Raw genomic sequence first — 143470 nt, 5'->3', positions numbered from 1 at the left:
TTGACTAGCCCTGCCGAAGCGAAGCTTGGAGCACTTGACTTGAGGCCTTAGTTTCAGGTCTGTTTTCTTTTAAGGTTAGTAAGCTTTTCAAGACAGCGAGGACCTCGCCTGGGCACCCTATTCCCTGCAAGAACACCGAGTACCGGCAGGCTCCACTGGGCTGCTAAGAAACATCCAGGCCCGGAAACCTTTCCCAGTCACTCTGTGTATGCTGAGTGGAGGGCAACACACTGCACTCTTCCTTGGGAGAGCTAGATTTCCTCAGCACTCCAACAGCTCCAGGAAATGTGTTCTCTCACGTCCTACATGGCATGCAAATCTGCCTCATTGCCCTAGGCTGAGCGGCACTGTGAAACCCAAACTGCTTCGCATTCCTCCTACAAAGTCACACCATAAGACCCCATCCTTACAGGAGAAAGTCGGCCTGCGTTCCTGCTGTAACCAAAGCACAGCTCTTCCTCTTACACTGCAGGGTTTTAGAAGAAGCTAAGCCCGATAGCCTACCTAGAGCGCTCCTTGGGGGAGGCGGTTGGCTACACGCAGAACTCCGTGCCAAATAAACTTTATTCAAGGAAGGGACCAGTGTGTAGCTAGAGTGTATATTTCCTTGGTAGGAATCACACGGAGGTAGGCTGCGTGTTCGCTGGAAACGGGGACCTTATGGCACAAGCCTTGCTTTCCCATTTTGAAAGCTCCATTCATGCTGCCCTGAAGCTACCTAAAAAACAGTTTTAGGACGTGCTTTTAGTCACTGTAGGCAGGGCTCTGGGAAGGGAACGAGTGTTCTCTACATCAACAGCGTGCTTTCATAGCCTGGGTGGGAGCTTCTCCTGAGACGCTCTAGAGCTAAAAGGAAACTTGACGTGAGGCCTTTCCTCAAGGAAAAGCCTTGACTAGCCCTGCCGAAGCTAAGCTTGGAGCAGTTGCCTTGAGGCCTTAGTTTCAGGTCTGTTTTCTTTTAAGGTTAGTAAGCTTTCCAAGACAGCGAGGACCTCGCCTGGGCACCCTATTCTCTGCAAGAACACCGAGTACCGGCAGGCTCCACTGGGCTGCTAAGAAACATCCAGGCCCGGAAACCTTTCCCAGTCACTCTGTGTATGCTGAGTGGAGGGCAACACACTGCACTCTTCCTTGGGAGAGCTAGATTTCCTCAGGACTCCAACAGCTCCAGGAAATGTGTTCTCTCACGTCCTACATGGCATGCAAATCTGCCTCATTGCCCTAGGCTGAGCGGCACTGAGAAACCCAAACTGCTTCGCATTCCTCCTACAAAGTCTCACCATAAGACCCCATCCTTACAGGAGAAAGTCGGCCTGCGTTCCTGCTGTAACCAAAGCACAGCTCTTCCTCTTACACTGCAGGGTTTTAGAAGAAGCTAAGCCCCATAGCCTACCTAGAGCGCTCGTTGGGGGAGGCGGTTGGCTACACGCAGAACTCCGTGCCAAATAAACTTTATTCAAGGAAGGGACCAGTGTGTAGCTAGAGTGTATATTTCCTTGGTAGGAATCACACGGAGGTAGGCTGCGTGTTCGCTGGAAACGGGGACCTTATGGCACAAGCCTTGCTTTCCCATTTTGAAAGATCCATTCATGCTGCCCTGAAGCTACCTAAAAAACAGTTTTAGGACGTGCTTTTAGTCACTGTAGGCAGGGCTCTGGGAAGGGAACGAGTGTTCTCTACATCAACAGCGTGCTTTCATAGCCTGGGTGGGAGCTTCTCCTGAGACGCTCTAGAGCTAAAAGGAAACTTGACGTGAGGCCTTTCCTCAAGGAAAAGCCTTGACTAGCCCTGCCGAAGCTAAGCTTGGAGCAGTTGCCTTGAGGCCTTAGTTTCAGGTCTGTTTTCTTTTAAGGTTAGTAAGCTTTCCAAGACAGCGAGGACCTCGCCTGGGCACCCTATTCTCTGCAAGAACACCGAGTACCGGCAGGCTCCACTGGGCTGCTAAGAAACATCCAGGCCCGGAAACCTTTCCCAGTCACTCTGTGTATGCTGAGTGGAGGGCAACACACTGCACTCTTCCTTGGGAGAGCTAGATTTCCTCAGCACTCCAACAGCTCCAGGAAATGTGTTCTCTCACGTCCTACATGGCATGCAAATCTGCCTCATTGCCCTAGGCTGAGCGGCACTGAGAAACCCAAACTGCTTCGCATTCCTCCTACAAAGTCACACCATAAGACCCCATCCTTACAGGAGAAAGTCGGCCTGCGTTCCTGCTGTAACCAAAGCACAGCTCTTCCTCTTACACTGCAGGGTTTTAGAAGAAGCTAAGCCCGATAGCCTACCTAGAGCGCTCCTTGGGGGAGGCGGTTGGCTACACGCAGAACTCCGTGCCAAATAAACTTTATTCAAGGAAGGGACCAGTGTGTAGCTAGAGTGTATATTTCCTTGGTAGGAATCACACGGAGGTAGGCTGCGTGTTCGCTGGAAACGGGGACCTTATGGCACAAGCCTTGCTTTCCCATTTTGAAAGCTCCATTCATGCTGCCCTGAAGCTACCTAAAAAACAGTTTTAGGACGTGCTTTAATCACTGTAGGCGGGGCTCTGGGAAGGGAACGAGTGTTCTCTACATCAACAGCGTGCTTTCATAGCCTGGGTGGGAGCTTCTCCTGAGAAGCTCTAGAGCTAAAAGGAAACTTGACGTGAGGCCTTTCCTCAAGGTAAAGCCTTGACTAGCCCTGCCGAAGCGAAGCTTGGAGCACTTGACTTGAGGCCTTAGTTTCAGGTCTGTTTTCTTTTAAGGTTAGTAAGCTTTTCAAGACAGCGAGGACCTCGCCTGGGCACCCTATTCCCTGCAAGAACACCGAGTACCGGCAGGCTCCACTGGGCTGCTAAGAAACATCCAGGCCCGGAAACCTTTCCCAGTCACTCTGTGTATGCTGAGTGGAGGGCAACACACTGCACTCTTCCTTGGGAGAGCTAGATTTCCTCAGCACTCCAACAGCTCCAGGAAATGTGTTCTCTCACGTCCTACATGGCATGCAAATCTGCCTCATTGCCCTAGGCTGAGCGGCACTGTGAAACCCAAACTGCTTCGCATTCCTCCTACAAAGTCACACCATAAGACCCCATCCTTACAGGAGAAAGTCGGCCTGCGTTCCTGCTGTAACCAAAGCACAGCTCTTCCTCTTACACTGCAGGGTTTTAGAAGAAGCTAAGCCCGATAGCCTACCTAGAGCGCTCCTTGGGGGAGGCGGTTGGCTACACGCAGAACTCCGTGCCAAATAAACTTTATTCAAGGAAGGGACCAGTGTGTAGCTAGAGTGTATATTTCCTTGGTAGGAATCACACGGAGGTAGGCTGCGTGTTCGCTGGAAACGGGGACCTTATGGCACAAGCCTTGCTTTCCCATTTTGAAAGCTCCATTCATGCTGCCCTGAAGCTACCTAAAAAACAGTTTTAGGACGTGCTTTTAGTCACTGTAGGCAGGGCTCTGGGAAGGGAACGAGTGTTCTCTACATCAACAGCGTGCTTTCATAGCCTGGGTGGGAGCTTCTCCTGAGACGCTCTAGAGCTAAAAGGAAACTTGACGTGAGGCCTTTCCTCAAGGAAAAGCCTTGACTAGCCCTGCCGAAGCTAAGCTTGGAGCAGTTGCCTTGAGGCCTTAGTTTCAGGTCTGTTTTCTTTTAAGGTTAGTAAGCTTTCCAAGACAGCGAGGACCTCGCCTGGGCACCCTATTCTCTGCAAGAACACCGAGTACCGGCAGGCTCCACTGGGCTGCTAAGAAACATCCAGGCCCGGAAACCTTTCCCAGTCACTCTGTGTATGCTGAGTGGAGGGCAACACACTGCACTCTTCCTTGGGAGAGCTAGATTTCCTCAGGACTCCAACAGCTCCAGGAAATGTGTTCTCTCACGTCCTACATGGCATGCAAATCTGCCTCATTGCCCTAGGCTGAGCGGCACTGAGAAACCCAAACTGCTTCGCATTCCTCCTACAAAGTCTCACCATAAGACCCCATCCTTACAGGAGAAAGTCGGCCTGCGTTCCTGCTGTAACCAAAGCACAGCTCTTCCTCTTACACTGCAGGGTTTTAGAAGAAGCTAAGCCCCATAGCCTACCTAGAGCGCTCGTTGGGGGAGGCGGTTGGCTACACGCAGAACTCCGTGCCAAATAAACTTTATTCAAGGAAGGGACCAGTGTGTAGCTAGAGTGTATATTTCCTTGGTAGGAATCACACGGAGGTAGGCTGCGTGTTCGCTGGAAACGGGGACCTTATGGCACAAGCCTTGCTTTCCCATTTTGAAAGATCCATTCATGCTGCCCTGAAGCTACCTAAAAAACAGTTTTAGGACGTGCTTTTAGTCACTGTAGGCAGGGCTCTGGGAAGGGAACGAGTGTTCTCTACATCAACAGCGTGCTTTCATAGCCTGGGTGGGAGCTTCTCCTGAGACGCTCTAGAGCTAAAAGGAAACTTGACGTGAGGCCTTTCCTCAAGGTAAAGCCTTGACTAGCCCTGCCGAAGCTAAGCTTGGAGCAGTTGCCTTGAGGCCTTAGTTTCAGGTTTGTTTTCTTTTAAGGTTAGTAAGCTTTTCAAGATAGCTAGGACCTCGCCTGGGCATCCTATTCCCTGCCAGAACACCGAGTACCGGCAGGCTCCACTGGGCTGCTAAGAAACATCCAGGCCCGGAAACCTTTCCCAGTCACTCTGTGTATGCTGAGTGGAGGGCAACACACTGCACTCTTCCTTGGGAGAGCTAGATTTCCTCAGCACTCCAACAGCTCCAGGAAATGTGTTCTCTCACGTCCTACATGGCATGCAAATCTGCCTCATTGCCCTAGGCTGAGCGGCACAGAGAAAACCAAACTGCTTCGCATTCCTCCTACAAAGTCATACCATAAGACCCCATCCTTACAGGAGAAAGTCGGCCTGCGTTCCTGCTGTAACCAAAGCACAGCTCTTCCTCTTACACTGCAGGGTTTTAGAAGAAGCTAAGCCCGATAGCCTACCTAGAGCGCTCCTTGGGGGAGGCGGTTGGCTACACGCAGAACTCCGTGCCAAATAAACTTTATTCAAGGAAGGGACCAGTGTGTAGCTAGAGTGTATATTTCCTTGGTAGGAATCACACGGAGGTAGGCTGCGTGTTCGCTGGAAACGGGGACCTTATGGCACAAGCCTTGCTTTCCCATTTTGAAAGCTCCATTCATGCTGCCCTGAAGCTACCTAAAAAACAGTTTTAGGACGTGCTTTTAGTCACTGTAGGCAGGGCTCTGGGAAGGGAACGAGTGTTCTCTACATCAACAGCGTGCTTTCATAGCCTGGGTGGGAGCTTCTCCTGAGACGCTCTAGAGCTAAAAGGAAACTTGACGTGAGGCCTTTCCTCAAGGAAAAGCCTTGACTAGCCCTGCCGAAGCGAAGCTTGGAGCAGTTGCCTTGAGGCCTTAGTTTCAGGTCTGTTTTCTTTTAAGGTTAGTAAGCTTTCCAAGACAGCGAGGACCTCGCCTGGGCACCCTATTCTCTGCAAGAACACCGAGTACCGGCAGGCTCCACTGGGCTGCTAAGAAACATCCAGGCCCGGAAACCTTTCCCAGTCACTCTGTGTATGCTGAGTGGAGGGCAACACACTGCACTCTTCCTTGGGAGAGCTAGATTTCCTCAGCACTCCAACAGCTCCAGGAAATGTGTTCTCTCACGTCCTACATGGCATGCAAATCTGCCTCATTGCCCTAGGCTGAGCGGCACTGAGAAACCCAAACTGCTTCGCATTCCTCCTACAAAGTCTCACCATAAGACCCCATCCTTACAGGAGAAAGTCGGCCTGCGTTCCTGCTGTAACCAAAGCACAGCTCTTCCTCTTACACTGCAGGGTTTTAGAAGAAGCTAAGCCCGATAGCCTACCTAGAGCGCTCCTTGGGGGAGGCGGTTGGCTACACGCAGAACTCCGTGCCAAATAAACTTTATTCAAGGAAGGGACCAGTGTGTAGCTAGAGTGTATATTTCCTTTTTAGGAATCACACGGAGGTAGGCTGCGTGTTTGCTGGAAACGGGGACCTTATGGCACAAGCCTTGCTTTCCCATTTTGAAAGCTCCATTCATGCTGCCCTGAAGCTACCTAAAAAACAGTTTTAGGACGTGCTTTAATCACTGTAGGCGGGGCTCTGGGAAGGGAACGAGTGTTCTCTACATCAACAGCGTGCTTTCATAGCCTGGGTGGGAGCTTCTCCTGAGACGCTCTAGAGCTAAAAGGAAACTTGACGTGAGGCCTTTCCTCAAGGTAAAGCCTTGACTAGCCCTGCCGAAGCTAAGCTTGGAGCAGTTGCCTTGAGGCCTTAGTTTCAGGTCTGTTTTCTTTTAAGGTTAGTAAGCTTTCCAAGACAGCGAGGACCTCGCCTGGGCACCCCATTCTCTGCAAGAACACCGAGTACCGGCAGGCTCCACTGGGCTGCTAAGAAACATCCAGGCCCGGAAACCTTTCCCAGTCACTCTGTGTATGCTGAGTGGAGGGCAACACACTGCACTCTTCCTTGGGAGAGCTAGATTTCCTCAGCACTCCAACAGCTCCAGGAAATGTGTTCTCTCACGTCCTACATGGCATGCAAATCTGCCTCATTGCCCTAGGCTGAGCGGCACTGAGAAACCCAAACTGCTTCGCATTCCTCCTACAAAGTCACACCATAAGACCCCATCCTTACAGGAGAAAGTCGGCCTGCGTTCCTGCTGTAACCAAAGCACTGCTCTTCCTCTTACACTGCAGGGTTTTAGAAGAAGCTAAGCCCGATAGCCTACCTAGAGCGCTCCTTGGGGGAGGCGGTTGGCTACACGCAGAACTCCGTGCCAAATAAACTTTATTCAAGGAAGGGACCAGTGTGTAGCTAGAGTGTATATTTCCTTGGTAGGAATCACACGGAGGTAGGCTGCGTGTTCGCTGGAAACGGGGACCTTATGGCACAAGCCTTGCTTTCCCATTTTGAAAGCTCCATTCATGCTGCCCTGAAGCTACCTAAAAAACAGTTTTAGGACGTGCTTTAATCACTGTAGGCGGGGCTCTGGGAAGGGAACGAGTGTTCTCTACATCAACAGCGTGCTTTCATAGCCTGGGTGGGAGCTTCTCCTGAGACGCTCTAGAGCTAAAAGGAAACTTGACGTGAGGCCTTTCCTCAAGGTAAAGCCTTGACTAGCCCTGCCGAAGCGAAGCTTGGAGCACTTGACTTGAGGCCTTAGTTTCAGGTCTGTTTTCTTTTAAGGTTAGTAAGCTTTTCAAGACAGCGAGGACCTCGCCTGGGCACCCTATTCCCTGCAAGAACACCGAGTACCGGCAGGCTCCACTGGGCTGCTAAGAAACATCCAGGCCCGGAAAACTTTCCCAGTCACTCTGTGTATGCTGAGTGGAGGGCAACACACTGCACTCTTCCTTGGGAGAGCTAGATTTCCTCAGCACTCCAACAGCTCCAGGAAATGTGTTCTCTCACGTCCTACATGGCATGCAAATCTGCCTCATTGCCCTAGGCTGAGCGGCACTGAGAAACCCAAACTGCTTCGCATTCCTCCTACAAAGTCTCACCATAAGACCCCATCCTTACAGGAGAAAGTCGGCCTGCGTTCCTGCTGTAACCAAAGCACAGCTCTTCCTCTTACACTGCAGGGTTTTAGAAGAAGCTAAGCCCGATAGCCTACCTAGAGCGCTCCTTGGGGGAGGCGGTTGGCTACACGCAGAACTCCGTGCCAAATAAACTTTATTCAAGGAAGGGACCAGTGTGTAGCTAGAGTGTATATTTCCTTGGTAGGAATCACACGGAGGTAGGCTGCGTGTTTGCTGGAAACGGGGACCGTATGGCACAAGCCTTGCTTTCCCATTTTGAAAGCTCCATTCATGCTGCCCTGAAGCTACCTAAAAAACAGTTTTAGGACGTGCTTTAATCACTGTAGGCAGGGCTCTGGGAAGGGAACGAGTGTTCTCTACATCAACAGCGTGCTTTCATAGCCTGGGTGGGAGCTTCTCCTGAGACGCTCTAGAGCTAAAAGGAAACTTGACGTGAGGCCTTTCCTCAAGGAAAAGCCTTGACTAGCCCTGCCGAAGCGAAGCTTGGAGCAGTTGCCTTGAGGCCTTAGTTTCAGGTCTGTTTTCTTTTAAGGTTAGTAAGCTTTCCAAGACAGCGAGGACCTCGCCTGGGCACCCTATTCTCTGCAAGAACACCGAGTACCGGCAGGCTCCACTGGGCTGCTAAGAAACATCCAGGCCCGGAAACCTTTCCCAGTCACTCTGTGTATGCTGAGTGGAGGGCAACACACTGCACTCTTCCTTGGGAGAGCTAGATTTCCTCAGCACTCCAACAGCTCCAGGAAATGTGTTCTCTCACGTCCTACATGGCATGCAAATCTGCCTCATTGCCCTAGGCTGAGCGGCACTGAGAAACCCAAACTGCTTCGCATTCCTCCTACAAAGTCTCACCATAAGACCCCATCCTTACAGGAGAAAGTCGGCCTGCGTTCCTGCTGTAACCAAAGCACAGCTCTTCCTCTTACACTGCAGGGTTTTAGAAGAAGCTAAGCCCGATAGCCTACCTAGAGCGCTCCTTGGGGGAGGCGGTTGGCTACACGCAGAACTCCGTGCCAAATAAACTTTATTCAAGGAAGGGACCAGTGTGTAGCTAGAGTGTATATTTCCTTTTTAGGAATCACACGGAGGTAGGCTGCGTGTTTGCTGGAAACGGGGACCTTATGGCACAAGCCTTGCTTTCCCATTTTGAAAGCTCCATTCATGCTGCCCTGAAGCTACCTAAAAAACAGTTTTAGGACGTGCTTTAATCACTGTAGGCGGGGCTCTGGGAAGGGAACGAGTGTTCTCTACATCAACAGCGTGCTTTCATAGCCTGGGTGGGAGCTTCTCCTGAGACGCTCTAGAGCTAAAAGGAAACTTGACGTGAGGCCTTTCCTCAAGGTAAAGCCTTGACTAGCCCTGCCGAAGCTAAGCTTGGAGCAGTTGCCTTGAGGCCTTAGTTTCAGGTCTGTTTTCTTTTAAGGTTAGTAAGCTTTCCAAGACAGCGAGGACCTCGCCTGGGCACCCCATTCTCTGCAAGAACACCGAGTACCGGCAGGCTCCACTGGGCTGCTAAGAAACATCCAGGCCCGGAAACCTTTCCCAGTCACTCTGTGTATGCTGAGTGGAGGGCAACACACTGCACTCTTCCTTGGGAGAGCTAGATTTCCTCAGCACTCCAACAGCTCCAGGAAATGTGTTCTCTCACGTCCTACATGGCATGCAAATCTGCCTCATTGCCCTAGGCTGAGCGGCACTGAGAAACCCAAACTGCTTCGCATTCCTCCTACAAAGTCACACCATAAGACCCCATCCTTACAGGAGAAAGTCGGCCTGCGTTCCTGCTGTAACCAAAGCACTGCTCTTCCTCTTACACTGCAGGGTTTTAGAAGAAGCTAAGCCCGATAGCCTACCTAGAGCGCTCCTTGGGGGAGGCGGTTGGCTACACGCAGAACTCCGTGCCAAATAAACTTTATTCAAGGAAGGGACCAGTGTGTAGCTAGAGTGTATATTTCCTTGGTAGGAATCACACGGAGGTAGGCTGCGTGTTCGCTGGAAACGGGGACCTTATGGCACAAGCCTTGCTTTCCCATTTTGAAAGCTCCATTCATGCTGCCCTGAAGCTACCTAAAAAACAGTTTTAGGACGTGCTTTAATCACTGTAGGCGGGGCTCTGGGAAGGGAACGAGTGTTCTCTACATCAACAGCGTGCTTTCATAGCCTGGGTGGGAGCTTCTCCTGAGACGCTCTAGAGCTAAAAGGAAACTTGACGTGAGGCCTTTCCTCAAGGTAAAGCCTTGACTAGCCCTGCCGAAGCGAAGCTTGGAGCACTTGACTTGAGGCCTTAGTTTCAGGTCTGTTTTCTTTTAAGGTTAGTAAGCTTTTCAAGACAGCGAGGACCTCGCCTGGGCACCCTATTCCCTGCAAGAACACCGAGTACCGGCAGGCTCCACTGGGCTGCTAAGAAACATCCAGGCCCGGAAACCTTTCCCAGTCACTCTGTGTATGCTGAGTGGAGGGCAACACACTGCACTCTTCCTTGGGAGAGCTAGATTTCCTCAGCACTCCAACAGCTCCAGGAAATGTGTTCTCTCACGTCCTACATGGCATGCAAATCTGCCTCATTGCCCTAGGCTGAGCGGCACTGTGAAACCCAAACTGCTTCGCATTCCTCCTACAAAGTCACACCATAAGACCCCATCCTTACAGGAGAAAGTCGGCCTGCGTTCCTGCTGTAACCAAAGCACAGCTCTTCCTCTTACACTGCAGGGTTTTAGAAGAAGCTAAGCCCGATAGCCTACCTAGAGCGCTCCTTGGGGGAGGCGGTTGGCTACACGCAGAACTCCGTGCCAAATAAACTTTATTCAAGGAAGGGACCAGTGTGTAGCTAGAGTGTATATTTCCTTGGTAGGAATCACACGGAGGTAGGCTGCGTGTTCGCTGGAAACGGGGACCTTATGGCACAAGCCTTGCTTTCCCATTTTGAAAGCTCCATTCATGCTGCCCTGAAGCTACCTAAAAAACAGTTTTAGGACGTGCTTTTAGTCACTGTAGGCAGGGCTCTGGGAAGGGAACGAGTGTTCTCTACATCAACAGCGTGCTTTCATAGCCTGGGTGGGAGCTTCTCCTGAGACGCTCTAGAGCTAAAAGGAAACTTGACGTGAGGCCTTTCCTCAAGGAAAAGCCTTGACTAGCCCTGCCGAAGCTAAGCTTGGAGCAGTTGCCTTGAGGCCTTAGTTTCAGGTCTGTTTTCTTTTAAGGTTAGTAAGCTTTCCAAGACAGCGAGGACCTCGCCTGGGCACCCTATTCTCTGCAAGAACACCGAGTACCGGCAGGCTCCACTGGGCTGCTAAGAAACATCCAGGCCCGGAAACCTTTCCCAGTCACTCTGTGTATGCTGAGTGGAGGGCAACACACTGCACTCTTCCTTGGGAGAGCTAGATTTCCTCAGCACTCCAACAGCTCCAGGAAATGTGTTCTCTCACGTCCTACATGGCATGCAAATCTGCCTCATTGCCCTAGGCTGAGCGGCACTGAGAAACCCAAACTGCTTCGCATTCCTCCTACAAAGTCTCACCATAAGACCCCATCCTTACAGGAGAAAGTCGGCCTGCGTTCCTGCTGTAACCAAAGCACAGCTCTTCCTCTTACACTGCAGGGTTTTAGAAGAAGCTAAGCCCGATAGCCTACCTAGAGCGCTCCTTGGGGGAGGCGGTTGGCTACACGCAGAACTCCGTGCCAAATAAACTTTATTCAAGGAAGGGACCAGTGTGTAGCTAGAGTGTATATTTCCTTGGTAGGAATCACACGGAGGTAGGCTGCGTGTTTGCTGGAAACGGGGACCTTATGGCACAAGCCTTGCTTTCCCATTTTGAAAGCTCCATTCATGCTGCCCTGAAGCTACCTAAAAAACAGTTTTAGGACGTGCTTTAATCACTGTAGGCGGGGCTCTGGGAAGGGAACGAGTGTTCTCTACATCAACAGCGTGCTTTCATAGCCTGGGTGGGAGCTTCTCCTGAGACGCTCTAGAGCTAAAAGGAAACTTGACGTGAGGCCTTTCCTCAAGGTAAAGCCTTGACTAGCCCTGCCGAAGCGAAGCTTGGAGCAGTTGCCTTGAGGCCTTAGTTTCAGGTCTGTTTTCTTTTAAGGTTAGTAAGCTTTCCAAGACAGCGAGGACCTCGCCTGGGCACCCCATTCTCTGCAAGAACACCGAGTACCGGCAGGCTCCACTGGGCTGCTAAGAAACATCCAGGCCCGGAAACCTTTCCCAGTCACTCTGTGTATGCTGAGTGGAGGGCAACACACTGCACTCTTCCTTGGGAGAGCTAGATTTCCTCAGCACTCCAACAGCTCGAGGAAATGTGTTCTCTCACGTCCTACATGCCATGCAAATCTGCCTCATTGCCCTAGGCTGAGCGGCACTGAGAAACCCAAACTGCTTCGCATTCCTCCTACAAAGTCACACCATAAGACCCCATCCTTACAGGAGAAAGTCGGCCTGCGTTCCTGCTGTAACCAAAGCACAGCTCTTCCTCTTACACTGCAGGGTTTTAGAAGAAGCTAAGCCCGATAGCCTACCTAGAGCGCTCCTTGGGGGAGGCGGTTGGCTACACGCAGAACTCCGTGCCAAATAAACTTTATTCAAGGAAGGGACCAGTGTGTAGCTAGAGTGTATATTTCCTTGGTAGGAATCACACGGAGGTAGGCTGCGTGTTCGCTGGAAACGGGGACCTTATGGCACAAGCCTTGCTTTCCCATTTTGAAAGCTCCATTCATGCTGCCCTGAAGCTACCTAAAAAACAGTTTTAGGACGTGCTTTAATCACTGTAGGCGGGGCTCTGGGAAGGGAACGAGTGTTCTCTACATCAACAGCGTGCTTTCATAGCCTGGGTGGGAGCTTCTCCTGAGACGCTCTAGAGCTAAAAGGAAACTTGACGTGAGGCCTTTCCTCAAGGTAAAGCCTTGACTAGCCCTGCCGAAGCGAAGCTTGGAGCACTTGACTTGAGGCCTTAGTTTCAGGTCTGTTTTCTTTTAAGGTTAGTAAGCTTTTCAAGACAGCGAGGACCTCGCCTGGGCACCCTATTCCCTGCAAGAACACCGAGTACCGGCAGGCTCCACTGGGCTGCTAAGAAACATCCAGGCCCGGAAAACTTTCCCAGTCACTCTGTGTATGCTGAGTGGAGGGCAACACACTGCACTCTTCCTTGGGAGAGCTAGATTTCCTCAGCACTCCAACAGCTCCAGGAAATGTGTTCTCTCACGTCCTACATGGCATGCAAATCTGCCTCATTGCCCTAGGCTGAGCGGCACTGAGAAACCCAAACTGCTTCGCATTCCTCCTACAAAGTCTCACCATAAGACCCCATCCTTACAGGAGAAAGTCGGCCTGCGTTCCTGCTGTAACCAAAGCACAGCTCTTCCTCTTACACTGCAGGGTTTTAGAAGAAGCTAAGCCCGATAGCCTACCTAGAGCGCTCCTTGGGGGAGGCGGTTGGCTACACGCAGAACTCCGTGCCAAATAAACTTTATTCAAGGAAGGGACCAGTGTGTAGCTAGAGTGTATATTTCCTTGGTAGGAATCACACGGAGGTAGGCTGCGTGTTTGCTGGAAACGGGGACCGTATGGCACAAGCCTTGCTTTCCCATTTTGAAAGCTCCATTCATGCTGCCCTGAAGCTACCTAAAAAACAGTTTTAGGACGTGCTTTAATCACTGTAGGCAGGGCTCTGGGAAGGGAACGAGTGTTCTCTACATCAACAGCGTGCTTTCATAGCCTGGGTGGGAGCTTCTCCTGAGACGCTCTAGAGCTAAAAGGAAACTTGACGTGAGGCCTTTCCTCAAGGTAAAGCCTTGACTAGCCCTGCCGAAGCGAAGCTTGGAGCAGTTGCCTTGAGGCCTTAGTTTCAGGTTTGTTTTCTTTTAAGGTTAGTAAGCTTTTCAAGATAGCTAGGACCTCGCCTGGGCATCCTATTCCCTGCCAGAACACCGAGTACCGGCAGGCTCCACTGGGCTGCTAAGAAACATCCAGGCCCGGAAACCTTTCCCAGTCACTCTGTGTATGCTGAGTGGAGGGCAACACACTGCACTCTTCCTTGGGAGAGCTAGATTTCCTCAGCACTCCAACAGCTCCAGGAAATGTGTTCTCTCACGTCCTACATGGCATGCAAATCTGCCTCATTGCCCTAGGCTGAGCGGCACAGAGAAAACCAAACTGCTTCGCATTCCTCCTACAAAGTCATACCATAAGACCCCATCCTTACAGGAGAAAGTCGGCCTGCGTTCCTGCTGTAACCAAAGCACAGCTCTTCCTCTTACACTGCAGGGTTTTAGAAGAAGCTAAGCCCGATAGCCTACCTAGAGCGCTCCTTGGGGGAGGCGGTTGGCTACACGCAGAACTCCGTGCCAAATAAACTTTATTCAAGGAAGGGACCAGTGTGTAGCTAGAGTGTATATTTCCTTGGTAGGAATCACACGGAGGTAGGCTGCGTGTTCGCTGGAAACGGGGACCTTATGGCACAAGCCTTGCTTTCCCATTTTGAAAGCTCCATTCATGCTGCCCTGAAGCTACCTAAAAAACAGTTTTAGGACGTGCTTTTAGTCACTGTAGGCAGGGCTCTGGGAAGGGAACGAGTGTTCTCTACATCAACAGCGTGCTTTCATAGCCTGGGTGGGAGCTTCTCCTGAGACGCTCTAGAGCTAAAAGGAAACTTGACGTGAGGCCTTTCCTCAAGGTAAAGCCTTGACTAGCCCTGCCGAAGCGAAGCTTGGAGCAGTTGCCTTGAGGCCTTAGTTTCAGGTCTGTTTTCTTTTAAGGTTAGTAAGCTTTCCAAGACAGCGAGGACCTCGCCTGGGCACCCTATTCTCTGCAAGAACACCGAGTACCGGCAGGCTCCACTGGGCTGCTAAGAAACATCCAGGCCCGGAAACCTTTCCCAGTCACTCTGTGTATGCTGAGTGGAGGGCAACACACTGCACTCTTCCTTGGGAGAGCTAGATTTCCTCAGGACTCCAACAGCTCCAGGAAATGTGTTCTCTCACGTCCTACATGGCATGCAAATCTGCCTCATTGCCCTAGGCTGAGCGGCACTGAGAAACCCAAACTGCTTCGCATTCCTCCTACAAAGTCTCACCATAAGACCCCATCCTTACAGGAGAAAGTCGGCCTGCGTTCCTGCTGTAACCAAAGCACAGCTCTTCCTCTTACACTGCAGGGTTTTAGAAGAAGCTAAGCCCGATAGCCTACCTAGAGCGCTCCTTGGGGGAGGCGGTTGGCTACACGCAGAACTCCGTGCCAAATAAACTTTATTCAAGGAAGGGACCAGTGTGTAGCTAGAGTGTATATTTCCTTGGTAGGAATCACACGGAGGTAGGCTGCGTGTTTGCTGGAAACGGGGACCGTATGGCACAAGCCTTGCTTTCCCATTTTGAAAGCTCCATTCATGCTGCCCTGAAGCTACCTAAAAAACAGTTTTAGGACGTGCTTTAATCACTGTAGGCAGGGCTCTGGGAAGGGAACGAGTGTTCTCTACATCAACAGCGTGCTTTCATAGCCTGGGTGGGAGCTTCTCCTGAGACGCTCTAGAGCTAAAAGGAAACTTGACGTGAGGCCTTTCCTCAAGGAAAAGCCTTGACTAGCCCTGCCGAAGCGAAGCTTGGAGCAGTTGCCTTGAGGCCTTAGTTTCAGGTCTGTTTTCTTTTAAGATTAGTAAGCTTTCCAAGACAGCGAGGACCTCGCCTGGGCACCCTATTCTCTGCAAGAACACCGAGTACCGGCAGGCTCCACTGGGCTGCTAAGAAACATCCAGGCCCGGAAACCTTTCCCAGTCACTCTGTGTATGCTGAGTGGAGGGCAACACACTGCACTCTTCCTTGGGAGAGCTAGATTTCCTCAGCACTCCAACAGCTCCAGGAAATGTGTTCTCTCACGTCCTACATGGCATGCAAATCTGCCTCATTGCCCTAGGCTGAGCGGCACTGAGAAACCCAAACTGCTTCGCATTCCTCCTACAAAGTCTCACCATAAGACCCCATCCTTACAGGAGAAAGTCGGCCTGCGTTCCTGCTGTAACCAAAGCACAGCTCTTCCTCTTACACTGCAGGGTTTTAGAAGAAGCTAAGCCCGATAGCCTACCTAGAGCGCTCCTTGGGGGAGGCGGTTGGCTACACGCAGAACTCCGTGCCAAATAAACTTTATTCAAGGAAGGGACCAGTGTGTAGCTAGAGTGTATATTTCCTTTTTAGGAATCACACGGAGGTAGGCTGCGTGTTTGCTGGAAACGGGGACCTTATGGCACAAGCCTTGCTTTCCCATTTTGAAAGCTCCATTCATGCTGCCCTGAAGCTACCTAAAAAACAGTTTTAGGACGTGCTTTAATCACTGTAGGCGGGGCTCTGGGAAGGGAACGAGTGTTCTCTACATCAACAGCGTGCTTTCATAGCCTGGGTGGGAGCTTCTCCTGAGACGCTCTAGAGCTAAAAGGAAACTTGACGTGAGGCCTTTCCTCAAGGTAAAGCCTTGACTAGCCCTGCCGAAGCTAAGCTTGGAGCAGTTGCCTTGAGGCCTTAGTTTCAGGTCTGTTTTCTTTTAAGGTTAGTAAGCTTTCCAAGACAGCGAGGACCTCGCCTGGGCACCCCATTCTCTGCAAGAACACCGAGTACCGGCAGGCTCCACTGGGCTGCTAAGAAACATCCAGGCCCGGAAACCTTTCCCAGTCACTCTGTGTATGCTGAGTGGAGGGCAACACACTGCACTCTTCCTTGGGAGAGCTAGATTTCCTCAGCACTCCAACAGCTCCAGGAAATGTGTTCTCTCACGTCCTACATGGCATGCAAATCTGCCTCATTGCCCTAGGCTGAGCGGCACTGAGAAACCCAAACTGCTTCGCATTCCTCCTACAAAGTCACACCATAAGACCCCATCCTTACAGGAGAAAGTCGGCCTGCGTTCCTGCTGTAACCAAAGCACTGCTCTTCCTCTTACACTGCAGGGTTTTAGAAGAAGCTAAGCCCGATAGCCTACCTAGAGCGCTCCTTGGGGGAGGCGGTTGGCTACACGCAGAACTCCGTGCCAAATAAACTTTATTCAAGGAAGGGACCAGTGTGTAGCTAGAGTGTATATTTCCTTGGTAGGAATCACACGGAGGTAGGCTGCGTGTTCGCTGGAAACGGGGACCTTATGGCACAAGCCTTGCTTTCCCATTTTGAAAGCTCCATTCATGCTGCCCTGAAGCTACCTAAAAAACAGTTTTAGGACGTGCTTTAATCACTGTAGGCGGGGCTCTGGGAAGGGAACGAGTGTTCTCTACATCAACAGCGTGCTTTCATAGCCTGGGTGGGAGCTTCTCCTGAGACGCTCTAGAGCTAAAAGGAAACTTGACGTGAGGCCTTTCCTCAAGGTAAAGCCTTGACTAGCCCTGCCGAAGCGAAGCTTGGAGCACTTGACTTGAGGCCTTAGTTTCAGGTCTGTTTTCTTTTAAGGTTAGTAAGCTTTTCAAGACAGCGAGGACCTCGCCTGGGCACCCTATTCCCTGCAAGAACACCGAGTACCGGCAGGCTCCACTGGGCTGCTAAGAAACATCCAGGCCCGGAAAACTTTCCCAGTCACTCTGTGTATGCTGAGTGGAGGGCAACACACTGCACTCTTCCTTGGGAGAGCTAGATTTCCTCAGCACTCCAACAGCTCCAGGAAATGTGTTCTCTCACGTCCTACATGGCATGCAAATCTGCCTCATTGCCCTAGGCTGAGCGGCACTGAGAAACCCAAACTGCTTCGCATTCCTCCTACAAAGTCTCACCATAAGACCCCATCCTTACAGGAGAAAGTCGGCCTGCGTTCCTGCTGTAACCAAAGCACAGCTCTTCCTCTTACACTGCAGGGTTTTAGAAGAAGCTAAGCCCGATAGCCTACCTAGAGCGCTCCTTGGGGGAGGCGGTTGGCTACACGCAGAACTCCGTGCCAAATAAACTTTATTCAAGGAAGGGACCAGTGTGTAGCTAGAGTGTATATTTCCTTGGTAGGAATCACACGGAGGTAGGCTGCGTGTTTGCTGGAAACGGGGACCGTATGGCACAAGCCTTGCTTTCCCATTTTGAAAGCTCCATTCATGCTGCCCTGAAGCTACCTAAAAAACAGTTTTAGGATGTGCTTTAATCACTGTAGGCAGGGCTCTGGGAAGGGAACGAGTGTTCTCTACATCAACAGCGTGCTTTCATAGCCTGGGTGGGAGCTTCTCCTGAGACGCTCTAGAGCTAAAAGGAAACTTGACGTGAGGCCTTTCCTCAAGGAAAAGCCTTGACTAGCCCTGCCGAAGCGAAGCTTGGAGCAGTTGCCTTGAGGCCTTAGTTTCAGGTCTGTTTTCTTTTAAGGTTAGTAAGCTTTCCAAGACAGCGAGGACCTCGCCTGGGCACCCTATTCTCTGCAAGAACACCGAGTACCGGCAGGCTCCACTGGGCTGCTAAGAAACATCCAGGCCCGGAAACCTTTCCCAGTCACTCTGTGTATGCTGAGTGGAGGGCAACACACTGCACTCTTCCTTGGGAGAGCTAGATTTCCTCAGCACTCCAACAGCTCCAGGAAATGTGTTCTCTCACGTCCTACATGGCATGCAAATCTGCCTCATTGCCCTAGGCTGAGCGGCACTGAGAAACCCAAACTGCTTCGCATTCCTCCTACAAAGTCTCACCATAAGACCCCATCCTTACAGGAGAAAGTCGGCCTGCGTTCCTGCTGTAACCAAAGCACAGCTCTTCCTCTTACACTGCAGGGTTTTAGAAGAAGCTAAGCCCGATAGCCTACCTAGAGCGCTCCTTGGGGGAGGCGGTTGGCTACACGCAGAACTCCGTGCCAAATAAACTTTATTCAAGGAAGGGACCAGTGTGTAGCTAGAGTGTATATTTCCTTTTTAGGAATCACACGGAGGTAGGCTGCGTGTTTGCTGGAAACGGGGACCTTATGGCACAAGCCTTGCTTTCCCATTTTGAAAGCTCCATTCATGCTGCCCTGAAGCTACCTAAAAAACAGTTTTAGGACGTGCTTTAATCACTGTAGGCGGGGCTCTGGGAAGGGAACGAGTGTTCTCTACATCAACAGCGTGCTTTCATAGCCTGGGTGGGAGCTTCTCCTGAGACGCTCTAGAGCTAAAAGGAAACTTGACGTGAGGCCTTTCCTCAAGGTAAAGCCTTGACTAGCCCTGCCGAAGCTAAGCTTGGAGCAGTTGCCTTGAGGCCTTAGTTTCAGGTCTGTTTTCCTTTAAGGTTAGTAAGCTTTCCAAGACAGCGAGGACCTCGCCTGGGCACCCCATTCTCTGCAAGAACACCGAGTACCGGCAGGCTCCACTGGGCTGCTAAGAAACATCCAGGCCCGGAAACCTTTCCCAGTCACTCTGTGTATGCTGAGTGGAGGGCAACACACTGCACTCTTCCTTGGGAGAGCTAGATTTCCTCAGCACTCCAACAGCTCCAGGAAATGTGTTCTCTCACGTCCTACATGGCATGCAAATCTGCCTCATTGCCCTAGGCTGAGCGGCACTGAGAAACCCAAACTGCTTCGCATTCCTCCTACAAAGTCACACCATAAGACCCCATCCTTACAGGAGAAAGTCGGCCTGCGTTCCTGCTGTAACCAAAGCACTGCTCTTCCTCTTACACTGCAGGGTTTTAGAAGAAGCTAAGCCCGATAGCCTACCTAGAGCGCTCCTTGGGGGAGGCGGTTGGCTACACGCAGAACTCCGTGCCAAATAAACTTTATTCAAGGAAGGGACCAGTGTGTAGCTAGAGTGTATATTTCCTTGGTAGGAATCACACGGAGGTAGGCTGCGTGTTCGCTGGAAACGGGGACCTTATGGCACAAGCCTTGCTTTCCCATTTTGAAAGCTCCATTCATGCTGCCCTGAAGCTACCTAAAAAACAGTTTTAGGACGTGCTTTAATCACTGTAGGCGGGGCTCTGGGAAGGGAACGAGTGTTCTCTACATCAACAGCGTGCTTTCATAGCCTGGGTGGGAGCTTCTCCTGAGACGCTCTAGAGCTAAAAGGAAACTTGACGTGAGGCCTTTCCTCAAGGTAAAGCCTTGACTAGCCCTGCCGAAGCGAAGCTTGGAGCACTTGACTTGAGGCCTTAGTTTCAGGTCTGTTTTCTTTTAAGGTTAGTAAGCTTTTCAAGACAGCGAGGACCTCGCCTGGGCACCCTATTCCCTGCAAGAACACCGAGTACCGGCAGGCTCCACTGGGCTGCTAAGAAACATCCAGGCCCGGAAAACTTTCCCAGTCACTCTGTGTATGCTGAGTGGAGGGCAACACACTGCACTCTTCCTTGGGAGAGCTAGATTTCCTCAGCACTCCAACAGCTCCAGGAAATGTGTTCTCTCACGTCCTACATGGCATGCAAATCTGCCTCATTGCCCTAGGCTGAGCGGCACTGTGAAACCCAAACTGCTTCGCATTCCTCCTACAAAGTCACACCATAAGACCCCATCCTTACAGGAGAAAGTCGGCCTGCGTTCCTGCTGTAACCAAAGCACAGCTCTTCCTCTTACACTGCAGGGTTTTAGAAGAAGCTAAGCCCGATAGCCTACCTAGAGCGCTCCTTGGGGGAGGCGGTTGGCTACACGCAGAACTCCGTGCCAAATAAACTTTATTCAAGGAAGGGACCAGTGTGTAGCTAGAGTGTATATTTCCTTGGTAGGAATCACACGGAGGTAGGCTGCGTGTTCGCTGGAAACGGGGACCTTATGGCACAAGCCTTGCTTTCCCATTTTGAAAGCTCCATTCATGCTGCCCTGAAGCTACCTAAAAAACAGTTTTAGGACGTGCTTTTAGTCACTGTAGGCAGGGCTCTGGGAAGGGAACGAGTGTTCTCTACATCAACAGCGTGCTTTCATAGCCTGGGTGGGAGCTTCTCCTGAGACGCTCTAGAGCTAAAAGGAAACTTGACGTGAGGCCTTTCCTCAAGGAAAAGCCTTGACTAGCCCTGCCGAAGCTAAGCTTGGAGCAGTTGCCTTGAGGCCTTAGTTTCAGGTCTGTTTTCTTTTAAGGTTAGTAAGCTTTCCAAGACAGCGAGGACCTCGCCTGGGCACCCTATTCTCTGCAAGAACACCGAGTACCGGCAGGCTCCACTGGGCTGCTAAGAAACATCCAGGCCCGGAAACCTTTCCCAGTCACTCTGTGTATGCTGAGTGGAGGGCAACACACTGCACTCTTCCTTGGGAGAGCTAGATTTCCTCAGCACTCCAACAGCTCCAGGAAATGTGTTCTCTCACGTCCTACATGGCATGCAAATCTGCCTCATTGCCCTAGGCTGAGCGGCACTGAGAAACCCAAACTGCTTCGCATTCCTCCTACAAAGTCTCACCATAAGACCCCATCCTTACAGGAGAAAGTCGGCCTGCGTTCCTGCTGTAACCAAAGCACAGCTCTTCCTCTTACACTGCAGGGTTTTAGAAGAAGCTAAGCCCGATAGCCTACCTAGAGCGCTCCTTGGGGGAGGCGGTTGGCTACACGCAGAACTCCGTGCCAAATAAACTTTATTCAAGGAAGGGACCAGTGTGTAGCTAGAGTGTATATTTCCTTGGTAGGAATCACACGGAGGTAGGCTGCGTGTTTGCTGGAAACGGGGACCTTATGGCACAAGCCTTGCTTTCCCATTTTGAAAGCTCCATTCATGCTGCCCTGAAGCTACCTAAAAAACAGTTTTAGGACGTGCTTTAATCACTGTAGGCGTGGCTCTGGGAAGGGAACGAGTGTTCTCTACATCAACAGCGTGCTTTCATAGCCTGGGTGGGAGCTTCTCCTGAGACGCTCTAGAGCTAAAAGGAAACTTGACGTGAGGCCTTTCCTCAAGGTAAAGCCTTGACTAGCCCTGCCGAAGCGAAGCTTGGAGCAGTTGCCTTGAGGCCTTAGTTTCAGGTCTGTTTTCTTTTAAGGTTAGTAAGCTTTCCAAGACAGCGAGGACCTCGCCTGGGCACCCCATTCTCTGCAAGAACACCGAGTACCGGCAGGCTCCACTGGGCTGCTAAGAAACATCCAGGCCCGGAAACCTTTCCCAGTCACTCTGTGTATGCTGAGTGGAGGGCAACACACTGCACTCTTCCTTGGGAGAGCTAGATTTCCTCAGCACTCCAACAGCTCGAGGAAATGTGTTCTCTCACGTCCTACATGCCATGCAAATCTGCCTCATTGCCCTAGGCTGAGCGGCACTGAGAAACCCAAACTGCTTCGCATTCCTCCTACAAAGTCACACCATAAGACCCCATCCTTACAGGAGAAAGTCGGCCTGCGTTCCTGCTGTAACCAAAGCACAGCTCTTCCTCTTACACTGCAGGGTTTTAGAAGAAGCTAAGCCCGATAGCCTACCTAGAGCGCTCCTTGGGGGAGGCGGTTGGCTACACGCAGAACTCCGTGCCAAATAAACTTTATTCAAGGAAGGGACCAGTGTGTAGCTAGAGTGTATATTTCCTTGGTAGGAATCACACGGAGGTAGGCTGCGTGTTCGCTGGAAACGGGGACCTTATGGCACAAGCCTTGCTTTCCCATTTTGAAAGCTCCATTCATGCTGCCCTGAAGCTACCTAAAAAACAGTTTTAGGACGTGCTTTAATCACTGTAGGCGGGGCTCTGGGAAGGGAACGAGTGTTCTCTACATCAACAGCGTGCTTTCATAGCCTGGGTGGGAGCTTCTCCTGAGACGCTCTAGAGCTAAAAGGAAACTTGACGTGAGGCCTTTCCTCAAGGTAAAGCCTTGACTAGCCCTGCCGAAGCGAAGCTTGGAGCACTTGACTTGAGGCCTTAGTTTCAGGTCTGTTTTCTTTTAAGGTTAGTAAGCTTTTCAAGACAGCGAGGACCTCGCCTGGGCACCCTATTCCCTGCAAGAACACCGAGTACCGGCAGGCTCCACTGGGCTGCTAAGAAACATCCAGGCCCGGAAAACTTTCCCAGTCACTCTGTGTATGCTGAGTGGAGGGCAACACACTGCACTCTTCCTTGGGAGAGCTAGATTTCCTCAGCACTCCAACAGCTCCAGGAAATGTGTTCTCTCACGTCCTACATGGCATGCAAATCTGCCTCATTGCCCTAGGCTGAGCGGCACTGAGAAACCCAAACTGCTTCGCATTCCTCCTACAAAGTCTCACCATAAGACCCCATCCTTACAGGAGAAAGTCGGCCTGCGTTCCTGCTGTAACCAAAGCACAGCTCTTCCTCTTACACTGCAGGGTTTTAGAAGAAGCTAAGCCCGATAGCCTACCTAGAGCGCTCCTTGGGGGAGGCGGTTGGCTACACGCAGAACTCCGTGCCAAATAAACTTTATTCAAGGAAGGGACCAGTGTGTAGCTAGAGTGTATATTTCCTTGGTAGGAATCACACGGAGGTAGGCTGCGTGTTTGCTGGAAACGGGGACCGTATGGCACAAGCCTTGCTTTCCCATTTTGAAAGCTCCATTCATGCTGCCCTGAAGCTACCTAAAAAACAGTTTTAGGACGTGCTTTAATCACTGTAGGCGGGGCTCTGGGAAGGGAACGAGTGTTCTCTACATCAACAGCGTGCTTTCATAGCCTGGGTGGGAGCTTCTCCTGAGACGCTCTAGAGCTAAAAGGAAACTTGACGTGAGGCCTTTCCTCAAGGTAAAGCCTTGACTAGCCCTGCCGAAGCGAAGCTTGGAGCACTTGACTTGAGGCCTTAGTTTCAGGTCTGTTTTCTTTTAAGGTTAGTAAGCTTTTCAAGACAGCGAGGACCTCGCCTGGGCACCCTATTCCCTGCAAGAACACCGTGTACCGGCAGGCTCCACTGGGCTGCTAAGAAACATCCAGGCCCGGAAAACTTTCCCAGTCACTCTGTGTATGCTGAGTGGAGGGCAACACACTGCACTCTTCCTTGGGAGAGCTAGATTTCCTCAGCACTCCAACAGCTCCAGGAAATGTGTTCTCTCACGTCCTACATGGCATGCAAATCTGCCTCATTGCCCTAGGCTGAGCGGCACTGTGAAACCCAAACTGCTTCGCATTCCTCCTACAAAGTCACACCATAAGACCCCATCCTTACAGGAGAAAGTCGGCCTGCGTTCCTGCTGTAACCAAAGCACAGCTCTTCCTCTTACACTGCAGGGTTTTAGAAGAAGCTAAGCCCGATAGCCTACCTAGAGCGCTCCTTGGGGGAGGCGGTTGGCTACACGCAGAACTCCGTGCCAAATAAACTTTATTCAAGGAAGGGACCAGTGTGTAGCTAGAGTGTATATTTCCTTGGTAGGAATCACACGGAAGTAGGCTGCGTGTTCGCTGGAAACGGGGACCTTATGGCACAAGCCTTGCTTTCCCATTTTGAAAGCTCCATTCATGCTGCCCTGAAGCTACCTAAAAAACAGTTTTAGGACGTGCTTTTAGTCACTGTAGGCAGGGCTCTGGGAAGGGAACGAGTGTTCTCTACATCAACAGCGTGCTTTCATAGCCTGGGTGGGAGCTTCTCCTGAGACGCTCTAGAGCTAAAAGGAAACTTGACGTGAGGCCTTTCCTCAAGGAAAAGCCTTGACTAGCCCTGCCGAAGCTAAGCTTGGAGCAGTTGCCTTGAGGCCTTAGTTTCAGGTCTGTTTTCTTTTAAGGTTAGTAAGCTTTCCAAGACAGCGAGGACCTCGCCTGGGCACCCTATTCTCTGCAAGAACACCGAGTACCGGCAGGCTCCACTGGGCTGCTAAGAAACATCCAGGCCCGGAAACCTTTCCCAGTCACTCTGTGTATGCTGAGTGGAGGGCAACACACTGCACTCTTCCTTGGGAGAGCTAGATTTCCTCAGCACTCCAACAGCTCCAGGAAATGTGTTCTCTCACGTCCTACATGGCATGCAAATCTGCCTCATTGCCCTAGGCTGAGCGGCACTGAGAAACCCAAACTGCTTCGCATTCCTCCTACAAAGTCTCACCATAAGACCCCATCCTTACAGGAGAAAGTCGGCCTGCGTTCCTGCTGTAACCAAAGCACAGCTCTTCCTCTTACACTGCAGGGTTTTAGAAGAAGCTAAGCCCGATAGCCTACCTAGAGCGCTCCTTGGGGGAGGCGGTTGGCTACACGCAGAACTCCGTGCCAAATAAACTTTATTCAAGGAAGGGACCAGTGTGTAGCTAGAGTGTATATTTCCTTGGTAGGAATCACACGGAGGTAGGCTGCGTGTTTGCTGGAAACGGGGACCTTATGGCACAAGCCTTGCTTTCCCATTTTGAAAGCTCCATTCATGCTGCCCTGAAGCTACCTAAAAAACAGTTTTAGGACGTGCTTTAATCACTGTAGGCGGGGCTCTGGGAAGGGAACGAGTGTTCTCTACATCAACAGCGTGCTTTCATAGCCTGGGTGGGAGCTTCTCCTGAGACGCTCTAGAGCTAAAAGGAAACTTGACGTGAGGCCTTTCCTCAAGGTAAAGCCTTGACTAGCCCTGCCGAAGCTAAGCTTGGAGCAGTTGCCTTGAGGCCTTAGTTTCAGGTCTGTTTTCTTTTAAGGTTAGTAAGCTTTCCAAGACAGCGAGGACCTCGCCTGGGCACCCCATTCTCTGCAAGAACACCGAGTACCGGCAGGCTCCACTGGGCTGCTAAGAAACATCCAGGCCCGGAAACCTTTCCCAGTCACTCTGTGTATGCTGAGTGGAGGGCAACACACTGCACTCTTCCTTGGGAGAGCTAGATTTCCTCAGCACTCCAACAGCTCGAGGAAATGTGTTCTCTCACGTCCTACATGCCATGCAAATCTGCCTCATTGCCCTAGGCTGAGCGGCACTGAGAAACCCAAACTGCTTCGCATTCCTCCTACAAAGTCACACCATAAGACCCCATCCTTACAGGAGAAAGTCGGCCTGCGTTCCTGCTGTAACCAAAGCACAGCTCTTCCTCTTACACTGCAGGGTTTTAGAAGAAGCTAAGCCCGATAGCCTACCTAGAGCGCTCCTTGGGGGAGGCGGTTGGCTACACGCAGAACTCCGTGCCAAATAAACTTTATTCAAGGAAGGGACCAGTGTGTAGCTAGAGTGTATATTTCCTTGGTAGGAATCACACGGAGGTAGGCTGCGTGTTCGCTGGAAACGGGGACCTTATGGCACAAGCCTTGCTTTCCCATTTTGAAAGCTCCATTCATGCTGCCCTGAAGCTACCTAAAAAACAGTTTTAGGACGTGCTTTTAGTCACTGTAGGCAGGGCTCTGGGAAGGGAACGAGTGTTCTCTACATCAACAGCGTGCTTTCATAGCCTGGGTGGGAGCTTCTCCTGAGACGCTCTAGAGCTAAAAGGAAACTTGACGTGAGGCCTTTCCTCAAGGTAAAGCCTTGACTAGCCCTGCCGAAGCGAAGCTTGGAGCAGTTGCCTTGAGGCCTTAGTTTCAGGTCTGTTTTCTTTTAAGGTTAGTAAGCTTTCCAAGACAGCGAGGACCTCGCCTGGGCACCCCATTCTCTGCAAGAACACCGAGTACCGGCAGGCTCCACTGGGCTGCTAAGAAACATCCAGGCCCGGAAACCTTTCCCAGTCACTCTGTGTATGCTGAGTGGAGGGCAACACACTGCACTCTTCCTTGGGAGAGCTAGATTTCCTCAGCACTCCAACAGCTCCAGGAAATGTGTTCTCTCACGTCCTACATGGCATGCAAATCTGCCTCATTGCCCTAGGCTGAGCGGCACTGAGAAACCCAAACTGCTTCGCATTCCTCCTACAAAGTCACACCATAAGACCCCATCCTTACAGGAGAAAGTCGGCCTGCGTTCCTGCTGTAACCAAAGCACAGCTCTTCCTCTTACACTGCAGGGTTTTAGAAGAAGCTAAGCCCGATAGCCTACCTAGAGCGCTCCTTGGGGGAGGCGGTTGGCTACACGCAGAACTCCGTGCCAAATAAACTTTATTCAAGGAAGGGACCAGTGTGTAGCTAGAGTGTATATTTCCTTGGTAGGAATCACACGGAGGTAGGCTGCGTGTTCGCTGGAAACGGGGACCTTATGGCACAAGCCTTGCTTTCCCATTTTGAAAGCTCCATTCATGCTGCCCTGAAGCTACCTAAAAAACAGTTTTAGGACGTGCTTTAATCACTGTAGGCAGGGCTCTGGGAAGGGAACTAGTGTTCTCTACATCAACAGCGTGCTTTCATAGCCTGGGTGGGAGCTTCTCCTGAGACGCTCTAGAGCTAAAAGGAAACTTGACGTGAGGCCTTTCCTCAAGGTAAAGCCTTGACTAGCCCTGCCGAAGCGAAGCTTGGAGCAGTTGCCTTGAGGCCTTAGTTTCAGGTCTGTTTTCTTTTAAGGTTAGTAAGCTTTCCAAGACAGCGAGGACCTCGCCTGGGCACCCCATTCTCTGCAAGAACACCGAGTACCGGCAGGCTCCACTGGGCTGCTAAGAAACATCCAGGCCCGGAAACCTTTCCCAGTCACTCTGTGTATGCTGAGTGGAGGGCAACACACTGCACTCTTCCTTGGGAGAGCTAGATTTCCTCAGCACTCCAACAGCTCCAGGAAATGTGTTCTCTCACGTCCTACATGGCATGCAAATCTGCCTCATTGCCCTAGGCTGAGCGGCACTGAGAAACCGAAACTGCTTCGCATTCCTCCTACAAAGTCACACCATAAGACCCCATCCTTACAGGAGAAAGTCGGCCTGCGTTCCTGCTGTAACCAAAGCACAGCTCTTCCTCTTACACTGCAGGGTTTTAGAAGAAGCTAAGCCCGATAGCCTACCTAGAGCGCTCCTTGGGGGAGGCAGTTGGCTACACGCAGAACTCCGTGCCAAATAAACTTTATTCAAGGAAGGGACCAGTGTGTAGCTAGAGTGTATATTTCCTTGGTAGGAATCACACGGAGGTAGGCTGCGTGTTCGCTGGAAACGGGGACCTTATGGCACAAGCCTTGCTTTCCCATTTTGAAAGCTCCATTCATGCTGCCCTGAAGCTACCTAAAAAACAGTTTTAGGACGTGCTTTTAGTCACTGTAGGCAGGGCTCTGGGAAGGGAACGAGTGTTCTCTACATCAACAGCGTGCTTTCATAGCCTGGGTGGGAGCTTCTCCTGAGACGCTCTAGAGCTAAAAGGAAACTTGACGTGAGGCCTTTCCTCAAGGAAAAGCCTTGACTAGCCCTGCCGAAGCTAAGCTTGGAGCAGTTGCCTTGAGGCCTTAGTTTCAGGTCTGTTTTCTTTTAAGGTTAGTAAGCTTTCCAAGACAGCGAGGACCTCGCCTGGGCACCCTATTCTCTGCAAGAACACCGAGTACCGGCAGGCTCCACTGGGCTGCTAAGAAACATCCAGGCCCGGAAACCTTTCCCAGTCACTCTGTGTATGCTGAGTGGAGGGCAACACACTGCACTCTTCCTTGGGAGAGCTAGATTTCCTCAGCACTCCAACAGCTCCAGGAAATGTGTTCTCTCACGTCCTACATGGCATGCAAATCTGCCTCATTGCCCTAGGCTGAGCGGCACTGAGAAACCCAAACTGCTTCGCATTCCTCCTACAAAGTCTCACCATAAGACCCCATCCTTACAGGAGAAAGTCGGCCTGCGTTCCTGCTGTAACCAAAGCACAGCTCTTCCTCTTACACTGCAGGGTTTTAGAAGAAGCTAAGCCCGATAGCCTACCTAGAGCGCTCCTTGGGGGAGGCGGTTGGCTACACGCAGAACTCCGTGCCAAATAAACTTTATTCAAGGAAGGGACCAGTGTGTAGCTAGAGTGTATATTTCCTTGGTAGGAATCACACGGAGGTAGGCTGCGTGTTTGCTGGAAACGGGGACCTTATGGCACAAGCCTTGCTTTCCCATTTTGAAAGCTCCATTCATGCTGCCCTGAAGCTACCTAAAAAACAGTTTTAGGACGTGCTTTTAGTCACTGTAGGCAGGGCTCTGGGAAGGGAACGAGTGTTCTCTACATCAACAGCGTGCTTTCATAGCCTGGGTGGGAGCTTCTCCTGAGACGCTCTAGAGCTAAAAGGAAACTTGACGTGAGGCCTTTCCTCAAGGTAAAGCCTTGACTAGCCCTGCCGAAGCTAAGCTTGGAGCAGTTGCCTTGAGGCCTTAGTTTCAGGTCTGTTTTCTTTTAAGGTTAGTAAGCTTTCCAAGACAGCGAGGACCTCGCCTGGGCACCCTATTCTCTGCAAGAACACCGAGTACCGGCAGGCTCCACTGGGCTGCTAAGAAACATCCAGGCCCGGAAACCTTTCCCAGTCACTCTGTGTATGCTGAGTGGAGGGCAACACACTGCACTCTTCCTTGGGAGAGCTAGATTTCCTCAGCACTCCAACAGCTCCAGGAAATGTGTTCTCTCACGTCCTACATGGCATGGAAATCTGCCTCATTGCCCTAGGCTGAGCGGCACTGAGAAACCCAAACTGCTTCGCATTTCTCCTACAAAGTCAAACCATAAGACACCATCCTTACAGGAGAAAGTCGGCCTGCGTTCCTGCTGTAACCAAAGCACAGCTCTTCCTCTTACACTGCAGGGTTTTAGAAGAAGCTAAGCCCGATAGCCTACCTAGAGCGCTCCTTGGGGGAGGCGGTTGGCTACACGCAGAACTCCGTGCCAAATAAACTTTATTCAAGGAAGGGACCAGTGTGTAGCTAGAGTGTATATTTCCTTGGTAGGAATCACACGGAGGTAGGCTGCGTGTTCGCTGGAAACGGGGACCTTATGGCACAAGCCTTGCTTTCCCATTTTGAAAGATCCATTCATGCTGCCCTGAAGCTACCTAAAAAACAGTTTTAGGACGTGCTTTAATCACTGTAGGCAGGGCTCTGGGAAGGGAACGAGTGTTCTCTACATCAACAGCGTGCTTTCATAGCCTGGGTGGGAGCTTCTCCTGAGACGCTCTAGAGCTAAAAGGAAACTTGACGTGAGGCCTTTCCTCAAGGTAAATCCTTGACTAGCCCTGCCGAAGCGAAGCTTGGAGCAGTTGCCTTGAGGCCTTAGTTTCAGGTCTGTTTTCTTTTAAGGTTAGTAAGCTTTTCAAGACAGCGAGGACCTCGCCTGGGCACCCTATTCCCTGCAAGAACACCGAGTACCGGCAGGCTCCACTGGGCTGCTAAGAAACATCCAGGCCCGGAAACCTTTCCCAGTCACTCTGTGTATGCTGAGTGGAGGGCAACACACTGCACTCTTCCTTGGGAGAGCTAGATTTCCTCAGCACTCCAACAGCTCCAGGAAATGTGTTCTCTCACGTCCTACATGGCATGCAAATCTGCCTCATTGCCCTAGGCTGAGCGGCACTGAGAAACCCAAACTGCTTCGCATTCCTCCTACAAAGTCACACCATAAGACCCCATCCTTACAGGAGAAAGTCGGCCTGCGTTCCTGCTGTAACCAAAGCACAGCTCTTCCTCTTACACTGCAGGGTTTTAGAAGAAGCTAAGCCCGATAGCCTACCTAGAGCGCTCCTTGGGGGAGGCGGTTGGCTACACGCAGAACTCCGTGCCAAATAAACTTTATTCAAGGAAGGGACCAGTGTGTAGCTAGAGTGTATATTTCCTTGGTAGGAATCACACGGAGGTAGGCTGCGTGTTCGCTGGAAACGGGGACCTTATGGCACAAGCCTTGCTTTCCCATTTTGAAAGCTCCATTCATGCTGCCCTGAAGCTACCTAAAAAACAGTTTTAGGACGTGCTTTAATCACTGTAGGCAGGGCTCTGGGAAGGGAACGAGTGTTCTCTACATCAACAGCGTGCTTTCATAGCCTGCGTGGGAGCTTCTCCTGAGATGCTCTAGAGCTAAAAGGAAACTTGACGTGAGGCCTTTCCTCAAGGTAAAGCCTTGACTAGCCCTGCCGAAGCTAAGCTTGGAGCAGTTGCCTTGAGGCCTTAGTTTCAGGTCTGTTTTCTTTTAAGGTTAGTAAGCTTTCCAAGACAGCGAGGACCTCGCCTGGGCACCCTATTCTCTGCAAGAACACCGAGTACCGGCAGGCTCCACTGGGCTGCTAAGAAACATCCAGGCCCGGAAACCTTTCCCAGTCACTCTGTGTATGCTGAGTGGAGGGCAACACACTGCACTCTTCCTTGGGAGAGCTAGATTTCCTCAGCACTCCAACAGCTCCAGGAAATGTGTTCTCTCACGTCCTACATGGCATGCAAATCTGCCTCATTGCCCTAGGCTGAGCGGCACTGAGAAACCCAAACTGCTTCGCATTTCTCCTACAAAGTCAAACCATAAGACACCATCCTTACAGGAGAAAGTCGGCCTGCGTTCCTGCTGTAACCAAAGCACAGCTCTTCCTCTTACACTGCAGGGTTTTAGAAGAAGCTAAGCCCGATAGCCTACCTAGAGCGCTCCTTGGGGGAGGCGGTTGGCTACACGCAGAACTCCGTGCCAAATAAACTTTATTCAAGGAAGGGACCAGTGTGTAGCTAGAGTGTATATTTCCTTGGTAGGAATCACACGGAGGTAGGCTGCGTGTTCGCTGGAAACGGGGACCTTATGGCACAAGCCTTGCTTTCCCATTTTGAAAGATCCATTCATGCTGCCCTGAAGCTACCTAAAAAACAGTTTTAGGACGTGCTTTAATCACTGTAGGCAGGGCTCTGGGAAGGGAACGAGTGTTCTCTACATCAACAGCGTGCTTTCATAGCCTGGGTGGGAGCTTCTCCTGAGACGCTCTAGAGCTAAAAGGAAACTTGACGTGAGGCCTTTCCTCAAGGTAAAGCCTTGACTAGCCCTGCCGAAGCTAAGCTTGGAGCAGTTGCCTTGAGGTCTTAGTTTCAGGTTTGTTTTCTTTTAAGGTTAGTAAGCTTTCCAAGACAGCGAGGACCTCGCGTGCGCACCCTATTCCCTGCAAGAACACCGAGTACCGGCAGGCTCCACTGGGCTGCTAAGAAACATCCAGGCCCGGAAACCTTTCCCAGTCACTCTGTGTATGCTGAGTGGAGGGCAACACACTGCACTCTTCCTTGGGAGAGCTAGATTTCCTCAGCACTCCAACAGCTCCAGGAAATGTGTTCTCTCACGTCCTACATGGCATGCAAATCTGCCTCATTGCCCTAGGCTGAGCGGCACTGAGAAACCCAAACTGCTTCGCATTTCTCCTACAAAGTCACACCATAAGACACCATCCTTACAGGAGAAAGTCGGCCTGCGTTCCTGCTGTAACCAAAGCACAGCTCTTCCTCTTACACTGCAGGGTTTTAGAAGAAGCTAAGCCCGATAGCCTACCTAGAGCGCTCCTTGGGGGAGGCGGTTGGCTACACGCAGAACTCCGTGCCAAATAAACTTTATTCAAGGAAGGGACCAGTGTGTAGCTAGAGTGTATATTTCCTTGGTAGGAATCACACGGAGGTAGGCTGCGTGTTCGCTGGAAAAGGGGACCTTATGGCACAAGCCTTGCTTTCCCATTTTGAAAGCTCCATTCATGCTGCCCTGAAGCTACCTAAAAAACAGTTTTAGGACGTGCTTTAATCACTGTAGGCAGGGCTCTGGGAAGGGAACGAGTGTTCTCTACATCAACAGCGTGCTTTCATAGCCTGGGTGGGAGCTTCTCCTGAGACGCTCTAGAGCTAAAAGGAAACTTGACGTGAGGCCTTTCCTCAAGGTAAAGCCTTGACTAGCCCTGCCGAAGCTAAGCTTGGAGCAGTTGCCTTGAGGCCTTAGTTTCAGGTCTGTTTTCTTTTAAGGTTAGTAAGCTTTCCAAGACAGCGAGGACCTCGCCTGGGCACCCTATTCTCTGCAAGAACACCGAGTACCGGCAGGCTCCACTGGGCTGCTAAGAAACATCCAGGCCCGGAAACCTTTCCCAGTCACTCTGTGTATGCTGAGTGGAGGGCAACACACTGCACTCTTCCTTGGGAGAGCTAGATTTCCTCAGCACTCCAACAGCTCCAGGAAATGTGTTCTCTCACGTCCTACATGGCATGCAAATCTGCCTCATTGCCCTAGGCTGAGCGGCACTGAGAAACCCAAACTGCTTCGCATTTCTCCTACAAAGTCAAACCATAAGACACCATCCTTACAGGAGAAAGTCGGCCTGCGTTCCTGCTGTAACCAAAGCACAGCTCTTCCTCTTACACTGCAGGGTTTTAGAAGAAGCTAAGCCCGATAGCCTACCTAGAGCGCTCCTTGGGGGAGGCGGTTGGCTACACGCAGAACTCCGTGCCAAATAAACTTTATTCAAGGAAGGGACCAGTGTGTAGCTAGAGTGTATATTTCCTTGGTAGGAATCACACGGAGGTAGGCTGCGTGTTCGCTGGAAACGGGGACCTTATGGCACAAGCCTTGCTTTCCCATTTTGAAAGATCCATTCATGCTGCCCTGAAGCTACCTAAAAAACAGTTTTAGGACGTGCTTTAATCACTGTAGGCAGGGCTCTGGGAAGGGAACGAGTGTTCTCTACATCAACAGCGTGCTTTCATAGCCTGGGTGGGAGCTTCTCCTGAGACGCTCTAGAGCTAAAAGGAAACTTGACGTGAGGCCTTTCCTCAAGGTAAAGCCTTGACTAGCCCTGCCGAAGCTAAGCTTGGAGCAGTTGCCTTGAGGTCTTAGTTTCAGGTTTGTTTTCTTTTAAGGTTAGTAAGCTTTCCAAGACAGCGAGGACCTCGCGTGCGCACCCTATTCCCTGCAAGAACACCGAGTACCGGCAGGCTCCACTGGGCTGCTAAGAAACATCCAGGCCCGGAAACCTTTCCCAGTCACTCTGTGTATGCTGAGTGGAGGGCAACACACTGCACTCTTCCTTGGGAGAGCTAGATTTCCTCAGCACTCCAACAGCTCCAGGAAATGTGTTCTCTCACGTCCTACATGGCATGCAAATCTGCCTCATTGCCCTAGGCTGAGCGGCACTGAGAAACCCAAACTGCTTCGCATTTCTCCTACAAAGTCACACCATAAGACACCATCCTTACAGGAGAAAGTCGGCCTGCGTTCCTGCTGTAACCAAAGCACAGCTCTTCCTCTTACACTGCAGGGTTTTAGAAGAAGCTAAGCCCGATAGCCTACCTAGAGCGCTCCTTGGGGGAGGCGGTTGGCTACACGCAGAACTCCGTGCCAAATAAACTTTATTCAAGGAAGGGACCAGTGTGTAGCTAGAGTGTATATTTCCTTGGTAGGAATCACACGGAGGTAGGCTGCGTGTTCGCTGGAAACGGGGACCTTATGGCACAAGCCTTGCTTTCCCATTTTGAAAGCTCCATTCATGCTGCCCTGAAGCTACCTAAAAAACAGTTTTAGGACGTGCTTTTAGTCACTGTAGGCAGGGCTCTGGGAAGGGAACGAGTGTTCTCTACATCAACAGCGTGCTTTCATAGCCTGGGTGGGAGCTTCTCCTGAGACGCTCTAGAGCTAAAAGGAAACTTGACGTGAGGCCTTTCCTCAAGGAAAAGCCTTGACTAGCCCTGCCGAAGCTAAGCTTGGAGCAGTTGCCTTGAGGCCTTAGTTTCAGGTCTGTTTTCTTTTAAGGTTAGTAAGCTTTCCAAGACAGCGAGGACCTCGCCTGGGCACCCTATTCTCTGCAAGAACACCGAGTACCGGCAGGCTCCACTGGGCTGCTAAGAAACATCCAGGCCCGGAAACCTTTCCCAGTCACTCTGTGTATGCTGAGTGGAGGGCAACACACTGCACTCTTCCTTGGGAGAGCTAGATTTCCTCAGCACTCCAACAGCTCCAGGAAATGTGTTCTCTCACGTCCTACATGGCATGCAAATCTGCCTCATTGCCCTAGGCTGAGCGGCACTGAGAAACCCAAACTGCTTCGCATTCCTCCTACAAAGTCTCACCATAAGACCCCATCCTTACAGGAGAAAGTCGGCCTGCGTTCCTGCTGTAACCAAAGCACAGCTCTTCCTCTTACACTGCAGGGTTTTAGAAGAAGCTAAGCCCGATAGCCTACCTAGAGCGCTCCTTGGGGGAGGCGGTTGGCTACACGCAGAACTCCGTGCCAAATAAACTTTATTCAAGGAAGGGACCAGTGTGTAGCTAGAGTGTATATTTCCTTGGTAGGAATCACACGGAGGTAGGCTGCGTGTTTGCTGGAAACGGGGACCTTATGGCACAAGCCTTGCTTTCCCATTTTGAAAGCTCCATTCATGCTGCCCTGAAGCTACCTAAAAAACAGTTTTAGGACGTGCTTTTAGTCACTGTAGGCAGGGCTCTGGGAAGGGAACGAGTGTTCTCTACATCAACAGCGTGCTTTCATAGCCTGGGTGGGAGCTTCTCCTGAGACGCTCTAGAGCTAAAAGGAAACTTGACGTGAGGCCTTTCCTCAAGGTAAAGCCTTGACTAGCCCTGCCGAAGCTAAGCTTGGAGCAGTTGCCTTGAGGCCTTAGTTTCAGGTCTGTTTTCTTTTAAGGTTAGTAAGCTTTCCAAGACAGCGAGGACCTCGCCTGGGCACCCTATTCTCTGCAAGAACACCGAGTACCGGCAGGCTCCACTGGGCTGCTAAGAAACATCCAGGCCCGGAAACCTTTCCCAGTCACTCTGTGTATGCTGAGTGGAGGGCAACACACTGCACTCTTCCTTGGGAGAGCTAGATTTCCTCAGCACTCCAACAGCTCCAGGAAATGTGTTCTCTCACGTCCTACATGGCATGGAAATCTGCCTCATTGCCCTAGGCTGAGCGGCACTGAGAAACCCAAACTGCTTCGCATTTCTCCTACAAAGTCAAACCATAAGACACCATCCTTACAGGAGAAAGTCGGCCTGCGTTCCTGCTGTAACCAAAGCACAGCTCTTCCTCTTACACTGCAGGGTTTTAGAAGAAGCTAAGCCCGATAGCCTACCTAGAGCGCTCCTTGGGGGAGGCGGTTGGCTACACGCAGAACTCCGTGCCAAATAAACTTTATTCAAGGAAGGGACCAGTGTGTAGCTAGAGTGTATATTTCCTTGGTAGGAATCACACGGAGGTAGGCTGCGTGTTCGCTGGAAACGGGGACCTTATGGCACAAGCCTTGCTTTCCCATTTTGAAAGATCCATTCATGCTGCCCTGAAGCTACCTAAAAAACAGTTTTAGGACGTGCTTTAATCACTGTAGGCAGGGCTCTGGGAAGGGAACGAGTGTTCTCTACATCAACAGCGTGCTTTCATAGCCTGGGTGGGAGCTTCTCCTGAGACGCTCTAGAGCTAAAAGGAAACTTGACGTGAGGCCTTTCCTCAAGGTAAATCCTTGACTAGCCCTGCCGAAGCGAAGCTTGGAGCAGTTGCCTTGAGGCCTTAGTTTCAGGTCTGTTTTCTTTTAAGGTTAGTAAGCTTTTCAAGACAGCGAGGACCTCGCCTGGGCACCCTATTCCCTGCAAGAACACCGAGTACCGGCAGGCTCCACTGGGCTGCTAAGAAACATCCAGGCCCGGAAACCTTTCCCAGTCACTCTGTGTATGCTGAGTGGAGGGCAACACACTGCACTCTTCCTTGGGAGAGCTAGATTTCCTCAGCACTCCAACAGCTCCAGGAAATGTGTTCTCTCACGTCCTACATGGCATGCAAATCTGCCTCATTGCCCTAGGCTGAGCGGCACTGAGAAACCCAAACTGCTTCGCATTCCTCCTACAAAGTCACACCATAAGACCCCATCCTTACAGGAGAAAGTCGGCCTGCGTTCCTGCTGTAACCAAAGCACAGCTCTTCCTCTTACACTGCAGGGTTTTAGAAGAAGCTAAGCCCGATAGCCTACCTAGAGCGCTCCTTGGGGGAGGCGGTTGGCTACACGCAGAACTCCGTGCCAAATAAACTTTATTCAAGGAAGGGACCAGTGTGTAGCTAGAGTGTATATTTCCTTGGTAGGAATCACACGGAGGTAGGCTGCGTGTTCGCTGGAAACGGGGACCTTATGGCACAAGCCTTGCTTTCCCATTTTGAAAGCTCCATTCATGCTGCCCTGAAGCTACCTAAAAAACAGTTTTAGGACGTGCTTTAATCACTGTAGGCAGGGCTCTGGGAAGGGAACGAGTGTTCTCTACATCAACAGCGTGCTTTCATAGCCTGCGTGGGAGCTTCTCCTGAGATGCTCTAGAGCTAAAAGGAAACTTGACGTGAGGCCTTTCCTCAAGGTAAAGCCTTGACTAGCCCTGCCGAAGCTAAGCTTGGAGCAGTTGCCTTGAGGCCTTAGTTTCAGGTCTGTTTTCTTTTAAGGTTAGTAAGCTTTCCAAGACAGCGAGGACCTCGCCTGGGCACCCTATTCTCTGCAAGAACACCGAGTACCGGCAGGCTCCACTGGGCTGCTAAGAAACATCCAGGCCCGGAAACCTTTCCCAGTCACTCTGTGTATGCTGAGTGGAGGGCAACACACTGCACTCTTCCTTGGGAGAGCTAGATTTCCTCAGCACTCCAACAGCTCCAGGAAATGTGTTCTCTCACGTCCTACATGGCATGCAAATCTGCCTCATTGCCCTAGGCTGAGCGGCACTGAGAAACCCAAACTGCTTCGCATTTCTCCTACAAAGTCAAACCATAAGACACCATCCTTACAGGAGAAAGTCGGCCTGCGTTCCTGCTGTAACCAAAGCACAGCTCTTCCTCTTACACTGCAGGGTTTTAGAAGAAGCTAAGCCCGATAGCCTACCTAGAGCGCTCCTTGGGGGAGGCGGTTGGCTACACGCAGAACTCCGTGCCAAATAAACTTTATTCAAGGAAGGGACCAGTGTGTAGCTAGAGTGTATATTTCCTTGGTAGGAATCACACGGAGGTAGGCTGCGTGTTCGCTGGAAACGGGGACCTTATGGCACAAGCCTTGCTTTCCCATTTTGAAAGATCCATTCATGCTGCCCTGAAGCTACCTAAAAAACAGTTTTAGGACGTGCTTTAATCACTGTAGGCAGGGCTCTGGGAAGGGAACGAGTGTTCTCTACATCAACAGCGTGCTTTCATAGCCTGGGTGGGAGCTTCTCCTGAGACGCTCTAGAGCTAAAAGGAAACTTGACGTGAGGCCTTTCCTCAAGGTAAAGCCTTGACTAGCCCTGCCGAAGCTAAGCTTGGAGCAGTTGCCTTGAGGTCTTAGTTTCAGGTTTGTTTTCTTTTAAGGTTAGTAAGCTTTCCAAGACAGCGAGGACCTCGCGTGCGCACCCTATTCCCTGCAAGAACACCGAGTACCGGCAGGCTCCACTGGGCTGCTAAGAAACATCCAGGCCCGGAAACCTTTCCCAGTCACTCTGTGTATGCTGAGTGGAGGGCAACACACTGCACTCTTCCTTGGGAGAGCTAGATTTCCTCAGCACTCCAACAGCTCCAGGAAATGTGTTCTCTCACGTCCTACATGGCATGCAAATCTGCCTCATTGCCCTAGGCTGAGCGGCACTGAGAAACCCAAACTGCTTCGCATTTCTCCTACAAAGTCACACCATAAGACACCATCCTTACAGGAGAAAGTCGGCCTGCGTTCCTGCTGTAACCAAAGCACAGCTCTTCCTCTTACACTGCAGGGTTTTAGAAGAAGCTAAGCCCGATAGCCTACCTAGAGCGCTCCTTGGGGGAGGCGGTTGGCTACACGCAGAACTCCGTGCCAAATAAACTTTATTCAAGGAAGGGACCAGTGTGTAGCTAGAGTGTATATTTCCTTGGTAGGAATCACACGGAGGTAGGCTGCGTGTTCGCTGGAAAAGGGGACCTTATGGCACAAGCCTTGCTTTCCCATTTTGAAAGCTCCATTCATGCTGCCCTGAAGCTACCTAAAAAACAGTTTTAGGACGTGCTTTAATCACTGTAGGCAGGGCTCTGGGAAGGGAACGAGTGTTCTCTACATCAACAGCGTGCTTTCATAGCCTGGGTGGGAGCTTCTCCTGAGACGCTCTAGAGCTAAAAGGAAACTTGACGTGAGGCCTTTCCTCAAGGTAAAGCCTTGACTAGCCCTGCCGAAGCTAAGCTTGGAGCAGTTGCCTTGAGGCCTTAGTTTCAGGTCTGTTTTCTTTTAAGGTTAGTAAGCTTTCCAAGACAGCGAGGACCTCGCCTGGGCACCCTATTCTCTGCAAGAACACCGAGTACCGGCAGGCTCCACTGGGCTGCTAAGAAACATCCAGGCCCGGAAACCTTTCCCAGTCACTCTGTGTATGCTGAGTGGAGGGCAACACACTGCACTCTTCCTTGGGAGAGCTAGATTTCCTCAGCACTCCAACAGCTCCAGGAAATGTGTTCTCTCACGTCCTACATGGCATGCAAATCTGCCTCATTGCCCTAGGCTGAGCGGCACTGAGAAACCCAAACTGCTTCGCATTTCTCCTACAAAGTCAAACCATAAGACACCATCCTTACAGGAGAAAGTCGGCCTGCGTTCCTGCTGTAACCAAAGCACAGCTCTTCCTCTTACACTGCAGGGTTTTAGAAGAAGCTAAGCCCGATAGCCTACCTAGAGCGCTCCTTGGGGGAGGCGGTTGGCTACACGCAGAACTCCGTGCCAAATAAACTTTATTCAAGGAAGGGACCAGTGTGTAGCTAGAGTGTATATTTCCTTGGTAGGAATCACACGGAGGTAGGCTGCGTGTTCGCTGGAAACGGGGACCTTATGGCACAAGCCTTGCTTTCCCATTTTGAAAGATCCATTCATGCTGCCCTGAAGCTACCTAAAAAACAGTTTTAGGACGTGCTTTAATCACTGTAGGCAGGGCTCTGGGAAGGGAACGAGTGTTCTCTACATCAACAGCGTGCTTTCATAGCCTGGGTGGGAGCTTCTCCTGAGACGCTCTAGAGCTAAAAGGAAACTTGACGTGAGGCCTTTCCTCAAGGTAAAGCCTTGACTAGCCCTGCCGAAGCTAAGCTTGGAGCAGTTGCCTTGAGGTCTTAGTTTCAGGTTTGTTTTCTTTTAAGGTTAGTAAGCTTTCCAAGACAGCGAGGACCTCGCGTGCGCACCCTATTCCCTGCAAGAACACCGAGTACCGGCAGGCTCCACTGGGCTGCTAAGAAACATCCAGGCCCGGAAACCTTTCCCAGTCACTCTGTGTATGCTGAGTGGAGGGCAACACACTGCACTCTTCCTTGGGAGAGCTAGATTTCCTCAGCACTCCAACAGCTCCAGGAAATGTGTTCTCTCACGTCCTACATGGCATGCAAATCTGCCTCATTGCCCTAGGCTGAGCGGCACTGAGAAACCCAAACTGCTTCGCATTCCTCCTACAAAGTCACACCATAAGACCCCATCCTTACAGGAGAAAGTCGGCCTGCGTTCCTGCTGTAACCAAAGCACAGCTCTTCCTCTTACACTGCAGGGTTTTAGAAGAAGCTAAGCCCGATAGCCTACCTAGAGCGCTCCTTGGGGGAGGCGGTTGGCTACACGCAGAACTCCGTGCCAAATAAACTTTATTCAAGGAAGGGACCAGTGTGTAGCTAGAGTGTATATTTCCTTGGTAGGAATCACACGGAGGTAGGCTGCGTGTTCGCTGGAAACGGGGACCTTATGGCACAAGCCTTGCTTTCCCATTTTGAAAGCTCCATTCATGCTGCCCTGAAGCTACTTAAAAAACAGTTTCAGGACGTGCTTTAATCACTGTAGGCAGGGCTCTGGGAAGGGAACGAGTGTTCTCTACATCAACAGCGTGCTTTCATAGCCTGGGTGGGAGCTTCTCCTGAGACGCTCTAGAGCTAAAAGGAAACTTGACGTGAGGCCTTTCCTCAAGGTAAAGCCTTGACTAGCCCTGCCGAAGCGAAGCTTGGAGCAGTTGCCTTGAGGCCTTAGTTTCAGGTCTGTTTTCTTTTAAGGTTAGTAAGCTTTTCAAGACAGCGAGGACCTCGCCTGGGCACCCTATTCCCTGCAAGAACACCGAGTACCGGCAGGCTCCACTGGGCTGCTAAGAAACATCCAGGCCCGGAAACCTTTCCCAGTCACTCTGTGTATGCTGAGTGGAGGGCAACACACTGCACTCTTCCTTGGGAGAGCTAGATTTCCTCAGCACTCCAAGAGCTCCAGGAAATGTGTTCTCTCACGTCCTACATGGCATGCAAATCTGCCTCATTGCCCTAGGCTGAGCGGCACTGAGAAACCCAAACTGCTTCGCATTCCTCCTACAAAGTCACACCATAAGACCCCATCCTTACAGGAGAAAGTCGGCCTGCGTTCCTGCTGTAACCAAAGCACAGCTCTTCCTCTTACACTGCAGGGTTTTAGAAGAAGCTAAGCCCGATAGCCTACCTAGAGCGCTCCTTGGGGGAGGCGGTTGGCTACACGCAGAACTCCGTGCCAAATAAACTTTATTCAAGGAAGGGACCAGTGTGTAGCTAGAGTGTATATTTCCTTGGTAGGAATCACACGGAGGTAGGCTGCGTGTTCGCTGGAAACGGGGACCTTATGGCACAAGCCTTGCTTTCCCATTTTGAAAGCTCCATTCATGCTGCCCTGAAGCTACCTAAAAAACAGTTTTAGGACGTGCTTTAATCACTGTAGGCAGGGCTCTGGGAAGGGAACGAGTGTTCTCTACATCAACAGCGTGCTTTCATAGCCTGGGTGGGAGCTTCTCCTGAGACGCTCTAGAGCTAAAAGGAAACTTGACGTGAGGCCTTTCCTCAAGGTAAAGCCTTGACTAGCCCTGCCGAAGCTAAGCTTGGAGCAGTTGCCTTGAGGCCTTAGTTTCAGGTCTGTTTTCTTTTAAGGTTAGTAAGCTTTCCAAGACAGCGAGGACCTCGCCTGGGCACCCTATTCTCTGCAAGAACACCGAGTACCGGCAGGCTCCACTGGGCTGCTAAGAAACATCCAGGCCCGGAAACCTTTCCCAGTCACTCTGTGTATGCTGAGTGGAGGGCAACACACTGCACTCTTCCTTGGGAGAGCTAGATTTCCTCAGCACTCCAACAGCTCCAGGAAATGTGTTCTCTCACGTCCTACATGGCATGCAAATCTGCCTCATTGCCCTAGGCTGAGCGGCACTGAGAAACCCAAACTGCTTCGCATTTCTCCTACAAAGTCAAACCATAAGACACCATCCTTACAGGAGAAAGTCGGCCTGCGTTCCTGCTGTAACCAAAGCACAGCTCTTCCTCTTACACTGCAGGGTATTAGAAGAAGCTAAGCCCGATAGCCTACCTAGAGCGCTCCTTGGGGGAGGCGGTTGGCTACACGCAGAACTCCGTGCCAAATAAACTTTATTCAAGGAAGGGACCAGTGTGTAGCTAGAGTGTATATTTCCTTGGTAGGAATCACACGGAGGTAGGCTGCGTGTTCGCTGGAAACGGGGACCTTATGGCACAAGCCTTGCTTTCCCATTTTGAAAGATCCATTCATGCTGCCCTGAAGCTACCTAAAAAACAGTTTTAGGACGTGCTTTAATCACTGTAGGCAGGGCTCTGGGAAGGGAACGAGTGTTGTCTACATCAACAGCGTGCTTTCATAGCCTGGGTGGGAGCTTCTCCTGAGACGCTCTAGAGCTAAAAGGAAACTTGACGTGAGGCCTTTCCTCAAGGTAAAGCCTTGACTAGCCCTGCCGAAGCTAAGCTTGGAGCAGTTGCCTTGAGGTCTTAGTTTCAGGTTTGTTTTCTTTTAAGGTTAGTAAGCTTTCCAAGACAGCGAGGACCTCGCGTGCGCACCCTATTCCCTGCAAGAACACCGAGTACCGGCAGGCTCCACTGGGCTGCTAAGAAACATCCAGGCCCGGAAACCTTTCCCAGTCACTCTGTGTATGCTGAGTGGAGGGCAACACACTGCACTCTTCCTTGTGAGAGCTAGATTTCCTCAGCACTCCAACAGCTCCAGGAAATGTGTTCTCTCACGTCCTACATGGCATGCAAATCTGCCTCATTGCCCTAGGCTGAGCGGCACTGAGAAACCCAAACTGCTTCGCATTCCTCCTACAAAGTCACACCATAAGACCCCATCCTTACAGGAGAAAGTCGGCCTGCGTTCCTGCTGTAACCAAAGCACAGCTCTTCCTCTTACACTGCAGGGTTTTAGAAGAAGCTAAGCCCGATAGCCTACCTAGAGCGCTCCTTGGGGGAGGCGGTTGGCTACACGCAGAACTCCGTGCCAAATAAACTTTATTCAAGGAAGGGACCAGTGTGTAGCTAGAGTGTATATTTCCTTGGTAGGAATCACACGGAGGTAGGCTGCGTGTTCGCTGGAAACGGGGACCTTATGGCACAAGCCTTGCTTTCCCATTTTGAAAGCTCCATTCATGCTGCCCTGAAGCTACTTAAAAAACAGTTTCAGGACGTGCTTTAATCACTGTAGGCAGGGCTCTGGGAAGGGAACGAGTGTTCTCTACATCAACAGCGTGCTTTCATAGCCTGGGTGGGAGCTTCTCCTGAGACGCTCTAGAGCTAAAAGGAAACTTGACGTGAGGCCTTTCCTCAAGGTAAAGCCTTGACTAGCCCTGCCGAAGCGAAGCTTGGAGCAGTTGCCTTGAGGCCTTAGTTTCAGGTCTGTTTTCTTTTAAGGTTAGTAAGCTTTTCAAGACAGCGAGGACCTCGCCTGGGCACCCCATTCTCTGCAAGAACACCGAGTACCGGCAGGCTCCACTGGGCTGCTAAGAAACATCCAGGCCCGGAAACCTTTCCCAGTCACTCTGTGTATGCTGAGTGGAGGGCAACACACTGCACTCTTCCTTGGGAGAGCTAGATTTCCTCAGCACTCCAACAGCTCCAGGAAATGTGTTCTCTCACGTCCTACATGGCATGCAAATCTGCCTCATTGCCCTAGGCTGAGCGGCACTGAGAAACCCAAACTGCTTCGCATTCCTCCTACAAAGTCACACCATAAGACCCCATCCTTACAGGAGAAAGTCGGCCTGCGTTCCTGCTGTAACCAAAGCACAGCTCTTCCTCTTACACTGCAGGGTTTTAGAAGAAGCTAAGCCCGATAGCCTACCTAGAGCGCTCCTTGGGGGAGGCGGTTGGCTACACGCAGAACTCCGTGCCAAATAAACTTTATTCAAGGAAGGGACCAGTGTGTAGCTAGAGTGTATATTTCCTTGGTAGGAATCACACGGAGGTAGGCTGCGTGTTCGCTGGAAACGGGGACCTTATGGCACAAGCCTTGCTTTCCCATTTTGAAAGCTCCATTCATGCTGCCCTGAAGCTACCTAAAAAACAGTTTTAGGACGTGCTTTAATCACTGTAGGCAGGGCTCTGGGAAGGGAACGAGTGTTCTCTACATCAACAGCGTGCTTTCATAGCCTGGGTGGGAGCTTCTCCTGAGACGCTCTAGAGCTAAAAGGAAACTTGACGTGAGGCCTTTCCTCAAGGTAAAGCCTTGACTAGCCCTGCCGAAGCGAAGCTTGGAGCAGTTGCCTTGAGGCCTTAGTTTCAGGTCTGTTTTCTTTTAAGGTTAGTAAGCTTTTCAAGACAGCGAGGACCTCGCCTGGGCACCCTATTCCCTGCAAGAACACCGAGTACCGGCAGGCTCCACTGGGCTGCTAAGAAACATCCAGGCCCGGAAACCTTTCCCAGTCACTCTGTGTATGCTGAGTGGAGGGCAACACACTGCACTCTTCCTTGGGAGAGCTAGATTTCCTCAGCACTCCAACAGCTCCAGGAAATGTGTTCTCTCACGTCCTACATGGCATGCAAATCTGCCTCATTGCCCTAGGCTGAGCGGCACTGAGAAACCCAAACTGCTTCGCATTTCTCCTACAAAGTCAAACCATAAGACACCATCCTTACAGGAGAAAGTCGGCCTGCGTTCCTGCTGTAACCAAAGCACAGCTCTTCCTCTTACACTGCAGGGTATTAGAAGAAGCTAAGCCCGATAGCCTACCTAGAGCGCTCCTTGGGGGAGGCGGTTGGCTACACGCAGAACTCCGTGCCAAATAAACTTTATTCAAGGAAGGGACCAGTGTGTAGCTAGAGTGTATATTTCCTTGGTAGGAATCACACGGAGGTAGGCTGCGTGTTCGCTGGAAACGGGGACCTTATGGCACAAGCCTTGCTTTCCCATTTTGAAAGATCCATTCATGCTGCCCTGAAGCTACCTAAAAAACAGTTTTAGGACGTGCTTTAATCACTGTAGGCAGGGCTCTGGGAAGGGAACGAGTGTTGTCTACATCAACAGCGTGCTTTCATAGCCTGGGTGGGAGCTTCTCCTGAGACGCTCTAGAGCTAAAAGGAAACTTGACGTGAGGCCTTTCCTCAAGGTAAAGCCTTGACTAGCCCTGCCGAAGCTAAGCTTGGAGCAGTTGCCTTGAGGTCTTAGTTTCAGGTTTGTTTTCTTTTAAGGTTAGTAAGCTTTCCAAGACAGCGAGGACCTCGCGTGCGCACCCTATTCCCTGCAAGAACACCGAGTACCGGCAGGCTCCACTGGGCTGCTAAGAAACATCCAGGCCCGGAAACCTTTCCCAGTCACTCTGTGTATGCTGAGTGGAGGGCAACACACTGCACTCTTCCTTGTGAGAGCTAGATTTCCTCAGCACTCCAACAGCTCCAGGAAATGTGTTCTCTCACGTCCTACATGGCATGCAAATCTGCCTCATTGCCCTAGGCTGAGCGGCACTGAGAAACCCAAACTGCTTCGCATTCCTCCTACAAAGTCACACCATAAGACCCCATCCTTACAGGAGAAAGTCGGCCTGCGTTCCTGCTGTAACCAAAGCACAGCTCTTCCTCTTACACTGCAGGGTTTTAGAAGAAGCTAAGCCCGATAGCCTACCTAGAGCGCTCCTTGGGGGAGGCGGTTGGCTACACGCAGAACTCCGTGCCAAATAAACTTTATTCAAGGAAGGGACCAGTGTGTAGCTAGAGTGTATATTTCCTTGGTAGGAATCACACGGAGGTAGGCTGCGTGTTCGCTGGAAACGGGGACCTTATGGCACAAGCCTTGCTTTCCCATTTTGAAAGCTCCATTCATGCTGCCCTGAAGCTACTTAAAAAACAGTTTCAGGACGTGCTTTAATCACTGTAGGCAGGGCTCTGGGAAGGGAACGAGTGTTCTCTACATCAACAGCGTGCTTTCATAGCCTGGGTGGGAGCTTCTCCTGAGACGCTCTAGAGCTAAAAGGAAACTTGACGTGAGGCCTTTCCTCAAGGTAAAGCCTTGACTAGCCCTGCCGAAGCGAAGCTTGGAGCAGTTGCCTTGAGGCCTTAGTTTCAGGTCTGTTTTCTTTTAAGGTTAGTAAGCTTTTCAAGACAGCGAGGACCTCGCCTGGGCACCCTATTCCCTGCAAGAACACCGAGTACCGGCAGGCTCCACTGGGCTGCTAAGAAACATCCAGGCCCGGAAACCTTTCCCAGTCACTCTGTGTATGCTGAGTGGAGGGCAACACACTGCACTCTTCCTTGGGAGAGCTAGATTTCCTCAGCACTCCAACAGCTCCAGGAAATGTGTTCTCTCACGTCCTACATGGCATGCAAATCTGCCTCATTGCCCTAGGCTGAGCGGCACTGAGAAACCCAAACTGCTTCGCATTCCTCCTACAAAGTCACACCATAAGACCCCATCCTTACAGGAGAAAGTCGGCCTGCGTTCCTGCTGTAACCAAAGCACAGCTCTTCCTCTTACACTGCAGGGTTTTAGAAGAAGCTAAGCCCGATAGCCTACCTAGAGCGCTCCTTGGGGGAGGCGGTTGGCTACACGCAGAACTCCGTGCCAAATAAACTTTATTCAAGGAAGGGACCAGTGTGTAGCTAGAGTGTATATTTCCTTGGTAGGAATCACACGGAGGTAGGCTGCGTGTTCGCTGGAAACGGGGACCTTATGGCACAAGCCTTGCTTTCCCATTTTGAAAGCTCCATTCATGCTGCCCTGAAGCTACCTAAAAAACAGTTTTAGGACGTGCTTTAATCACTGTAGGCAGGGCTCTGGGAAGGGAACGAGTGTTCTCTACATCAACAGCGTGCTTTCATAGCCTGGGTGGGAGCTTCTCCTGAGACGCTCTAGAGCTAAAAGGAAACTTGACGTGAGGCCTTTCCTCAAGGTAAAGCCTTGACTAGCCCTGCCGAAGCGAAGCTTGGAGCAGTTGCCTTGAGGCCTTAGTTTCAGGTCTGTTTTCTTTTAAGGTTAGTAAGCTTTTCAAGACAGCGAGGACCTCGCCTGGGCACCCTATTCCCTGCAAGAACACCGAGTACCGGCAGGCTCCACTGGGCTGCTAAGAAACATCCAGGCCCGGAAACCTTTCCCAGTCACTCTGTGTATGCTGAGTGGAGGGCAACACACTGCACTCTTCCTTGGGAGAGCTAGATTTCCTCAGCACTCCAACAGCTCCAGGAAATGTGTTCTCTCACGTCCTACATGGCATGCAAATCTGCCTCATTGCCCTAGGCTGAGCGGCACTGAGAAACCCAAACTGCTTCGCATTCCTCCTACAAAGTCACACCATAAGACCCCATCCTTACAGGAGAAAGTCGGCCTGCGTTCCTGCTGTAACCAAAGCACAGCTCTTCCTCTTACACTGCAGGGTTTTCGAAGAAGCTAAGCCCGATAGCCTACCTAGAGCGCTCCTTGGGGGAGGCGGTTGGCTACACGCAGAACTCCGTGCCAAATAAACTTTATTCAAGGAAGGGACCAGTGTGTAGCTAGAGTGTATATTTCCTTGGTAGGAATCACACGGAGGTAGGCTGCGTGTTCGCTGGAAACGGGGACCTTATGGCACAAGCCTTGCTTTCCCATTTTGAAAGCTCCATTCATGCTGCCCTGAAGCTACCTAAAAAACAGTTTTAGGACGTGCTTTAATCACTGTAGGCAGGGCTCTGGGAAGGGAACGAGTGTTCTCTACATCAACAGCGTGCTTTCATAGCCTGGGTGGGAGCTTCTCCTGAGACGCTCTAGAGCTAAAAGGAAACTTGACGTGAGGCCTTTCCTCAAGGTAAAGCCTTGACTAGCCCTGCCGAAGCTAAGCTTGGAGCAGTTGCCTTGAGGCCTTAGTTTCAGGTCTGTTTTCTTTTAAGGTTAGTAAGCTTTCCAAGACAGCGAGGACCTCGCCTGGGCACCCTATTCTCTGCAAGAACACCGAGTACCGGCAGGCTCCACTGGGCTGCTAAGAAACATCCAGGCCCGGAAACCTTTCCCAGTCACTCTGTGTATGCTGAGTGGAGGGCAACACACTGCACTCTTCCTTGGGAGAGCTAGATTTCCTCAGCACTCCAACAGCTCCAGGAAATGTGTTCTCTCACGTCCTACATGGCATGCAAATCTGCCTCATTGCCCTAGGCTGAGCGGCACTGAGAAACCCAAACTGCTTCGCATTCCTCCTACAAAGTCACACCATAAGACCCCATCCTTACAGGAGAAAGTCGGCCTGCGTTCCTGCTGTAACCAAAGCACAGCTCTTCCTCTTACACTGCAGGGTTTTCGAAGAAGCTAAGCCCGATAGCCTACCTAGAGCGCTCCTTGGGGGAGGCGGTTGGCTACACGCAGAACTCCGTGCCAAATAAACTTTATTCAAGGAAGGGACCAGTGTGTAGCTAGAGTGTATATTTCCTTGGTAGGAATCACACGGAGGTAGGCTGCGTGTTCGCTGGAAACGGGGACCTTATGGCACAAGCCTTGCTTTCCCATTTTGAAAGCTCCATTCATGCTGCCCTGAAGCTACCTAAAAAACAGTTTTAGGACGTGCTTTAATCACTGTAGGCAGGGCTCTGGGAAGGGAACGAGTGTTCTCTACATCAACAGCGTGCTTTCATAGCCTGGGTGGGAGCTTCTCCTGAGACGCTCTAGAGCGAAAAGGAAACTTGACGTGAGGCCTTTCCTCAAGGTAAAGCCTTGACTAGCCCTGCCGAAGCGAAGCTTGGAGCAGTTGCCTTGAGGCCTTAGTTTCAGGTCTGTTTTCTTTTAAGGTTAGTAAGCTTTCCAAGACAGCGAGGACCTCGCCTGGCACCGTATTCTCTGCAAGAACACCGAGTACCGGCAGGCTCCACTGGGCTGCTAAGAAACATCCAGGCCCGTAAACCTTTCCCAGTCACTCTGTGTATGCTGAGTGGAGGGCAACACACTGCACTCTTCCTTGGGAGAGCTAGATTTCCTCAGCACTCCAAGAGCTCCAGGAAATGTGTTCTCTCACGTCCTACATGGCATGCAAATCTGCCTCATTGCCCTAGGCTGAGCGGCACTGAGAAACCCAAACTGCTTCGCATTCCTCCTACAAAGTCACACCATAAGACCCCATCCTTACAGGAGAAAGTCGGCCTGCGTTCCTGCTGTAACCAAAGCACAGCTCTTCCTCTTACACTGGAGGGTTTTAGAAGAAGCTAAGCCCGATAGCCTACCTAGAGCGCTCCTTGGGGGAGGCGGTTGGCTACACGCAGAACTCCGTGCCAAATAAACTTTATTCAAGGAAGGGACCAGTGTGTAGCTAGAGTGTATATTTCCTTGGTAGGAATCACACGGAGGTAGGCTGCGTGTTCGCTGGAAACGGGGACCTTATGGCACAAGCCTTGCTTTCCCATTTTGAAAGTTCCATTCATGCTGCCCTGAAGCTACCTAAAAAACAGTTTCAGGACGTGCTTTAATCACTGTAGGCAGGGCTCTGGGAAGGGAACGAGTGTTCTCTACATCAACAGCGTGCTTTCATAGCCTGGGTGGGAGCTTCTCCTGAGACGCTCTAGAGCGAAAAGGAAACTTGACGTGAGGCCTTTCCTCAAGGTAAAGCCTTGACTAGCCCTGCCGAAGCTAAGCTTGGAGCAGTTGCCTTGAGGCCTTAGTTTCAGGTCTGTTTTCTTTTAAGGTTAGTAAGCTTTCCAAGACAGCGAGGACCTCGCCTGGCACCGTATTCTCTGCAAGAACACCGAGTACCGGCAGGCTCCACTGGGCTGCTAAGAAACATCCAGGCCCGTAAACCTTTCCCAGTCACTCTGTGTATGCTGAGTGGAGGGCAACACACTGCACTCTTCCTTGGGAGAGCTAGATTTCCTCAGCACTCCAAGAGCTCCAGGAAATGTGTTCTCTCAAGTCCTACATGGCATGCAAATCTGCCTCATTGCCCTAGGCTGAGCGGCACTGAGAAACCCAAACTGCTTCGCATTCCTCCTACAAAGTCACACCATAAGACCCCATCCTTACAGGAGAAAGTCGGCCTGCGTTCCTGCTGTAACCAAAGCACAGCTCTTCCTCTTACACTGCAGGGTTTTAGAAGAAGCTAAGCCCGATAGCCTACCTAGAGCGCTCCTTGGGGGAGGCGGTTGGCTACACGCAGAACTCCGTGCCAAATAAACTTTATTCAAGGAAGGGACCAGTGTGTAGCTAGAGTGTATATTTCCTTGGTAGGAATCACACGGAGGTAGGCTGCGTGTTCGCTGGAAACGGGGACCTTATGGCACAAGCCTTGCTTTCCCATTTTGAAAGCTCCATTCATGCTGCCCTGAAGCTACCTAAAAAACAGTTTTAGGACGTGCTTTTAGTCACTGTAGGCAGGGCTCTGGGAAGGGAACGAGTGTTCTCTACATCAACAGCGTGCTTTCATAGCCTGGGTGGGAGCTTCTCCTGAGACGCTCTAGAGCTAAAAGGAAACTTGACGTGAGGCCTTTCCTCAAGGTAAAGCCTTGACTAGCCCTGCCGAAGCTAAGCTTGGAGCACTTGCCTTGAGGCCTTAGTTTCAGGTCTGTTTTCTTTTAAGGTTAGTAAGCTTTCCAAGACAGCGAGGACCTCGCCTGGGCACCCTATTCTCTGCAAGAACACCGAGTACCGGCAGGCTCCACTGGGCTGCTAAGAAACATCCAGGCCCGTAAACCTTTCCCGGTCACTCTGTGTATGCTGAGTGGAGGGCAACACACTGCACTCTTCCTTGGGAGAGCTAGATTTCCTCAGCACTCCAACAGCTCGAGGAAATGTGTTCTCTCACGTCCTACATGGCATGCAAATCTGCCTCATTGCCCTAGGCTGAGCGGCACTGAGAAACCCAAACTGCTTCGCATTCCTCCTACAAAGTCACACCATAAGACCCCATCCTTACAGGAGAAAGTCGGCCTGCGTTCCTGCTGTAACCAAAGCACAGCTCTTCCTCTTACACTGCAGGGTTTTAGAAGAAGCTAAGCCCGATAGCCTACCTAGAGCGCTCCTTGGGGGAGGCGGTTGGCTACACGCAGAACTCCGTGCCAAATAAACTTTATTCAAGGAAGGGACCAGTGTGTAGCTAGAGTGTATATTTCCTTGGTAGGAATCACACGGAGGTAGGCTGCGTGTTCGCTGGAAACGGGGACCTTATGGCACAAGCCTTGCTTTCCCATTTTGAAAGCTCCATTCATGCTGCCCTGAAGCTACTTAAAAAACACTTTCAGGACGTGCTTTAATCACTGTAGGCAGGGCTCTGGGAAGGGAACGAGTGTTCTCTACATCAACAGCGTGCTTTCATAGCCTGGGTGGGAGCTTCTCCTGAGACGCTCTAGAGCTAAAAGGAAACTTGACGTGAGGCCTTTCCTCAAGGTAAAGCCTTGACTAGCCCTGCCGAAGCGAAGCTTGGAGCAGTTGCCTTGAGGCCTTATTTTCAGGTCTGTTTTCTTTTAAGGTTAGTAAGCTTTTCAAGACAGCGAGGACCTCGCCTGGGCACCCTATTCCCTGCAAGAACACCGAGTACCGGCAGGCTCCACTGGGCTGCTAAGAAACATCCAGGCCCGGAAACCTTTCCCAGTCACTCTGTGTATGCTGAGTGGAGGGCAACACACTGCACTCTTCCTTGGGAGAGCTAGATTTCCTCAGCACTCCAACAGCTCCAGGAAATGTGTTCTCTCACGTCCTACATGGCATGCAAATCTGCCTCATTGCCCTAGGCTGAGCGGCACTGAGAAACCCAAACTGCTTCGCATTCCTCCTACAAAGTCACACCATAAGACCCCATCCTTACAGGAGAAAGTCGGCCTGCGTTCCTGCTGTAACCAAAGCACAGCTCTTCCTCTTACACTGCAGGGTTTTAGAAGAAGCTAAGCCCGATAGCCTACCTAGAGCGCTCCTTGGGGGAGGCGGTTGGCTACACGCAGAACTCCGTGCCAAATAAACTTTATTCAAGGAAGGGACCAGTGTGTAGCTAGAGTGTATATTTCCTTGGTAGGAATCACACGGAGGTAGGCTGCGTGTTCGCTGGAAACGGGGACCTTATGGCACAAGCCTTGCTTTCCCATTTTGAAAGCTCCATTCATGCTGCCCTGAAGCTACCTAAAAAACAGTTTTAGGACGTGCTTTTAGTCACTGTAGGCAGGGCTCTGGGAAGGGAACGAGTGTTCTCTACATCAACAGCGTGCTTTCATAGCCTGGGTGGGAGCTTCTCCTGAGACGCTCTAGAGCTAAAAGGAAACTTGACGTGAGGCCTTTCCTCAAGGTAAAGCCTTGACTAGCCCTGCCGAAGCTAAGCTTGGAGCAGTTGCCTTGAGGCCTTAGTTTCAGGTCTGTTTTCTTTTAAGGTTAGTAAGCTTTCCAAGACAGCGAGGACCTCGCCTGGGCACCCTATTCTCTGCAAGAACACCGAGTACCGGCAGGCTCCACTGGGCTGCTAAGAAACATCCAGGCCCGGAAACCTTTCCCAGTCACTCTGTGTATGCTGAGTGGAGGGCAACACACTGCACTCTTCCTTGGGAGAGCTAGATTTCCTCAGGACTCCAACAGCTCCAGGAAATGTGTTCTCTCACGTCCTACATGGCATGCAAATCTGCCTCATTGCCCTAGGCTGAGCGGCACTGAGAAACCCAAACTGCTTCGCATTCCTCCTACAAAGTCTCACCATAAGACCCCATCCTTACAGGAGAAAGTCGGCCTGCGTTCCTGCTGTAACCAAAGCACAGCTCTTCCTCTTACACTGCAGGGTTTTAGAAGAAGCTAAGCCCGATAGCCTACCTAGAGCGCTCCTTGGGGGAGGCGGTTGGCTACACGCAGAACTCCGTGCCAAATAAACTTTATTCAAGGAAGGGACCAGTGTGTAGCTAGAGTGTATATTTCCTTGGTAGGAATCACACGGAGGTAGGCTGCGTGTTCGCTGGAAACGGGGACCTTATGGCACAAGCCTTGCTTTCCCATTTTGAAAGCTCCATTCATGCTGCCCTGAAGCTACTTAAAAAACACTTTCAGGACGTGCTTTAATCACTGTAGGCAGGGCTCTGGGAAGGGAACGAGTGTTCTCTACATCAACAGCGTGCTTTCATAGCCTGGGTGGGAGCTTCTCCTGAGACGCTCTAGAGCTAAAAGGAAACTTGACGTGAGGCCTTTCCTCAAGGTAAAGCCTTGACTAGCCCTGCCGAAGCGAAGCTTGGAGCAGTTGCCTTGAGGCCTTATTTTCAGGTCTGTTTTCTTTTAAGGTTAGTAAGCTTTTCAAGACAGCGAGGACCTCGCCTGGGCACCCTATTCCCTGCAAGAACACCGAGTACCGGCAGGCTCCACTGGGCTGCTAAGAAACATCCAGGCCCGGAAACCTTTCCCAGTCACTCTGTGTATGCTGAGTGGAGGGCAACACACTGCACTCTTCCTTGGGAGAGCTAGATTTCCTCAGCACTCCAACAGCTCCAGGAAATGTGTTCTCTCACGTCCTACATGGCATGCAAATCTGCCTCATTGCCCTAGGCTGAGCGGCACTGAGAAACCCAAACTGCTTCGCATTCCTCCTACAAAGTCACACCATAAGACCCCATCCTTACAGGAGAAAGTCGGCCTGCGTTCCTGCTGTAACCAAAGCACAGCTCTTCCTCTTACACTGCAGGGTTTTAGAAGAAGCTAAGCCCGATAGCCTACCTAGAGCGCTCCTTGGGGGAGGCGGTTGGCTACACGCAGAACTCCGTGCCAAATAAACTTTATTCAAGGAAGGGACCAGTGTGTAGCTAGAGTGTATATTTCCTTGGTAGGAATCACACGGAGGTAGGCTGCGTGTTCGCTGGAAACGGGGACCTTATGGCACAAGCCTTGCTTTCCCATTTTGAAAGCTCCATTCATGCTGCCCTGAAGCTACCTAAAAAACAGTTTTAGGACGTGCTTTAATCACTGTAGGCAGGGCTCTGGGAAGGGAACGAGTGTTCTCTACATCAACAGCGTGCTTTCATAGCCTGGGTGGGAGCTTCTCCTGAGACGCTCTAGAGCTAAAAGGAAACTTGACGTGAGGCCTTTCCTCAAGGTAAAGCCTTGACTAGCCCTGCCGAAGCGAAGCTTGGAGCAGTTGCCTTGAGGCCTTAGTTTCAGGTCTGTTTTCTTTTAAGGTTAGTAAGCTTTTCAAGACAGCGAGGACCTCGCCTGGGCACCCTATTCCCTGCAAGAACACCGAGTACCGGCAGGCTCCACTGGGCTGCTAAGAAACATCCAGGCCCGGAAACCTTTCCCAGTCACTCTGTGTATGCTGAGTGGAGGGCAACACACTGCACTCTTCCTTGGGAGAGCTAGATTTCCTCAGCACTCCAACAGCTCCAGGAAATGTGTTCTCTCACGTCCTACATGGCATGCAAATCTGCCTCATTGCCCTAGGCTGAGCGGCACTGAGAAACCCAAACTGCTTCGCATTCCTCCTACAAAGTCACACCATAAGACCCCATCCTTACAGGAGAAAGTCGGCCTGCGTTCCTGCTGTAACCAAAGCACAGCTCTTCCTCTTACACTGCAGGGTTTTAGAAGAAGCTAAGCCCGATAGCCTACCTAGAGCGCTCTTTGGGGGAGGCGGTTGGCTACACGCAGAACTCCGTGCCAAATAAACTTTATTCAAGGAAGGGACCAGTGTGTAGCTAGAGTGTATATTTCCTTGGTAGGAATCACACGGAGGTAGGCTGCGTGTTCGCTGGAAACGGGGACCTTATGGCACAAGCCTTGCTTTCCCATTTTGAAAGCTCCATTCATGCTGCCCTGAAGCTACCTAAAAAACAGTTTTAGGACGTGCTTTAATCACTGTAGGCAGGGCTCTGGGAAGGGAACGAGTGTTCTCTACATCAACAGCGTGCTTTCATAGCCTGGGTGGGAGCTTCTCCTGAGACGCTCTAGAGCTAAAAGGAAACTTGACGTGAGGCCTTTCCTCAAGGTAAAGCCTTGACTAGCCCTGCCGAAGCTAAGCTTGGAGCAGTTGCCTTGAGGCCTTAGTTTCAGGTCTGTTTTCTTTTAAGGTTAGTAAGCTTTCCAAGACAGCGAGGACCTCGCCTGGCACCCTATTCTCTGCAAGAACACCGAGTACCGGCAGGCTCCACTGGGCTGCTAAGAAACATCCAGGCCCGGAAACCTTACCCAGTCACTCTGTGTATGCTGAGTGGAGGGCAACACACTGCACTCTTCCTTGGGAGAGCTAGATTTCCTCAGCACTCCAAGAGCTCCAGGAAATGTGTTCTCTCACGTCCTACATGGCATGCAAATCTGCCTCATTGCCCTAGGCTGAGCGGCACTGAGAAACCCAAACTGCTTCGCATTCCTCCTACAAAGTCACACCATAAGACCCCATCCTTACAGGAGAAAGTCGGCCTGCGTTCCTGCTGTAACCAAAGCACAGCTCTTCCTCTTACACTGCAGGGTTTTAGAAGAAGCTAAGCCCGATAGCCTACCTAGAGCGCTCCTTGGGGGAGGCGGTAGGCTACACGCAGAACTCCGTGCCAAATAAACTTTATTCAAGGAAGGGACCAGTGTGTAGCTAGAGTGTATATTTCCTTGGTAGGAATCACACGGAGGTAGGCTGCGTGTTCGCTGGAAACGGGGACCTTATGGCACAAGCCTTGCTTTCCCATTTTGAAAGCTCCATTCATGCTGCCCTGAAGCTATTTAAAAAACAGTTTCAGGACGTGCTTTAATCACTGTAGGCAGGGCTCTGGGAAGGGAACGAGTGTTCTCTACATCAACAGCGTGCTTTCATAGCCTGGGTGGGAGCTTCTCCTGAGACGCTCTAGAGCTAAAAGGAAACTTGACGTGAGGCCTTTCCTCAAGGTAAAGCCTTGACTAGCCCTGCCGAAGCGAAGCTTGGAGCAGTTGCCTTGAGGCCTTATTTTCAGGTCTGTTTTCTTTTAAGGTTAGTAAGCTTTTCAAGACAGCGAGGACCTCGCCTGGGCACCCTATTCTCTGCAAGAACACCGAGTACCGGCAGGCTCCACTGGGCTGCTAAGAAACATCCAGGCCCGGAAACTTTTCCCAGTCACTCTGTGTATGCTGAGTGGAGGGCAACACACTGCACTCTTCCTTGGGAGAGCTAGATTTCCTCAGCACTCCAACAGCTCCAGGAAATGTGTTCTCTCACGTCCTACATGGCATGCAAATCTGCCTCATTGCCCTAGGCTGAGCGGCACTGAGAAACCCAAACTGCTTCGCATTCCTCCTACAAAGTCACACCATAAGACCCCATCCTTACAGGAGAAAGTCGGCCTGCGTTCCTGCTGTAACCAAAGCACAGCTCTTCCTCTTACACTGCAGGGTTTTAGAAGAAGCTAAGCCCGATAGCCTACCTAGAGCGCTCCTTGGGGGAGGCGGTTGGCTACACGCAGAACTCCGTGCCAAATAAACTTTATTCAAGGAAGGGACCAGTGTGTAGCTAGAGTGTATATTTCCTTGGTAGGAATCACACGGAGGTAGGCTGCGTGTTCGCTGGAAACGGGGACCTTATGGCACAAGCCTTGCTTTCCCATTTTGAAAGCTCCATTCATGCTGCCCTGAAGCTACCTAAAAAACAGTTTTAGGACGTGCTTTTAGTCACTGTAGGCAGGGCTCTGGGAAGGGAACGAGTGTTCTCTACATCAACAGCGTGCTTTCATAGCCTGGGTGGGAGCTTCTCCTGAGACGCTCTAGAGCTAAAAGGAAACTTGACGTGAGGCCTTTCCTCAAGGTAAAGCCTTGACTAGCCCTGCCGAAGCTAAGCTTAGAGCAGTTGCCTTGAGGCCTTAGTTTCAGGTCTGTTTTCTTTTAAGGTTAGTAAGCTTTCCAAGACAGCGAGGACCTCGCCTGGGCACCCTATTCTCTGCAAGAACACCGAGTACCGGCAGGCTCCACTGGGCTGCTAAGAAACATCCAGGCCCGGAAACCTTTCCCAGTCACTCTGTGTATGCTGAGTGGAGGGCAACACACTGCACTCTTCCTTGGGAGAGCTAGATTTCCTCAGCACTCCAACAGCTCCAGGAAATGTGTTCTCTCACGTCCTACATGGCATGCAAATCTGCCTCATTGCCCTAGGCTGAGCGGCACTGAGAAACCCAAACTGCTTCGCATTCCTCCTACAAAGTCACACCATAAGACCCCATCCTTACAGGAGAAAGTCGGCCTGCGTTCCTGCTGTAACCAAAGCACAGCTCTTCCTCTTACACTGCAGGGTTTTAGAAGAAGCTAAGCCCGATAGCCTACCTAGAGCGCTCCTTGGGGGAGGCGGTTGGCTACACGCAGAACTCCGTGCCAAATAAACTTTATTCAAGGAAGGGACCAGTGTGTAGCTAGAGTGTATATTTCCTTGGTAGGAATCACACGGAGGTAGGCTGCGTGTTCGCTGGAAACGGGGACCTTATGGCACAAGCCTTGCTTTCCCATTTTGAAAGCTCCATTCATGCTGCCCTGAAGCTACTTAAAAAACAGTTTCAGGACGTGCTTTAATCACTGTAGGCAGGGCTCTGGGAAGGGAACCAGTGTTCTCTACATCAACAGCGTGCTTTCATAGCCTGGGTGGGAGCTTCTCCTGAGACGCTCTAGAGCTAAAAGGAAACTTGACGTGAGGCCTTTCCTCAAGGTAAAGCCTTGACTAGCCCTGCCGAAGCGAAACTTGGAGCAGTTGCCTTGAGGCCTTAGTTTCAGGTCTGTTTTCTTTTAAGGTTAGTAAGCTTTTCAAGACAGCGAGGACCTCGCCTGGGCACCCTATTCCCTGCAAGAACACCGAGTACCGGCAGGCTCCACTGGGCTGCTAAGAAACATCCAGGCCCGGAAACCTTTCCCAGTCACTCTGTGTATGCTGAGTGGAGGGCAACACACTGCACTCTTCCTTGGGAGAGCTAGATTTCCTCAGCACTCCAACAGCTCCAGGAAATGTGTTCTCTCACGTCCTACATGGCATGCAAATCTGCCTCATTGCCCTAGGCTGAGCGGCACTGAGAAACCCAAACTGCTTCGCATTCCTCCTACAAAGTCACACCATAAGACCCCATCCTTACAGGAGAAAGTCGGCCTGCGTTCCTGCTGTAACCAAAGCACAGCTCTTCCTCTTACACTGCAGGGTTTTAGAAGAAGCTAAGCCCGATAGCCTACCTAGAGCGCTCCTTGGGGGAGGCGGTTGGCTACACGCAGAACTCCGTGCCAAATAAACTTTATTCAAGGAAGGGACCAGTGTGTAGCTAGAGTGTATATTTCCTTGGTAGGAATCACACGGAGGTAGGCTGCGTGTTCGCTGGAAACGGGGACCTTATGGCACAAGCCTTGCTTTCCCATTTTGAAAGCTCCATTCATGCTGCCCTGAAGCTACCTAAAAAACAGTTTTAGGACGTGCTTTTAGTCACTGTAGGCAGGGCTCTGGGAAGGGAACGAGTGTTCTCTACATCAACAGCGTGCTTTCATAGCCTGGGTGGGAGCTTCTCCTGAGACGCTCTAGAGCTAAAAGGAAACTTGACGTGAGGCCTTTCCTCAAGGTAAAGCCTTGACTAGCCCTGCCGAAGCTAAGCTTGGAGCAGTTGCCTTGAGGCCTTAGTTTCAGGTCTGTTTTCTTTTAAGGTTAGTAAGCTTTCCAAGACAGCGAGGACCTCGCCTGGGCACCCTATTCTCTGCAAGAACACCGAGTACCGGCAGGCTCCACTGGGCTGCTAAGAAACATCCAGGCCCGGAAACCTTTCCCAGTCACTCTGTGTATGCTGAGTGGAGGGCAACACACTGCACTCTTCCTTGGGAGAGCTAGATTTCCTCAGCACTCCAACAGCTCCAGGAAATGTGTTCTCTCACGTCCTACATGGCATGCAAATCTGCCTCATTGCCCTAGGCTGAGCGGCACTGAGAAACCCAAACTGCTTCGCATTCCTCCTACAAAGTCACACCATAAGACCCCATCCTTACAGGAGAAAGTCGGCCTGCGTTCCTGCTGTAACCAAAGCACAGCTCTTCCTCTTACACTGCAGGGTTTTAGAAGAAGCTAAGCCCGATAGCCTACCTAGAGCGCTCCTTGGGGGAGGCGGTTGGCTACACGCAGAACTCCGTGCCAAATAAACTTTATTCAAGGAAGGGACCAGTGTGTAGCTAGAGTGTATATTTCCTTGGTAGGAATCACACGGAGGTAGGCTGCGTGTTCGCTGGAAACGGGGACCTTATGGCACAAGCCTTGCTTTCCCATTTTGAAAGCTCCATTCATGCTGCCCTGAAGCTACCTAAAAAACAGTTTTAGGACGTGCTTTTAGTCACTGTAGGCAGGGCTCTGGGAAGGGAACGAGTGTTCTCTACATCAACAGCGTGCTTTCATAGCCTGGGTGGGAGCTTCTCCTGAGACGCTCTAGAGCTAAAAGGAAACTTGACGTGAGGCCTTTCCTCAAGGTAAAGCCTTGACTAGCCCTGCCGAAGCTAAGCTTGGAGCAGTTGCCTTGAGGCCTTAGTTTCAGGTCTGTTTTCTTTTAAGGTTAGTAAGCTTTCCAAGACAGCGAGGACCTCGCCTGGGCACCCTATTCTCTGCAAGAACACCGAGTACCGGCAGGCTCCACTGGGCTGCTAAGAAACATCCAGGCCCGGAAACCTTTCCCAGTCACTCTGTGTATGCTGAGTGGAGGGCAACACACTGCACTCTTCCTTGGGAGAGCTAGATTTCCTCAGCACTCCAACAGCTCCAGGAAATGTGTTCTCTCACGTCCTACATGGCATGCAAATCTGCCTCATTGCCCTAGGCTGAGCGGCACTGAGAAACCCAAACTGCTTCGCATTCCTCCTACAAAGTCACACCATAAGACCCCATCCTTACAGGAGAAAGTCGGCCTGCGTTCCTGCTGTAACCAAAGCACAGCTCTTCCTCTTACACTGCAGTGTTTTAGAAGAAGCTAAGCCCGATAGCCTACCTAGAGCGCTCCTTGGGGGAGGCGGTTGGCTACACGCAGAACTCCGTGCCAAATAAACTTTATTCAAGGAAGGGACCAGTGTGTAGCTAGAGTGTATATTTCCTTGGTAGGAATCACACGGAGGTAGGCTGCGTGTTCGCTGGAAACGGGGACCTTATGGCACAAGCCTTGCTTTCCCATTTTGAAAGCTCCATTCATGCTGCCCTGAAGCTACTTAAAAAACAGTTTCAGGACGTGCTTTAATCACTGTAGGCAGGGCTCTGGGAAGGGAACGAGTGTTCTCTACATCAACAGCGTGCTTTCATAGCCTGGGTGGGAGCTTCTCCTGAGACGCTCTAGAGCTAAAAGGAAACTTGACGTGAGGCCTTTCCTCAAGGTAAAGCCTTGACTAGCCCTGCCGAAGCGAAGCTTGGAGCAGTTGCCTTGAGGCCTTATTTTCAGGTCTGTTTTCTTTTAAGGTTAGTAAGCTTTTCAAGACAGCGAGGACCTCGCCTGGGCACCCTATTCCCTGCAAGAACACCGAGTACCGGCAGGCTCCACTGGGCTGCTAAGAAACATCCAGGCCCGGAAACCTTTCCCAGTCACTCTGTGTATGCTGAGTGGAGGGCAACACACTGCACTCTTCCTTGGGAGAGCTAGATTTCCTCAGCACTCCAACAGCTCCAGGAAATGTGTTCTCTCACGTCCTACATGGCATGCAAATCTGCCTCATTGCCCTAGGCTGAGCGGCACTGAGAAACCCAAACTGCTTCGCATTCCTCCTACAAAGTCACACCATAAGACCCCATCCTTACAGGAGAAAGTCGGCCTGCGTTCCTGCTGTAACCAAAGCACAGCTCTTCCTCTTACACTGCAGGGTTTTAGAAGAAGCTAAGCCCGATAGCCTACCTAGAGCGCTCCTTGGGGGAGGCGGTTGGCTACACGCAGAACTCCGTGCCAAATAAACTTTATTCAAGGAAGGGACCAGTGTGTAGCTAGAGTGTATATTTCCTTGGTAGGAATCACACGGAGGTAGGCTGCGTGTTCGCTGGAAACGGGGACCTTATGGCACAAGCCTTGCTTTCCCATTTTGAAAGCTCCATTCATGCTGCCCTGAAGCTACCTAAAAAACAGTTTTAGGACGTGCTTTTAGTCACTGTAGGCAGGGCTCTGGGAAGGGAACGAGTGTTCTCTACATCAACAGCGTGCTTTCATAGCCTGGGTGGGAGCTTCTCCTGAGACGCTCTAGAGCTAAAAGGAAACTTGACGTGAGGCCTTTCCTCAAGGTAAAGCCTTGACTAGCCCTGCCGAAGCTAAGCTTGGAGCAGTTGCCTTGAGGCCTTAGTTTCAGGTCTGTTTTCTTTTAAGGTTAGTAAGCTTTCCAAGACAGCGAGGACCTCGCCTGGGCACCCTATTCTCTGCAAGAACACCGAGTACCGGCAGGCTCCACTGGGCTGCTAAGAAACATCCAGGCCCGGAAACCTTTCCCAGTCACTCTGTGTATGCTGAGTGGAGGGCAACACACTGCACTCTTCCTTGGGAGAGCTAGATTTCCTCAGCACTCCAACAGCTCCAGGAAATGTGTTCTCTCACGTCCTACATGGCATGCAAATCTGCCTCATTGCCCTAGGCTGAGCGGCACTGAGAAACCCAAACTGCTTCGCATTCCTCCTACAAAGTCACACCATAAGACCCCATCCTTACAGGAGAAAGTCGGCCTGCGTTCCTGCTGTAACCAAAGCACAGCTCTTCCTCTTACACTGCAGGGTTTTAGAAGAAGCTAAGCCCGATAGCCTACCTAGAGCGCTCCTTGGGGGAGGCGGTTGGCTACACGCAGAACTCCGTGCCAAATAAACTTTATTCAAGGAAGGGACCAGTGTGTAGCTAGAGTGTATATTTCCTTGGTAGGAATCACACGGAGGTAGGCTGCGTGTTCGCTGGAAACGGGGACCTTATGGCACAAGCCTTGCTTTCCCATTTTGAAAGCTCCATTCATGCTGCCCTGAAGCTACCTAAAAAACAGTTTTAGGACGTGCTTTAATCACTGTAGGCAGGGCTCTGGGAAGGGAACGAGTGTTCTCTACATCAACAGCGTGCTTTCATAGCCTGGGTGGGAGCTTCTCCTGAGACGCTCTAGAGCTAAAAGGAAACTTGACGTGAGGCCTTTCCTCAAGGTAAAGCCTTGACTAGCCCTGCCGAAGCGAAGCTTGGAGCAGTTGCCTTGAGGCCTTAGTTTCAGGTCTGTTTTCTTTTAAGGTTAGTAAGCTTTTCAAGACAGCGAGGACCTCGCCTGGGCACCCTATTCCCTGCAAGAACACCGAGTACCGGCAGGCTCCACTGGGCTGCTAAGAAACATCCAGGCCCGGAAACCTTTCCCAGTCACTCTGTGTATGCTGAGTGGAGGGCAACACACTGCACTCTTCCTTGGGAGAGCTAGATTTCCTCAGCACTCCAACAGCTCCAGGAAATGTGTTCTCTCACGTCCTACATGGCATGCAAATCTGCCTCATTGCCCTAGGCTGAGCGGCACTGAGAAACCCAAACTGCTTCGCATTCCTCCTACAAAGTCACACCATAAGACCCCATCCTTACAGGAGAAAGTCGGCCTGCGTTCCTGCTGTAACCAAAGCACAGCTCTTCCTCTTACACTGCAGGGTTTTAGAAGAAGCTAAGCCCGATAGCCTACCTAGAGCGCTCCTTGGGGGAGGCGGTTGGCTACACGCAGAACTCCGTGCCAAATAAACTTTATTCAAGGAAGGGACCAGTGTGTAGCTAGAGTGTATATTTCCTTGGTAGGAATCACACGGAGGTAGGCTGCGTGTTCGCTGGAAACGGGGACCTTATGGCACAAGCCTTGCTTTCCCATTTTGAAAGCTCCATTCATGCTGCCCTGAAGCTACCTAAAAAACAGTTTTAGGACGTGCTTTAATCACTGTAGGCAGGGCTCTGGGAAGGGAACGAGTGTTCTCTACATCAACAGCGTGCTTTCATAGCCTGGGTGGGAGCTTCTCCTGAGACGCTCTAGAGCTAAAAGGAAACTTGACGTGAGGCCTTTCCTCAAGGTAAAGCCTTGACTAGCCCTGCCGAAGCGAAGCTTGGAGCAGTTGCCTTGAGGCCTTAGTTTCAGGTCTGTTTTCTTTTAAGGTTAGTAAGCTTTCCAAGACAGCGAGGACCTCGCCTGGCACCCTATTCTCTGCAAGAACACCGAGTACCGGCAGGCTCCACTGGGCTGCTAAGAAACATCCAGGCCCGGAAACCTTTCCCAGTCACTCTGTGTATGCTGAGTGGAGGGCAACACACTGCACTCTTCCTTGGGAGAGCTAGATTTCCTCAGCACTCCAAGAGCTCCAGGAAATGTGTTCTCTCACGTCCTACATGGCATGCAAATCTGCCTCATTGCCCTAGGCTGAGCGGCACTGAGAAACCCAAACTGCTTCGCATTCCTCCTACAAAGTCACACCATAAGACCCCATCCTTACAGGAGAAAGTCGGCCTGCGTTCCTGCTGTAACCAAAGCACAGCTCTTCCTCTTACACTGCAGGGTTTTAGAAGAAGCTAAGCCCGATAGCCTACCTAGAGCGCTCCTTGGGGGAGGCGGTAGGCTACACGCAGAACTCCGTGCCAAATAAACTTTATTCAAGGAAGGGACCAGTGTGTAGCTAGAGTGTATATTTCCTTGGTAGGAATCACACGGAGGTAGGCTGCGTGTTCGCTGGAAACGGGGACCTTATGGCACAAGCCTTGCTTTCCCATTTTGAAAGCTCCATTCATGCTGCCCTGAAGCTACTTAAAAAACACTTTCAGGACGTGCTTTAATCACTGTAGGCAGGGCTCTGGGAAGGGAACGAGTGTTCTCTACATCAACAGCGTGCTTTCATAGCCTGGGTGGGAGCTTCTCCTGAGACGCTCTAGAGCTAAAAGGAAACTTGACGTGAGGCCTTTCCTCAAGGTAAAGCCTTGACTAGCCCTGCCGAAGCGAAGCTTGGAGCAGTTGCCTTGAGGCCTTATTTTCAGGACTGTTTTCTTTAAGGTTAGTAAGCTTTTCAAGACAGCGAGGACCTCGCCTGGGCACCCTATTCTCTGCAAGAACACCGAGTACCGGCAGGCTCCACTGGGCTGCTAAGAAACATCCAGGCCCGTAAACCTTTCCCGGTCACTCTGTGTATGCTGAGTGGAGGGCAACACACTGCACTCTTCCTTGGGAGAGCTAGATTTCCTCAGCACTCCAACAGCTCGAGGAAATGTGTTCTCTCACGTCCTACATGGCATGCAAATCTGCCTCATTGCCCTAGGCTGAGCGGCACTGAGAAACCCAAACTGCTTCGCATTCCTCCTACAAAGTCACACCATAAGACCCCATCCTTACAGGAGAAAGTCGGCCTGCGTTCCTGCTGTAACCAAAGCACAGCTCTTCCTCTTACACTGCAGGGTTTTAGAAGAAGCTAAGCCCGATAGCCTACCTAGAGCGCTCCTTGGGGGAGGCGGTTGGCTACACGCAGAACTCCGTGCCAAATAAACTTTATTCAAGGAAGGGACCAGTGTGTAGCTAGAGTGTATATTTCCTTGGTAGGAATCACACGGAGGTAGGCTGCGTGTTCGCTGGAAACGGGGACCTTATGGCACAAGCCTTGCTTTCCCATTTTGAAAGCTCCATTCATGCTGCCCTGAAGCTACTTAAAAAACACTTTCAGGACGTGCTTTAATCACTGTAGGCAGGGCTCTGGGAAGGGAACGAGTGTTCTCTACATCAACAGCGTGCTTTCATAGCCTGGGTGGGAGCTTCTCCTGAGACGCTCTAGAGCTAAAAGGAAACTTGACGTGAGGCCTTTCCTCAAGGTAAAGCCTTGACTAGCCCTGCCGAAGCGAAGCTTGGAGCAGTTGCCTTGAGGCCTTATTTTCAGGTCTGTTTTCTTTTAAGGTTAGTAAGCTTTTCAAGACAGCGAGGACCTCGCCTGGGCACCCTATTCCCTGCAAGAACACCGAGTACCGGCAGGCTCCACTGGGCTGCTAAGAAACATCCAGGCCCGGAAACCTTTCCCAGTCACTCTGTGTATGCTGAGTGGAGGGCAACACACTGCACTCTTCCTTGGGAGAGCTAGATTTCCTCAGCACTCCAACAGCTCCAGGAAATGTGTTCTCTCACGTCCTACATGGCATGCAAATCTGCCTCATTGCCCTAGGCTGAGCGGCACTGAGAAACCCAAACTGCTTCGCATTCCTCCTACAAAGTCACACCATAAGACCCCATCCTTACAGGAGAAAGTCGGCCTGCGTTCCTGCTGTAACCAAAGCACAGCTCTTCCTCTTACACTGCAGGGTTTTAGAAGAAGCTAAGCCCGATAGCCTACCTAGAGCGCTCCTTGGGGGAGGCGGTTGGCTACACGCAGAACTCCGTGCCAAATAAACTTTATTCAAGGAAGGGACCAGTGTGTAGCTAGAGTGTATATTTCCTTGGTAGGAATCACACGGAGGTAGGCTGCATGTTCGCTGGAAACGGGGACCTTATGGCACAAGCCTTGCTTTCCCATTTTGAAAGCTCCATTCATGCTGCCCTGAAGCTACCTAAAAAACAGTTTTAGGACGTGCTTTAATCACTGTAGGCAGGGCTCTGGGAAGGGAACGAGTGTTCTCTACATCAACAGCGTGCTTTCATAGCCTGGGTGGGAGCTTCTCCTGAGACGCTCTAGAGCTAAAAGGAAACTTGACGTGAGGCCTTTCCTCAAGGTAAAGCCTTGACTAGCCCTGCCGAAGCGAAGCTTGGAGCAGTTGCCTTGAGGCCTTATTTTCAGGTCTGTTTTCTTTTAAGGTTAGTAAGCTTTTCAAGACAGCGAGGACCTCGCCTGGGCACCCTATTCCCTGCAAGAACACCGAGTACCGGCAGGCTCCACTGGGCTGCTAAGAAACATCCAGGCCCGGAAACCTTTCCCAGTCACTCTGTGTATGCTGAGTGGAGGGCAACACACTGCACTCTTCCTTGGGAGAGCTAGATTTCCTCAGCACTCCAACAGCTCCAGGAAATGTGTTCTCTCACGTCCTACATGGCATGCAAATCTGCCTCATTGCCCTAGGCTGAGCGGCACTGAGAAACCCAAACTGCTTCGCATTCCTCCTACAAAGTCACACCATAAGACCCCATCCTTACAGGAGAAAGTCGGCCTGCGTTCCTGCTGTAACCAAAGCACAGCTCTTCCTCTTACACTGCAGGGTTTTAGAAGAAGCTAAGCCCGATAGCCTACCTAGAGCGCTCCTTGGGGGAGGCGGTTGGCTACACGCAGAACTCCGTGCCAAATAAACTTTATTCAAGGAAGGGACCAGTGTGTAGCTAGAGTGTATATTTCCTTGGTAGGAATCACACGGAGGTAGGCTGCGTGTTCGCTGGAAACGGGGACCTTATGGCACAAGCCTTGCTTTCCCATTTTGAAAGCTCCATTCATGCTGCCCTGAAGCTACCTAAAAAACAGTTTTAGGACGTGCTTTTAGTCACTGTAGGCAGGGCTCTGGGAAGGGAACGAGTGTTCTCTACATCAACAGCGTGCTTTCATAGCCTGGGTGGGAGCTTCTCCTGAGACGCTCTAGAGCTAAAAGGAAACTTGACGTGAGGCCTTTCCTCAAGGTAAAGCCTTGACTAGCCCTGCCGAAGCGAAGCTTGGAGCAGTTGCCTTGAGGCCTTAGTTTCAGGTCTGTTTTCTTTTAAGGTTAGTAAGCTTTCCAAGACAGCGAGGACCTCGCCTGGGCACCCTATTCTCTGCAAGAACACCGAGTACCGGCAGGCTCCACTGGGCTGCTAAGAAACATCCAGGCCCGGAAACCTTTCCCAGTCACTCTGTGTATGCTGAGTGGAGGGCAACACACTGCACTCTTCCTTGGGAGAGCTAGATTTCCTCAGCACTCCAACAGCTCCAGGAAATGTGTTCTCTCACGTCCTACATGGCATGCAAATCTGCCTCATTGCCCTAGGCTGAGCGGCACTGAGAAACCCAAACTGCTTCGCATTCCTCCTACAAAGTCACACCATAAGACCCCATCCTTACAGGAGAAAGTCGGCCTGCGTTCCTGCTGTAACCAAAGCACAGCTCTTCCTCTTACACTGCAGGGTTTTAGAAGAAGCTAAGCCCGATAGCCTACCTAGAGCGCTCCTTGGGGGAGGCGGTTGGCTACACGCAGAACTCCGTGCCAAATAAACTTTATTCAAGGAAGGGACCAGTGTGTAGCTAGAGTGTATATTTCCTTGGTAGGAATCACACGGAGGTAGGCTGCGTGTTCGCTGGAAACGGGGACCTTATGGCACAAGCCTTGCTTTCCCATTTTGAAAGCTCCATTCATGCTGCCCTGAAGCTACCTAAAAAACAGTTTTAGGACGTGCTTTAATCACTGTAGGCAGGGCTCTGGGAAGGGAACGAGTGTTCTCTACATCAACAGCGTGCTTTCATAGCCTGGGTGGGAGCTTCTCCTGAGACGCTCTAGAGCTAAAAGGAAACTTGACGTGAGGCCTTTCCTCAAGGTAAAGCCTTGACTAGCCCTGCCGAAGCGAAGCTTGGAGCAGTTGCCTTGAGGCCTTAGTTTCAGGTCTGTTTTCTTTTAAGGTTAGTAAGCTTTTCAAGACAGCGAGGACCTCGCCTGGGCACCCTATTCCCTGCAAGAACACCGAGTACCGGCAGGCTCCACTGGGCTGCTAAGAAACATCCAGGCCCGGAAACCTTTCCCAGTCACTCTGTGTATGCTGAGTGGAGGGCAACACACTGCACTCTTCCTTGGGAGAGCTAGATTTCCTCAGCACTCCAACAGCTCCAGGAAATGTGTTCTCTCACGTCCTACATGGCATGCAAATCTGCCTCATTGCCCTAGGCTGAGCGGCACTGAGAAACCCAAACTGCTTCGGATTCCTCCTACAAAGTCACACCATAAGACCCCATCCTTACAGGAGAAAGTCGGCCTGCGTTCCTGCTGTAACCAAAGCACAGCTCTTCCTCTTACACTGCAGGGTTTTAGAAGAAGCTAAGCCCGATAGCCTACCTAGAGCGCTCCTTGGGGGAGGCGGTTGGCTACACGCAGAACTCCGTGCCAAATAAACTTTATTCAAGGAAGGGACCAGTGTGTAGCTAGAGTGTATATTTCCTTGGTAGGAATCACACGGAGGTAGGCTGCGTGTTCGCTGGAAACGGGGACCTTATGGCACAAGCCTTGCTTTCCCATTTTGAAAGCTCCATTCATGCTGCCCTGAAGCTACCTAAAAAACAGTTTTAGGACGTGCTTTTAGTCACTGTAGGCAGGGCTCTGGGAAGGGAACGAGTGTTCTCTACATCAACAGCGTGCTTTCATAGCCTGGGTGGGAGCTTCTCCTGAGACGCTCTAGAGCTAAAAGGAAACTTGACGTGAGGCCTTTCCTCAAGGTAAAGCCTTGACTAGCCCTGCCGAAGCTAAGCTTGGAGCAGTTGCCTTGAGGCCTTAGTTTCAGGTCTGTTTTCTTTTAAGGTTAGTAAGCTTTCCAAGACAGCGAGGACCTCGCCTGGGCACCCTATTCTCTGCAAGAACACCGAGTACCGGCAGGCTCCACTGGGCTGCTAAGAAACATCCAGGCCCGGAAACCTTTCCCAGTCACTCTGTGTATGCTGAGTGGAGGGCAACACACTGCACTCTTCCTTGGGAGAGCTAGATTTCCTCAGCACTCCAACAGCTCGAGGAAATGTGTTCTCTCACGTCCTACATGGCATGCAAATCTGCCTCATTGCCCTAGGCTGAGCGGCACTGAGAAACCCAAACTGCTTCGCATTCCTCCTACAAAGTCACACCATAAGACCCCATCCTTACAGGAGAAAGTCGGCCTGCGTTCCTGCTGTAACCAAAGCACAGCTCTTCCTCTTACACTGCAGGGTTTTAGAAGAAGCTAAGCCCGATAGCCTACCTAGAGCGCTCCTTGGGGGAGGCGGTTGGCTACACGCAGAACTCCGTGCCAAATAAACTTTATTCAAGGAAGGGACCAGTGTGTAGCTAGAGTGTATATTTCCTTGGTAGGAATCACACGGAGGTAGGCTGCGTGTTCGCTGGAAACGGGGACCTTATGGCACAAGCCTTGCTTTCCCATTTTGAAAGCTCCATTCATGCTGCCCTGAAGCTACCTAAAAAACAGTTTCAGGACGTGCTTTAATCACTGTAGGCAGGGCTCTGGGAAGGGAACGAGTGTTCTCTACATCAACAGCGTGCTTTCATAGCCTGGGTGGGAGCTTCTCCTGAGACGCTCTAGAGCTAAAAGGAAACTTGACGTGAGGCCTTTCCTCAAGGTAAAGCCTTGACTAGCCCTGCCGAAGCGAAGCTTGGAGCAGTTGCCTTGAGGCCTTAGTTTCAGGTCTGTTTTCTTTTAAGGTTAGTAAGCTTTTCAAGACAGCGAGGACCTCGCCTGGGCACCCTATTCCCTGCAAGAACACCGAGTACCGGCAGGCTCCACTGGGCTGCTAAGAAACATCCAGGCCCGGAAACCTTTCCCAGTCACTCTGTGTATGCTGAGTGGAGGGCAACACACTGCACTCTTCCTTGGGAGAGCTAGATTTCCTCAGCACTCCAACAGCTCCAGGAAATGTGTTCTCTCACGTCCTACATGGCATGCAAATCTGCCTCATTGCCCTAGGCTGAGCGGCACTGAGAAACCCAAACTGCTTCGCATTCCTCCTACAAAGTCACACCATAAGACCCCATCCTTACAGGAGAAAGTCGGCCTGCGTTCCTGCTGTAACCAAAGCACAGCTCTTCCTCTTACACTGCAGGGTTTTAGAAGAAGCTAAGCCCGATAGCCTACCTAGAGCGCTCCTTGGGGGAGGCGGTTGGCTACACGCAGAACTCCGTGCCAAATAAACTTTATTCAAGGAAGGGACCAGTGTGTAGCTAGAGTGTATATTTCCTTGGTAGGAATCACACGGAGGTAGGCTGCGTGTTCGCTGGAAACGGGGACCTTATGGCACAAGCCTTGCTTTCCCATTTTGAAAGCTCCATTCATGCTGCCCTGAAGCTACCTAAAAAACAGTTTTAGGACGTGCTTTAATCACTGTAGGCAGGGCTCTGGGAAGGGAACGAGTGTTCTCTACATCAACAGCGTGCTTTCATAGCCTGGGTGGGAGCTTCTCCTGAGACGCTCTAGAGCTAAAAGGAAACTTGACGTGAGGCCTTTCCTCAAGGTAAAGCCTTGACTAGCCCTGCCGAAGCTAAGCTTGGAGCAGTTGCCTTGAGGCCTTAGTTTCAGGTCTGTTTTCTTTTAAGGTTAGTAAGCTTTCCAAGACAGCGAGGACCTCGCCTGGGCACCCTATTCTCTGCAAGAACACCGAGTACCGGCAGGCTCCACTGGGCTGCTAAGAAACATCCAGGCCCGGAAACCTTTCCCAGTCACTCTGTGTATGCTGAGTGGAGGGCAACACACTGCACTCTTCCTTGGGAGAGCTAGATTTCCTCAGCACTCCAACAGCTCCAGGAAATGTGTTCTCTCACGTCCTACATGGCATGCAAATCTGCCTCATTGCCCTAGGCTGAGCGGCACTGAGAAACCCAAACTGCTTCGCATTCCTCCTACAAAGTCACACCATAAGACCCCATCCTTACAGGAGAAAGTCGGCCTGCGTTCCTGCTGTAACCAAAGCACAGCTCTTCCTCTTACACTGCAGGGTTTTAGAAGAAGCTAAGCCCGATAGCCTACCTAGAGCGCTCCTTGGGGGAGGCGGTTGGCTACACGCAGAACTCCGTGCCAAATAAACTTTATTCAAGGAAGGGACCAGTGTGTAGCTAGAGTGTATATTTCCTTGGTAGGAATCACACGGAGGTAGGCTGCGTGTTCGCTGGAAACGGGGACCTTATGGCACAAGCCTTGCTTTCCCATTTTGAAAGCTCCATTCATGCTGCCCTGAAGCTACCTAAAAAACAGTTTTAGGACGTGCTTTAATCACTGTAGGCAGGGCTCTGGGAAGGGAACGAGTGTTCTCTACATCAACAGCGTGCTTTCATAGCCTGGGTGGGAGCTTCTCCTGAGACGCTCTAGAGCTAAAAGGAAACTTGACGTGAGGCCTTTCCTCAAGGTAAAGCCTTGACTAGCCCTGCCGAAGCGAAGCTTGGAGCAGTTGCCTTGAGGCCTTAGTTTCAGGTCTGTTTTCTTTTAAGGTTAGTAAGCTTTTCAAGACAGCGAGGACCTCGCCTGGGCACCCTATTCCCTGCAAGAACACCGAGTACCGGCAGGCTCCACTGGGCTGCTAAGAAACATCCAGGCGCGGAAACCTTTCCCAGTCACTCTGTGTATGCTGAGTGGAGGGCAACACACTGCACTCTTCCTTGGGAGAGCTAGATTTCCTCAGCACTCCAACAGCTCCAGGAAATGTGTTCTCTCACGTCCTACATGGCATGCAAATCTGCCTCATTGCCCTAGGCTGAGCGGCACTGAGAAACCCAAACTGCTTCGCATTCCTCCTACAAAGTCACACCATAAGACCCCATCCTTACAGGAGAAAGTCGGCCTGCGTTCCTGCTGTAACCAAAGCACAGCTCTTCCTCTTACACTGCAGGGTTTTAGAAGAAGCTAAGCCCGATAGCCTACCTAGAGCGCTCCTTGGGGGAGGCGGTTGGCTACACGCAGAACTCCGTGCCAAATAAACTTTATTCAAGGAAGGGACCAGTGTGTAGCTAGAGTGTATATTTCCTTGGTAGGAATCACACGGAGGTAGGCTGCGTGTTCGCTGGAAACGGGGACCTTATGGCACAAGCCTTGCTTTCCCATTTTGAAAGCTCCATTCATGCTGCCCTGAAGCTACCTAAAAAACAGTTTTAGGACGTGCTTTTAGTCACTGTAGGCAGGGCTCTGGGAAGGGAACGAGTGTTCTCTACATCAACAGCGTGCTTTCATAGCCTGGGTGGGAGCTTCTCCTGAGACGCTCTAGAGCTAAAAGGAAACTTGACGTGAGGCCTTTCCTCAAGGTAAAGCCTTGACTAGCCCTGCCGAAGCTAAGCTTGGAGCAGTTGCCTTGAGGCCTTAGTTTCAGGTCTGTTTTCTTTTAAGGTTAGTAAGCTTTCCAAGACAGCGAGGACCTCGCCTGGGCACCCTATTCTCTGCAAGAACACCGAGTACCGGCAGGCTCCACTGGGCTGCTAAGAAACATCCAGGCCCGGAAACCTTTCCCAGTCACTCTGTGTATGCTGAGTGGAGGGCAACACACTGCACTCTTCCTTGGGAGAGCTAGATTTCCTCAGCACTCCAACAGCTCCAGGAAATGTGTTCTCTCACGTCCTACATGGCATGCAAATCTGCCTCATTGCCCTAGGCTGAGCGGCACTGAGAAACCCAAACTGCTTCGCATTCCTCCTACAAAGTCACACCATAAGACCCCATCCTTACAGGAGAAAGTCGGCCTGCGTTCCTGCTGTAACCAAAGCACAGCTCTTCCTCTTACACTGCAGGGTTTTAGAAGAAGCTAAGCCCGATAGCCTACCTAGAGCGCTCCTTGGGGGAGGCGGTTGGCTACACGCAGAACTCCGTGCCAAATAAACTTTATTCAAGGAAGGGACCAGTGTGTAGCTAGAGTGTATATTTCCTTGGTAGGAATCACATGGAGGTAGGCTGCGTGTTCGCTGGAAACGGGGACCTTATGGCACAAGCCTTGCTTTCCCATTTTGAAAGCTCCATTCATGCTGCCCTGAAGCTACCTAAAAAACAGTTTTAGGACGTGCTTTAATCACTGTAGGCAGGGCTCTGGGAAGGGAACGAGTGTTCTCTACATCAACAGCGTGCTTTCATAGCCTGGGTGGGAGCTTCTCCTGAGACACTCTAGAGCTAAAAGGAAACTTGACGTGAGGCCTTTCCTCAAGGTAAAGCCTTGACTAGCCCTGCCGAAGCGAAGCTTGGAGCAGTTGCCTTGAGGCCTTAGTTTCAGGTCTGTTTTCTTTTAAGGTTAGTAAGCTTTTCAAGACAGCGAGGACCTCGCCTGGGCACCCTATTCCCTGCAAGAACACCGAGTACCGGCAGGCTCCACTGGGCTGCTAAGAAACATCCAGGCCCGGAAACCTTTCCCAGTCACTCTGTGTATGCTGAGTGGAGGGCAACACACTGCACTCTTCCTTGGGAGAGCTAGATTTCCTCAGCACTCCAACAGCTCCAGGAAATGTGTTCTCTCACGTCCTACATGGCATGCAAATCTGCCTCATTGCCCTAGGCTGAGCGGCACTGAGAAACCCAAACTGCTTCGCATTCCTCCTACAAAGTCACACCATAAGACCCCATCCTTACAGGAGAAAGTCGGCCTGCGTTCCTGCTGTAACCAAAGCACAGCTCTTCCTCTTACACTGCAGGGTTTTAGAAGAAGCTAAGCCCGATAGCCTACCTAGAGCGCTCCTTGGGGGAGGCGGTTGGCTACACGCAGAACTCCGTGCCAAATAAACTTTATTCAAGGAAGGGACCAGTGTGTAGCTAGAGTGTATATTTCCTTGGTAGGAATCACACGGAGGTAGGCTGCGTGTTCGCTGGAAACGGGGACCTTATGGCACAAGCCTTGCTTTCCCATTTTGAAAGCTCCATTCATGCTGCCCTGAAGCTACCTAAAAAACAGTTTTAGGACGTGCTTTAATCACTGTAGGCAGGGCTCTGGGAAGGGAACGAGTGTTCTCTACATCAACAGCGTGCTTTCATAGCCTGGGTGGGAGCTTCTCCTGAGACGCTCTAGAGCTAAAAGGAAACTTGACGTGAGGCCTTTCCTCAAGGTAAAGCCTTGACTAGCCCTGCCGAAGCGAAGCTTGGAGCAGTTGCCTTGAGGCCTTAGTTTCAGGTCTGTTTTCTTTTAAGGTTAGTAAGCTTTTCAAGACAGCGAGGACCTCGCCTGGGCACCCTATTCCCTGCAAGAACACCGAGTACCGGCAGGCTCCACTGGGCTGCTAAGAAACATCCAGGCCCGGAAACCTTTCCCAGTCACTCTGTGTATGCTGAGTGGAGGGCAACACACTGCACTCTTCCTTGGGAGAGCTAGATTTCCTCAGCACTCCAACAGCTCCAGGAAATGTGTTCTCTCACGTCCTACATGGCATGCAAATCTGCCTCATTGCCCTAGGCTGAGCGGCACTGAGAAACCCAAACTGCTTCGCATTCCTCCTACAAAGTCACACCATAAGACCCCATCCTTACAGGAGAAAGTCGGCCTGCGTTCCTGCTGTAACCAAAGCACAGCTCTTCCTCTTACACTGCAGGGTTTTAGAAGAAGCTAAGCCCGATAGCCTACCTAGAGCGCTCCTTGGGGGAGGCGGTTGGCTACACGCAGAACTCCGTGCCAAATAAACTTTATTCAAGGAAGGGACCAGTGTGTAGCTAGAGTGTATATTTCCTTGGTAGGAATCACACGGAGGTAGGCTGCGTGTTCGCTGGAAACGGGGACCTTATGGCACAAGACTTGCTTTCCCATTTTGAAAGCTCCATTCATGCTGCCCTGAAGCTACCTAAAAAACAGTTTTAGGACGTGCTTTTAGTCACTGTAGGCAGGGCTCTGGGAAGGGAACGAGTGTTCTCTACATCAACAGCGTGCTTTCATAGCCTGGGTGGGAGCTTCTCCTGAGACGCTCTAGAGCTAAAAGGAAACTTGACGTGAGGCCTTTCCTCAAGGTAAAGCCTTGACTAGCCCTGCCGAAGCTAAGCTTGGAGCAGTTGCCTTGAGGCCTTAGTTTCAGGTCTGTTTTCTTTTAAGGTTAGTAAGCTTTCCAAGACAGCGAGGACCTCGCCTGGGCACCCTATTCTCTGCAAGAACACCGAGTACCGGCAGGCTCCACTGGGCTGCTAAGAAACATCCAGGCCCGGAAACCTTTCCCAGTCACTCTGTGTATGCTGAGTGGAGGGCAACACACTGCACTCTTCCTTGGGAGAGCTAGATTTCCTCAGCACTCCAACAGCTCCAGGAAATGTGTTCTCTCACGTCCTACATGGCATGCAAATCTGCCTCATTGCCCTAGGCTGAGCGGCACTGAGAAACCCAAACTGCTTCGCATTCCTCCTACAAAGTCACACCATAAGACCCCATCCTTACAGGAGAAAGTCGGCCTGCGTTCCTGCTGTAACCAAAGCACAGCTCTTCCTCTTACACTGCAGGGTTTTAGAAGAAGCTAAGCCCGATAGCCTACCTAGAGCGCTCCTTGGGGGAGGCGGTTGGCTACACGCAGAACTCCGTGCCAAATAAACTTTATTCAAGGAAGGGACCAGTGTGTAGCTAGAGTGTATATTTCCTTGGTAGGAATCACATGGAGGTAGGCTGCGTGTTCGCTGGAAACGGGGACCTTATGGCACAAGCCTTGCTTTCCCATTTTGAAAGCTCCATTCATGCTGCCCTGAAGCTACCTAAAAAACAGTTTTAGGACGTGCTTTAATCACTGTAGGCAGGGCTCTGGGAAGGGAACGAGTGTTCTCTACATCAACAGCGTGCTTTCATAGCCTGGGTGGGAGCTTCTCCTGAGACACTCTAGAGCTAAAAGGAAACTTGACGTGAGGCCTTTCCTCAAGGTAAAGCCTTGACTAGCCCTGCCGAAGCGAAGCTTGGAGCAGTTGCCTTGAGGCCTTAGTTTCAGGTCTGTTTTCTTTTAAGGTTAGTAAGCTTTTCAAGACAGCGAGGACCTCGCCTGGGCACCCTATTCCCTGCAAGAACACCGAGTACCGGCAGGCTCCACTGGGCTGCTAAGAAACATCCAGGCCCGGAAACCTTTCCCAGTCACTCTGTGTATGCTGAGTGGAGGGCAACACACTGCACTCTTCCTTGGGAGAGCTAGATTTCCTCAGCACTCCAACAGCTCCAGGAAATGTGTTCTCTCACGTCCTACATGGCATGCAAATCTGCCTCATTGCCCTAGGCTGAGCGGCACTGAGAAACCCAAACTGCTTCGCATTCCTCCTACAAAGTCACACCATAAGACCCCATCCTTACAGGAGAAAGTCGGCCTGCGTTCCTGCTGTAACCAAAGCACAGCTCTTCCTCTTACACTGCAGGGTTTTAGAAGAAGCTAAGCCCGATAGCCTACCTAGAGCGCTCCTTGGGGGAGGCGGTTGGCTACACGCAGAACTCCGTGCCAAATAAACTTTATTCAAGGAAGGGACCAGTGTGTAGCTAGAGTGTATATTTCCTTGGTAGGAATCACACGGAGGTAGGCTGCGTGTTCGCTGGAAACGGGGACCTTATGGCACAAGCCTTGCTTTCCCATTTTGAAAGCTCCATTCATGCTGCCCTGAAGCTACCTAAAAAACAGTTTTAGGACGTGCTTTAATCACTGTAGGCAGGGCTCTGGGAAGGGAACGAGTGTTCTCTACATCAACAGCGTGCTTTCATAGCCTGGGTGGGAGCTTCTCCTGAGACGCTCTAGAGCTAAAAGGAAACTTGACGTGAGGCCTTTCCTCAAGGTAAAGCCTTGACTAGCCCTGCCGAAGCGAAGCTTGGAGCAGTTGCCTTGAGGCCTTAGTTTCAGGTCTGTTTTCTTTTAAGGTTAGTAAGCTTTTCAAGACAGCGAGGACCTCGCCTGGGCACCCTATTCCCTGCAAGAACACCGAGTACCGGCAGGCTCCACTGGGCTGCTAAGAAACATCCAGGCCCGGAAACCTTTCCCAGTCACTCTGTGTATGCTGAGTGGAGGGCAACACACTGCACTCTTCCTTGGGAGAGCTAGATTTCCTCAGCACTCCAACAGCTCCAGGAAATGTGTTCTCTCACGTCCTACATGGCATGCAAATCTGCCTCATTGCCCTAGGCTGAGCGGCACTGAGAAACCCAAACTGCTTCGCATTCCTCCTACAAAGTCACACCATAAGACCCCATCCTTACAGGAGAAAGTCGGCCTGCGTTCCTGCTGTAACCAAAGCACAGCTCTTCCTCTTACACTGCAGGGTTTTAGAAGAAGCTAAGCCCGATAGCCTACCTAGAGCGCTCCTTGGGGGAGGCGGTTGGCTACACGCAGAACTCCGTGCCAAATAAACTTTATTCAAGGAAGGGACCAGTGTGTAGCTAGAGTGTATATTTCCTTGGTAGGAATCACACGGAGGTAGGCTGCGTGTTCGCTGGAAACGGGGACCTTATGGCACAAGCCTTGCTTTCCCATTTTGAAAGCTCCATTCATGCTGCCCTGAAGCTACCTAAAAAACAGTTTTAGGACGTGCTTTTAGTCACTGTAGGCAGGGCTCTGGGAAGGGAACGAGTGTTCTCTACATCAACAGCGTGCTTTCATAGCCTGGGTGGGAGCTTCTCCTGAGACGCTCTAGAGCTAAAAGGAAACTTGACGTGAGGCCTTTCCTCAAGGTAAAGCCTTGACTAGCCCTGCCGAAGCTAAGCTTGGAGCAGTTGCCTTGAGGCCTTAGTTTCAGGTCTGTTTTCTTTTAAGGTTAGTAAGCTTTCCAAGACAGCGAGGACCTCGCCTGGGCACCCTATTCTCTGCAAGAACACCGAGTACCGGCAGGCTCCACTGGGCTGCTAAGAAACATCCAGGCCCGGAAACCTTTCCCAGTCACTCTGTGTATGCTGAGTGGAGGGCAACACACTGCACTCTTCCTTGGGAGAGCTAGATTTCCTCAGCACTCCAACAGCTCCAGGAAATGTGTTCTCTCACGTCCTACATGGCATGCAAATCTGCCTCATTGCCCTAGGCTGAGCGGCACTGAGAAACCCAAACTGCTTCGCATTCCTCCTACAAAGTCACACCATAAGACCCCATCCTTACAGGAGAAAGTCGGCCTGCGTTCCTGCTGTAACCAAAGCACAGCTCTTCCTCTTACACTGCAGGGTTTTAGAAGAAGCTAAGCCCGATAGCCTACCTAGAGCGCTCCTTGGGGGAGGCGGTTGGCTACACGCAGAACTCCGTGCCAAATAAACTTTATTCAAGGAAGGGACCAGTGTGTAGCTAGAGTGTATATTTCCTTGGTAGGAATCACACGGAGGTAGGCTGCGTGTTCGCTGGAAACGGGGACCTTATGGCACAAGCCTTGCTTTCCCATTTTGAAAGCTCCATTCATGCTGCCCTGAAGCTACTTAAAAAACAGTTTCAGGACGTGCTTTAATCACTGTAGGCAGGGCTCTGGGAAGGGAACGAGTGTTCTCTACATCAACAGCGTGCTTTCATAGCCTGGGTGGGAGCTTCTCCTGAGACGCTCTAGAGCTAAAAGGAAACTTGACGTGAGGCCTTTCCTCAAGGTAAAGCCTTGACTAGCCCTGCCGAAGCGAAGCTTGGAGCAGTTGCCTTGAGGCCTTATTTTCAGGTCTGTTTTCTTTTAAGGTTAGTAAGCTTTTCAAGACAGCGAGGACCTCGCCTGGGCACCCTATTCCCTGCAAGAACACCGAGTACCGGCAGGCTCCACTGGGCTGCTAAGAAACATCCAGGCCCGGAAACCTTTCCCAGTCACTCTGTGTATGCTGAGTGGAGGGCAACACACTGCACTCTTCCTTGGGAGAGCTAGATTTCCTCAGCACTCCAACAGCTCCAGGAAATGTGTTCTCTCACGTCCTACATGGCATGCAAATCTGCCTCATTGCCCTAGGCTGAGCGGCACTGAGAAACCCAAACTGCTTCGCATTCCTCCTACAAAGTCACACCATAAGACCCCATCCTTACAGGAGAAAGTCGGCCTGCGTTCCTGCTGTAACCAAAGCACAGCTCTTCCTCTTACACTGCAGGGTTTTAGAAGAAGCTAAGCCCGATAGCCTACCTAGAGCGCTCCTTGGGGGAGGCGGTTGGCTACACGCAGAACTCCGTGCCAAATAAACTTTATTCAAGGAAGGGACCAGTGTGTAGCTAGAGTGTATATTTCCTTGGTAGGAATCACACGGAGGTAGGCTGCGTGTTCGCTGGAAACGGGGACCTTATGGCACAAGCCTTGCTTTCCCATTTTGAAAGCTCCATTCATGCTGCCCTGAAGCTACCTAAAAAACAGTTTTAGGACGTGCTTTTAGTCACTGTAGGCAGGGCTCTGGGAAGGGAACGAGTGTTCTCTACATCAACAGCGTGCTTTCATAGCCTGGGTGGGAGCTTCTCCTGAGACGCTCTAGAGCTAAAAGGAAACTTGACGTGAGGCCTTTCCTCAAGGTAAAGCCTTGACTAGCCCTGCCGAAGCGAAGCTTGGAGCAGTTGCCTTGAGGCCTTAGTTTCAGGTCTGTTTTCTTTTAAGGTTAGTAAGCTTTCCAAGACAGCGAGGACCTCGCCTGGGCACCCTATTCTCTGCAAGAACACCGAGTACCGGCAGGCTCCACTGGGCTGCTAAGAAACATCCAGGCCCGGAAACCTTTCCCAGTCACTCTGTGTATGCTGAGTGGAGGGCAACACACTGCACTCTTCCTTGGGAGAGCTAGATTTCCTCAGCACTCCAACAGCTCCAGGAAATGTGTTCTCTCACGTCCTACATGGCATGCAAATCTGCCTCATTGCCCTAGGCTGAGCGGCACTGAGAAACCCAAACTGCTTCGCATTCCTCCTACAAAGTCACACCATAAGACCCCATCCTTACAGGAGAAAGTCGGCCTGCGTTCCTGCTGTAACCAAAGCACAGCTCTTCCTCTTACACTGCAGGGTTTTAGAAGAAGCTAAGCCCGATAGCCTACCTAGAGCGCTCCTTGGGGGAGGCGGTTGGCTACACGCAGAACTCCGTGCCAAATAAACTTTATTCAAGGAAGGGACCAGTGTGTAGCTAGAGTGTATATTTCCTTGGTAGGAATCACACGGAGGTAGGCTGCGTGTTCGCTGGAAACGGGGACCTTATGGCACAAGCCTTGCTTTCCCATTTTGAAAGCTCCATTCATGCTGCCCTGAAGCTACCTAAAAAACAGTTTCAGGACGTGCTTTAATCACTGTAGGCAGGGTTCTGGGAAGGGAACGAGTGTTCTCTACATCAACAGCGTGCTTTCATAGCCTGGGTGGGAGCTTCTCCTGAGACGCTCTAGAGCGAAAAGGAAACTTGACGTGAGGCCTTTCCTCAAGGTAAAGCCTTGACTAGCCCTGCCAAAGCTACTCGTTCCCTTCCCAGAGCCCTGCCTACAGTGACTAAAAGCACGTCCTAAAACTGTTATTTAGGTAGCTTCAGGGCAGCATGAATGGAGCTTTCAAAATGGGAAAGCAAGGCTTGTGCCATAAGGTCCCCTTTTCCAGCGAACACGCAGCCTACCTCCTTGTGATTCCTACCAAGTACATATACACTCTAGCTACACACTGGTCCCTTCCTTGAATAAAGTTTATTTGGCACGGAGTTCTGCGTGTAGCCAACCTCCTCCCCCAAGGAGCGTTCTAGGTAGGCTATCGGGCTTAACTTCTTCTAAAACCCTGCAGTGTAAGAGGAAGAACTGTGCTTTCGTTACAGCAGGAACGCAGGCCGACTTTCTCCTGTAAGGATGGGGTCTTAAGGTATGACTTTGCAGGAGGAATGCGAAGCAGTTTGGGTTTCTCAGTGCCGCTCAGCTTAGGGCAATGAGGCAGATTTGCATGACATGTAGGACGTGAGTGAACACATTTCCTGGAGCTTTTGGAGTGCTGAGGAAATCTAGCTCTGCCAAGGAAGAGTGCAGTGTGTTGCCCTCCACTCAGCATACACAGAGTGACTGGGAAAGGTTTCCGGGCCTGGATGTTTCTTAGCAGCCCAGTGGAGCCTGCCGGTACTCGGTGTTCTTGCAGGGAATAGGGTGCCCACGCCAGGTCCTCGCTGTCTTGAAAAGCTTACTAACCTTAAAAGAAAACAGACCTGAAACTAAGGCCTCAAGGCAACTGCTCCAAGCTTAGCTTCGGCAGGGCTAGCCAAGGCTCTACCTTGAGGAAAGGAATCACGTCAAGTTTCCTTTTAGCTCTAGAGCGTCTCAGGAGAAGCTCCCACCCAGGCTATGAAAGTACGCTGTTGATGTAGAGAACACTCGTTCCCTTCTCAGAGCCCTGCCTACAGTGACTAAACGCACGTCCTAAAACTGTTTTTTAGGTAGCTTCAGGGCAGCATGAATGGAGCTTTCAAAATGGGAAAGCAAGGCTTGTGCCATAAGGTCCCCGTTTCCAGCGAACACGCAGCCTACCTCCTTGTGATTCCTACCAAGTAAATATACACTCTAGCTACACACTGGTCCCTTCCTTGAATAAAGTTTATTTGGCACGGAGTTCTGCGTGTAGCCAACCGCCTCCCCCAAGGAGCGCTCTAGGTAGGCTATCGGGCTTAGCTTCTTCTAAAACCCTGCAGTGTAAGAGGAAGAACTGTGCTTTGGTTACAGCAGGAACGCAGGCCGACTTTCTCCTGTAAGGATGGGGTCTTATGGTGTGACTTTGTAGGAGGAATGCGAAGCAGTTTGGGTTTCTCTGTGCCGCTCAGCCTAGGGCAATGAGGCAGATTTGCATGCCATGTAGGACTTGAGAGAACACATTTCCTGGAGCTGTTGGAGTGCTGAGGAAATCTAACTCTCCCAAGGAAGAGTGCAGTGTGTTGCCCTCCACTCAGCATACACAGAGTGACTGGGAAAGTTTTCCGGGCCTGGACGTTTCTTAGCAGCCCAGTGGAGCCTGCCGGTACTCGGTGTACTTGCAGGGAATAGGGTGCCCACGCGAGGTCCTCGATGTCTTGAAAAGCTTACTAACCTTAAAAGAAAACAGACCTGAAACTAAGGCCTCAAGGCAACTGCTCCACGCTTCGCTTCCGGAGGGCTAGTCAAGGCTTTACCTTGAGGAAAGGACTCACGTCAAGTTTCCTTTTAGCTCTAGAGCGTCTCAGGAGAAGCTCCCACCCAGGCTATGAAAGCACCCTGTTGATGTAGAGAACACTCGTTCCCTTGGTTGGCACAAGCAACACATGGATCCAAAAGGTGTCCATCCAGGAAGAATCCAAGGAAAGGCTATCTTGAACAGGAGGTCAAGGTAGAAATGAGTAATCATGCAGATGGTGGGTAATTTCTTGGCTAATTCGAGGCAGGCTGCCATCTTCCTATTTATAACACCTCCTGGAAGGAGCCTTGGCAACTGTTCCTGCCAGAAACCTACAGTTTCCCTGGATTCTTGCTGATTTATTGGACCCCAAAGGACCATAGAGTTGGCCAAAAGTTTCTTTCCTTTCTCAACTCTCCAGCCTCACTCCTTAGTGAAATCAGCATTTACAAGAATTTAAGCCTTTGATATTCATCCTCCTTGGCTGGCAGCTCTGGATTTTCTGTTGGGGGAAGATACAGCTGGATGCTGCATCATAAGGATGGACAGAAGGGTCTCTCATCGTGAACCATGTTTTCCTACATTCGTTTTCAGCTAAGACTGAAGTCAAAACCACTTTTCTCCTTTGGGCCTCAGGTGTAGGAAACTGGGAAAAGTTCAAAAAACAGGGATCCAGAAGGGCTGTCTTACTTTGTCTTGAAGATATGCTTCCACCAAGGAGATGGACCTGCCAAAGTTACCTTAAGTAAGACAAGCATCAGAAGAAAACTGTAGGGGGAGGTTTGACATGAACCTGGCTTTGACAGGAAGCCTCTCCCTCCTCAACCAATTAAAATGGATCTGACTATGGGCCCACGGATGGAACCTGGAGGCTGATGGTCGGTAAGGATTTCAGGGATAAATGACAGAGAGGAAAATGTACAGAACATTGAGGCAATGGGGCGGTTATCATTTACGGGTGGAACCCTCCTAGCATGTTGGAAGTGAGGCTGGATTTACAGAAGTTTTAAGAGTAGATCAATTACCTGGTGCAAGATAACTGATGTCATCACCATGGTTGTTACTTAGAGAGGCCAAATCATGCCCCCTCTGACATAGTTCTGCACATAAAACCTAACATTTTTTGGATGCTCCCCCCACCCCACCCTGGCCACCACCATCATTATGGAGGAGTCCTGCACCCAAGTTGTCTCGGTGGCCGTCCTTTCTCCGTACCCGATAAACTGACTCTGGTTTCTCCAGATTTGCCAGCTCCTGGAAGGTGAGGACCTGCCACCTGTCTGTTTCTGCGCAAGCACAGAGTGACCTGCCGAGAGGGGTGGTCCACTTGGGATGGAGGTGAAAATACTAGTGAAGGTTAAAGGCATGGAGACAAGTCATCTGCATGAGTAGGTCTGGGTTACACTCCTGTTTCGGGCTCCTTGGGGAAGGTGCCAGAGCTGAACCAGTCAATACTAAGTGTTTCTTCTAAGAAGCTGTGTATGAGTTTCCTTCAGCTGCCGTAACAAATGACCACAAACATAGTGGCTTAAAACAGTAGAAATTGATTGTCTCACAGTCTTGGAGGCCAGAAGTCAGAGCTCAAGGTATTGGCAGGGACATGCTTTCTCTGAACGCTCTGGAAGAGAGTTCTTCCTTGTCTCTTCCCACTTCTGGTGGTTCTTGGGGTTCCTTGTTTTGTGGAAGCATCACTCCGATCTTTGCCTTTGTCTCCACATGGCTGTCTTCCCTCTGTGTGTTCTTTTCTCTCCTAAGGACACTCTCATTGGATCTAGGAGTTGCTCAACCCAGTATTATCTCATCTTGGTCCTTACCTGAATTACATCGGCAAAGACCCTACTTCCAAATAAGGTCACGTTCCAAGATTCCATGTGGATATGCATTTTTGGGGGGCAGTAATCCACCCACTACATGCTGTGAAGTACCTTTAGGAAGAACTTTGCTGCATGCTCTTAGAGATGGCCTTGGTCTCAGAAATGCTTGTATCAACTCCAAGGTTGGAACAAGGGTGTGTAGGGTGGAGTGGGGTGAGATGTCAGGCAGACATTTTATTGCCTGTCAGTTACCTGCTAGGTGCTCACCTGATATTTGTGGCGATTAATCCTTAAAACAATGGTTCCCAAAACATGGCACCAAGATCAGCAGCATCAGCATCACCTGGGAACCAGATAGAAATGCACATTCTACTACTCAGCCATAAAAAAGAATGAAATAATGCCATTTGCAGCAACATGGGGGGGGGCTAGAGATTATCACACTAAGTGACATAAGACAGAGAAAGACAAATACCATATGATATCATTTATATGTGGAATCTAAAATATGACACAAACGAGCTTATCTATGAGGCAGACTACAGACATAGAGGACAGACCTGTGGTTGCCAAGGGGAGGGGGATGGGAGAGGGATCGATTGGGAGTTTGGGGTTAGCAGATGCAAACTCTTATATATAGGATGGATAAACAACAAGGTCCTACTGTATAGCACAGGCAACTATATTCAATATCTTGTGATAAACCAAAATGGAAAAGAATATGAAAAAGAATGTATATATGTATAACTGAAGCACTTTGCTGTACAGTAGCAATGAACACAACATTGTAAATCAACTATAGTTGAAGAAAATACATTAAAAAGAAGAAGAAACCACTCCTTTTTACACCTTGATCTTGGACTTCTAGCCTCCAGAACTGTGAAAAAATAAATTTTTGTTGTTTAAGCCAAAAAAGAAAGAAATGCACATTCTTAGGCCACCTGGGATCTGGTGAATCAGAAGCTATGGGGGTGGGCCCAAAAGTCCATGTTTTAACCCTCCAGGTCTTCAAGTTTGAGAAACACTGCCTTAAACATCCTTGATCCTTTAAACAATCCTATGTGTTATCATCACCATGTGGATAACGAACCCTTAGGAAGGTAACATGTTCAAACTGACCCAAACAGGACGTGGCCTTGCAAAGCTGAAATACACACCCAAGTCATCCCAGCCCCGAAGTCCTCAGAGCTTGCACCACGTTCATCCTGCCTGTAAAGAAAATCCAGAATCTACTTTTATTTCCAGCTCCACCTAACACTCTTTTTTTCCAAGGCAGTCCACCCCTGCTCCCTCTCGTGGTCATCTCTCAATCAAGGGGAACCTTCCCATTCCTGTTTTCTGAGTTTTGTCTGTGAACTAGTTAATGTTTGAAGAGGCAGTATCAAAAGTGCCCAGTATCATTTTGAGTAGCCTTCGCAAATAAGAAAACAATGCCAACAAGTCAATCTAGTGTGCAAAGGGCAGTAAAATCCCACTAACTGGCTCCCTGGCTCAAGTTTCATACAATAAAATCAATGACAGAGGAGCTTCAAGATGGCGGAAGAGTAAGACGCGGAGATCACCTTCCTCTCCACAAATACATCAGAAATACAGCTACATGTGGAACAACTCCTACAGAACACCTACTGAATGCTGGCAGAAGACTTCAGACCTCCCAAAAGGCAAGAAACTCCCCACGTACCTGGGTAGGGCAAAAAAAAAATGAAAAAACTGACAAAAGAATAGGGACGGCACCTGCACCAGTGGGAGGGAGCTGTGAAGGAGGAAAGGTTTCCACACACTAGGAAGCCCCTTCATGGGCGGAGACTGCGGGGGGCGGAGGGGGAAAGCTTTGGAGCCGCGGAGGAGAGCGCAGCAACAGGGGTGCGGAGGGCAAAGCGGAGAGATTCCCGCACAGAGGCTCGGTGCCGACCAGCACTCACCAGCCCGAGAGGCTTGTCTGCTCACCCGCCGGGGCGGGCGGGGCTGGGAGCTGAGATGCAGGCTTCAGTTGGATCCCAGGGAGAGGACTGGGGTTGGCGGCGTGAACACAGCCTGAAGGGGCTAGTGCGCCGCAGCTAGCCGGGAGGGAGTCTGGGAAAAGGTCTGGAGCTGCTGAACAGGCAAGAGACTTTTTCTTGCCTCTTTGTTTTGCGGTGCGCGAGGAAAGGGGATTAAGAGCGCCACTTAAAGGAGCTTCAGAGACGGGCGCGAGCCGCGGCTCTCAGCACGGACCCCAGAGACGGGCAGGAGACGCTAAGGCTGCTGCTGCCGCCACCAAGAAGCCTGTGTACGAGCACAGCTCACTCTCCACACCGCCCCTCCCGGGAGCCTGTGCAGCCTGCCACTGCCAGGGTCCCGTGTTCCAGGGACAACTTCCCCGGGAGAACGCACTGAACGCCTCAGGCTGCTGCAACGTCACGCCGGCCTCTGCCGCCGCAGGCTCGCCCCGCCTCCTCCGTACGCCTCCCTCCCACCGGCCTGAGTGAGCCAGAGCCCCCGAAGCAGCTGCTCCTTTAACCCCATCCTGTCTGAGCGAAGAACAAACGCCCTCAGGCGACCTACACGCAGAGGCGGGTCCAAATCCAAAGCTGAACCCTGGGAGCTGTACGAACAAAGAAGAGAAAGGGAAATCTCTCCCAGCAGCCTCAGAAGCAGCGGATTAAAGCTCCACAAACAACTTGATGTACCCTGCATCTGTGGAATACCTGAATAGACAACGAATCATCCCAAATTGAGGAGGTGGACTTTGGGAGCAACGATATACATATTTTTTTTCCCTTTTTCTCTTTTTGTGAGTGTGTATGTGTATGCTTCTGTGTGTGATTTTGTCTGTACAGCTTTGTTTTCACCATTTGTCCTAGGGTTCTGTCTGTCCTTTTTTTTTTTTTATTACTTAAAAATTTTTTTTCTTAATAATTATTTTTTATTTTAATAACTTTATTTTATTTTATCTTCCTCTTTCTTTCTTTCTTTCTTTTTTTTTTCTCCCTTTTATTCTGAGCTGTGTGGAGGACAGACTCTTGGTGTTCCAGCCAGGTGTCAGGGCTGTGCCACTGAGGTGGGAGAGCCAACTTCAGGACACTGGTCCACAAGAGACCTCCCAGTTCCACGTAATACCAAACAACGAAAATCTTCCAGAGGTCTCCATCTCAACGTCAAGACTCAGCTCCACTCAACGACCAGCAAGCTACAGTGCTGGACACCCAAGCCAAACAACTAGCAAGACAGGAACACAACCCCATCCATAAGCACAGAGGCTGCCTAAAATCATAATAAGGCCACAGACACCCCAAAACACACCACCAGATGTGGACCTGCCCACCAGAAAGACAAGATCAAGCCTCATCCACCAGAACACAGGCATTAGTCCCCTCCACCAGGAAGCCTACACAACACACTGAACCAACCTTAGCCACTGGGGACACACACCAAAAACAACGGAAACTACGAACCTGCAGCCTGTGAAAAGGAGACCCTAAACACAGTAAGTTAAGCAAAATGAGAAGACAGAGAAACACACAACAGATGAAGGAGCAAGGCAAAAACCCACCAGACCTAACAAATGAAGAGGAAATAGGCAATATACCTGAAAAAGAACTCAGAATAATGATAGTAAAGATGATCCAAAATCTTGGAAATAGAATGGAGAAAGTACAAGAAATGTTTAACAAGGACCTAGAAGAACTAAAGAGGAAACAAATAATGATGAACAACACAATAAATGAAATTAAAAACTCTCTAGAAGGGATCAATAGCAGAGTAACTGAGGCAGAAGAACGGATTAGTAACCTGGAAGATAAAATAGTGGAAATAACTACTGGAGAGCAGAATAAAGAAAAAAGAATGAAAAGAATTGAGGACAGTCTCAGAGACCTCTGGGACAACATTAAAGGCACCAACATTCGAATTATAGGGGTCCCAGAAGAAGAAGAGAAAAAGAAAGGGACTGAGAAAATATTTGAAGAGATTATAGTTGAAAACTTCCCTAATATGGGAAAGTAAATAGTTAGTCAAGTCCAGGAAGCACAGAGAGTCCCATACAGGATAAATCCAAGGAGAAACACTCCAAGATACATATTAATCAAACTCTTAAAAATTAAATACAAAGAACAAATATTAAAAGCAGCAAGGGAAAAACAACAAATAACACATAAGGGAATCCCCATAAGGTTAACAGCTGATCTTTCAGCAGAAACTCTGCAAGCCAGAAGGGAGTGGCAGGACATATTTAAAGTGATGAAGGAGAAAAACCTACAACCAAGATTACTCTACCCAGCAAGGATCTCATTCAGATTTGATGGAGAAATTAAAACCTTTACAGACAAGCAAAAGCTAAGAGAATTCAGCACTACCAAACCAGCTCTACAACAAATGCTAAAGGAACTCCTCTAGGCAGGAAACACAAGAGAAGGAAAAGACCTACAATAATAAACCCAAAACAATTAAGAAAATGGGAGTAGGAACATACATATCGATAATTACCTTAAATGTAAATGGATTGAATGCTCCCACCAAAAGACATAGAATGGCTGATTGGATACAAAAACAAGAGCCATATATATGCTGTCTACAAGAGACCCACTTCAGACCTAGGGACACATACAGACTGAAAGTGAGGGGATGGAAAAAGCTATTCCATGCAAATAGAAATCAAAAGAAAGCTGGAGTAGCAATTCTCATATCAGACAAAATAGACTTTAAAACAAAGACTATTACAAGAGACAAGGAAGGACACTACATAATGATCAAGGGAGCAATCCAAGAAGAAGACATAACAATTGTAAATATTTATGCACCCAACATAGGAGCACCTTAATACATAAGGCAAATACGAACAGCCATAAAAGGGGAAATCGCCAGTAACACAATCATAGTAGGGGACTTTAACACCCCACTTTCACCAATGGGCAGATCATCCAAAATGAAAATAAGTAAGGATCGACAAGCTTTAAATGATACATTAAACAAGATGGACTTAATTGATATTTATAAGACATTCCATCCAAAAACAACAGAATACACATTCTTCTCAAGTGCTCATGGAACATTCTCCAAGATAGATCATATCTTGGGTCACAAATCAAGCCTTGGTAAATTTAAGAAAATTGAAATCGTATCAAGTATCTTTTCCGACCACAACGCTATGAGACTAGATATCAATTACAGGAAAAAATCTGTCAGAAATACAAACACATGGAGGCTAAACAACACACCACGTAATAACCAAGAGATCACTGAAGATATCAAAGAGGAAATTAAAAAATACCTAGAAACAAATGACAATGAAAACACAATGACCCAAAACCTATGGAACGCAGCAAAAGAGGTTCTAAGAGGGAAGTTTATAGCAATACAATCCTACCTTAATAAACAAGAAACATCTCAAATAAACAACCTAAACTTACACCTAAAGAATTAGAGAAAGAAGAACAAAAAACCCCTCAAAGTTAGCAGAAGGAAAGAAATAATAAAGATCAGATCAGAAATAAATGAAAAAGAAATGAAGAAAATGATAGCAAAGATCAATAAAACTAAACGCTGGTTCTTTGAGAAGATAAACAAAATTGATAAACCATTAGCCAGACTTATCAAGAAAAAAAAGGGAGAAGACTCAAATCAATAGAATTAGAAATGAAAAAGGAGAAGTAACCACTGACACTGCAGAAATACAAAGGATCATGAGAGATTACTACAAGCAACTGTATGCCAATAAAATGGACAACCTGGAAGAAATGGACAAATTCTTAGAAATGCACAACCTTCTGAGACTGAACCAGGAAGAAATAGAAAATATGAACAGACCAATCACAAGCACTGAAATTGAAACTGTGATTAAAAATCTTCCAACAAACAAAAGCCCAGGACCAGATGGCTTCACAGGCAAATTCTATCAAACATTTAGAGAGGAGTTAACACCTATGCTTCTCAAACTCTTCCAAAATATAGCAGAGGGAGGAACACTCCCAAACTCATTCTACGAGGCCACCATCACTCTGATACCAAAACCAGACAAAGATGTCACAAAGAAAGAAAACTACAAGCCGATATCACTGATGAACATAGATGCAAAAATCCTCAACAAAATACTAGCAAACAGAATCCAACAGCACATTAAAAGGATCATACACTATGATCAAGTGGGGTTTATCCCTGGAATGTGAGGATTCTTCAATATACGCAAATCAATCAATGTGATACACTATATTAACAAACTGAAGGAGAAAAACCATATGATCATCTCAATAGATGCAGAGAAAGCTTCCGACAAAATTCAACACCATTTATGATAAAAACCCTCCAGAAAGTAGGCATAGAGGGAACTTTCCTCAACGTAATAAAGGCCATATATGACAAACCCACAGCCAACATCGTCCTCAATGGTGAAAAACTGAAACTCTTTCCACTAAGATCAGGAACAAGACAAGGTTGCCCACTCTCACCACTATTATTCAGCATAGTTTTGGAAGTTTTAGCCACAGCACTCAGAGAAGAAAAAGAAATAAAAGGAATCCAAATTGGAAAAGCAGAAGTAAAGCTGTCACTGTTTGCAGATGACATGATACTATACCAGAGAATCCTAAAGATACTATCAGAAAACTACTAGAGCTAATCAATGAATTTGGTAAAGTAGCAGGATACAAAATTAATGCACAGAAATCTCTTGCATTCCTCTACACTAATGATGAAAAATCTGAAAGTGAAATTAAGAAAACACTCCCAATTACCATTGCAACAAAAAGAATAAAATATCTAGGAATAAACTTACCTAAGGAGACAAAAGACCTGTATGCAGAAAATTATAAGACACTGATGAAAGAAATTAAAGATGATACAAATAGATGGAGAGATATACCATGTTCTTGGATTGGAGGAATCAACATTGTGAAAATGACTCTACTACCCAAAGCAATCTACAGATTTAATGCAATCCCTATCAAACTACTACTGGCATTTTTCACAGAACTAGAACAAAAAATTTCACAATTTGTGTGGAAACATAAAAGACCCCGAATAGCCAAAGCAATCTTGAGAAAGAAAAACGGAGCTGGAGGAATCAGGCTTCCTGACTTCAGACTATAGTACAAAGCTACAGTAATCAAGACAGTATGGTACTGGCACAAAAACAGAAATATAGATCAATGGAACAGGATAGAAAGCCCAGAGATAAACCCACACACATATGGTCACCACATCTTTGATAAAGGAGGCAAGAATATACAGTGGAGAAAAGACAGCCTCTTCAATAAGTGGTACTGGGAAAACTGGACAGCTACATGTAAAAGAATGAAATTAGAACACTCCCTAACACCATACACAAAAATAAACTCAAAATGGATTAAAGACCTAAATGTAAGGTCAGACACCATCAGACTCTTAGAGGAAAACATAGGCAGAACACTCTATGACATAAATCACAGCAAGATCCTTTTTGACCCACCTCCTAGAGAAATGGAAATAAAAACAAAAATAAACAAATGGGACCTAATGAAACTTAACAGCTTTTGCACAGCAAAGGAAACCATAAACAAGACCAAAAGACAACCCTCAGAATGGGAGAAAATATTTGCAAATGAAGCACCTGACAAAGGATTAATCTCTAAAACATATAAGCATCTCATGCAGCTCAATATCAAAAAACAAATAACCCAATCCAAATATGGGCAGAAGACCTAAATAGACATTTCTCCAAAGAAGATATACAGATTGCCAACAAACACATGAAAGAATGCTCAACATCATTAATCAGTAGAGAAATGGAAATCAAAACCACAATGAGATATCATTTTACACCGGTCAGAATGGCCATCATCAAAAAATCTACAAACAATAAATGCTGGAGAAGGTGTGGAGAAAAGGGAACCCTCTTGCACAGTTGGTGGGAATGTAAATTGATACAGCCACTATGGAGAACAGTATGGAGGTTCCTTAAAAAACTAAAAATAGAACTACTATATGACGCAGCAATCCCACTACTGGGCATATACCCTGAGAAAACCATAATTCAAAAAGAGTCATGTACCACAATGTTCATTGCAGCTCTATTTACAATAGCCAGGACATGGAAACAACTTAAGTGTCCATCAACAGATGAATGGATAAAGAAGATGTGGCACATATATACAATGGAATGTTACTCAGCCTTAAAAAGGAACAAAACTGAGTTATTTGTAGTGAGGTGGATGGACCTAGAGACTGTCATACAGAGTGAAGTAAGTCAGAAAGAGAAAAAGAAATACCGTATGCTAACACATATTTATGTAAACTAAAAAAAAAATAGAAAATAAAAGAAAAAAATGGTCAGAAGAACTTAGGGACAAGATGGGAATAAAGATGCAGAACTACTAGAGAATGGACTTGAGGATACGGGGAGGGGGAAGGGTAAGCTGGGACAAAGTGAGAGAGTGGTATGGACATATATACACTTCCAAACGTAAAACAGATAGCTAGTGGGAAGCAGCTGCATAGCAGAGGGAGATCAGCTAGGTGCCTTGTGACCACCTAGAGGGGTGGGATAGGGCGGGTGGGAGGAAGGGAGATGCAAGAGGGAAGAGATATGGGGACATATGTATATGTATAAATGATTCACTTTGTTATAAAGCAGAAACTAACACACCATTGTAAAGCAATTATACTCTAATAAAGATGTTAAAAAAAATAAAATAAAGATGGCTTCACTCACACACACACACACAAATCAATGACAGTTCTGTTAGGCCTGGTAATTTTAAGGGCAAAAGATGCTGGGTCTCCGGGGTTGAAGGATGGAGGTTGTGTTTCACTGGTGCTCATTCTGGAAGGAAGTTAACAGAAGTGCTTAAACCTTTAACCTCCAGCGAGTTGGCCACCAGGAGGAGGAGGGCAGCTCATTAGCATAAGGTGACCCTGAAGGTTTGGCTTCCATCCTCTGCGACTCTGAGATCCACAAGATGGCAGCAGCCACTAAAACATTACACACCTTGTCCCTGCTGCTCTGGGAATTTCCAAATTAAAAAAATATCCGCAATCTGGAGAAGACCAAGAAAGATCCTTCATTCTGGTCCTGCCCCCATCCTTCCAGAACTGTCCACATCAGAATCAATGTGAACACCCTGGTCATAGAGCTGTTAAGGAAAGAAACTCCTCAGATCTCTCTTGTTCACTCAACTGATTCATTTGTTTACTTATTTCCCATCCTCCCAATTTTTTATTCTAAAAAATTCAAACTATAGACAAGCAGGAAGATTAACACCTGTTTGCTCTTCACTTCGATTGGTTGATTATTAACATTTAACTACATTTATCTTATCTCTGTCTCTGTCTGTGCCTCTGTCTCTCTCTGTCTCTCATTCTCTGTCTCTCTCTCACTCCCTGTTTTTGGCTGAAACATTTTAAAGTCAGTTGGAGACATCCTGCTGTTTCACCTCCCAGCAATTCAACATGCATCTCCTAAAAATGAAGACATTTTCCCACATGAGCACGACATCGTTGTCACCCTCAACAAGTTTATCATGGATACATTAATATTTTGTAATATACAGTCCTTATTTAAATAGCCCCTGTAATCCCAGGTATGTTCTTTGCAGGGATCTTCAAACCGCCTCCAGACTCCATTCAAGAACTATGCACTGCATTTAGTGGTCATGTCTTTTTAGTCACACTTTTTTCTAGAGCTGTCCTCCAGGATTTTGAGGGTTTTTTTAAAAACAGTCCAGTTCGTCTCTTTTGTAGAATGCCCATCACCCTGGATCAGTTTCGTTGTTTCCGTACGATTAGATTCAAGTTCAACATTTTGGCAAGAATGCAACCTGGGTGATTTGGTGTCCTTTCTGTTGCATCACTGCAGCTGGCACGTGTTGTCATGTGGTCCTGTTCCTGGAGATGCTGAGCTGGAACTCCTGGCTGAGGGACCACGCCTTGGGCAGGGAACCCTTCCAGTGGCTCCTGCAGCTATGAGCTGTACGCTTCCTACAGTCTCTTCTCTCCCCACAGTGGTCAGGGGGATATTCTGACGGTGTCAATCACGTCAGGACCTTCCTTTGCTTACCCCCTGTCCCATGGCTTCTCATCACTCCCAGGAAATTCCAGATTCCTTGCCTTGACCTTCATAGTTCAGCACGATCTGCCCCTGCCTACCTTCTGACCTTGTTTTGCATCACTCTCCTCCTTGTTTACTGTGTTCCAGCTGCCTGGTCATCTTTCTGCATTTTTGGAGACACCACCCCCTCTGCACCCTTGGTTCCTTCTGCCCGAGAAGCTCTGGCAGGGCTGGATCCTTCTTATCACTCAGGTTTCAGTTCAGATATCACGTTTCCATCCCTATCTTATTTTTTCTCCTTCTTTTTGTCTATGAAGCACTGATCACCATTTGATATTATCTATTTACCTATTCATTCACTGACTAGTTTATTGTTTGCCCCATCCCACAGGTCCACAAGCCCCACGAAGGCCAATACCTGGGTTGTTTTGTTCACCACAGCCTCGCCAGCCCTGAATAAAGCTCAGCACATAGTAAGTGCTCAGTTAACACTTGTGAATGGATGGATGGGTGAATGAATGAATGACGTCAACATGACACCATATAGGGGCATTGTTTTAGATTTGGAGATGGAAAAATAAAGAAGATATGGTTCCTGCCCACAGGTGGCTCCTGGTTTAGTGAAGACAGCTTACACATAGAGAGACCGCTGGAGTCCTATCTGCTAAGTGCCATGTGCCCTGGGTGTACGGAGGAGAGGGTGGCTGATTATCCTCTGAGCAAGGGAAGCTTTCCAAGTATGATGACTGCAGAGCTCATTGGCATGTTTGTGGCACAGATTTTCCTCAAGAGTGCTGTGGTGGCCCCACTGGAGCAGTGTGCTGGGAGGCACAAGACCCAAAGTACGGGTCCAGCTGTGTGACTGCAGACCAGACGCTTAACCTCCTAAACGTGAGTTCTCTCCTTTGTAACGTAACGGGCTTGTACTTGAGAATGTGTAGATTCATTTGACTCCAATGTTATCTGAGACCAAGCTCTACTGTTTGTGAGCAGCTTACCCTAAACAGACTTCTTCCCTTTGTGTCTCACTCACCTTGGCTGTAAAATGGGTCTAATAACACCTACCCCACACAATTGCTGTGAGGAGTCATGTGATGGTGAATCAAAAATAAGGGGTTGTTATGGAGAACAGTATGGAGGTTCCTCAAAAAACTAAAAATAGAGCTACCATATGATCCAGCAATCCCACTCTTGGGCATACATCCAGAGGAAACCATAATTCAAAAAGATACATACACCCCAATGTTCACTGCAGCACTATTTACCATAGCCAGGTCATGGAAGCAACCTAAATGTCCATCGACGGAGGAATGGATAAAGAAGATGTGGTACATATATACAATGGAATATTACTCAGCCATAAAAAAGAAAGAAATAATGTCATTTGCAATGACACAGATGGACCTAGAGATTGTCATAATAAGTGAAGTCAGACAGAGAAAGACAAATGATATCGCTTACATGTGAAATCTAAAAAAATAGTACAAAGGAACTTATTTACAAAACAGAAATAGAGTCACAGATGTAGAAAACAAACTTCTGGTTACCAAGGGGAAAAGGGAGGGAGGGATAAATTGGGAGATTGGGACTGACATATACAAACTACTATATATGAAATAGATAACTAATAAGAACCTACTGTATAGCACAGGGAACCCTACTCAATACTCTGTAATGACCTATATGGGGAAAGAATCTAAAAAAGAGTGGATATATGTATATGTATAACTGATTCACTTGGCTGTACAGCAGAAAATGACACAACATTGTAAATCAACTATACTCCAATAAAAATTAATTTAAAAAATTTAAAAAAATAAGTAAATATGCAAACCACACACACAAAAAGAAGGGGTTGTTCTTATTCAGGGGCAGTTCTTCTGAAATGAAAGAATCTCAGATTGCCTGTGTCTTCAGAACTTTCTTTCTGCAGCTGCCCCAGGAAGAAAAACTACCATTTTAGTCCAGACTGCTTCTCTGGAAGCCTTGGCATTTTGAGCTGCAGGGTCATTAAAAGACCAGATGGCAGAGAAACCTTTTAGGCTACTGTTTCCAGAAGTTCCATGGTTCAGTTAGAAACCCCGGTGCCCTGGCAGTGCCCTGCAGAAATGAAGATCAATGATGCCACGTGCCATCAGTGCATCTGTGCCTGTCCTGGACACAGCTGCCCACCTGCTTTGGAGACAAAGAGCAGAAACGAGGCTTGGACCTGTCACATGTCACCATGGCAACTGCTGTGTATGTGTTCCCTTGCTACCCACCAACCAGCTGTGGGGCAAGGGCAGTGTCAGGGGCCTATGGAGGGGGCCAATGGGGATGGCAGGGAGCTCTAGGGCAGGTGTGGGAAGGTCTGGGTGGGGAGCAGAACGGCAACTTTTCCTTCTCTTTCTCTCTCTCTCTCTTTCTATTTTTTATTGAGACATAATTCACATAGTATAAAATCCATCCAATAAAATTCAATGGTTTTTAGTATATTCAAAAGTGATGAAACCATCACCACTACCTAATTCCAGAACATTTTCGTCACCCCAAATAGAAACCCTGTACCTATTAGCAGTCACTCTCCATTCCCACGTACCCCTCCACGGATTTCCCTACCCAGGGCATTTCATATATGTGGAATCATGTAATATTTGCCCTTTTGTGCCTGGCCTCTCTCACTTAGCGGAATGTTTCTAGATTTCATCCCTATTGCAGCATGTATCAGTACCTCATTCCTTTTTTAATGGTTGAATAATATTCCATTGTATGAATATACCACACTTTGTTTATCCATTTGTCCATTGATGACCATTTGGGTTGTTTCTACTTTTTGGCTCTTGTGAATAATACTGCGTTGAACACTTGTGTTCAAGTTTGTGTGTGAACATGTTTTAATTTTTCTTGGCTATACATCCAGGAGTGGAGTTGTTGGGTTCTCTTCCTTTTTTTCCTGCCACCCCACAATAGTCTCATGTTTTAGCCCAGGTACGTAAAGGATAAGGAGGATAAGGGGGGCATTTGGACCCTCTGACCACTGAGGGTCCTACTTAAAAAAAAAATTTTTTATTGGGGTATAACTGATTTACAATGTTGTGTTAGTTTCAGGTGTACAGCAAAGTGAATCTGTTATACAAATACATATATCCATTCTTTTCCCACATAGGCCATTACAGAATATTGAATAGAGTTCCCTGTGCTATACAGTAGGTCCTTATTAGTTATCTATTTTATATATAATAGTGTGTATGTGTCAATCCCAATATTCCAATTTATCCTGCCCCACCCTTACCCCCCGGTAACTATAAGTTTATTTTCTACATCTGTAACAATATTTCAGCTTTGTAGATAAGTTCATTTGTAGCCTTTTTTAAGATTCCACATATAAGTGATATCATATATTTGTCTTTCTCTGTCTGACTTACTTCACTCAGTATGAGAATCTCTAGGTTGCAGCAAATGGGATTATTTTGTTCCTTTTCATGGCTGAGTAATATTCCATTGTATATATGTACAATATCTTCTTTATCCATTCCTCTGTTGATGGACATTTAGGTTGCTTCCATGTCCGGGCTACTGTAAATAGTGCTGCAATGAACATTGGGGTGCACGCATGCTTTCAAATCATGTTTTTCTCTGGATATATGCCCAGAAGTGGGATTGCTGGATCATATGGTAGCTCTATTTTCATTTTTTAAAGGAACCTCAAGACTGTTCTCCATGAGGGTCCTACTTTTATGACTAATGGGTTCTGTAGGCAGAGGAGAGCTGCACAGCCAGCCAATGACCCGTTTCCCATTCTGCTTTGGCTCACAGCTATATCAGCTGTATTTTCCTGCCTCCCCAAGGTTAGATTTCGCCATGTGACTTTGATCCAGCCAGGCTTCATCACGAAGCCCACTGTCAGGCCTGGCACAGTTCTCTTCTCCTCTCCCCTTCTGTGTCTGTGACTGAGCACAGAGGACCCAGGGGGATTCTGCCCTAAAAGGTGCCAAGCCTCTCCTCAGAGGGGGGCCCACATCCCTGAATGTGGACCAGGGGCCCTCCTGCCAGCCTCCACTTCTTTGTGATGTGAACAAGGAATAAGCCTTTATCACCTTAAGCCACTGAGACTTGGGGACTGTTTGTTACCCCAGGGAGTCTATCCTGCCTAGTACGGGTTCTTCATGTAAGAAGTGACTGTTCAGTTTCTAGAACTGTCTGCAGAGCTTCTGGTCCTGCTTCCTACCTTAGCCCCCAGCTCACTCCATGGTGGTGGTTTTTGCACAGGCCTCGTTGGATGTGATGTTGTCTGCTAAGATGACCAACTGTCCTGGTGGTCACCTGGGACTGAGGGGGTCTCCTGGGATTTGGGACTTTCAGCTTTGAAACTGACGCTCTCACCCTGATCTGGGACTCAGGCTGAACTCCACTAACTTTGGCCCAGGGGGAAAGAATATCATGTCTGTCGCATGTAAAGTTTGGGAGAGTTGAGGCATATCTAGGAGATATTTGCCAGCCCTGGACCGGGGTTTGTAATCCCACCTGCACCCTCCCAGTGGTGGAATTAGCCTTTCTCAGGCTGTGCTGGGGGTAAAGATGTGGGGCATGTGAGGTCAGCGTGTCCTCAGCTAAGGCTGACATGTAGTGGCCCCTTAGATGTGGCAAGTGAGACTTGCTGTAAGTGGGGAGGAGGCTGATCAACATTTGGGGAATGAATCGGGAACTCTAAGAAGGGGGTGAATAGGGTAGACAGCATGGCAGCGGGAGGCATGCAGGAGGAGAGCAGGCAGGCGTGAATGGAGGACCAGAAGCAGGTGTACGGAGAGGGAAGAGTCCAGACCTATGTCTGCAGATGTGTTCCACCTGCCACTGGGCATGCCTGTGGGACTGGGGCTGTGCTCTCCTTCAGGCTGTGTTTGCAGTTTTGAGGCTTCGGCTTTGTCCCTGCTGTGACTTCTGGGTTCAGTTTTGTTTCTGGCACCTGAGGTCTTCCAGTGACCCCTCCCCTGCAGAACGACCCACCCTGGTTGCTTCAGCAAGTGGGACGCACACTTGTCGTCACGTGGTCAGAGCTCAGTGGGAACACACCAAGAGGGCAGGCATGGTCCCTGTGTGTGGTGTGCAGTGCTACATCCCTGGCCTCAGCTTCCATCTGTGACCCAGGCCACCTCCTCATCAGTGCCTATCTCTGGTCATGGGGAGCCCAAAGAGTGGGTGGACCGGCAATGGCCATCACCACCATCAGAAAACAGTCTTAAGCTTTTCTGTTCACAAGTCAATGGTACCGTTGTTGGGAATGAAGGCGAGCTTCTTGTCTGGCTCTGCTGTAAGTCAGAAAATGAGAACTAAACACTCATTAAGGTCCTCCAGGGATGGAGACAAGCTCTCTCACTGGCCATTCATAAAAGTGAATACGCTATCCATAGAGCCAGATACTAGCCTTGAGTCCCTTTCTCTAAGTACCAAAGGGTTTTTTTTTTTTCTGGATCATGAAAAATAAATGCCCGTTTTTCTTCAGTCAAGTCAGCATGAGGGATCTACGGGGGAGAGACTTGCTGTTCTTGTGACGGAGGATTTGCTGAATTTTCTGCAGCCAAATATTTCCAAGTTTGTTTCCACATGGTTGGCTGGAGAAGACATTGCAGCTGGTGATACAATGTGGGGTTCTGTAGGAGGGCCGCCTTCTTAGTAGAATGGGCTGGTGGGGAAAGGGGGCAGACCTGGATGGTGGTCTGGGGTAGAGGGGCCACCATAGTGCTGATTACCACCAGGAACGTGCCTGCAATTGTGTCAGACACTTCAAATGCCTTCTTTCGTTTGAGTTCTCCTGGCAGCCCTGTGGGACGTCTTACAAAGGAGGAAACAGACTCAGAAAATTAAGTATCTTGCCCCAAAATACAGACCTGAGATTCAAACACAGTTTTACCTGGTTCCAAATCCCAGCTCTGAAATGAACAGCTATTGTAGTCTGCCTCCTGGCTGTGGGGTAGTGGGTTGTTCAAAGGGATGTTTTTTAGAAGCTGTCCAGTGGGGAAGAATAAAGCTGGGCTTGATTTGCGAAGTGGGTAGAGGTAAGAGGAACAGGCCTGTGGGTGCTGCCAGCCATAGGGATAGACCCAGGCACAGGGAGCAGGGCTCTGTCCTAGCACTCTTTGCTTCAGAGCCCCAGCCAATGACAGGGTGGCAGAGATGGTGGAGAGGAGTGGAACAGGTGGGAAGGGTGTCTGAGCACCAGCTAAGAGAGTGCAGAGCTGGGATTCCTTACCAGTGGGGACTGAGAGTGCTAACCAGGAAAGCATGACAGAAACTTGCTTCAGTAGACTTGTCAACAGCACAGGGCTTATTAAAGCTGGGAATCCTGGCTCCACGAGGTGCCAGGGCTTCACCTTGGCTCCCCAGACAATGGGTCTATGACTGTATGATTTGTTCCAGACAATATCCAATTATCCTCCCTGCTCTGATAAGGCCAGGCAGGGGCTAAGAGACTGAAGACAAGGGTTAGTTTTCTTCCGAATGTACTGAGAGCCAGAATTCTTGACCTTTGGTGAGCGCTGCAGGATCTTGCCATAATGAGGCTCTCCCTCAGTCTTCTGTGTGGAGCCCACTGTCAAATCATGAACTTGGATCCATAACAATGATTTGAGACTGAGCTGACTTTAATGCATATGAATGGTGTGAGCTTGGGTAAGTCACTCTCTCATCAGGTTTATTCATAGAAATAGACAAGCTGATTCTAAAATGCATAAGGAAAAGCAAAGGAACTGGAATACCAAAACAATTCTGAAAAAAAAAAAAAAACACTCAGAAAACAAATTTAGAGGACTACCACCACCTGATTTTGAGACATACTATAAAACCACAGTAATCAAGACCATGTGGTATTGGAAAACGGATAGACACATAGATCAATGGAATAGAATAGAGTCCAGAAATAGACCACACATATATGGTCAATTGGTTTCGACAAAGATGTCAAGGAAGTGAGATGGAGAAAGGCTGACCTCTTCAACAAATGATGCTGGAAAAACTGGATATCTATATGCCAAAAAATGAACTTTGAACCATACATTGCACCCTATGCAAAAATTAACTAAGATGAATCATAGTAATTGTAAAACCTAAAACTATAAAACTTCTAGATGAAGACATAGGAGAAAACCTTTGTGACCCAGGGTTAGGCAAAGATTTATATAGGACACAAAAAGCATGAACCATAGAAGAAAAGAAATGATACATTGGACTTCATCAGAATCAAAAACTTACGCTCTTCAAAAGACACTCTTTTCTGTTTGTTTGTTTGTTTTTGTTTTTGGCCATGCCATGTGGCTTGTGGGGCTTGTGTGATCTTAGTTCTCCAATCAGGGATCGAACCCAGGCCCTCAGCAGTGAAAGTGTGGAGTTCTAGCAACTGGACCGCCAGGGAATTCCCCAAAGACACTGTTTTTAAGGAAATGAAAAGACAAGACAATCTTGGAGAAAATATTTGCAAAACTAATATCTGATAAGGGACTAGTATTCTGGTATTAACTTTATGAATAAAGACCTTGAATAAAGGACTGTAACAATTTAAAATAAGAAAGCAAATAACCCAGTTTAAAAAAAAAAATGGGCAAAAGACCTGAGCAGATACTTCACCAAGGAAAACATATGGGTAGAAAATGAGCACATGAAAAGATGTTCAGCATTAGTAGTTATTAGGGAAATGTAAATTGAAGTCACAATCAGCTGCCACTCCAATACCCGTTAGAATGGCTGACCATCCCCAGTCCCCGCCCGTCTGACCAAGGTTGGCGACGATGTGGGACTGGTACCCTCAGAAGCTTCTGCTGGGAATGCAAAGTGGAACAATCACTTTGGAAAATAGTTCAGCAATTTCTTAGAAAGTTAAGTACACTTATTTTACCACCCAGTGGCCCCTGCTAGGTATTTACCTAAGAGGAATGAAAATATTCACCCACGCAAAAACCTGTTTGCAAATGTTTATAGTGGCTTTATTAATAACCACCCCAAACTGGAAACAACCCAATTGCCTGTTCACTGGTGAAGGAATAAAAAATGTGGTGAATCCATACATTGGAATTCTGCTCATCAATAAATAGGAACAAACTGCTGATATCTGCAATGACATGGGTGCATCTCAAGTGTATGATGCTAAGTCAAAGAAGGCTGCCTATGCTATGATTCCATCCCTATGGCTAAAGAAGGCAGATCTATAGGGATGGCAAACTGATCAGTGGTTGCGAGGGGCTGGGTGTGGTGGGAGGGGACTGACTACAAAGGGGCATCAGGGAATTTTTGGGGTTCCGGCAATGTCTTATATCTTGATCGTGGGTGTGGTTATTGACTATGTGCATTTGCCAAAACTTATAGAGCTGTGTATAAAGAAGTTTGAATTTTCCTGTGTGTAAAAAACCTGACAAGGGCTTCCCTGGTGGTGCAGTGGTTGAGAATCCGCCTGCCAACGCAGGGGACACAGGTTCGAGCCCTGGTCTGGGAAGATCCCACATGCTGCGGAGCAACTAAGCCTGTGAGGAGCAACTAAGCCCGTGCGCCACAACTACTGAGCCTGCGCTCTAGAGCCCGTGAGCCACAACTACTGAGCCCACGTGCTGCAACTACTGAAGCCCACGCACCTAGAGCCCCTGCTCCGCCACAAGAGAAGCCACCGCAATGAGAAGCCTGAGTACCACAACGAAGAATATCCCCCGCTTGCTGCAACTAGAGAAAGCCTGCACGGAGCAACGAAAACCCAACACAACCAAAAATAAATAAATAAATAAATATATATATTAAAAAAAAACCTAACAAGAAATTAACACTTTTCTTGAAATTGAAGTTTTGGTCGATCAAACTAATCAAATAGCTGCAGTTTCATGTGGTCTAATATGTAACATGATAAATCACATGGGGGTGATATAAATAGCAAAGCTTCAGGTAACTGACATAGGGGAGAGTGTTATGTAGTCCATAGTATAAGAAGGATGACACGGGCAGAGCCATATGGCTGGAAGGGAATTCTCTGTTCGTCAGAGTGACAGGTAAATGTTGTCCACGGCTCTGACTTTTCCTGAACTGAGTCTGGTCATGCAAACACATCTTTGAGTCCTTTCTCCGAAGCCAAGTCCCTCTCCTGGAGGTGGCCAGCCATCACTGGAGCAGAGGCAGGAGTGTATTCTGGACAACAGCGTTCCCTGTGGACTCTAAGCTTCACATCTCAGTGCCCTTTTGTCTGCCAGCTGCCTCGGCTGCCAGTTATCACATAGCCATTTCCTCGGAGCTGACAAGTAAAAAGCCAATAATTCTCTGTCAGGCCGAGGCTATTCTCACAGCAAACCATTGAATGGTCATTTCAAAGGGGTAAAGCATAGGAACAATCCTTAAATCTTCCCTGACAGGAGAGATTTAAGGACACGGAAGGGTATTCTTGGGCTGTCCCATTACTGGATGAACGTTCAATGACAGGTATTACATGGTTAGAGATAAAATCCCTAATATCTTCGTGCTTTACCTGCTAGTGGATTTGATTCTTTCACAGCAGACAAAGTCCCTATCAAGAACTGTTTCCTTTCATGAGGGTAAGCAGCTGCAGAGAGTATGCTTTTGTCTTCAGAAAAATAGGTCCAGTTTTGAACTACTTTCTTCAACATTGATAAAGAAAAAAGCCCTTTTATCTCCCTTGAAGGCCTTTTCTGCTTCAAGCTCAAGTCAGCTGGATTTGCAACATTCTCTGACCCCACCAAAACCAGGCTGCTTCTCGAGGAGTCTCCATCAGAAACTTAATATAAGGCAAAGAATAGGCACAACCCAAAAACTCTCTTTGTCTTGAAGGAGTCTTTCTTTCTAAAGTCATAAAAATATCTGATAGACGTGGTCTCAGGAAATAGAAATCTGTTTTGGGAGAACATCAATTTTATCATATTTTAGGGAAAAATTGAGGAAGAGAAGAAATTTGCTCATTGCTTTTCTTTTCCATGGCCTCTGTTAATTTTTTTACGAGGGACCTAGGACTTGAACTGATGTCTTATAGTTCTTTTTCCACCAACCCGGAAGTTCCTCTGAGGTTTATTTTTCTCTGTATTCCCACTGTACAGCACAGTGTTTGAAACGTAGTAGGGAAAAGGAAGGAAATTACTATTTATTGAGCATCCACTATACAGTTGGTTCTATGGGAGATGCTTTATGAGTGTGTGTTTATAGATACAAGTGTATCGGTTAGCTATTGCAATAGTAATGCTGTATAACAAACCATCCTAAGGCTCAATAGCTTAAGAAAACCTCAATCATTTATTCTTTCTTTTTTTTTTTTTTTCCTGGTTCAGGGATGTTATTTATTTATTTACTTTAACTTTTATTTTATATTGGAGTATACTTGATTTACTGTGTTGTGTTAGTTTCAGGTGTACAGCAAAGTGATTCATTTATACATATACATATATCCATTCTTTTTCAGATTCTTTTCCCATGTAGCTCATTACAGAATATTGAGTAGAGTTCCCTGTGATACTCAGTAGTCCTTATTGATTATCTAGTTTATATATAGTAGTGTGTAATGTTACTCCCAAACTCCTAATTTACCCCTCCCCCTCACCTTTTCCCTTTGGTAACCATAAGTTTGTTTTTGAAGTCTGTGAGTTTGTTTTTGCTTTGTAAATAAGTTTGTTTATATCATTTTTAAGATTAGATTATGAGTGATATCATATGATATTTGTCTTTGTCTGACTTACTTCACTTAGTATGATAATCTCTAGGTCCATACATGTTGCTGCAAATGGCATTATTTCATTCTTTTTTATGGCTGAGTAATATTCCATTGTATATATGTACCACATGCTCTTTATCCATTCTTCTATCAATGGACATTTAGGTTGCTTCTGAGGAAGTTTACAGCAATACAATCTTACCTCAGGAAACAAGAAAAATCTCAAATAAACAACCTAACCTTACACCTAAAACAACTAGAGAAAGAAGAACAAACAAAACCCAAAGTCAATCATTTATTCTTGTTCATATTGTCTAGGGTTTTGCTGATCTAAGTTGAGCGGGGCTGGGCTTGGTTAAGTGGTTTTTCTTGTTGAAGGTCTGTGAGTTAACCAGGATGGCTCTTTTCCAGGCTCTGGTCATTGGGGTGGCTCTGCTCCATGTGTCTCTCATCCTCCTGGGACCAGAAGTCCAGCCAAGGCATGCTCCTCTCTTGGCTATGATAGAGGGACAAGAGGCCAAGTGGAAACACGCAGGGCCTCCATGACCTATGATAGGAGTTGGTACACTGTCATGTTCACCTCATTCAATCTGTCAAAGCAAGTGACATGGCCAAACCCAAAGTCAAGGGGTGGGGAGTCAAGGGGAGGGGGTGGTGGGTAGGGAGGGGGTGTTTCAAACTCACATGGCAAAGCATGAGGGAGAAATGAAGAATGAGGCCAGTAATGTAGTCCACAATAATGTTTAATCCTGACATCAACCCTACATGCTAGATATGGTATTATCCCCATTTTACTGATGAGAAGACTGAAGGAGAGGGAGGCCAGACTGAGGTTTCAAAGCTTGTTCTCTTTCTGCCATACCGTGTTCTCTCTGCCTGGTGTTTCCTGGCACTCCATAAACACACGCTGCATACGGGTTAATAAATCAAAAGCCACAAGTCCAGCTGAAAGTTAAAATAGTTTAACCAAGAGCCTCTTTTCCTGCACTAAGTTCCAGTTTGTCTGCGGTTTCCCTCATGCACTTATTCTGGGTCTCTGTCATTCCCACATGGTGGTACTGTTCAGCGTTTAACCGGCTGGGCTGTCTTAGATGTTTGGTCATGCCCTGCTCTGTCTGGAGCAGTCAGACCAGAAGGCACACAGACCAGGGCTCCCACTGCAGGAGGGGTCCTTTGTCCACTTTTCTTTTTTGCCAAAATGACCCTGTTTGCTAGAGGACAATTTCAAGCCTGCTCTGGATGGATCTCTTTTTTTTTTTTTAACATCTTTATTGGAGTATAATTGCTTTACAATGATGTGTTAGTTTCTGCTTTATAACAAAGTGAATCAGTTATACATATACATATGTTCCCATATCTCTTCCCTCTTGCATCTCCCTCCCTCCCACCCTCCCTATCCCACCCCTCTAGGTGGTCACAAAGCACCGAGCTGATCTCCCTGTGCTATGTGACTGCTTCCCACTAGCTATCTATTTTACATTTAGTAGTGTATATAAGTCCATGCCACTCTCTCACCCTGTCACATCTTACCCTTCCCCCTCCCCATATCCTCAAGTCCATTCTCTAGTAGGTCTGTGTCTTTATTCCCGTCTTGCCACCAGGTTCTTCATGACCATTTTTTTTTCCCCTTAGATTCCATATATATGTGTTAGCATACTGTATTTGTTTTTCTCTTTCTGACTTACTTCACTCTGTATGACAGACTCTAACTTGGATGGATCTCTTAATCAAAATGTATTATGCCAACAAAAAGGAATGTATCCTTCTAGGTTAGTCCCAATCATTTCACTGAATTAGGATAGTCAGAAGTACTCCTCTGCGTCTGTCAACACCAGCTCAGCATCTCCTGGTGGCCTCTGGTGGTGGTCTCACTGAAGGGCTTGTCAGGGTCGGAGGAGGAGATTTTGGAGAGAGGCAGAGCCAGCTGGCTGGGGCAGCATTGGTGACTCAGGAGGTGACATTCTCCTCTCTGAGTCACAGAGGAACTCCTTGAAGTACCCGCTGGGAGTCTGTGTTTTGCCAAATGCAGACATTGTGTTTTTCCTGCCAGCGAAGTTGTTTCTCTGCCTACACGGGGTCATCAGCAGGCTGCTCTCAACCTAGATGCCCACAGAAAAGTGAAGTGAAGCAAATGGTCCACAAGAGAGCTCTTAAGGCTCACATCTCAGCTCAGCTCTGTGGGGGAGAAGCATCTGGAAGTCAGGGGATGGAAGTACCACACAGGGTGCCCTGTCTGTTTGGGGACTTGTTGCATGTAACACTACAGCCATTGCCAAAGTTTTGAATGGTTACTTCTGACATCCTGGCTAGATCCCAGGCAAGTCATCGTGTCCTACCTCTTCTGACCCTCTCCACATCCCTGTGAATGTTGTTCCCTGTGGCATCTCTGAGGCAGCACAGTGGATGCCATGTTTCTTACAGGGGGAATGGTGGAGATATCATTTCACAGATGAGCAAAATGCTTGTTTCTTGGGAGAGGGATGAAATGTGATTTTGGAAAAATTTCTGAGCGACTTTGAAAATGTTGGTGGATGAATGGGGCTATTGTAATGCCAGTCATCTTTATATACTTATTCCTCACCACTGCTTGGAATAATCCCTCAGAAGCTGAGGATGAAATTGGTTTCTCAGCGATTTCTCTTTTCACCCTGGATAGCTCCTATAGGATTATTTAGAAGTCCTCAAATCTTTGTCAGTTTGTTGGTGACATGCTTCTGGGGGAGGACGAATGTGGTCTTATTTCATTGCCAGTGCACTGCCTTCTAGGAGCTGGTTTAATGGAATGGGGGCAGGGAAGGAGGAAGGAAGGAGGGAGGGAAGAAAGGAAACAGCACTTTTTGATGTGGACCAGACACTTGTTACTTTCATGCCTGTTGTCCCATTTTAATCTTCCCACAAATCTTTGGGACAGGGGCTTGGATTCCCATTTCACAGATGAGGAAACTAAGATTACATAAATGGAGCTAGACAAAACTCGGGAAAATAACAAGAGTTGGGATTCAAATCCAAGTCTCTCTGAATCCAAACCTGGTCCATGCTTGCTCCCACCTGCAGAACACCTGTCCTCCTTACCAGTCTCCCTGGGCAATGTTTTCCTTCCTTCCATCATTGAAATAACCACAGTTTCGCCCCATCACCTCCCGGACAAATAGCTGTGACTTTCTCTCCATCTCATCCGTGCTTTTCAATATTCCACTCACCAGATTTTCCCTGGACTTAGATTTGTCCTTAAACACACGAAAAATAATGATTTCTCACTGTAGGTGGCCAAAGGCTCTTCTTAACTAGCATCTTCGCAGCCCCTCAGATGGTTCCTTTGGCTGCTCCCAGCCCTTCATTAGTAAAATCTAAATGATGCTGTACAGTTCATGGGCTGAAACAGGGCCACACACAGCAATTTAACCCATAAGGCAGAGCACCTGACCTTGGAGAGCTTTCTGTCTGGGGCAGCATGGGTCCCGAAGCACAGGCCACAGGTAGATAACCAAAAGAAAGAGGCACAAATATGGTTGCTAAATAAAACCTTTACACTATGTTCAGGTGAAGGAGTGAACCAAGTGGAGTTTATTCTGGAAATAAGGTCCCAAAGCTGGCCATTCATATAGCTCTTTGTCTCAAGGGAGTATAACAAGACAAAATGGAGTCATTGCATTAGAGAGTGCAGATTAAATTCCCTTGGCAAACTGGCCTTTGACCTGGCCCATTTTTCTACATACCCCATGTCCAACATCTATCCCCACTTATTCTCTTATTCCAGATTTTTTTATAATAAGAATACCCAGAGGTCTGATTCCTGAGCTGACTCAGTGACTGCCAAGGTGGCCCCAGGTATCTCAAACCCTTCTCCTGTGGGTCACCTTTATGGCTGGCACCCTGAGTTCTATTGTCCTCTGTGGATACCAGCTCTGCCTCTTCTTCCCTCCATGCTGAGACATCAGTGCTGTCCCTTCCTCTGTCCAGCTTTCTGTTTTTCCCATCTTCCTTCTGCTACTCCGTTCTTATTTCAGTAGGAGACTTGAGCTGGGGGAAGGTTAGTGTTGTTCTATAAGCCACTGGGAGCCACTGAAGATTTGAGACCACGAGGCTGACTGTCAATGGGGACCTGGAGGTGGAGGGTGGGGTAGGGACCAAATCGGGGACATCATTAACGATGCTGTTGTAATAGTCGAGGAAAGGATAGTGAGGGTCCTAAGCTAGGAGGCTGGTGTGGGGAATGAAAAGGAGGGTGGGAATTGCGGACAGAGTTCCCTTCCACTTGGGATTCCTAAGCCCCCCGATGTTAGAAGGGAACCCCAGCCTTTACACTAAGAATATCCAGATTTTGGCTTTTGTATAAAGCTGCTAGCTGCCATGGAAAGGATTCACAGATGAAAGTTGTATAACTCTGGGCTGTGATGTGGGTAATGAAATAGAAGAGCTAAGAAAGAGGTCTCAGACAAAGGAAGGAGAGAAAATAACCAGAATTATTATAAATGAGAGAAGTGATCTCAGAGTTAGATTAAGAAAATGGGACAAAAAGAGACGATCAAGACTCTTCAAAGGAGAGAACGGGAAGGCGGAAGGACTGTGTGCTTTAGTGGAGCAAAAACTCGTGCTATTCATCTGTCTGTCTGTCTGGTTTAGTTGACACTGGAATTACTCTTAGGAAAGAAAATATTTTATTTAGGAAATAAACAAAATTTATTTTATTTAATAAATAAATAATTAAATTTATTTAATTAATATTTAATTAATATGCTCGGTATAGAAGATGAGATAATGAGGGCATACTTCAATGAGAGTCAAGAGACAAATTTCTCTGCATTATAAATAAGTAGCAATTTGGTGATGGGGTGGGGGCAGTGGGGGAGAAGAGAGGAGCAGAGAGAAGATAGGAGGGGGGTGAAAAGAGGTAGGAGAGAGTGTCAGGGCATCATGGTATGTTCTGAGGCTTTTAAGAATGGGGATGATGTTACTCAGAAATGATTTGCATTTCTGAGACCTACACCCCCTTTCCCAGGACCTTTGGAAAGTCTGCTACTTCCAATGGGAGTTTTTTTTTTTTTTTTTAAATCCACAGACACCACCAATGCACTGGATCCCTCGTCCAGGTTCATGCTGTGGGGTTCAGGGGGCTGCATGCAAGGGTGAGTGAGGTTATCCATCTGCTGACCTGATTCAGCTACAGAAACTTGAACCTGGGGGGGATGCTGTGATTATAGACTTTTCAGGAACACTCAGAAATCTTGGGAGAGGAACCTGGATTTCTACGGGTCAAGGACTGAAGTTCTAACTGGTCATATCTGCTTCTTAAGGACAGGGAGACCCCAGCTGGATTACCTATCTTGGCTTATCTGTTTTCTTTTAGGGTCTAGCTTGCCTGAATAGGTTACACTAGTTTGGATTGACCAATTACTTGATTCAGTGACCTCCAACCAGCTCAGGTGTGAAATTTGGGAATCTCGGAGTCAGCTAGGGAAGCACAAATTTTGGATCTGATCTTTGTGGGTAAGTGTGTGTCAGGAGACTGGAACAGCAGGAGATACAACTGTCTAGAGCCAGTGTCCTGGGACTTTCTTCCAGCGGCAATCAGGACAGCTTTCTGGAGATCCGTCCAAACTGCCTTGTTCCAGAATGCATAAGCTATACCCTGAATCAGTGCTGCTCAAAATTTAATGTGCCTCTCAGAGCTACCTGGATGGCTCACTCAGATGGTTTGCTGAGTCCCATCCTCAGAGTCTGGGAATGGGGCATGACAATGTGCCTCTCACAAATTCTCAGCTGCTGCCGCTGCTGATTTGTGAAACACGCTTGGAGAACTGCTGTTCTCAACCAGCATTTCTCAAACTTTAATGTGCATGGGGATCCTCTGGAGATCTTGTTAAAAAGCAGGTCTGTGGTGGGTCCTGGTAATTTGCATATTGACAGACTCCCAGGAGATGCTGATACTCTTCAAGTAAGGACCACTCTTTGAGTAGCATTGCCCCTCGTCATGCTGCCAGCCTCTGGCTGCAGGTCAAGTGTTCCTATCCATCTAGGAATAAATACCTCCACTCCCTGCCCAGTTGACTCCACCCCATGTCCCTGTTAGGAGCCTAGCTGCCCAATCAGCTGTCAGAACACCTGTTCATCCCATCCACAGCGCTAGAGGGACAGTTAAGCCTTGTCAGGCTCCAGTCTTGCTGGCTGCTGCAGAGTTGCAGCCAGACGTCTGCGCCCTCTCGCTCCCCAGGGCCTGCTCTGCCCTCGCCAGTCTGGCAGTGGCCACCTCAAGTACCAGGAAACAGCTGTTCCTTTGTCCTTGAAACCAATCCTGCTCGGCTTCTCTCTGGCTTTCCCACTGCCCTGGTCACTCCCGAATGACTCCAGTCTCCAAAACGGGCCTGCTACAGCTGCTCTGGTGAAAGGGCAGGAGGAACTGGGAGGTGATTCAAATAAGGAGACGCTGAAAAGATAGAAACATAGGGGAGAAGGAAAGAGGAACGGGAGTTCACGCGTGCCTCATATGAGTTTTGTTATTTGTAAGATTGGAATAACAAGGACTAATAAGCTAATAAACACCGTGATGGATTTAGGGAGGGTTTCTTGTAGGGAGAGGTCATGGGAAGGGAAATGGTTTGGGGTTCACGGCACCAAGTTCTAGTCTTTATTCTGATGCTGGTCAAGAACCCCCTGGCCTCACTGTTCTCATTTATAAAAAGAGAGGGTTGTATGAAACCAAATTGGAGGTACCGCATATCTCAAAAAGTCACTTATTATAAGGATTATCTAGGGAGGCTGGGAAAGCCCTAGGCTTTGGAATCAGAAAGACCTGAATTTATTTATTTATTTATTTACTTTATTTTCAATTTTTAAATTGAAATATAGTTGATTTACAGTGTTGTGTTAATTTCTGCGATACAGTAAGGCGATTCAGTTATATATACATGTACATCCTTTTTTTTAAAGATTCTTTTCCATTATGGTTTATCATAGGATATTGACTATAGTTCTCTGTGCTATACAGTAGGACTATGTTGTTTACCCATTCTATATATGAAAGCTCACATCTGCTCACCCCCAGCCTCCCATTCCATCCCTCCCCTAAACCACTCCTCCTTGGCAACCATCAGTCTGTTCTCTTATGGAGAAAGACCTGAATTTAAATCCCTGCTTGTCCTACTCAGCGTCTCAGCGCCACTGGACACATCTCAGTCACTCTGAGTTGCTTCTTTACCAGCGAGGATTAAATGAAATAACAAATAAAAAGAACCTAAAATAGCTGCAGGTATATAGTGAGTGAGCACTCAAGAAAAAGACGCTAATATTATGATAGTCACTAAAAACGTGAAAAACCTGTACCTTTCCACTGTGCTCCATTTTGTTAGACTGAAATGCTCAAACGTGTATTACTTTTTTCCCCTCTAGAAACACTTCAATTCTGTGCTTCCCACACTAACCCCTTAGGTAGTCTGTGTTTGCTCAACTCAGCCTCCAAGAAAATATGTTCCAAAATCTTGCAACAAGAGGGTAACAACAATCAAAGCAGCATGTTGCCCTACTTAGCATGTTTTAGGGAATTATTTAATACTAAATTGCAGGAAAACTGACTGAAACATAATCTGTGCCAACAGCTCCTGTGGGCCCTGTAACCGGAAGGAAATGTTTAAGAACAGGGCAGGTAGTACAGGACAAAATGGTTTTTTATTGTCTGTTTCTCTGAAAATGGTTGTCATGGATTGCTGAACATAGTGGGTGCTCATTCGATGGTTCTTGATTGAAAGAAGGGTGTTCTAGAGACTTAAATGTTCCACCTATTCAAGATTACAGTATATGCTGAAGGTGACTGTTGCCTCCATTGGTAGCCAGATGGTTTGTTTATTTAGTTCTAATTTGGGGCCCCTAGGAAGCAGGTGTTTGGTTGCAAGCAACAGAAACTGAGTCTGGCTAATGTATGTGGCTATCTGGAGTTTACAGGTGCACAGGGAAGGCTGGAGAGTCTGGATTAGTAAACAATAGGAACCCAGGACTTACCTGACAGGCACTTCCATAAGGATGAATGGACCAAAGGTTCTGAATATTTCTTTTTTTTTTTTTTTAATTTATTGTTTGGCGGCATTGGCTCTTCATTGCTGCGCAGGCTTTCTCTAGTTGTGGCGAGCAGGGGCTACTCTTCGTTGCGGTGTGCGGGCTTCTCATTGCAGTGGCTTCTCTTGTTGTGGCTCATGGGCCCTAGAGCGCATGGGCTTCAGTAGTTGTGGCATGTGGGCTTAGTTGCTCTGCGACATGTGAGATCTTCCCGGATCAGGGATCAAACCTGTGTCCCCTGCATTGGCAGGTGGATTCTTAACCACTGTGCCACCAGGGAAGTCCCTGAATATTTCTTATCACTTAAGGAAATAGGCCTGGTATTTCTGAAGGTGCCACTCCCTCAGGCCCAGCCTTCAAATATGATCCCCCCGCCAGGACTCTGATATGAGCAGCTGACAAGGGGACAGTGGCACATCAGAGGGCCAGCCCATATATTACCCCCATGCCCAGCAGTTACTCTATCCTCCTGTTCCTTATGAGATATAACAGACATGAGGACATTCATTCTTGTGAATCATAAGTTCAGTATGCAGCCCAATGTGTGGTGTTGCCTTCAGTATTAATCTCTGGGTACTGGTTAGTTAATTTCCTATTAACTACCCAATAGTTAATAAAACCTGGTGTTTTTGTTTTGTTGTTTTGTGCCTAATATGTTTGGGTTTTATGGATAAATGCTTACTTAGCTCATTGTATCTACAAAGACCCCCTATGGGCTATAAGATAACCCCAATGGCCAAACAACTTCATCCACCGACAGAATTATTTCTGTGGTGTGCTACACTCATGTCAGAATTTGGCTAGGGAATTGTGGCCTTCCTGTGACTTATTTCCCCAATTATATTCTGAAATGTGCATAATAGACCCTACATGGTGGGTTTGTTGTATTAAATTGTATAATACGTATATTCATCACGCCTGATGTGGTAGGAAAGAATACAAAAGACAAGGATTATAACTTGTCTAGATATAGACAAGTCCTTCTATGACTTTCTCTATCTCCATGTAATAATCAGTGACTAAGCCTTTGTTGGCTTATATCACAAAGTTTTCGGCAGGAGGAAGGTGAAAGAAAGGGAGGGTGGCCATGTTCCCGGCCCCTCGATCTCTCCACGGTACAGAGCTGAGTCACAGCACTTGAGTCACTGGCACCCTCATTCCCTGTCTGTGATTTTGGCTCTCACAGTCCTAACAATTCCCCTGCAGGCTCAGGAGTGATGTGGTGTCACTCTTTTTTTTAAATATTATGAATTATTTTGTGTGAGAAGTATAAAGTTGATATTCTTTTTAACAAAAATCTAATAATTTATTTCTTTCCTTGTATCACTCTGCCTGACACCAAGTTCCCAAAGAGAGAGAAGTTAGTTTGTCTGGCCTTGATGATAGCCCCAACCCTTCAGCCAGGGGAGAGGATGTCATTCTGGTTGATGGTTCCAACAAGCAAATTAGGGCAAATTGATGTTCATAAAAGGAAACTGGGTCACAGTTGCTAGGAGTACAAACAGTCGATGATGCAGTGGGTGTGCAAAAATTCCAAATCTCCACCACAGGGTTTGCAGCATTTACTCCCATAAAAATTATAAAGCCTAATAAAGAAACTACTCCAAAACAGCAGTTAAGATTTGGGCAAAAAAATAGACTAAGAAATAGCATAAGTTAATCACTTTGTCATATATATATATACATACATACATACATATATATATATATATATATATGCACACACACACATATGTATGTATATATATATATGTATGTATGTAATTATAGATATATACATACACATGTAACTAGGATTACAGTAGAATATTTTGTATTGACATGATTCGTTAAAGTTACCCATTACTAACAGACACTAATTTGTTGGCATAATTTGTTCGCTGCTCTCACCTTCCTGCCCAGCTCCCTCTCTCTCGCCATCTGAGTCAGCCAGTCTGTCTGGCTTCTACCAGGTGCTGTGTGAGGTTCTAACACCAAGATGGAGACCAGGTACCAGTCTTGGTGGTCCTTGTTGCCAGGGAGTCTCAAATTGAGGAAGAGAGACTGACAGGGAAGTGGGTCAGTTCCACTTGGCTGGTGACCACGAGGACACCAGACTTTGGATTTGGGGTGCAACCTGTGCTAGGACACCAGGCACTGAGGCACTTACTGCATTCCATTCTGCAGGATTCCTAGGACTTTTCTCATCCCAGATACTTCATTCCCTTCCTTTGTAATCCTGCATCTCACTTGCACAAATCCAGTGCCAACCGGCCGGGTCCAATTCAGTGCCATGAGGCCCCTGTCCGCTGGCCAGCCTCTTCCCTGGATGGAGCCAGGACTGCCAGGAGTGAGGCGATGCCTTCCTCCACCCCACCCCCTCTCCCCACCTGCAAGTCTTTGTCAGAGGACTCCAGAAGGCCACCTCCTCACGCCACCTTCTCCAAAAAGCTCTCCCTTTCCTCGGAGGGTGGACATTGTCTCTGGTCACTAGGTACTCCTTTATGTCCATCAGTTTATCCAAGACCCACCTAGGAAGCTCCGTGGGGCAGCTTGGTCACTGTGCAGTGTAGAAGGGCAAACATTATCCTTGCTCCCTCTTTCTATCTGCTTTCTTTGGAGAGACGCCAACCCGAGGAATGTGGAAAGAATTTTATTTAATTTCATTTCTATTCATTTTCAAGCCTCCAAAGCAGTAGAATTGACTCCTCTGCTTTTGGATTAGGCTCAGAAGGATGATATAAGTCTCACTAACTCTGAAAAAACTGGGGAAGTATCTTCCAAAGCTCTGCTTTGATCTTGTCACCTTCCTGCTCTCCCCACTGCCCAGGGGACAATCCAAACGATCCTATTGGCTTTTGAAACCCCCCATACGGGAAGTGGGCCCCCTAGCCAGGTATGCCTCCCGTGGTGCATCCCTCCCATCCTCTGTTTGGGCCACACTGGGCCCCACTTCATCCCCCAAACACTCCTCCTCTTGCTCATTCGGGCCGTTACCCAGAATGCCTTGCCCTCCCATTCTCACCTCTTCAAATCCCACTCTGTTTTCAGGACTCTGTTCAGAGGTCACTTCTGTCAGGAAGCCTTCCCAGTTGGAGCGAATCTCTCCTTCCTGTCCCCTTTCACGGTATTTGTGTGTGGCTCTCTCTTACTTTTCCCATTTTAACTTTCATTCTGGATAACCTGCCAGTTTTCCTCACTACATCCCAATTCTTATTTAGGTGACCAGACACTCAAGACAAGGAAATTCTGGGTTGGGGGGTTGCATTCAAAAGCCCCCTTGGGGCTTCCCTGGTGGCGCAGTGGTTGAGAATCTGCCTGCTAATGCAGGGGACACGGGTTCGGGCCCTGGTCTGGGAATATCCCACATGCCGCGGAGCGGCTGGGCCCGTGAGCCACAATTGCTGAGCATGCGCGTCTGGAGCCTGTGCTCCGCAACGACAGAGGCCGCGACAGTGAGAGGCCCGTGCACCGCGGTGAGGAGTGGCCCCCGCTTGCCGCAACTGGAGAAAGCCCTCGCACAGAAGAAACGAAGACCCAACACAGCCAAAAATAAAAAAAAATAAATAAAAAAAAAAAGCCCCCTTGGCATTACCTCCCTCATCCCGTCAATCAGCAAGTCTGCTATTTTACCTGTGAAATGTTTCTTGAGCTCCTCCCTTCCTCTCTGTTGTGAAGATCAGAGCTTAGGCCCTCGTCACTGCTCCCAGAGGTCACTGCAACGGCTTTCCACCTGGGTTCCCTGCTGTGACCTGCTGGGCTCAAATCCACTGTCCTCATAGGGCTGGCAGTTGTGTGTTTCTCTCCCCTGTTAGTCCAGCAGCTTCCTCAGTAACAACCACTACTCAGTAGCAACCAGTAGCAATCGTGGTTATGAAGGCCTGGTGCCTATTAGATGCTTAATAAACACTGAGTGAATGAAGGATGAATAAGTGATGTAGTTATTGGGATTGGGGAGGGGGGTGCCAACCAGCTCGGATGGGAGAATGCGACATGATCATGGGTCCTTGACTTGCACAAACATCCTGCCTTCCCTCCCGGACCCCGTTTTACTCATCTGTAAAATGACAGTGATGATCTTATTTCTGAGGTCCAATCATGGATCCAATTTTCCCCCGATTCATTTACGTCTGTCTCACAGTTTAGCAAACAAACACCTTAAGTTAGAGTGATCTGAGGGGTACTTTGCAAGAGATCACCCTTCCCAATGAAAGAATGTTTTCCTTCTCATTTCAGCTTGTTCCTTAGGTCTCTAGTGAAGTGGACATGGGCTATTGTTGATGGGGCAGAATACAAGGGAAAAGCTTTCTAATCTGGTGTGTGACTCTCTCTCCCTTTCATCACCTGGCTGGGTCTTCTCAGGCTCCATGATTCAGATTTTAGTTAAAGAGTGTCTGAAAAATCTGCTTAGACATAAAAATCAATCAAAGAAAAGGAAGAAAGACTGATTTCAAGCTACAAATTACATAATTCAGGTGGTGAGTACACATGGCTTCCTCCTTTAAAGACTGTGGAAGGTGGAAACCTGAAGTGTTAATTCAACAGTTGAAGGAAATGACAATAATGATTATGCCAGGAAATTTCTCCTTGTGTAATGGTTGGGAAAATGTGCTCAGATCACAGAAATAGAAGTTATATACTTTAACTTTTTTATGCCTAAGACCCTTCCTGAATTCAAATATTCTGTCCTCTTGCTCCCACAAGTATATTTAATGGTCAGTTCAGTTGGGATAATATGGTCATTGCATGAAAAGGTCTTGGAAAGTTTTGATAAATTCATACCAGGTTTCTCTTGCTTACAAGAATAAAATAAGTATAATATTAATAATAATGGCTGGGACTTCTTAAATTCCTCCTATAAGCATATTTCCAGTTTCCTAATGGAAAAATCTCTGCTTGAAGGCCATCAATTATTCCAAGCTCCAAAGCCATAATTTCCTGGAAAACAGAATCCTCTTATTTGGGATCCCATTTCTTTCTGTGTTGCATTTAAGTGAGACTGGGCCATCTGAGCAGTGAGTAGCACTGGGGGAGTACTGGCTGTTGGTTAGGGTGAAACCATATAAAAATTGTTAAAATGGGTTTGGACAAAGGGAATTGAGCTATGCATTGTTCACCTAATTATTTCTGCCGGGGAAGTAAAGTGAGAGCACAGATGTTTGGAACAGAGTAACACGGCAGACCAGGGGCCGCATGAGAAACTCTTATGGAAAGAACATGAGTGTCATATGTGGGGATGACCCTTGAGAAGGTAGGTGGGGGTGGGAGCCTGCAGTCTATGTGTTTACTGTTTTGCAAGCTCTCTTGTCTTCATTCCCTTTAACCATTTTGTAGCTCTAGCTTCTCTGTTGCCTGTTATCGTATCTTTCTTTCATTAACCAATATCTCCCCTTACCATCTTACTAATGACTATGTCAAGCAGAATATTGAATAATCCATATGACATCATATTGTCCCTGCCCAAGGTGGAATGGGTGGAGAGGTTGAGGGTCAGGGCAAATGAGTTGATGGAAGAAAGTCAATGATTCTGATCAGGAGGGTGGATCCATGGAGCCAGAATGTTGGGGGTCGGTGGGATGGACAGTGTCAGGCATCTATCAGGAGATGGGAAGTCAGAAAATGACTGAGGTCAGGGTAGGGTCCAGGTTAGGAAAATGCCTAAGCATCTGCCCCCTAGTGGTCAGGAGGTCAGGGGATAGCTAGGGGGTTAAGGATCCCCAAGTGGGCAATCCAGAGACACAGTCTTGATGCAGTAGAGTGGGGCTCACAAGTCATTCATTGTAACAATAGTGAAAGAATCAATGCTTAGCAATTTTTCAATAAATTGAACTAGACTCAAGATTATGTCTCTATGAAAACTCACTGACTTATGTTCTGATGTACATTCTTGAACTGGAGAAAAATGGTCAGGGGTACAGATAACACACCAGGTGCCACAGGGACTATCTTACATCAGCCACTTCCCACAATGAAATTTCTTCTAATAGCTGCAACAATAAAATATTGGGTAGCATTTTACTTCCACAAATTTTTTTAATGATTTCATCAAAATTTGAGGGGCATGTTGTATATGGAAATAACAAATGTTGGGTGTGTAGCTGAAGGGAAAATGTTGAGAACTGCCAATTTAGTGTCCTGAACTGTGGCAGTGGAGGCAGACTGGGAGGGGGTGGGGAGCAGATTCTTCTGCTCTTGGCTTTCAAGATTTTGGAGTTCAACATTGGTTGATATCTGGGTCATAGACCAGTCAGCAAGGTCAACTGCTGCACCACTGCCTTCTATTCCAGAACATACATCTCTCACCCTTGTCACTCTTTCATGCTCTAGACACACCTGGTTTCTGGGTTCTGTCATGCCTTCCTTCACTGTGGTCTGACATTTTCTCTTTGCTGCTCCTTGTCACTAAGCCTCCTGCTTGAGGCCAAGTCTGGAGCTTGGCCATCCCTTTCTTACAGTAGTTTCTCTCCTGGCAGCTGCTCCCAATTCCGTTCCACCCTCCACTCTGCCACCCTGCTAATCTTCCTGAACTCTTCCTGGCTTCCTGATGCTTCCCTGTTGGAAAAATTCAGCAAAACACGGTGAGATGGAAAAAGCCCCCACCAGGTACATCCGTGGTTTCTCACCCCTTTGTCCTCATCTTGCTGTGTTGCTGAGCAAGGCATCTCCTGTTTTGGTACCCCAGTGTTCTCCATGATATGAAGTGATGCCATTAGCAGAATGCTAAGAACCTTGATTCCTCTGCTTAAAAGCTCTCCGAATCTGCCCCACTGACAATTTTAATACAATATCGCCTGCAATTTTTTATACACCTTTATGTGTTCATCAGAGAAATTTTGGAAACGTAGATGAGCACAGGGGAAAAAAATGAAGGTCATTGTAGTTAGAAAGGACACGCTTGCTTTTAAACTAGGACAGGACACCATCTTTGTGCAAATCTCTTCCCCTCTTCTACCTTCAACTCCATTTTAGCCCTTCCTCTCTCCCCTTTGGCCTCTTGGAGGATGGTAACATTATGGGAGACTGAGTAATAATAATATGGTGGTTAGAGAAACAGGCTTTCGAATCAGAGAGGTCTGGGTGATGCCTAATTTCATCGTGGCTTAGCTGACCCTTGGTGACAATGTTTCTAAGTGTCTTTTACTCCTTTGTAAAATGTAGATAATAATAGTATCTTTCTCAAAGCCTGGTGAGGAATTTACCATATGGCATGGCACATAGTAATAGCTAAATAAGTGTTAGCTCTGAATAAGCTCAAGATTTCTCTGTATGCATCTTTTTCTAGACTGGTTCACAGACCTCCCAATGACCTTACAGGGATTACTACGGTGTTTGACCTTTGATTTTTACCTAATCCTGGGTCTTTTTTCCTGGCCAGCCAAATGCAGACTTCTTCAATGGTGAACCCTGCTTCTATTTCTTTTGTCTCCTTAAGGAAACCAGACAAAATGCTCACCCAATAATATTTTTGGAGCAATGAAATGTTAACACCAATTAGACGATGCTCTGGCATTCTCCCAGCCATAACTAAAATCGTGGTGAAATTGTTCTTCCCAGGCTTTACCTCTTTGCCCGCTACTCTGCAGATACTTTATCTTGATAGACATCCTCTGACACCCGAGGAGCCCTGAGATTTGGGATTTGGTGACTCTTGAACTGGCTACCTGAAATGTCAGAGTTACCCCAGGCTCTCTCCCTTGGGGCCAGGAGATGTCTGCATCCTTCCAGCTCATGGTGAGTTTGGGAGTGGCCATCCAGAGGCTCAGGAATGGAGATGCTGCCCTCTGAGAAGCTGGGGAGAGGTGATTTTGCAGTGTTGTCTGTGAGTTTATTCGCTGTCCATTGTTCGTCATGGCCACGTGAGAGTATGATGGGCACTTTCACTGCCCTCAGCACACTGTGGGGAGATCTGTCCCCATGGGTTTTAACTTTGGAGAAAAACCTCAACATCACACGTAAGGTGGAAAAGTTTTATTTATCATACCTTCTATGATAAAACTTCTAACTAATGTTTGTATAGAGAGTATCTATTTGGGGACCGATACTGGAAGAAAGCATCCTCTACCCCCTCCCAGTGTGTAGAATGGACAGGGCAGAGGCTGCAACAGGAGCAGCTCGTTCTGTAATTAACTCTGCCAGCTGAGGTTCTTACCCTAAAGGGAGGGGGTGGGCAAGGTGAGGGTTCAGGTGTCAGGAATGGGAGGGGAGGCTCTGGACCTGCGTTCTGCAGCAGCAGCCCGTGCTCCACATTATCTTTGCATCAGAGAAGCCTCCTCATTGGCTGTCTGCCTAAGGATCAGAATCTCCCCATGGAGATTTTCTCTTCCCTGTGCCCTTCATTTGGGGGTCCGGGCGGAATTTGACCCCGGGCTCATCAGAACTGGAGCTGCCTCCAACTCCGATCTGGTTCTCCGACTGCACAGTTCGGCTCCACTCGGGAGGTTGGAGGGAGCCGTGCATTCATTCCAGCTCATCAGATGCGCTCTAGTTTGGGGGCCCATCCATCGCCCCACCTTGCTATGTGGAACCCAGAGCTCTCCAAATGCCCAGATCGCAGCTGTGGCTGGGTATTTTCAACACTGCTCTGTGCGTACCAAAAATCCAGGGAGGGACTGCACAGAAGGCTTTGGAGAGCAACCAGAATGCACATGGAATTATTCATGTTTGAGGTGGGGATGGCGAGACTTTTGCTCAGGGTCTGAGCAGAACAGAACCAAGGGATACAAGGGATTTGGTCTCTTAGAGACCCCTCCAACTTTGTAAGGTTCTAAGTCTAATTCAGAGTGAGAATGGGAAGGGGCAGGCTGAGCCGGTAGAGATCTGCTCCTGTTTATTAGAAAGAACTGAAATCCAGTATCATGTATGTGGAAGGAATTGTTCTCAGATCACGTGGTCTCGCCCCATCAGGCAGGGGAAGGGGGCGCTGGGAGGCTGTGTAAGGTCTGGGGGTGCTGGGACAGTGGGGTGGCCTGGGGGTGGGCAAACCAGGGCTGACTCAAGGCTGGTGTTATGAACAGATGTGAGCTCTGAGACACTGACACTTATTCTAGACTCATTCACTGGGAGGTCCGAGACCACCTGCCTACCCATGTCCTTTAGGGCTCAGCTCATGAGGCTGAGTTTCCAGGGAAGTTATCAGAGGTGGCTCTTGGCCACTGGTTTAACTCAACACTGCAGGGACGGCCACTATTCATCTTTATACAATGTTCTATTCACCCTTAACACCACTCCAGTCCTCCTGGGTGCCACTTTCAAGGTTTTCATGATTCTGTTAGATAAGACATTCATTTCCGTTCCTGACCCCCTCTTATTTGGATCATTGGATTTCCTTGCCCATAGAGAATGGTCTTGGGGTGAATGCTTGTGTCTGTTGCTTGAATGCACTACTGTCATAGACTTGGTGCAGGATGTGAGGGGCAGATTTATTTCCTTTGATATTTTGCATCAGCAGTACTGGTGTTATACAACAAAGGAAGTCTTAGAGAAGTGCTATCAAGGGGAGCTTATACAAAGACACCCCCGGAATTCTGATATATCCTCACTGTGTTGCAGTGCTGCAGTGAGGCACCATCACTGGTCGCCGAGGTGAAGAACATGGTGGGGGAATGTTGTTTAACCATCTCTGGGGTTAACTGGGTGTAAGGCCAGCCACGCATCACCCCAGATGCCTTTAGGATATGCTGCCACTGTATCTATCCCTTACGGTGTTCTCAGAGGCACAAGAACTCCGGTATCCAAATGAACACGAAGGTGGCCCAGGGCATGGATATTTTTGCTGTGAGAGTAGGAAGGTTTGAACCGAGGTCTCAGGTGTCTTGAGGTGTCAGTTCCTGCCTCTCAAGTGATTAAACATTACTTTTCACGTCTTGTATATTTTTGCATAATCCTCATAATATAGGGGTAGGTATAATTTTCTATAATCCTTATAAAATGTGTGACAGGTACAATTAGCCTTACTTCCTACATTCGGAGACCAAGACTCAGAGCAGAAAAGTGACTTTCTCAAGTCACAAACTTCATGCTGGCAGAGTCTTGGGCATGAGTTTCTATTTCCTGATTCTCAGGTACACGCTGTTTTTGCTAGACTCAAAGTATTAAAGAACTGAGACTCTTTATTTGGAAGTAATGAGGGATTCCAAAAATAGCCTTAGCGGTGCTTAACAGATTGGAAAGACCAAAGGAACTGAAGCCAAAGAAGATTGAGAGAGGTGAGCTGTTTCACTGTATAAATTTTCATTAACTTGGTTAATAACAGTTGATGCTGCCTTTATATGTGTCTATATATTAATTAAAAATACTTGCAATTTGATACAAGGTCAAAAATGACACATTGAATTGTCTCTCAAATTGTGCTAACCTCAAATAAGAGGCTCATGGAGACCATGATTTTGCAAAATTGATTAGATAAAAAGAAATGCCTCCAAGTGTCAAAGGCTACATTAGGAATGGTTGCTAATGAGCTCGATGTCTCAGAGCTGCCTGGCTGGGGGCACAGTAGGTGCTAAATGAGTGATGATGGAAGGCTCGGTTGGCCTTCCATCCCAGGGAGCATGGCGCTTTAATGTGTGAGCTAAGATGAAATTCTAAAAATGTATCAGCCTATAAATTTAAAAGCTCATTTGGAAAAATTTCAAACTTACAAAAGGTTAAGAGAAGAGTATAATAAATCCCTACGTATCCTTCCTCAGCTTTGAGACTTATCAGTATCCTGTTATTTTCGTTTTCTACCCCTTTAACACAAACACACACACACATACACATTCTTTTTTGGCTGGAGAGCTATACAGGAAATTCTAAACATTGTAACACTCACCTGTGAATTTATCTGTATGTATCTTCAATAGAAAAAGACTTAAAAATATATATATATATAACTACAGTATCATCTTCACCAAAAATAACAATTGTCATATCACTCACCTGTGAATATATATGTATGTATCTTCAAGAGACAGAGATTAAAAAAAAAATAACCACAATATATCATCATCACAACAAAAATAACAATCATTCCTTAATATCATAGAATACCTCTTTCGTGTTTAATGCTCCATGATTGTATCAAAATGCTTCGATTCTTTTCTTTTTATAAATTTATTTATTTTATTTATTTATTTTTGGCTGTGTTGGGTCTTCATTGCTGTGCGCGGGCTTCTCTTTGCCGTGGCTTCTCTTGTTGCGGAGCACAGGCTCTAGGAGTGTGGGCTTCAGTAGTTGTGGCACACGGGATCAGTAATTGTGGCGCACGGGCTTAGCTGCTCCGCGGCATGTGGGCTCTTCCCGGACTAGAGCTCGAACCCGTGTCCCCTGAATTGGCAGGCAGACTCCCAACCACTGTGCCACCAGGGAAGTCCCAAAATGCTTCAATTCTTTTGGTTCGATTCTTCCAATTAGATTTCAAACAATGTCTTCACACTGCATTTCGTTGGTCCCGCTCTTATATCTCTTTCAATTTATAATAGTTTCTCCTCCCTTCTAAGAAAAAAAAGTTAGGTCTAGAGGCTTGACTAGATTCAGGTACTTTAAAAAAAATACTGCGCACTTCCCTGGTGGTGCAGTGGTTAAGAATCCACCTGCCAGTGCAGGGGACATGCGTCCAATCCCTGGTCCAGGAAGATACCACATGCTGTGGAGCAACTAAGCCTATGTGCTCTAGAGCCCATGAGCCACAACTCCTGAGCCTGCGTGCCACAACTACTGATGCCCATGCGCCTAGAGCCTGTGCTCCACAACAAGAGAAGCCACCACAATGAGAAGCCTGTGCACCGCAACGAAGAGTAGTCCCTGCTCTCCACAACTAGAGAAAGCCTGCGCGTAGCAACAAAGACCCAATGCAGCCAAAAATAAATAAATAAAATAAATAAATTTATATAAAAAATACCGCATAGGTAAAAATTTGCACTTTCTTTAACCTACAACATTTTGAAAAAATTCTATGTTTCATTAGGATGCATTGATTCCAGGTCCTAATTCTTGGGCAAGATTGATCATGTGAGGAATGTTTTGGGAAGATGACATGGAGACATGGTCTTTTATCATACCTGATGGGTCAGACTCGTGGAAATCACAGCCATCCAGGACACGGCTGCTGGGAAAGGGAAGTAGACTACTATCCAGTATCCACCAGACATAACTGTCATAAAGTCTATCAGGAAAGATTTTAGGGCAAGGAGAGGCCCTAATTCAGGACCTATTTTCTCTTGCTTTACACACAGTTCTAAGAAGTTGCATTTTATTTTGGCAACCCACAGTAAATATGAAGTGGAAAATTAAAAGGAGCAGGTATTCCAGAAACATGAAAAGAGCTGGATGACAGTTACATGATCAAGGAGAAAACAGAAGAACTAGAGAAGGCACAGAATCCAGGATAAATTGATATAGAGGCCAAGAAAGTTCGTCTTCCTTTTAGTGGGTACATCATGCTTGTCTGTTTACTTGCATTGTCTATTTTAACTGTCACACTAACCTTCTGAGGTAGGTACTATTATGTTCTGTATTTCACAGATAAAAACATATTCAGAAATATTCCTAAAGCTACCCAGCTGGGAAGAAAATCCCAAGGAACACTGTCTCATTGCTCTGTGATCAAGTACAAGGTGTGCATAGGTATGCCCGTGACCCTGAGAGAAGAAAAATTGAGGCCCTGCATCTCTTGGTTAAGCAGGCAAGAAACCACATGATGTGTTTTGAAATGTACTGACCTCCCCACAAAATGGGAAAAATAAAATGTTTGTAATCACTTTAAACAGCTTCAGGTTTCTGGAAAATTTATACACACTGAAGTCCAGATGTAAATGTTTAGAACTTGGCACTCCAAAAATTTTTACAAATCAGAAACACAGAGATGTTATACCAGTAGTTAAATTCATGGATCAGTTTATCTTGAAATGTTACCTGGTAACATTTCAGTGATATTGTTGTTGTCAGTTTTCTCTGTCAGCCTGGAATTTTCCTGTGGTTTTCTAGAATTTTCAGTGAGGCATTTGACTGCCAGAGCCAGTAAGCTCTACTTGAGAATCTAATTTTGTCTTTTCTCCTCTGTAACTCAAGATTGGATTAGTTAGGACTGGGATTCCCCATCACACCCTGTAGATGATGGTGACTATTAAAGAAACGATCTCGGCAGGGGTTTCTTCTTGAAAAAAAAAAAAAAAAAAACATGATGGGGGCCTTTAGTTTGCATACATTCTACATGATGTACTTCTTAACCAATTCTTACTGAAGGTCAGGAATTTGGGGAAGGTAAATACTTCATCATCAGAAATGACACCTTGGACGTCACACCAGCATCATGTCAACTGTCTGAGACTCAGTCTTCTAGAGCCCAACCTGAAAGTCAGGACACAGAGAATTCAGTTTTGAGGTCATCCTCGGGCACATCTAGCACCCTTTGGGGCAACTTAATGAAGGGACAAAACCCTCCCAATTCATAGTCCCTAGGCCTTCAGTAAATAATTTTTGGTGTTCATAGTGATGATTCTGAATGAGCAAGCCATGTTAATAGGGAAATGGTTAAGATAAACAAAAAACTTTGGTTACTTAAAGAACTTACCTTCAGGGACTTCCCTGGTGGTCCAGTGGTTAAGACTCTGCCCTTCCAATGCAGAGGGTGCGGGTTCGATCCCTGGTGGGGGAACTAAGATCCCACATGTCTCGTGGTGTGGACAAACAAAACAAAACAAAACAAAAAACCTTGCCTTCAGCTCTCTGGACAACTAAACAATCCAGCAATGATTCATTTCCTGACCATCCCAGCTAACCAAAGTTTTATGCTATGGTTCTTTTTAAAAAAAGCATCTTTTGTTTCACCAGCAGAGAAATTCTGAACTAGTCTCACCTGACATGACATTTCTTCTGTGCTTTTGACAATTTTCACAGCATATGGATTCTTCATTTCATTCTCAGACACATCAGTTAATTAGCTAATTTGGGTTTTGATTCACACGTATTAAACACCATCGTTTTTCAGCACACAAAAACCCCCTTATGTGAAATAAATGGCATTATGTCCAAAAGAACGGTGTTAGATTATCTTTTGCTTTGGAGGAAAAGACGGTAATTAGTTTGATATATATTTTTTCATTTGCAGACATTAATGCCATTTCGCCACTGAAGGAAAGGTGAATGACTGTGGCCAATCACTGCTCCTGGTTTTTGTGACTCTGACATTATATGAAAGGAGTTTGGGGAAATGTAATGGAATAAAAGGGCCTCAGTTGAATACATGGGTAAGTAGTGTTCTTAAGACCTCAACAAAATCTAAAAGAGTTTGCAATTCACATAGCTTTTCTGCCAAGAGGGATATTTTGAATAGTTGGTGGAATGAGGAATTAAATGTAGATTATTCTGGAAAAGACTGGAATTTAATATAACATTTGAACAGGTTAAATTTGTAACAATAAAATACCAGGGGGAGAATGAGACCGTTTAATTTCCAGTACACAGAAGACACATAACGTTTCTAGAAAGTATGAACACAGCGTAGGCTGCTGTTTCAGGCTTCTGTGTTCATTTTCAAAAGCAGTCTGGGAAATTTCTGCCATTCTTTGGAATTCGAGGCAGTGGCAAAGCTGCGGTCAGATGTGATGGATTATGTAGCCAATTTGCTTGAAGTTTGTGGTTCGTTAATCCAGCTCTTTGAATTTCAAAGAACCGAGGTGATGGCATTTGGAATGTACACCACGGAAAATTAATGGGGTTCCTTGGTCAGAAGTGAGAACTAAGACAATGTGACAGGGAAAATGGGGATTGGTGTGACTAATGGCTGAGGAGTGGGACTCCTGGTTTCCAATGGGAAAGCCTGCCTAGCCATTCAGGGCCTCTCCCCACCCCCATCCCCCTTGTAGGCTCTGAGGGAGCCCTCTTTGTGGGTCAGCCTTGCCAAGAATGAGAAAGCACAAAGCACTACTTGTTCAAGTGGTTCCCAAGAATTCAGCAGCATCAGAAGCAGTTAAACGTTTTAGTCTAATTCACTACAGAGGAACTGACTGGTTCCCCCTGTCTCCAGTTCCACAGCCTACCTCCCCGTCTGGGTCACGTTGGCAGTGCTGGGGGGAGCCCGGCCCATCAGGGTGCTGTGCTGACATTGGATGCTTCCCATGGTAGACTGGACTTCGAAGCCTGAGGCAGAGTGGCAGAAAGGAGACTGAATAACTGCCACAGAGGCAGGCTGGGAACGTGGGCCAGGAGGGGGTCTCAGGAAAGAATCCAATGAAATTAGTGAATGGGTAGTGAATGGCTTGCGCTCAACCAAGCTGGATGCTAGGTACTATCGCAGTTCATAGGATCATTACGGCAACTGTCTGTGATAGCAATAGAAATATAGACCCTGGCGCAAAGTGGTTGCTCAACAATTTTACTTTTTGAATAAAAGCAAAAAAAAAAAAGCCCAACAAACCCCAAAAAACCTAAAAACTCCCCAAAACTGTTCAGCTGGGTGATAATATTGTCCTTCCTTTTCAAATGAGAAAACTGCAATTCAGAGACTCGCTCAGATAGTATTCTTGGTACCTTGTAAGCTGCAAAAATACGCTTCCAATGTTAGCTTTCATTACTGTGTCACGGAATATGCCCATTTCCTTAAAGCCTCTGCCTCTGGAAGTGCCTGAAACATCATAGCACTTCAATACCTATTTGCTGATTGAATGACTCATTGACCATTGCGCAAGAGGGGCTGATGGTATCGTAATTGGATTGTCATCTCACAGGAAAAGAGATGAGGATCTCCACACACATAAACCATCCACTGTGCAGGGTGAGTTTCCAACACTGTGTAAGAAAGTTGAAGTTAGATATCTATTAAGAAAGACGAGGTGAAATTTTTCAGGATGATTTTGGAAATCCTAACTCTGGCTTAGAACCCCTTGAAAACTCCATTAGGACGCAAAATGTACTAGTATTTTTATTGGGTAACAATGTAATCTGAAAGAGTGAAAAATTTTCTGTTTGACAGTGCAGGTTGGGGTTCTATTTCATATTAATGGTCAAATCTAATATGGAGAGTAGTTTTTGTTGCCTATATGTTTATTAACATTTGAGGGCAACTTGAACTTGATAGTATGTTTCATTGCTTCCTCAAACAGTAATTACTCTTTCATTGTAAATACATTTATGATATTACACATATATTTCAAGACATACTAAAAGTAAATTTGTTAAAAAAAATCTGAACTGCTTTGTGCATTCTTATTTCTAGCCTTTACTTCCGCTTAGAGTCTGATAGTCTTGGACGTAGCCACTAAAAGTTGGTCAATAAATTGCAGCTTTTAGAATCCAGGGAGAGTAAGCTTAAAAGAGAACTCCAGGATTCTGTGTTCATTCACTCCTGGTGCCGTTTTTCTGGGAGAAAACCCAGATTTTCTCTGTCCATTTTAGATTCCTATTTCCTGACTGGAGTTGGGGTCCTCACGAGCACTGATAGGGTAGAAACTCAGCTGTAGGTAGAAAGTCTCTGTATGTTTTCAACAACAACAACAAAAAATTTAACATGGAAAATTTCGATCAGTACAAAATATAGAGAGAATAGTTTAAAATGATGTTTAAGTTGAAGTATAGTTGATTTACAATGTTGTGTTAATTTCTGCTATAGAGGGAATAGTTTTTTGAACTCCACACACCCTTACCCAGATTTAACGATTATCACCATTTTGCCCATCTTGTTTTAATCTCTTTCCCCCATTTATTTTCTTCTGCATTATTTTAAAACAAATCCCATATCATTTCACCTGTAAGTAGTTCAACATAAATCTCTCACTGTTAAGGACTTTTAAAAAAACTGCCTTGTAATTATCACACCCAAAACAATTAACAATGGTTCCCTTCATACCACCTAATACACTACCCATATTAACATTTCCCTGATTGTTTTAAATATGTCCTTTGTGGTTGGTTGGTTTGAATCAGGATCCAATCACTGAATGTTCTTCCTGCAGCACAGACACCTCCCTGCGGCTACCTCCGGTGTCTTTCTAGGTTGGGAGACTAAAACTAAGGTAACGGAGGTAAACTTGGGGTCTAAGGCATTATGGCTCCATCTGCTAGTTGCGGCCGAGTGGAGGGAGGTTAACTAGAGAGGACTAACCTGGCCTCTTGGGCTGCGTTGGGAGAGGGCACCTGAATGGACCGGTCACAATCCCCAAGGGGCAGAGTGGTCTCATTCCTAATTCTAGAATCGGACTGTGCCAGGTCATTCCATCCTGTGGCTGCAAAGACAGCAGTGGAATCCTCTAGAGCCTAGTGGGAAATAGCAGTCATTCCAGGAGAGTCACCGTAAGAAGACAACAAAATGTCAGGCCTCGTGGGTTGGGGAGGATGGCCCCAGGACCCCAGCCCAATTAGGAGTATTTGTTGAAAGTAGAATAACAGGCCAAGAATGAAACGGAAGGGACTGGGTTGGAGAAGGTGGGTTTATCCCGTGTTGGAGAGAAGAAAGAGTGTGACTGGTTCCACAGCTCTCCCAGGACACTAGCTATCAAGTGTGTTTGGAAACAAGACTATTTGGTTCATAGAGTAGGAGCCCAACAGTGGGATCTGGCCATTGGATGCCAGTCCGGGAAACAGGACTTCATTTCATGTCCCACTGGGGGAAGGAGAAGTAGACAGCGGGCAGCTGTGCATACGCTGCCCATGCTGAGATTGGTCTGGGAACATGTGTGAGCCTTCAGCACAAGCAGAACAGAGCACATAGGTGGAGTTCACAGAAGGTGGCATTTGGTACAGAAATACGTTTTCCAAATGACATGTCACTAATCTGAAAGAATTAGAACTTGTCTCCTCAGATACATCAAGAGACTTTGTCCATATTACTGATAATATAAGTAACATCACTAAGTGTAGAAATAATGAAAACCGGATACAGAGTGAGTAAGTCAGAAAGAGAAAAACAAATACCGTATGCTAACACATATATCTGGAATCTAAAAAAAAAAAAAAAAAAAAAAAAAATTCTGAAGAACCTAGGGGCAGGACAGGAATAAGGATGCAGACGTAGAGAATGGACTTGAGGACACGGGGAGGGGGAAGGGTAAGCTGGGACGAAGTGAGAGAGTGGCATGGACATATATACACTATCAAATGTAAAATAGAAAGCTAGTGGGAAGCAGCCGCATAGCACAGGGAGATCATCTCGGTGCTTTGTGACCACCTAGAGGGGTGGGATAGGGAGGGTGGGAAAGAGATGCAAGAGGGAGGGGATATAGGGATATATGTATATGTTATAGCTGATTCACTTTTTTATAAAGCAGAAACTAACACAGCATTGTAAAGCAATTATACTCCAATAAAGATGTTAAAAAAAATAACAAAACTAGATAATAGTTCTAAAGTAGCAAAGAAAAAAAAAACTGGCATTTGAATAGTATTTCGTAGTTCTCAAAACATTTTCACAAACATGATTTCTCTCATCTTCACAAAAACCCTGTCCATTTAAAATTGGCTGATATTTACTGAGTTTTGACTATATGCCATAATCTGTGCTGGCTGATTTTTATATCTTGCGTGAGCCTCTCCACCTACCTCTTTTTTAAAAGGGATTTTGCCTCTAAAGTCCCTTACTTGTTGTATTGGATGGGGTTCATCTCAAGAATCAGAATAAATAGATAATTCATGTTCTACAGGACTTGGCTTATGTGATTAAAGACACTGGATAGGCCATCTCTGCAAGGCTGTCTCAGTCCAGTGCTAGAACTTGAAGCCCCCAGGGAAGTGGTCAGGAAGGGGAGATCACAAGCAGGCTGGAACCCCATGTGCATAAGCTAGAATCCCATAAGGATGAACTGAACTCCACATCTGTTCTTATTGCCTCTGACCTTGGTGATAAGGATATCCTGCAGGAGCCAGAGCCCTTCCTCATGGAGCTGGACACACATATCCCCGGCCCAGGAGTCAGAGACAGGGAAGGAAAATTCAGGGGGAGAAGAGAGCAATGACAAGACCAGCTGCTGCTTCACATCAAAGAGGTGAGTCAGCTGATCAGCAACAACCTCTGTGCTACAAAATAGCTGCCACTTCCCTTCTGTCTTGCAACTCTCCCGAGAGACTCTTTCTTGGAGTCCATGCTAACAGGAAACACACAAGAAAAGGGAGTTCTGGGAAATGTAGTTCAGCCTAGCTGAGCGGGCACAGAGCTGGCACACCTGTTATAAGATGTGCACAAGGTGGGGTGGTTCAGTGTTCGAGGCAGGGAGCAGCGGTTGACCTGCAGGAGGAGGGGTTGCTCTGTAGCACTCAGAGGTAAGTTAAGGTAAACTAAACCTTAGTGACCACGTTAAACCTTCCACTACTGCAACAGGAGCTTCGTGTCATAGGACCCGCTTTCCTGATGTATTCTGCTAAATTTTGCGTGAAATGGGGCAGCGTGTCCTACACTTGAATAGTTAGCAGGGAAGCATGGAGTCCTGGCCTACTTACACTAAAGGGTCTTTCATTCATCCAGCAACTATTTGTTGGCTCTGGTGGTATTGCTCTGTTTCTTCTGCTTCTCAGGGGACCATCCAAGTTTACATGGAGGAACAGCTGAATCTTTTGGTGTCCCAGCTGTAAGCAGCTAATTGTCACCGACTCCTTACCCCAGCAGGCCCGTGCCTGGCAGACTGTTTGCCTCGACTAGATGGGCACCTGCCCTGTCATGGTGTCTTCCCTCAGCCAAGCAGACACTTGGCTGTGGGAAATGTCTTCCTGAGCAAATGTGGTCTCAGGTAAAGAACATAACAGGACCAGCCCAGCTCTCATCCAACTTGGTGCTCAGGCGATGTGCTCTGTGGGAATCTGTCACCATGCACCCTGCAGGGTGAGGGGAAGGAACTCTGTCTCAACTGGTGTGAAAGTACGTGAGTGGGCAGTTGCTGACATTCCCTGCCCATCTTTGCTGGGATAGGCGACCTGGAACCACCTTTGAAATCAAGAACAGAGACTAAACGGCCTGGCGGGCGTCCAGAAGGCCCCTGAAGATGCGTGCACGGACGCTTGAATCGCAGAGCCTATTACACGGCCCAGGAAGCACATCGGTGAGCTGGGCCTTGGGGGCCAAGGTGGCTCTGAGCACCTGGGGCAGGATTACAGCTCCTGCCAACATGCCTGGCGCTCGGAGTGCTGACATGGGTATGTTCCCTGGGAATTTCTTGCCATTTGTAATCTTTGTTCTTTGATCTTTGCTTAATGGAAAAGAGCTTTGCGTGCTCACTGGAGGGTCTGGCGTTCCAGGCTGGGAAGTGGAGCTCAGGCAGGCAAACCTGAAAGTAGCACTGAACTGGTCCGGGGCTGCAAATTAATATATTCTACTTTGCTGCCAGAGTGGGTGATGATTTTCCAGGCATTTTACATAAATAAATCTAGATAATGGTATCTAATGTCTCACTCTCTGTCCCTGTCACAGAGAAAGGTAGGGGGGCATTCTTAGAAGTTCAGACATGTGCTTCAGCTGCTGACAAATAGGCTGAATCTTGGTGTCCGGGAAGAGGGAGCTCCAGACGCAGATGGGGCTCTTGGGAGGCAAAGGTGTCATCTTTTAAAAAAAAGGCAATTTCCTCTTCTGAGAGGATTTAGTTATTCTATGCATTACCTCTGAACTAATCAGTTGCGGCCCTGAGCACCGAGAGTTTGCATTGATCACCAGTGGGGACATCGTAGAGAATGAGTTCTTTTTGGGGACCTTGGGTGGAGATGCTCTTCTAGTTCATTCCAGACAGCTCTTGTGAAGTCAAAGATGACCTGGCTTAAGGGTTTTACAGCTCCTAGGCTTGTAGACCCTTTGCTGCTTCTGAGCAAACCTGTCTCTCCACCAACAAAAGACATTCCAATCCCTCAAGATCCAGTAAGTCAGATCTACTCTAAAAAGGTGTGTGTGTGAGTGTCTGTGTGTGTGTGTGATAAATTGACCTTTCCTTTCCCTGGTGAGCAAGGAGGTTAGGACTTGGGTGTTTGGCATGGTGTTTTTAAGACCTGTGGAAGTATGCTCAAAAAGGAACACAGTGGGATGTGCTCAGAGAGATGCACCTGAGTGTATTTGCCTTATCCTGCCAGCCCTGGAGATCCTGATATGGGATGTATTTTCAAAATGTGTTTTGTGAGCCCACCCCAGCAGAGGGCTTTGGCTGAAGAGCCCTTGACTGTGGATCCGGTATGAGTTCCCTGTCTGCTGTGTGTCCTTCACTCTATTTTCCTCTGTGATTTAGACTTTATCTGCTCTTTCTGATGTTTGTCCTTTGCCCTTCCCCCATTTCTCACAGTTCTAGAGGCCAGAAATCCAAAGCAAGGTGTCTTCGAGATTGGTTCCTTCGGAAGCTGGGAGGGAGGGTTCTGTTCCAGGTCTCTCTCCTTGGCCTGTAGGTGGCCTCCCTGTGTCTCTTCACATTATGTCTTTGTGTCCAAATTTCCTCTTGTTATAAGGACACCAGTCATATTAGGTTTATTTCAACCATCATGACCTCATTTTAACAAGATGGCCTCCATAAAGATCTTATGTCCCAATAGGGTCATATTCTGAGATAATGTCAACATATGAATTTTTTGGTGGGGGGGGACACAATTCAGCCTATAACACAGACCACAATTAGCTATCATCCCCCATCTTTTAGAGAAGGGGAGTGGGGCCCCAGAGATCTTTGGGGTAGCCTGGTTAACCAGTGGGGCCCTGGGAATGGACCTCAGGTTCCTGCTACCCTTGCAGGTACCAGGCTTCATCAGAATCCAGGTGTGTGAAAGAGCTCCGAGGGCCTGGAGTGAGTGTACTCCAAACGGGCATAGAGTTGGTGTCAGTATTCAGGTGTCAAGCTCAGCTCTCAAGTAACGTTTTAAGAGGACACGTTACTCAGATTGAACTGAGGATTCTCCCTTCTTTCTTGTCTGCTCTGAGGGCAGTAATGGTACTGATGGTCACGGTTACAATTACCACTACCACCTACATCTGGTGAACGTCATATACTTCTGCAAGACTGTTCTATGCTTTACCAATTTCCATCCTCACCACCACCCCGTGAAGCAGATTCAGGTTTAGAAGCCCTTATCAAAGCCCCTGGGGCCAGATGTATTTCAGAATTCAGAGCTCTGCAGACTTGAGAAAAGCAACTACAGTGCTTATCTTGTGTATGACATAACAGCCCTTGTGGGTTCAGGGGCAGCATTTGAAATCAAACAGCAAAACGTATAAATATTCACACAAAACTGGGTCAATGAGGATAAGCCATAACCTCTGATCCATTCAAGTCAGATTCTGCTGCTGTTGAGTTTGGAAAAACTTTCCGTTTTTTGAGATTCTTGAATTTCAGGTGTGTGGCTAAGGGATCACAAGCCTGTTGCTATTATGGTCCCTGTTCCCAGATGAGAAGGTGAAGTTGCCCACCTGCCTGCAGAGGTGAGCTGGGCTCGGCACTCAGCAGGAGGGGACTGATGGCAGGGCTCTGTCTAGAAGAATCTGGGTGCTAGTTCTGGGCCCCAGTGATTCATTCTGTGCCTCCAGGGCTCATTGTTCACCCTCCCTGTAGCTCAGTTCCCAGTTTTGCTCTGATATGCCCACCTTGTGGCATTGCAGTGAGAATAAAACAGACTTAAGAGGGGACAGGAAGGGGTCTGGGTTTTGTGCGGCTTGAAGCTTGTGAGACTGTGAAGGCACTCTTAAAGAAAAAGAACATAAAACAACAGACATAAAATTAGACACAGAGTAGATTTTTCTTTAGGATGAGAAATCACAACAGATTACAAATTTTAAAAAGCTGCCAGATAAACTGGAGGTGGGAGTGTGTGAGGGGGAGCTCTCTGTGCTTTCTGTTCAATTTTTCTGTGGACCTAAAACCAAAAAAAAAAAAAAAAAGTCTATTAATTAAAAAAACGAAAGCTGCCAAATAGTTCAGACATCACACAATCTAGAAAGGGAACATGATATATTTTTTAATTCAATTACCTGCCCACTCTTTATCATACTTTTTTTCCCTACAAATTTTGGGCTGTGGATTCTTTGATTTCCTTTTCACATGACAAAGATTTTGTAATATATTTATAGAGACCCTTTAAAAATCAAATGTAAAGATGATGCAGTCTTCCATCTAGCGTGGTTGATCAAGTTGGCTTTTTATAACTGAAAGCTTAGAAACGTTCCTCTTGGCTTTGCAACTGTTTATTGGTAACATGGTAAATTTTTAGGATGGCTGACAAATTTGAGGTACCTTTGCCAAGTTTCTTCCAAATCTGTGCCTTTCTTTAGCCAGGAGGACAGCGCCATGTACCCACTGCAGGTGAGGGTTCCAAGCAGCCTGGGGTGTTAAGGGACAAGGGGTCAGTTGCACTTTGTCTGGTTCTCACAGTAATGGTGATGCCGTGTGCCTCCCCACTGTAGGGTCAGCCCTGCTCTGGCCTCTAGAACAATCTTTAAGTAGGAGGATTTTTAGCAGCCCCGTCTTCCTGAAGCACTGGCTTTCATTTGGGTTCTAGACCCACTCCTGTTCTGCCTGCTGGGCGTTTGTTTGAATTGGGTACTGTGCCTAACATCCCAGCCTTCTAAGAAGGCAGGCCAGTCTGCCTACTAAGCCTTCCCTCTCTATAGCCTCCATCTTGACACCCTCTTTGTGAAGGATGCTGTGAGCTGCCTGCCTGAATTTCTGAGTATGTTTCTCTCCCTCAGATATGAACTCCTTGATGGCAGAGGTAGGTTTTTTGTGATTGCATGTTTGTGACCCCATCAACCAGAATATTATCTGGCATAAAATTGGTACTTGGGGGCTTCCCTGGTGGCGCAGTGGTTGAGAGTCTGCCTGCCAATGCAGGGGACATGGGTTCGAGCCCTGGTCTGGGAAGATCCCACGTGCCGCGGAGCAACTGGGCCCGTGAGCCACAATTACTGCGCCTGCGCGTCTGGAGCCTGTGCTCCGCAACAAGAGAGGCCGCGACGGTGAGAGGCCCGCGCACCGCAATGAAGAGTGGCCCCCGCTTGCCGCAACTAGAGAAAGCCCTCGCACAGAAACGAAGACCCAACACAGCCATAAATAAATAAATAAACAAAACAAAACAAAAAAATTGGTACTTGGAAAATGTAAAGGAATGAATGAATGAATGAATGAATGAGACATGGAGGGTCAGGCCAGCTTTATTGCCAAAGAGCATTTGGGAGCTCTTAGAGCAATAGGCATAGATGCTTCTGAGCTTGACGGGGAGGATTTGAGGGCTGAGCATGGGGTATGTGGGTATGCCCGTATTTTGCTAGGGCTGCTGTAACAAAGTACCACAAATTGGGTAGCTTATGGAAAAGAAATTGATTGTTTCACGGTTCTGGAGGGTAGAGGTCTGAAATCAAGGTGTCTCAGGGTCATGGTCATTCTGACACCTGTGGGGAAATACTTCCTTGTCTCTTCCTAATTTCTGGTGGTTTTCTGGCAAGTTTTGCCACCCTCCGGCTTGTAAATGCGTCATTCCAATCCTCCGTTTTCACAGGACATTCTCCTTGTGTCTCTTCACTTCATCTTCCCTCTGTATGTGTCTGTGTCCAAATTTCCCCCTTTAAAAATTTTTTTTTAACTTTTTAATTGGAGTATAGTTGATTTACAATGTTGTGTTAATTTCTGCTGTACAGCAAAGTGATTGAGTTATACATATATATACATTGTTTTTTTAAAAATATTCTTTTCCATTATGGTTTATCATAGGTCATGTTGGATTAGGATCCACCCTAATGACCTCATCTTAACTTGGTTAAATCTGCAAAGACCATATTTCCAAATAAGGTCATATTCTGAGTTACTGGGGGTTATAATTTTGATACATCATTTTTTTAAGAGGAAACAATTTAACCCATAACAAACCCCACAAGGTTTCACCTGGGTGTTTTGGACATTTCCATGACTTTCAGGGGATGAAGTGGGGATGGGATGTTCTCAAGGACAGGAGAGCAAAGATCCTGGATGGAGTTTCTCAGTATTAGCTGGAACATGGGTTAGTGCTTATTCAATAACGGAAGAAAGAAAAAGAGAGTGAAAGAATGAATGAACACATTCTGCAGTGTACCATCCTATGGAGATATCCTTGTGACTTCATCCTGGACACTCAGTATCATGAACTTGTCTGGACAGATGGTTTCTGGATGCTTCGGATATGCTGCTGCCAGGTTGAACTCTGGATGCCTACAACTGGGAAAGAGATAGACCTGTGTTCAAATCCTGGCTCCACTTTCCCATTGTAGGTTGTAGATCAAGTTACTTCATCTCCCAGAATCTCCAATTTCCCATGTTGAGATGAGAATGGCGATAGTAATCTTATAGAATTGTTTAGCATTAAATATGATCATATACATGATACACGTAGCTTAGAGTGGGCAGAAAGGAAATGCTTGGTAATGATGAGAAGTCTTCTGTTATTGTCATATCTGGCTCTGTCTGTCTCTTCCATGGCTGCCCTTTTCTACCTTGTTAATCTGGTTCTGGTTCCTTCCACACTGCCCCTTCCTTCTAGCTGGAGTTGATCAGGCTACGCCTGGCTATTCCCAGAAATAAGGTGATCAGATGCCCAGTCCCAAGTTAGGCAGGAAGCCTGACTTCTGGGCCAGATCTTCAATTAAGTGCCTCTATGGGGACTTCCCCGGTGGTTCAGTGGTTAAGACTTCGCCTTCCAATGCAGGGGGTGAGGGTTCGATCCCTGGTTGGGGAGCTAAGATCCCACATGCCTCACGGCCAAAAAAACCAAAACATAAAGCAGGAGCACTATTGTAACAAATTCAATGAAGACTTTAAAAATGGTTCACATCAAAAAAAAAAAAAAAATCTTAAAAAAAAAGTGCCTCTGTGGACTAAACTGTGCATTTTCTCTCAGTCCCCTGAGTGTCTTCATTTGTGAAGTGAAAAGGTTGTTGGTCTAGTCCTCTCTGTGACCCTGTCAGTACCTAATTCATGTCCTTACAAATGCAGATGAGAATGGTTATTGGCGAGTATTATTCTGCTGTAGGACAATATTTTTACTTGTTGTTGTTACTGGCATAAGCATGGTGTTAAGACCTGTGGCATGAACAGCGATATGAGAACTCTTGGATTACAGCATACTGCAGAGGAAAGGGAACACAGTGTCTCAGACCCGACTGTGTCTCAGGCACTCTGCTCTATGCTTTGTGTACAGTATCATATCACATACACACCAAAGCCTCTAAGGAAGGAGCAGGGCGGGAAACTGAGGTCTATGGAAGCTGCATAACTTGCTGGAGGTCTCAGTGCTGGCAGGTAGGAAGGCCAGAATTTGAACCTAGGATGCCTGACAGTCAGGTCCCTCTGGAAAGGCAGCTGGACCCAGAAGAACTGAGAACAGCGAACAGCCACGTGGCCACGCCCCCCCATCCCCCCACCCCCCAACCCCGTCCCCGCACAGGCGCAGAGGGGTGGGAGCTGCCTTGGGCTTGAGCAGTGGTCTGTTCAAGTAAGTTCTTATGAAAGCAACAGGCCGTGACTAAAGAACCAGACTCTCCGGTCGGCTAAGCTCCTCTGCATGAGAAAACAGGCTTTTAAGAGGATAATGAACTCAGCCTCTAAGGGAAGTGAGCAGGCAGGCAGCTGGTGGAAAACATTCCTGTGCAGATTTAGCCTTAGCTTCAATGCCCCTTGCAGCCTGCTTCTGCTGGCAAGGAAATGGCCTCACACTAAGGAGGAAATATCCGCCTTCCTTCCACCCTAAACCCTGGGAGTCATTCTGGCCACCCAGCGAGGTTCCCAGGCCATTTTCCTTTAAGTATTTACACTAAGAGAGTGCTTTTTGCTCATGAACACTCTTTCTCTCAAAAGGATCTTAAAATGGGACTCGACTCCTTTTCAGCTGAAGTTCAGTTAAGAAAATAAAGGCCAACTATTTCCATATTGCAAAGTGAGATGGTAGTGGACTGACAAAGGATGTGATTGGAAACCGGTTTTGGAGCCTTAAACCCATACCCACTGGAGAGCATCAAAAGGGGCATAAAGTCAGGACATGAGAAGTTGGAAAGGTGGAGAGGGAGGTGATTGGAAATTGGAGCATTTCTTTGGAAAGAGCTGGGCAGTGATTTTTACCCTTGATGGCGGAGGAGCAGGGGATACTTTCTGATCCCAAATCTATTGAGAGGGATGCTAGTGGGAATTCTCAAAGATCTCAGCATGCATCCCCTGGTTCTTGAAAACCGCAGTGGACTGACATCTGTCTCAGATTTGGGAATCTACGGAGCGAAAGGCTGTGGCTGGAGCTGTCAGCAGGTGGCTCAGTGAACAGAGGGCTGCCTTTGGGAAGTGATTCTACCCCCAATGACTGAGGGCAAATACGAGTCATTTCCTGTGTGGATCAGGGAGAGAGAGAAAAAACTGATAAGGGGCAGTCACCCAGAGGAGTGAGAAGAAAAAGGCTGAAGTTGTACCATGGTATGCCCAGGAGTCAAGGGAGAAATTGTAAGTCATCAGCCAGAAGAGATACATTTGTCTACATCAAGAGCACTGTAGCAACTTTAAACAAGACCTTATAATAATAATTCATACTTGTATAGATCTTACTAAGGGCCGAGTGTTCTTAGCACTAGTTTAGTCCTCAATAACTCTATGAAGCCTATACTATTTGCATCTTTATTTTACAGATGAAGAAACTGAAGCACAGAGAGGTCAAGTGACTTGCCCAAGGTCACACAGGTAAAAGTGGCAGAGCTGGGATTCTAATCCAGGCAGTCTAGCTCAAGAGTCTACACTTTTAATCAATACGCTGATGCTGAATCTGCCAGTAGCAATGAAGCCATTACATAGTTCTGTTGGAGGAAAATGTTCAGTTTCTCTGTCAGAACTCCATGAAGGAAGCTGGGATCCTGGGTGAGCTCATCCTGGCTGCCCTCAACTCCCCGAGTCCCCGACTCGCCTTTCGCTAGGCAACACCTCCCACCTTCTCTCAGCATGTTTCCCTAAAGGGCTGCGCTGGGGACGATATCATCCCTCCTCTTGGCCCCCAGCCAACTCTAACCTCAGGGGCCTGCGGAACTCAGCACAATCTCCAGACGCTTCCTTGTGGCCCCTGCACCTACACAAGTCCAGTCTCAGTAAGAGCCCCTGGGAATTGTAGCTTCCTAACAGAGAAGCTACGGGTTCAAGTGTAATGCTTTTTGGTGCTAAAGTCAGGGGAGACTTGTAGCATTTTTCTATCAACTTTACCTCCTCTTGCACGGGCTCTGAGCCCTCAGTAGCCTGAGGCAGGAGACAGCTCTGATGTAGGGGGAAGATGCTGTACCTGGAGTGGGCTGATCTGGGGGGTCCTGAGCTCTGTACCTGGTACTCAGGTGCAGGCAGATATGTCTCCCTGCACGCCCCCACCCCCCATGCCATGTGACGTCTGCTGGAGGTCCTCGGATAAGAGAAGTCCTTAATGAAAGTGTTTTTGAGAAGACATAAAAATCTAAAATAATGCATATATATAGTGTATACACAAAAATGTGTAAACATCTGCCTTCATATAAAGATTTATATTTATTTGTATACATGTCTATGTGTACCTATATATATTTATGTGTGTATATACATTCATATAACTATCTCTATATCTATCTGTATAGCTATCTTCTTTCTCTCTCCCTCCACTGCCCCCCCCATTTGCAAGATGAAACAGAGAATTTAAAGTCACGGGTGGTCCTTGAAGTTGTAATCCAACCTCTTATGAATGAGTGAGAAAACTGAGACTCAGAGATGCTAATTGACTTACCCAACATCACACAGCCAGGCACTAGCGGGGCTGGGACTGGTCCAGGTGTCCTGTCTCCTCCCAGCGCACTGCTCCTCCCCCCTCGCCAGCTGCTTCTGTTTCCCAAGCTCTGAGTATGTTCTTGGCGAGGTACTAGGCACTTCTCCAGTGTTGCCTCAGCCAGCCTCTGTTATTTTATTTTTATAAATTTTAAAAATTTTATATTGGAGTATAGTTGATCTACAATGTTGTGTTAGTTTCAGGTGTACGACAAAGAGATTCAGTTATACATCTATATGTATCTATTCTTTTTCAAATTCTTTTCCCATTTCACTTATTACAGAATACTGAGCAGAGTTCCCTGTGCTATACAGTAGGTCCTTGTTGGTTATCTATTTTAAATATAGCAGTGTGTGCATGTCAATCTTACACTCCCAATCTCTCCCTTCCCCCCACTCTTCCCCCCTGGTAACCATAAGTTGGTGCTCTAAGTCTGTGAGTCTGTTTCTGGTTTGTAAATAAGTTCATTTGTATCATTTTTTTTTAGATTCCGCATATAAGCGATATCATATGATATTTGTCTTTCTCCGTCTGACTTACTTCACTTAGTATGATAATCTCCAGGTCCATGCATGTTGCTGCACATGGCATTATTTCATTCTTTTTAATGAGTCAGCCTCTGTGTTAAGAGGAGGGTACTGAAGGGCAGAATGGTTAAGGAACCTAGAAATACAATGGTCCGTGACAGAGCTTCCAGGTCTTTCTAATTCCAAAGCCTGAGTGCTTCACAGGACACACAGGCCTCCACCTCGTGTGCCAGCTCCAGTTGGCTGGTAGTGGCTGCATGGAGTGCTTGGGGGCTGGGCTGATTTGAATGTGGCCTTTAGTCTCTGGGACCCTGGTCTGTATCCTGTTCACCCCACTCCTTGCAGGGAGCCATTTGGAATTCTCAACTGAAAGGCTGCTCTTCCGAGCCCTTGCTGCTTGGTGGGCTCTGAACTCCAAGTTTACTCCTTTGAAGCCCTTAAGATGCCTACATTTTGTTCAGCCTTTCCCCTACCAGTCACTGCCCTGGAATTGGCAAATGCTGCAGTGGGAGAAGGGCTCTCAAATGATGGCTCACCCTGCACTTCTCTTCACTGTGGGCTCTTGGTCCCTCAAGTCCCTGCTTCCTTGGCAGCTCTCTGATGCCTTCAAACAGGTATTTTAAATATCTTTTATTCCTCCAGTTGTTTTAGTAGGAAGGTCATTCTGCCACATGCTAATCCACTTTTACCAGAACTCCCCTACATTAAGATGTGGCGAAACCAAACCTGGAATTTCGATGCTAATTGAGTCATTTGAGAAATTGGCCTCCTCCCAGCGACTCCTCCCTGAACTAGGCTGTACCTCTGAAACCTCTCTACCTTTCAGCTAGGTTACACTGGCAGTTCCGTGGTGGAGCTCGGGACAGCCAGCATTCTGTTTACATGAAAGACAATGGACACAATTTCTCTGGTGTTGGGGCCTCTAGCCAGCAAAGTTGGGTGAGTGTTACAATGCAGTCTCCAGGCAGAGCTGGCCATCTCAGAGAGCAATTGCTTCCCCTTCTATCACGAAGCTTTACATCCCTGGTTCAGAGCCAGGTGCCCAATGGCCACAGAGATGCTCACATGAAGCCTGTTAAGTCCACTTGGGCACAAGTTGACCAGGCAGGAGTGTGAGCGGATCTGAGGATGATAAACATCTGCCCCCATCATCCCACTGTCACCCTGTGAAATCTTCTGAGAAACATACCACGCAAGAGGGGCCGCTGCTAGCTGTGGGCTGTGCTTCTATTTCTCAAACAGTTGGCTCTAAATGGTCAGAATAAGTAATGATGTATAAAAGGAATGAAACGGTGACAAAAATGGACCCGTTTGCCAAGTGCTTGTACAGTATTTATGGCCCAGATACACCATTTAATGCTGTATTTGGAGAATGAGTGATGCTTTAGCGACACCCAATGCTTTGCTTTGCAGCAGCTGGTGACACGTAGAGAGGGCACACCCTTGTATTTGGGAGGGGCAGGATAGCCTTCTTCTCTGGGTGGCCAAGGGCAAAAGCCTCCTGGGCTGTAGCCCTCACTTCTTTTTCTTGTAAATTTGCATCTTTGTATTTTTGCAGCTTCCCTTCCTTTCCTTCCAGCCCATGAGGCATCCTTAGTGCAGCCACTGAAGCAGAAAATAGGAGGAAGACAGACGTTATCGGGGCGTGGTGAGGCTTGACGGGGTGTAGATCACAGCTACGTCAATGACAAACAGGAGAAAGACCATGGTCATTGTAAAGTCAGACCTCTCTGGGTAGAAGCCCGGCTCTGTGACTTTCCTGTCCTTGGCCTGTCACTTAACCTTAACAATTTATATTTGTTAATCTTGATATGAGAACATTTAAACATTTCAAACTACATAAAAATATGACAAACAATACAAAATAGAAAGAAATTTGTTGACAACTTATTTCCAAAACATCACTATTTATTATATTGCAGTTAAGCAAGAAGACAGCTTCCACAGCTCTCCAGAAAACATACAGTATTCTTAGTGGAGTGTTATCAACAAAAATCAGCACAGCCCCACACAATAATGTCTTCAATTTATTATCTTTTCCACAGTGCAAGTTTTTCACAAACCATAAATCCTTTGCAGTTATTGAGTCTATAAACAAGTGCCTGAATTCCCACATCCCCCCAGTTTAGTATATGCTTGTGAATGTTTTAAGTCTCTCCTTCATCATCTGTTAAAGGAGGGCAATCATGCCGACGCAGCAGCTTTGCTTCGAGAAGGAAATAAGACACTGTCCATGAGGAGTGACACATCCACATTCCGGCTTCTCAATTTCTCCAGCTTCCAATCATCACCAGCCTTTTATCACATGGCATCTTAGCCACCCGCGCCTTGCTGACGCCCTGCATCTTGTCACCACCAGAAAAAGCACCTCGTCAGAAATCTTAGTTCTGAACGTCCCAGTCTCCAGCCCTTCCACTTGCTCAGGACCCTGTTCTTCCACTGAATCCAGACCTCCTGTCCACATGGTCTCTGTCCTGGAGGAGGGCAACAAAGTGGACTTCCTGCTCCCATGCCTGTCCCCCTACCCACTTCTCCCCAAAGCAAAGATAGAGTGATGTCCTCAAAATTTTAAATCCCATCATGTTCTTCCTCTGCTTAAAGCCTTTCAGTGACTTCCTAAGTGGTACCCAATCAACCAAGCAACTAACCCATAAATGCTGATGAGCACCTACTTTGTGCCAGCTGCCATGTTTCGTGATCTCAGTGCAAAAGATACGTGCAGAGCCTGCCGTCAGCTCCTCCTTGTCCCATGATGGAAAATTGCCCACTATGTGTCTGGAACTATCTTGTTTCATCTTTACCATGAAGCAGATCGTTGTCTTCATTTCTCAGGGAATGGAACTGATCCTCAGGGAGGTGAAAGGACTTGCCCAAGATCACACAGCTGGTGTGTGATCACGCCAGGAGCTCCCCAGCCTGCCTGTTTCTGCCATGCTGTCCTGCTTGGGTAGCTCTAGGACTATGGCTTAGCCCCATCACCTACTCATGAAGCCACCACCATTACCCATAATAAAC

At 48.0% G+C, this 143470-nt stretch overlaps 1 long non-coding RNA gene across 1 annotated transcript; it reads left to right on the top strand.

Moving 5' to 3' along the window:
- Window positions 1-84094: 84094 nt before the first annotated feature.
- Window positions 84095-131182, top strand: LOC130707683 (uncharacterized). The gene is made up of 7 exons (XR_009007692.1): window positions 84095-84233; window positions 92937-93018; window positions 93324-93436; window positions 125317-125455; window positions 126813-126981; window positions 130046-130183; window positions 130710-131182. It is a non-coding gene; the product is annotated as an uncharacterized LOC130707683 (long non-coding RNA).
- The last annotated feature ends 12288 nt before the right edge of the window (window positions 131183-143470 follow it).

Source organism: Balaenoptera acutorostrata, chromosome 3, assembly GCF_949987535.1.
Source record: "Balaenoptera acutorostrata chromosome 3, mBalAcu1.1, whole genome shotgun sequence".
NCBI lineage: Eukaryota > Metazoa > Chordata > Mammalia > Artiodactyla > Balaenopteridae > Balaenoptera > Balaenoptera acutorostrata.
Note: the sequence above shows the minus strand (reverse complement) of the source record. Positions and strands in the feature narration are given on the sequence as shown.